We start from the raw sequence: 144179 nt of genomic DNA, 5'->3' as shown, positions 1-144179 counted from the left end.
ATGGTCCATATTGCAGTGAGCCAGACACCCTGCAGACCCGGGGAGGTCCACCTGCGGGCTTTGTGTGTGTGTGTGTGTGTGTGTGTGTGTGTGTTCCTTCAGTGCTCTGGCCTGTCATAAAGGAATATGTATTACCAAGTTCAAATCATTGTGTTTCTTTTCTGCTGGCATAATAACTTCGAAACGTACTATTGCTGAGAGACTCGTCTCTCTCTGCCAACTGCTCCCTGGAGAGAAGCACTAGCAGAAGAAAAGAACTTTTTACAGCTTCTTCATGAAAGAAGTTAGCAATCTGCTGGACCTAATCAACTTTTCCTAGAGATGATGGGGACAGAGCCTCTGCTGCAATAAACTGGTGTCACCTCATCGGCATGCCATTGAGGTGGGGCTTTTTACACCAGCAGACAATTTGTCCCTCCAATTCAAGGGCAGTGCTCCAGATGTGCTCTGTACCTTTGCTGTTATCTTCCACCGAGGAAAAATTGTGTTGCTCCCTTCTCTGCCAGCTGTGCTAGGAAAGGGTGGAGGACAGATACTGCAGCCTAGGAAGAACTAATGGAAAAGAGAACCATTTAAGTAAAACCATTCACTAACACTATAGATCTCCTCATTGTCTTGGCCTGCCAATGCATCAGCACAGCTGGATGGTGTGCATGAAGAGAACCCACAGCTGATTTAGGATAGCAGCCTAAATCACATGGCTTTTAGGCTGCCTTTTTCACTCAGCAACAGAATACCAGTGCCAGAAATTTCAGTAAGAGCCACATTAGTGTCTGGTCTTCCATCACCAGGACCTGTGCTGTCTGCAGGAGAAGACTTCCATTTTGGAAGGCACCTCGCAGCCTGGTTTTCCTAGCTCCCAGTGATAAAGGCAGCCACAGATGTGGTTACAACTTTGATTACTTTTATTTTTCTAATCATTTGAGAAAGCATCTTGCCAGAGAGCAGCTGGAAGTGGCATTCCTGGGCAGCGAGCGGCAGCTCAGCTGGCAGGCTTCAAAATCAGGCCATTTTATCAAGTGTTTAAACTGGAAAAGCTAATGATTTGGCAACAGGGCAATAAATCAGAGACTGATTCTGTCCTGCAAGTGGGTCTGAGCTGGCCCAGCACACTGTTCAGCTCTGCAGGGCGAGGGCTGACCCAGGCAGGGTGTCCATGCCATGGGCAGCTCTGACCCCAGCCAGCAGCACTCCCATGTCACTTTGCTTTGCTGCACCCTATTTCCCTTCACCCCTAACCAGGGACATCTGCACAGCTCTCACCCAGCAGCATGTTCAGACACAGAGTGGAGAGAGCATCTTGGTCAGGCATCTCAATGCATGTGCCAAAACCTGGATCGTGACACTGTTGTTTATGGGGTGCATGTTGGCTGCAGCAGTGGTGGGTGGCTGCAGGCACCCCAGGTAGGAGGCAGTGGTTTGGGGGAGACCATAGGGGACTGCTTCTTCCCTTCCTTCAATTCCTAGTGGAGAAATAGAAAGGCAATTGCAATCAATTTGGCATATATCTATTTACTATGAGCACATACAAAAGACTCACAACAGATCTCCTCCCCCACCTTTGGCAGCCAGCCTACATGTTGGCAAGGAAAAGATGTTATCTTAAGGATACACTGCAATATCCTGAGTCATGCTGGAAGCCTGAATCCACCAGGAAGCCTGCTGAAGTCAAGGACCTAGCGCAGGGATGCTGCCTTCTTATGTATTGCTTATGGTGATGTTCAATGGGGGTGAATGCTCCATGTCACCAGCACTGAAGGACCTGACAAGCAGCAATGCTTCACTTACCCGATCCAAAGGGCAGGAGGTACGAGAGTCCAGTCCCGGCCCTAGGAAGGAGATGACAAGAGCATCGCTCCACCAAAGCTCTGCCACAGCTGACTGGGCTTTAACTGGCATCTCCGTCTAACCTCCACCTTCCTACGCAGGGCCTGTGGGGGCAAACAGGGTTGCTGTGGTGGCTGCCTCAGGGTGCCAGGCTGCAGGAGGTGGTGTGAGCCAGGGTATGTGACAGAAGGGCGAAGGCAGCGGAGCTAAACTGATTTACATCAGCTGAGGAACTACTGCACGGTTGGGCGGCAGAGCATAGCGATTCAGGGGAGGAATAGCTAATTCAAAGCCCAATATTAACGCAACACTCAGCTGAGCAACCCAAGGACTCTGAGGAGAAGAAATTCAACCCAGGCAGCAGGTTTAAATCAGGAGAGTTTGGCAGCCAAGAGCTTTAGGTTCGTGCCCCCATCAGGCAAATCTGGACATAGACAACAGAAACCTGAACATTTCATGGGGAAAAGAGAAGCCTCCTTCTCCCAAACCACAGTTTTCTGTAGACGCAGGTATTGGTTCCCACTATTTCGTTGATGGTCACTCTGAAGAGTAGTCATAGCTCAGCAGAAATAAAGCCATACAGCCTCTGCAGATGATGCCATAAATCTCAGTAGTCCTCAGCAAACAGCAGAGCCCAGACTGCAGAACACAACTTCCATCAACTTATGGAGCAGCAAGCCTTCAGCCATCCCTGGACAGAAAACCAGCATGGGAAAATGCAGCACCACACTAATCCATTGAGAGAAAGGGGGGCTCAGGGGCTACCCTGCCATGGCACAGTGGTCCTGGCTATACATCAGGACCATGTTCTGGGGTGAAGAGGGCACAAAGTGTGTCACGTCATGGTCATCTACAAACTACCAGTTGGATTTAGCAGGTTTGCAGCAGCTATTAGCTATTGCAAGGAGATGTATAGATCTTAAGGCCAAAGGATCAGATGAAATCATTTCATATGAACTCCTGCAAGACACGAGCCACAGAATCACAAGTCCATAATTTCTGTGTGACCCCAGGCATGTCTTCCAGAAAGACCTGCCATCTGGATTTAAAGATATCTAGGGATGGAAACTCTTCCATCCTTGAGTACATTAGTTGATAACCTTCAGCATTAACAAGGGAGACACCCTTTTTTTGCCCGTCTTCCTCTTGCAGACACTGTATGCTGTTATTCCTTTGTCCTCCAAACTCAACAGCCCTCAGCTCCCAGAAGTCTCATTCCTAAAGAAGCATTTGGAGATGATGATCCAGTCACCTCTTAACCTTTCCTTTGTTATGCTAAATTAGTTTAAACTTCCTTCATGCTCGCTCCAGGGAAAGTTTTCCAGCCTCTGAACCTTCTTCTTTCCCCCGCAGCTCCTCAGAGCCCCTCTGGCCATGCTGCCCCACCAAAGGAGCCGGCTGATTGAGCAGGAAGTCAAGGCTGATTAAGCAAATCACTCTGGAAGCTAAGGAAACACACTCTTGGTCACATCACTATGTCCAGACCTCCACAAAACCTCCTTGTCCCAGCATGGATGTACTGACACCCAAACATCTGTCTCTCCATGACTGTTGTGCCAATGGCAGGGCTTTTCTGCTGCTACTGCTGTTACCCCAGACCATTGCCCTGGCTTTCCAAGCACTCAGGGCACCAGGCGTTTTGGGGGGTGTGTAACTGAGTCTGCAAAGCGAGCAGGTAACAGCGGTAATTAATCTTTTTGATTACTTTTGTCCAGTCCCATCAAAATTCTGGGGTGTGTTTGTTCACTTGCCGTGTGAGAAATGCTTGATAGGTTTATATGAAGTAAATTACTCAATAGGCAGCACTCGTGGCAAGAAATAATTGGGAGGACTTAATGTGACCGGTTAAATGAACCGCCTGAAAACCAAGGGTTCTAGCAAAGCTTTTCTCCTCCATCCCCACCCCAGAGCTCAGCCCCTGCCCGGCCACCTCTCCGCGCGCCTTCACGCCTCTCCTGTTGACAGCTGCCCCTCACCACCGCCCCACACCCGCCTCCTGCCCGCTCCTCAGCGGCCGTCAGCAGTCCCCGCTTCCGCGTTCAGCCCGGGCACACGGGGGGACTCAGCCCGGACGCTGCCGCCCGCAGCCTCCCGGGGCCGGCGGCGGAGCGCGGACCGGGGCCGGTGCGTGAGCCCCGAGCGCCCCCTAGCGGGGCCGGGTCGGACCCTGCGCCGAGCCGAACGGAGCGGGGGAACCGGACTCATCCCTTCCATAGGGAGGAAATCCCGGGCTCTGCCTCTGCCGCCACAGGTGAGCACCCTCCCGGGTCTCCCGCCGCAGCTGTAAACCAGGAAGCACCACTCGGCTGCACACAGGGCCCCTGTCTGCAAAGAACCAGGCAGAGTCTGGGGTTTAATCTCGGCAATGATGCCATAAATACAGGCATGAGAACCATGCTGGAAAAAAGGGAGCTGGGGGAAACTCAGCCGGGAGGTTTCATAGAATCATAGAATAGAATGATAAATAGTTTGGATTGGAAGGGACCTTCAAAGCTCACCTAGTGCAACCCCCCTGCAATGAGCAGCCCCAACCTCAACTGGATCAGGTTGCCCAGAACCACATTCAGCCTGGCCTTGAATGTCCCCAGGGATGGAGCAACCACCACCTCTCTGGGCAACCTGTTCAGGGTTTTACCACCCTCACTGTAAAGAATTTTTTCCTCATGTCCAGCCTGAATCTCTCTTCTTTTAGTTAAAAACCATCACCCCTCATCCTATCGCAGCTGGCCCTGCCCTAAAGTCTTTCCCCATTTTTCTTATAGGCCCTTTTTAACTACTGAAAGGCTATAGTAAGGTACCCAAGAGTCTTCTCCAAGCTGAACAACCCCAACTTTCTCACCCTTTCCTCATTGGAGAGGTGCTCTGATCATTTCTGTGGCCCTCCTATGGACTGTCTCCACAGGTCCATGTCTTTGTGTACTGCAGACCCCAGAGCAGGATGCAGTACTCCAGGTGTGGTCCCAGCAGAGCAGAGTGGCAGAATCACTTCCCTTAACCCCAAGTCCTCCTCCAGGGTACTCTCAATCCCTGCATCTCCGGTCTATCCTGATATTTGTTTGAGCTGGCCACGGACTGACCTGGCATGGCCGACCAGAGAAGGAATAGCTTCTAAAAGACAGCCCACAAACATCACACTACTGTCTGGGCACACATACAATGCACAATGTGCCCTGTGGGGCCTTGCAGAGCAAAGCTGGGGTGGTAAAGTAGGAGAGCAATCCGGCTGGCTCATGTGCCTTGGGCACAATGAGCAAGTCCCAGGGTTGGAGTTTGGCCAAGGGATCTAGTGGGGTGAGGAACGAGTGCATCTTCCCTCCTTTCTATCCCCTAGCACAATAGTGACATAAAGCCAGCATCGATACCACCTGCAGCCTTTGTAAATCATGCTGCCTTGCTTCTCTGGCTACTATCTTTGTTTCAAAGGTTTTCCTCACTAAAACACAGATGGAAAAGTTCACAGGTCACTTCCATGAGTTTGTGAGTTACTTATGAGCTGTGCAAGTGGCTATGCAAGTATACCTCTCTAAACTTCTCTGTAAGGGACACAGACAGATTCAAGACCCAGGTGACCATATTCAGACACTGTTCTGCTCTGGAAATCACAGGGTCTGAGCTTTGCACCCCATTCCCCATGGATAATTAACATGTCCCTTCCCCAAGCGAGGGAAGGTGAGATAGTCACTTATGGCATTAATCCTTGCCCAAGGGCTGCAGTATTTGATGTTCCTGTGGGATCCTGAGTGCATGCTGTGAATGGGGTGAGAGGAGCTGCTGCCCAAACCTAGTGCCCAGATGGTGCTCCAAGCCCTCATTTCAGGGGGGTCAGATCTCCTCCTGGTTGGGTCTCCTTCCCCCACCATCTATCAGCGCTTCAAAAAAACAGGGTTCCAACCCAGAACATCACAAAATTTGCCTTAAGAAGTTAAAGCAAGCAACAAAATATGGGTTCCTTACCCTCTTTGTATCCATGGAGAAGGAGTTTCACTTTTTCTCTGCAGCACTGAGATCAGCCACTTTTCTCCTTCCTCAGTGTCGTGGTTTAAACCAAGTCCGCACATTTCATTGACTCACTCCCCCCCTTGCTCCTCCAACTCCCAGAGAGTTAGAAAGGAGAATCCAAAGAATGTAGCCCCACAGGTTGAGATAAGAACGATTTAATAGCTAAGGTATAACACAAATCACTACTGCTACTACTACTACAAACAATAATGATAAAACAAGTAACAAGTGAAGAGAATACAACACCTCACCAGCCATCGACCCATAACTCACCCCACCCTGCCCAACCGAGCACCGACCAATACCTCCTCCATCCCCCCAGAGCTCCAGCCCTTCTGAGTCTCTCCCGGTTACCTCCTGGGTATGACGTGCTATGGTATGGAATACCTCTTTGGCTAGCTTGGGTCAGGTGTCCTGTCTCTCCTTCCTCCCGCCTTCCCCTCCTCCCTGGCAGAGCATGAGCTCAGAAAAGGCCTTGGACAAACCAAACATTTGAGCAGTAACTCAAAACATACTTGCTATCAGCAAACGTTCTCAGCCCGAAAGTCAAAACACAGCACTGCACCAGCTACCAAGAAGGAGAAAAATGACTGCTACTGCTCAAACCAGGACACTCAGAAAGAGCAGGGTTTCTCGCTGAGGCTTTAGGGAACAACTGGCAGCAGAGGGGCCTGGCTTCCTGCGGGATGGAGGAGAGATGCAACCAGGCTCCGTGTTTCTCCAGTTCTGTGCTGACATTTTTATTCCGCATTGCTCCTTATCAGCTCAGGGCCAGCCTGGCCCACAGGCAGCTGATGACATTTCCAGTCATCGGCATTTTTCCAGTTGAGCTGAGATTACGCCAGGGCCTTCTGATAAGGGCTTGTACATTAGACGGCTGAAAGAGTGCTAACAGCCTCATCAGCCACCCAGCCTTCCCGGTGGCCTCACAGAGCTCCGGCTGTCATTTGCAGTGTGTTTCTGAGCTGGTGCCACACATCATGTCTGTACCTGGAAAGGGCCCAGGCAGGGCTGGTGGCTGAGCTAGCAGGGTGCTGCACTGGCACACAGACCTGGGGTGCTGCAGGAGCTGTGGTTGGTTGCTTCCACCTTGTCAGTCAGCTGAATCCAGACATCACCCAGCTTCTCCATGTTCGTGTGTGCCAGGGAAGACAGCAGCAGATGTAAATCAGGGTCGGCAAACTGCTTCCTCAGTGGTGTTCCTGCCTGCACTTGTGGCTGCCTACCTGCCACAGCACTGTTGGCTCTGACCATGTTTTATGGAGACTGCATCATAGATCCCTCCACTTACACATCAATCCTGGCCTGAGACTCAACCCCGCATCAGCTAAGTCACTACGGTGTCTTGCCTTGCTGTTAAGGGAGCCTGACCCAGGTTACCCTTGTCTGTGTGATCTGGGTTGTGGATGTAAATGTTCATTCACCCTCCCTGTGAATAGTGTTGGGCACCTGATTCCAAAATTGCTTTGACATTCTAGAGCAGGAATTCCATGCAGGGAATGCCAAAGGGTCCTGTTCAGTTTCTCTGCACCTGAAAACATCACCACTTTGAAGTCTTTTAGCTCTGAGTTTCCATTAATGTATCAGCAACTCGACACAAACAAACACACCCAGCCCACAGTCCCCTGAGACAAGGCTTGGGTATCCAAAAGGGAATGGGAAAACGCATTCCTCCATGTACTGGAGCCTGATTTCACCTGACCTAGGCATTGTGCTAAGGAGGAATGAGCACAGTGGTTAAGAAATGTCATTCTGTCCTACAGATGTGCATACATACACCTCCACACACCACTCCATGCTTGAGGAGCCTTCTGCGAGCATCCCCACATCAGTATGTAGCCAGGATAGGCTGTGGCTTGCCCAGATAAGTGTCCACAGGTTCACTGCAAACAAAATAGGTGCTGGCATTTGGGAAGGCATAAAAAATAGCCCGTGTGTCTTGGCAGGTGTCCATAATAGCAAATAGCAGTAATAATATCAACAATTACATCAGCAATAATAAAAAACACTGATAAAGGACCTTATGTGGTGCCCGCTGGACTGAAGATCCTGTGGAAGGCAGCTCATCACTTCTCCCTGCTCTGATGGCAGAGTGCCGCAACACCAGACAGCTGCTTATCTAGGGAGAGCCAAGAAGCATGGGCTGCTCCTCCTGGTCTCACCCCCAACAAACCCTTTTGCCAGCAGCAAACAAATCACACACATTGTATGCATTCACCAGAAATCAAAGCCCTGGAAAGTTATTATTGCCCTGACACTCTCCCCAGAAGGAGCCTAATGCTGAGCTCTTTATCCCTCCTGTGTTCCTGCTTTCTCCAATATATGCTTCAATTCTTTTGCATTTGCAAGTAACTCTGCTTTGATCATGGCCTGCTCACCTGCCTGATGGTTTCACATCATCCATCTGTCCTGCGGGGCAGCCGCCTCTGCCTGTTCCACCTGTGTGCTCAGCACAGTGCCTGATTAGCAGTCCAGCTTTCGAAACACATTTTGTCTTCATGCAGTGCAAGGGCTGGGCAGTGAGGCTGTGAAGCCAGCATTGCACAGCACTGCCCATGGCCAGACCATGGAGGGAATTACAGCCTTGGCCCTTTTGAAGAAGTCAGGGCAGGAGAATGGGTGCAGCTGGCATTCCCCTAGCCAAGCACAGGGCTGTGCTGCTTGGGAACATCACCAGCCTGAGAAAGAACCACAGGCAGCCCTTCAGCCATATCCCTACAGGACAGAGGGCAGGAGGGTCAGTATTGAAGCAGATGCTCCAGCGACCATTAGGATTAGGATTTGCCGTATGCTGTGCTGTTCATAACACCGAAGAGGCAATGTTGGTTCCATGCCCTGTCAACCACCTGCCAGCCACTACGCTGAGCCCTGGAGACAGATGTGTTCCCGCAGTTTCCAGCTCCCAGCAGGGCAGCAGAGAGCCCAAGGGATGGGGTAGTGCCGTGAGCCTCTGGTTTTCCAGCCACCCACAAAGCAATCCAGCAGGCAAGGTGCCTAAACCTCACTTTGGACTCAAAGAAACACTGGTGAGAGCTCAGTGCTGTCATGGGTTTAGCTGCACCAAGCTGCTGCCTTGGTCAACAGCGCAACTCTTTCCTCTCCCCACTGCTGAAACTCCCCTCTGCCTTCTCTTCATGGGAGCAACTTGTTGCTGCCCGTCTTCAAGGGACACAGAATCATAGAACGGTTTGGGTTGGAAGGGACCTTCAAGGTCATCTAGTCCAACCCCCCGGAATGAGCAGGGACATCCTCAACTAGATCAGGTTGCCCAGAACCACATCCAGCCTGGCCTGGAATGTCCCCAGGGATGGAGCATCCATCACCTCTCTGGGCAACCTGTGCCAAGGTTTTACCACCCTCATTGTAAATTTCTTCCTCACATCCAGCAGGAATCCCCCCTCTTTTGGTTTAAAACCATCACCCCTCATCCTGTTGCAATAGATCCTGCTAAAAGGTCTCTCCACATATGGGGCCAGGGAGCAACCTCCAATCCTATTCCTGAGCATGAGGTCCCACCAAATGGTCTGTGATGGTGTTGGAGTTACCTGGGCCTCTGCCAGCCTGGAAGCCTCATGGGAGAGCTCTGCCTGCTGCCTTGGGCTGCAGGATGTGACAGAAAGTGGATGTGCTCACAGTGAGTGCAGCAACGGCATTCCTGTGTGCTGCTGGGATGAGGGTTTGGAGCTGTTCTCTTTTCTGTATACACTGAGACCAAAATATGACCTTTCAAAATTACTTGAGATTAGATGGAGGGAAACAACAGAGAGGAAAAGCAGTACATCCCTGCTTGATTTAACTTCCTGCACACTGCACCCATATTGCCTTTCTGCAAAGCTGAGCCAATGTGGAGGGCCTGGAAAACTACACTCTTGGCTGAGGCCATGTGGGTCCTCTTTGTAAGTGGCCAAGGCCAGGCTCAGCAAGAGGGCCAGGCAGGTCTCCTGGATGCAAACCTCACCTTCTGGCCATGGTGCAGGATCTCCCCTGGCCTAGGGTATGCTGGTGCAAGGTGAGTTCCAGGTCCTCAGAAACATCAGCTGTGCTAAGGGAATTGCAGAGAGCTGCTCCCAAATCCGCTGGAGGACAGGGGAAGAGCAGGAACTGCTTTTTTGACAGGGATCACCAACATCACATGCACAGTGCCACATGTGCAGAGGAGCCATCTCAGCCAGGCTGTGCACAGCCGCACCAGCGTGCCTGGCTGCCAACTTGAGCATGTCTGCAAAGCAAATTCCAGCTGTTTACACGCTTAAGATATGCAGATGCATAAGACACAGGCCTCAGATACCAAAATATCTGATTTTACTTGCAAATGAAGCAGCTCTGTATTTGAGCATGTGCAATTTGCAGGTGCCATTAATTTTCTCCCGAGTTTGGTGTCTGGTTTTAACTGGAGGCAAGAGAGTTGTCAACAGGAGAGCACAACTGCAGGTGTGAGGCTGCCTTAAGTGGGCTGCCTTTAAAGCAGCCACAAAACAGCTACAAAACCTAGGACCACACTAAGGCAAGCTGGCGAAGCCTGCAGAAGAGCCACACCAGCAGGACAGAGCAATGGGTATGGGCACAGTTGCCATACAACCCATTCATCTGACAGCCCATTGATGCTGAAGGTGCCGCCAGCCACTGTGCCTTCAATCCTGAAGGAGGACCCATGTGATGAACACCCAACACACCAACGCTCACTGATCACAAAAGAGGAAAGAAATGATCAGCAAGCAGTAAGCTCATCTAGTAAGGCTTCTTCCCCATCAGACTGCATGGGAAACTGCCAGAAATATTCACAGTCGAAGATGAGACAAGGAGAAGCTTACAGAGGTTCATTACACCTGAAAATGAGATACATGTTCAGAGCAGCAGTTAGGAAGGGAATAGTATCAACATGTGTCTGCAGGTCTCCAGTGAATAAATGCATCTTACCCAATGACACCAGTTAAAGAATTGGAAACGTTGCTATAAGCCATGTCAGTCTTGGTGGGGTATGGTGAAAGGGAAGAGCCGGGAGGCTTTTACTTCCTTAGGGAGACTGGGAAGAGCCATGGACTGCTGTTCTCCAGGTTGTCACCTAGAGCTGATGGAAACTGAAAGCAAGGAGAAAACAAACGGGATTGCTTGCAAACAGGAGTTCTGCAGCAGACAGACGGAAAGGTGGGGCAGTTTGCAGCCATGACCCTTACGCAGGTAAAACGAAGCAGTTTTGAAGAAAAAATGGATTACTCAGGTCTAGGTTTGAAACACAAGATTCTCATCAAGTATAAATAGCTCCTCGTTTTGGTACAATGTTTTCCTATGCACAGGTCTAGATTTCCATCTGTGCTGCTTCCTTCCTCACATGGTATAGGAACTCCTCACAGACACATACTTTCTCTTCAAGCTGTCCCTGAGAGGTAGGAGGGTGCTATTAGCAACCTACAGCATCAAGAAGCATGTGCAGGAGCATAGGACATTTCTGGTTTAGCCATGAGATAATCAGGTGTCTCAGCATGGAGCCACCATCCCTCTGGATCCAAGCCTCCCAGGGAGCCAGAGGACACCACAAAGTGTTGGGAAAGGGCTGGTGAGAGGTTGCTGGAGTTACTGCATAAGCCAGCACAGCAAAGGCTGTGCCAGCTCCCCTGCTACTGCTGGGCTCAGGGGCTCAAGGACCATAAAGTGTGGGAAAAGTGGACACCCATCTTTCTACATGCACAAGCAAGAGCACAGAGGAGGAAGGGGAGCCATCAAAGTTTGGCTCCTGTGTATTTGGTTGTAACTGAAAGCTCTCATGACAGCTTTCTGCAAGATAATCTGTGGGTTTTCCTCTGGATAGGTCAAGTGGCTCTTAGATTAGAAAGTGCTGAGGAGAGCTCCCTGTAGTTTATCTTTGCTAATGCTTTCTTGAAGGTCCTGTTCCAGGCAATACATGTGATGGCTCCTTTTATTAAAACTTGGCCATAAAAGTTACATTAACACAAGAATTGGTAATACAAGCTCAGCAACAGAGATCTCTGTGAGCCTGCAAAGCAATGCACATCTCCTTGATGGAGAGGGGATGGCAAGCCTGTTTTCTGTAAACCTTCAGGGTCAGCATTGTAAATTGTGTCCTGACACCCATCCTCCATTGGAAAAGGTAAGAAAAGTCCCAGATAAAAGGTCCGCTCTAGGAAGAACATGATAGGTGACAGACAGGGGAGTCTCAAGGAAGAAAAGTGTTTGCAGAGACTGTAGGAGCTTCACCCAGCGAGTCTGGAGCTGTCAAAATCCAGGCTGTCAGGATAATAGAAGAAAAGCAATTTCCTAAAGAGTAATGAGCTAAAGTGAAGGAAATGTATTTCCTCAGCTCTGGAAACAGGATATACTGAATTACCACATAGTGGAAGAGCCTAGTGAGACATTTTGACATACGTCACTCAGGCATTAAAGAGCTGCAGCCTCTTTAGGAAATTAAGTAATGACAGTGAATAGGAATAAAGGAAAGTGCCTGTTTGGAGTGGATGAAAGGACTCCAGATGTGTACACAGCTGTGACTGCTTCATATTGTTTGGGACTTTCAGCCCTCGAAACAAGAGACAATCCTAATGAAATATGTAAGCCTTCACTTGAATGCTATCAGGACAGAATCAAACCTAATGTTAAAGCACAAATACAGAAAGGAAACACAAGAGGAAATGAAAAGTGAAAGAATCTCCCTTTGAAAAAAAAGTAATAAAGACATTCCAGTTCCCCATGCTTTTTCCCTTATCTCACGCTGCTCGGGGAGCATCAGTTCTGCACATGTGACCCTCTGCACAGACTATGCCACATATTGCAGGATATAATGTCTGGGTTTCAAAAGAACAATTGGAATCGAGGGATCTGTCCTGCTTTGAACATCCCCTGCACAGCCCCAGCCCCACAGCTCTCCCACTGTCACTGTCATTTCCATCAGGTGCTGTCTGTCATCAGCACTGGCAGTGCTGTCGTGGCCACCCTAGAATAAACCTGGTGCAGGTCAGGAATGACTTTGGGTTGATTATTAAAAGCTCAGGCAATACTTACACTACAAAAACCTCTTACAATGGCCTGCTGCTCCTTGCAGAGTTTGAGCAATGAATAAAACCAGGAACACAAAACTAAAGCTGATGGACCAAGTAAAGTAAATGACCCTCTGCAGCAAGCAGCACCTTTGTCCTGCCCCTGGCTGCCTGCCCGCTGCTTGCATGTTCTCACTGCTTGCTCCTTTCTAGGGCCTGGCACTGTGTTCAGCAGCTCCCACAAGCTTGCTGTGGAGTACAGTGCAAATCAAGTCCCAGATAGCTGGTGGTAAAACAGGAGGCAGAAGGAAAACTGGACTGAATTATGAATTGTGTGAATGAGTGAATTAAATGTTATGGCATTGGAGATGACCAAAGTAAAAAGAGGATCTTGTTTTATAGCTTTGATGCATTTAAGAATTTTACACCATAGACTGTGCTTCAATTATAGGACCAGAGAGTAATACGGAGAGGCCATATGTTTAAAACCCACCAAGTTTTCCAACCAGGGACTCTTACGCCTGGGTTTTGGCCCATATAGGATAGGACGAGCAATGTGGGCTGGGGGGGCTGACAAGGCAGCAGGAAGATGAAAAGTACTGTCTGTCATAGACACACATAGCTACTAGAAGAGCCATGTGCTGTTTGTCTCTTACAGACTTTGCTAAGAGCAGCCCACAGATTCTGGCATTGACTGAGAACACCAGTCATAGAATCGAGGAAGGAACAGGAAGAGATAAATACACTGTGTTACTGGGGGTGAATGAAGGGAAAGAGACTGCAGGTATTCAACAGTTAAGAAAGAGTTAGGCTGCCACCCTCCAGCCCCACTCTCTGTAACCTGGCAAAGGCAGATGGAAACAGCGCTGCCTGTGGGCAAAGTCTGCCCCAAAGCAGGGACAGCTCCAAGAGACACAGCCACAGCCTTTGTGAAACACTCTGCTCCCTGCAGCACAGGCTGCGTGAAAGCCTCCAACATCACAGCGGACCGGGAGCCGATACGAGCAGGACTGCTAGCTTTTTAAGCATGTTTAATGGGAAACAGTGTCTGATAGAGGCATCATCTTTTTGGCATGTCATCACAGGAAATTTGCTACAGGCAGCTTTGCAAGGCACACAAAATGTCATAGAATCAGAGGTTGGAAAAGACCTTTAAGATCAAGTCCAACTGCTACCCCAGCACTGCCAAATCCACCACTAACCCATATCACTGAGGGCCTCATCTACACTTCCAGAAACAGTGATTCCACTGCTGCCCTGGGCAGCCTGTTCCAGTGCCTGTTCACCCTCTCCACGAAGAAACCCCCCCTGATGCAGCTTGAAGCCATTACCTCTTGTTCTATTGTTTGTTACCTGGGAGAAGAGACCAACCCCACCTCACTACAGCCTCCTTTCAGGTAGCTGTATGGAGTTGTAAGGTCCTCCCTAAACCTTCTCCAGACTCATCAAAGCAGCTCTGATGAATTTTTTGAAGAGATGTTATTTGTCAAGATCCTCATCTCCATCACCTTTCAAAGGGCCTGCCTCAGACAAGATGTATGTCTGTATGAGACCGTGACTGGTTCTAATTCATAAATTAGGGGTATTAGGAGTAGTTCTGCCAAGCAAGGCCTTGTACCTGGGCAGAGCTGGTAGAGATAACGGAGCCAAGTGAGGAGGATAAGGTCTGACAAGGAACAATTCTGCGTTCTAAGAATCTAATTTTGCTTACCAGAATCGCTTCAGCAACAATTTCAGTTGCAATCTGAGGGGAAAGGAGATGGAGAAGAAAAAAACACAACAAAAACACTGTATGGAATGGGCAAAACACTGTGCAAAAAAGGAGGGGGGAAAAAGCCCCCAAAACCAACAAACAAAAGCTATATTAAACAGTAGGACCCAAGGGAGAGCAGCAAAAATGAGATTAGTAATAGAGAAAACTGGCTGGCTCCACTGAGCAAATGCTGGCTAACTGAAAAATTAAATTCTGCAGGATTAAACAAGGCATTAAAGTGGTTGAGGGGGAAAAAACCCACAGCAAAAAGCAAACAGCAACCAAGTGCTCTCATATATATCTCATATATAAGTCAAGTGGCTTTACCGACTTTGAACACTCAGCTGGACTGGAAAAGCTCTTTACTAAAGCATGGCAAATACATGCAAACTGCTGAAAGCACAAATTAGAGGAGACTACACACTTAGGGAGGTATCCTCTGGTGATGATAATCCATGCCTCTTGATTCAGGCAGCAGGAATGTGCAGAGAACCCCAGATGCTTCATGCGTCTTGATTTAACCCATTTGTATGCTTCTAGGCACTTAACCCTCTCTCCCCATCCCAGCTGGGTTCATCTTACTGGGGTGATGGCAAAGAACGTTTTTCATTAGCAAATGGAGAATAAACCCCAACAAAGGCATTGTTTAAAATACATGCCCAGAACTGGTTGTAAGGACTTCAAGGCTCCTGGACTTGGGCAGCTCTCCCAGCACTGGAAGGGGTCAGCACCACCATGGAGAGACACAGGGAAGCTGTAACCAGGTGCCACATGCCCCATGTAGAAACAGTGACAATGGTCACTTCGGGAAATACCTATGAACACTTCCAAGGTCCAGTTCTGCACAATTCCACTGGCACAAACGTGGACCAATGCTGATGTGGCAGTATTGTAACTGAGACCCACAGCTCGAAATCAAACTTTGGCAGAGTACAAGCTCACATTTGACATACATCAGCCTCTCTACTCTTGCTGATGCTTTGGCACTAGCTGGGTGAGGCAGGGTTGCTCCTACCCCTTCCCGTCGAGTTTGGGCCCAATGCATTTCATCATGAGCACTGCTCCTCTCAATCCCAGTGCAAGAAAGCCCCAGCTTGAAGAGAAATGCTGCAACACACATAAACCCCATGAGAAATCATCTGCGAAGTTCTTTTCAGCATGAGCCATACTATGTACCTTGCAGCTCTCTGATGAAGGACTATACAGATAGGGGACAGTGCTGCATCAGATGCCAGCTGTGCTCCTCACAAGCCTTACTGCCCTCCTTGGGGTCACAGCACAGGCTCACAGCACCGGTCTGCAGCTGGGAAGACCCTCTCCCCTCCCTCTCACCACAGCACTCGGTCTCCTGCTGCAAAGGGCCACCACTACACCCAATACAATGGGGAAGCTAGAAGTGGCTGAAGTCCATGACACCTTCCCAGGAAATGAAACACACAGTACCTGTCGAGAAAACACTGCTCAGCGTGATGGCATTTACATTCATATCAGCAGCCTAACCAGCATCAGCTGCCTGGTAGGCATCATAGGAGAGGACCCCGCAGATGAGGTTTGCAAGAGCCCCTGGGCTGGTTGCTGCCTGGTTACTGAGGGTTTCTTCTGCTAGGGTTGCACAGTGTGAAAGCAAAGGCTTTGTATTTTAAAGTTAAGAAGCTGAAGCTGGTGCACAAGCTGAGCAGAAACAGGCATCGGAGCCAGACCGAGCTCACAATACAGGACTCTCCTCCACACTGTTGGCTACATCAGCCACTGCAAGCAAGATGCAAGGGGTGAACAGGACATCCAAGTCTCTTGGTCCTAAGGACATCTGCCATGGGATTTACTGGATGTGGGTGTAGAAGGTTTGTACTGCTGTTCCCCTACAGAAACACAAGAAAGCATCTGAATATCAAAGCTACTTTGCTTTCAAGAACATCTTTAGCACAACACTTCAGTCTTCTTACTAGATGCAGTGGTACCAAAACTCTTCACTGGCATCTTCCACTAGTCATAAATTAGCAATAGCAGTAAACCAAGGCAGCCATTCCTGGCCTGAACCTCACATCAGTAAACATGCCAATCATCTCTTAGCCTGTTAAAACAAGCATCCTGTATCTTCAATTCATACCGGACAGCTGCAGAGTACCAACCCTGCACTCTGGGGTGTAGAGAGTGTGGAAGATATCCCCCATTATTTCCTGCAGCTGGGACAAGTGCCTGTGACTGTACAGGGGGAGAGAGGTTGTCTTCACCTTTGCAGGAAGACACCTCCCAAATTTAATAAAGGTTTATCCTTCCGATTGCTTTGCCGCATACAAGAGCAATGCTTGCTCTTGTAACAAAATGTCACCTGCTTTTCCAGTACAAACCAAACGAGCTTTCCTGAGAAAAGAATTGCCAACTATTAAAAGACTACTGCTGGAGCTCAAGAGGACTGTTAAAATACAGAGAAAGATGAACCACATTCTTCCTGAACAGATACTTCAAACAAAGCCTATTTGTGTTTTGAAATGCTGCACTAGAGCAATGACCAGTTGTTTTTGTTAAGTTTCAGGCTGAGAGCCATGTAATCATTTTCTAAGAGCAGCATTCCTTTGTTGCTCAAGGAAATGCTGGAAAGAAACCCAGGTGATTCAGCTGGTCTCCGTCTTAGTCAGCAGAAGAGTCTCAAGCCTATTCTCTTCAAGCCCACAGTGGAGAATGCCCAGCTGGGACCAGACCAGACAACTCTGCTTCTGCCAGGGAGTCATCCCTAAGGAAAAACCCTACTCTTCATTGTGGCCTCAAATCTTACACCAAATAGCAACTTACTTTTGCTGTTTTGTTAATAGCAGATTTTTAACAACTATCATAGACCCTGAAAATTCCCTAGAATGGACAAGCTTAGGGTAGATTTTCTCCAGCCATACTGCATTGAACTTATGCTGCTGCACTCTCCTTTTGCTTACTTTGTCTCATTTTTAATGTGATCACTCTCTTGACCAATGCCTGGATGCAGCACTTCAGTGTATTCTCATCTCTCAGGAAGACAAGGCATTAAAGCACAATCCAGTTGCGTCCTCTGCCATAAAACCTTTGCAGCATGTGTTAGCATGGAAGACTGCATCATTCACTGACACTGCTTACCCCTCAGCCTGAATTACAACCAAGCACTGTGAAATGCTGCACTAATTACACTGTCTAGAACAACTGATCCACTGTTCATTAAGAAGAAAAGTCAGATTACTGAATCCCCTTCTCATCAATCTCTGTTCATGGTTATTCTGATGATCAGGTCAGAATTAAGTGAGACTGTTTATGAAAACCAGAACCTGGAAGATAGTCTCACCTAGGACATGACTACTTACCCTGGGAAGTCACAATCTCAAACATATTGGAGATGGAAGACTAGCAAGGCAAGCATCAGCTGAAGCACATACCCCTTGTGTCAGAAAGCAAAGGGGAAGATGCAGCAGCCATCTATTCACTGCAAAGCATCCAAGGCATAGTTCTGTCTGAAGAGAGGTGGAAAAGCTGTTCTCAGAGAGCAAACATGGCACTGGAAGGTTAGTGCCAGCCAAGGCAGCCTAGTTTGCACCAGCCACAGCAAGGTGTCTGTGTCTAAACAAGGCAGTGGTGATTCCCAACATCTGGGCAATCCAGGTAATCACTACATGCATGCCGTGGCCTTGCAATCCTGCCAAAGAGCTGACCAGAGCTCCACAGCAACCTTCATTTCTCATCCATATACCAATCCTCAAAATAATGCCAAACTCCAACTTACCAGTTCTGGTGATGCAGCAGGGATATATTGTTCAGACCTCAGAAAACATAACAGTAAGTAAGGAACAAAAAAATCTATTTGATACACCTTAAACTGTATTTCAAGTACAGTTCTGTAAACTCAAACCAGAAAATAAGATGAGGGGGATCTGGTCTCCAGGCCAGTGATGCAGAGCTAGAAGGCACTATAATTAGAATCAGGACCGAGACTGAAGACCCTGGTTTGTTTGCAAAACTGATTAGCTAAAGTCATTAGAAAGAAATAAAGAATAAACAAGAGCAGAATCAGACTCTGCAGCTATCTAAGCTAAGGACAGTTTAATAACTGTACTTAGGATATGTTTTAAAAGAAAAAAGAAATTATTTTATGGATTAGATCGCAGCCTGGGCAATATTCATATATCTCAGACTTGGCAAAATGGCTTGAGGAACAGGGTTTCAACATAGTAAACACAGCTACTTCACAGCAAGATTTATTAATACATCCAAAAGAAAGAAAGAAAATCATTTTGTCACACTATATACAGATAATACATACAGTGTTTTATACACATATTACATCAGTTTTTACACAAGAAAAATATACATAAAAATGTAAACTTTTGTATACAAAAACCCTTAAACAAATTAAACAAGGACCAGATAACAAAAGGAGACCAATCTAGTATCATTTCATTGTTTTTTTTTTCTTTTTTTTTTTTTTAATGGTAATACAGTACATTCATTGAGAAGTATGAGGAACATGAGAGCCAACCTTTCCTATTTAAAGGGAAAGTACAAACACGAGCTTCCCTACCCGCCCCTGGAATGCTGTCTGTGAGCCTCCAGCACTAGAAGCAGTAGTGTGAGCTGCTATCGCTGCCAGGCACCCCACAGGAAGGGACCCTTCTTCTTAGGCATCCTCATGCACCACACTCTCCAAAAGCAATACATCCACAGAAGGAATCTGGACTGGGCTTTTTGTGAGTATTAGCTAGTCTTCCAGCTAATACCACGAGACGGGATGCAGCAATGCAAGTTTGTATGTTCCCTTTAAGCAGTCATTAAGTGGATTTAGCTTTGCTGGAGTTAAGTTGTTTATTTTTCCCAATGTACAGTATGCTGAACACATGTCGGGGATGAGAGGGAAGAAGGAAGGGGTGTAAGAGACTGCTAATCCTTGCTACCATGCAGTTACTTCAAAATCAGGTACGTTTGCAAGCTACAATTCACTGGTTCAAAAGACACTGCCTCACCTTTGCTTTCCCACTGCAACTTGTTTTACTTTTTAAACTCTAGTGGCCAAACAACTGTACGAGGCTCTTTGTTACAAGGCTGTTTCTGATATCAAAGTGTGATCAAGGTACCTTTAAAATGACACCAAACACAAACTTCTCTTGAGACAGCCTTAAAAAGAGTGAGCATTCCCTCTAAGCACTTTGGATTGTCCACTTTCCAACTTCTCTTTTATTAAATCTGGGATAAAGATATTTACCCTTAACTGCAAAAAGGATATTGGTTGAGATCCTGACATCTGTTTTGCTGCACTTGCAGAAACACATTTCATGGAATTGGAAAGAAAAAACTCAACAAAACCCAAACCCACAACAATAAACCCAAACCCTAAAACCTCAGGAATCAAATAAGAAGGGAACTACTTAATATGTTGATGAAAAAACTGTTGTAGAAACTCATTGGAAACAAACTATAGATTCCAACGAAGGCTTCTCACATTAAATAAGTTAAAGACTTGTTACAGACATCTTCAGTAAGAACATCCATCCTCCACAAACTATGTTAAAATGTAACACAATAGCGATGCACTGGTACTTCTCCCAAAATGGACAGAAGGACATGGAATCTCCTCAGTGATATCAGTACTACTATATGTAGGAGGTGAACAATGATTTACAAAAGAAATGAGGGAAAAAGCTCTGTAAAAGAAACCATGAATCATTAATTATAATTGGACAAGAGGGGGATGGGGCAGAATGCAATTACAGAATGCCTCAGAAACCTCTGAAGGAAATAAATACATAGAAACTTTTGTTTCCTTTTCTTCCTTATGTCCATATGAGCGATGGTGGGAGTAAGGGCTTGTCTGCTTGCTTTTGGTTTTTTTTGTTTTGTTTTGTTTTCCTTTTTTTTGTTTTCTTTTTTTCTTCTTTTTTTTTTGTTTAAATAACAACCCTTCTAGTAAAAATTCAGAGGACAATTAGATGGCTTTAGATAATTAAAAAGAGTCTCCTTTTTAAAATAAAACTTTGATAACACGTTTCTCCATTTCTTCTATACAATGCAGCTTCAGTGAAAATATGTCGTAAGGGAGAGCAATTTGCAAAGAGTGGGGGGAAAAAAATTGCCAACCACGGTTCGTAACATATACACATGTATATGCAGGACATCTACACTCTATATACATATTTAATATACGTATGCATGAGTATATATCAGGAGAGAACCAACAGGTACGTTCTCCACATACATAAACTGAAATAGTGTAATACACGTGTGTGTATAAGTATTATACACACACAGTACAGACATACCCATACACACGCCCCAACATATGTATCATAGAAATTGTTGCGTATGATTGCATGAAAGCTCAGATGGGACAGCACATCAGTTACCTTTTTCTAATAGAAATGCAAGGAAGACAAACTCCATGGCTCAACTGTGGCCAAGAAAAAAATCATGCCATATCCATATGGAAAACATGGAATGCAGTATGACTCGATGACAGAACTGGAGCAGCATTCTCTATTGAAACTGAAGCCTCAGTTAGCCAGGAGTTTTAACAGTGCTTAAATGTGACAGAGCAGGTTCTGACAGCTGCTTTCTGCTAAAAGGATACAGAAGCTCCACTTAGCCAGAAAACAGAAAATAAAACACTTAAAACCACAATACACTTACATAAGCGAGATCATTCAATACACAACTGGATGCAAAGTGCTAGCACGTCAATGGTCAACTCTGCAGCTCATTTTAAAATCTGTTTGATGGTAAAATATAACAAGCTGTGTTTCTCTTGATATGTTTGATGACAACCCCACTCCTCAGCACAGAGCACAGGCTGCCTTGTGTTTACTGCCTGCACTACGGGAAACACAAACCAAACTCCCTTTTTTCTCCCTGTGGCTGAAAACTGAAGACAGTTTTTGGTGGGTTCATTTTTCTACTTTTGAGCATTTACCTCTAAAATACAATGCCAGGTCAACCTTTTAGTATGCTAGGAAGCTTTGCATCAGGTTCTAAGAAAAGTTTGTGTTCACTGTCATACTCAAGCCAAATGAATAGCTGGGAAATTCTGCATAAGTTCAAGCAAGTGCTTAGGGCCCAATTCAGCTTCCACTACAGTCACCAAGAGAATTTCCCTAATGCATAAGCCCAATGGATTGGGCCATTAGACCTGATTGCTGATAGCAAAAGAAACAGTAGAGGCGCAGGGACAAGGAGGAGCTGGAATGGACGCAATGGAGCAGAGAAGCAGAAGAGGTCGGCATTGCAAGAGGCCTCAATGATACTAATATAGAATAAATGAGAGCAAAACGTACCAAGGCAACTCCACTGTGAGGGTTGAGGTAACACAGATCAATGGTGACCAAGCTCATATCAGTCACTGATGTCATCCAAATCCCTCAGAAGAATTAAAACAACCTTGTTTGGCACAAGTGCTTACCTGTTACACATATGGTATGTGGATAGTCTCTCTCTTTAGCTCACACACTCACTCATGTTACAACTAATGTACATGTGTGTGATACAACGTATACCCCACCTATACATCTGTATTCATGTATATATAGATTTAGATTGATTGCATTCATACGTATTTATTGTACATCATGAGGGCAAGTCCACATTCCGCAAAGTGCTACCAACATCTCATATACAGATATATTTTTCTGTACAGGTATACACAAAAATGGGTATATACTTCACCATAAAGGTATAAAAGATTTATGCTCGTAACTCCCATTACCATCAAATAAGCAGAAGGAAAGGCCTCTGACAACTTCCACCTCCCTGCCCTTTCACTTGTATGTGTATGTGCCAGAAATGAATTGTGGGGAAGAGGAAAGGGGGAGGGATGCCGGGGGGTGGGGGGATGGGGGGTGGAGGGTGTTGATAGGGAGAGGGGTATTAAAAAAATATAACTGAAAATTGTGATTTGATTTGCAACTGCTTAAAAAATGCCTTCAAAAAATTCAAGTGTCTGTGCAATACTGGAAGCTCTGTTTTTCTAAACAGATTTCTAAAGTCACCAGGATCATCATCATTAAAAGTGATACTGTATGAATAAATAACAATTAGGTTGCTTTCTCCAGCCTAAACAGAACAGTATGAAGAATAAGCCAATCTGTAAGAATGTTTCTAAGTTCTCACAATTGCAAGTGAGAACTCTCCATAACGAAATCTTCCATCTCCAATTACAGGGGGGAGGGAGGGGAGGGAAAAGTTAAATGGCCATAATTAAATTCAGAATTTCACAGCACAAGTGAAGCTCCCTGGACTGAAAATGTATTTTGTTCTGCAATGCCACAACAGCAATTTTGGGGCAAAATTAATATACACAAAAACCCTCGCGAAAGAAAATAAATCTACTTTGAAGACAAGATCCTGTTACAGAACACAAACAGTGCCCCTTACAACCTAATCTGAAAACACAAGTACACTGATTGACAACATTTTCCAAGTCAGACCACAGGAGATTTGGGTATTAATTTGCAAAGATACAGCAATTCCCATGCCTCCCCATCCATCAAATGCAAACCTTCCCATTTCAATTTCTCCTGAAAAACATCACTCACTTTTCCCATCTCTCCTCCTCCCCCATTAGTTTTATTTCAAGGCTGTCTTTGGGAGCTTGGTATTTTCATGGCATTTTAAATAGGGCTCAATGCAACTCATTTAAAAAACAGTAAAATTGACATGATATCAGAGTTAGCCTTATAACAGAAGATTATGTAGTAGAGAGTTTCATATATACAACAGTGAGGACGTAACAACCCCCTACTAAATAATCACATTTCTACAATACATTCCATCACCTCTTGACTACTTTTCTCTTTACAAAACTATGACCTACATACAATATACACATTCGTATCGCACATACATCCCCCCCAATGCATATTTTTTGTGTGTATATATAATACATACATGCACACAAGCAGTCTAATTCTATTTATAAGTCACAGTGGGAATTCCTTTGTGAGGAAAGGAGGGTAAAAATTCCTGAATAAGACACTGTAGATTCCTAATGTTCTGACTTTTCAAATCCCAACTCACAGAGCTAACTGGAAATAAATACATGAAAAAAAAAAACCAAAAAGAAAGAAAGAAAAGGTCTTACAAACTTGGTTCACAACTTCCAGCTACAGTAGTTGGATTTCTTTAATTTGATCTATTTACCCTGTAACTAAATTTCTAATCATAGGTACAAACCACAGATAAATTATTGCAGAATGTAACACTCAATTTAAAAAGAGTTATAGGAACAGTAATATAAGGGTTAAAAAGAGTTCTATGCTTGTTGATACAGGATACCATTTTATTTTATTTATATATATATATCTATATGTAGATATAGATATCTGCAAGGTAGCAAAGAATAGCTGTACACCTTGACACGGCAAAGATCCAGTGTAAAAAGGTGCTTCACTAGTTTGTTTTTCCAAAAAAGCTTGTATATAATTTTATAGCTATTAAAAACACATATGCAACATAATTCATTACACTCAATACAGCTTTAGTATAAAACTTATAATTTATGAGGTGATGTTAATAGCATAAATTAATATACCATTTCTCTTAAAATCTACAATAAGTATTCTGAAAGCTCATTGGGGAAGGGTATCTTTAAATAAAAAGTTTAAAGCTGAGCGTGATGAAAAAGATTCTGTACGTTGAACTTGAGATGAGAGCCCCGAGAAGAGAAAGAGTCCCTAAGCCAGACACTGTGGACTATAAAACTGAACAAAGATTTCTCCTTCTTGCGCTCTCACTTAGGTGACGCTCTACCTTAAATTATTATTTACTTTTAAAACTATTCATGTTTTTCTTCTTTTTCTTTTTTTTTTTTTTGTTAACTGCCCTTATTTCTACAAGGAATCCCTGAGACATACCCAAAACTGTACAGTGAAGGTCATCACTGTTCAGAGAAACTGGTTCAACCCCTTCTGGTAGGATGTAGCTATTTTGCATGAGAATCGAAATGTCCATCACTTTAGAATGAATCTATTTGCACGGGAACCAACCACACCGTTTAAGCAGGCCAGAGAGTCATTTCAGGGTAGATCAGTCCACTCCAAAGCAGAAGCCAATGCCATCGCAGTTAGCTACATCAGAGCAATCTGCACCAAAGTTAAAGTTTTCCAGAGGATATCTGGGAATGTCACCTATCCAGAGTTCACCCCTGTGGGCACTGGCTGACGACAACATAAAGCAGGTAAAACATTAGCATTACTTGACCAAGGTCAACACATGTATGTGGTCGATACACAGGTACTCTGGGCATCTCACTGTGTGTGTGTGTTTGGGGGACTAGCAGGGAGAAGCAGGAAGAATGCATTTTTCTGTATTGGGTAAGTACAGTTTTAAGGTCAAAAGCACAAGTTTCCTCCTGTTCACTTCCAAACCAAATTCTATTAGCCAGAGTAGACTGAAAGATGCCAGCACTTACTTCAAGGAGACAAAAAAAAGAAAGTCTTCTCCAACTCTTGCAATTGATCTGTGGCCAAGCCCACTTTCTCCTTTCATGCTTCCATTATGTTACCTTATTCCACAGTAGACAGAGAATGAGTATGCAAAAGCAAAATACAACAGTGGAAAGCAAAGAACCCAACAACCAGAAGAAGTAGCAGAACAGCAAGGAAAAAACTCCCAAACCAGTCACTAATGTGGCAGGTTTTTTTCTTTTTTAAAAAAGGGCTGAAAACATTAGTGAGAAAATTGTCAAAAGACTTGTCTTGCATAACCCCTTCTCCTCCACCAAACTCTTCTTTCCCAACAACAGTGCTTTGTCTAATTCTAAGGACAAAAGCAAAACTTCCCCTGATAGAGCTAAAGGCCTCTCATGACCAGGCCTCTCCTCCTAAAGTCTAAGTTTTGTAAACAGAAATGTAGATTTTTCCACCAAGTCTCCTTACTTTTATTTGCGCTTGTGCATATTAAGAATAATAACTTATGGTTTTCCTCATGACTTTCTACTGATACACTTCTCAAAAGAAGAGGAACTTGTGAGAAGCTAAATTCTTGCTAAAAACACCTGCACATTCACTGCTAGCATGTGCACTCCCATAAACAATGTTGTACCTACAGCATCTAGTTTATGGCATATTAGCGTGCTGTGAAGCATCATCTTACTCACTGATTTGTGAAATACTCTGATCTATTGCATTATCTTTCTAGCATTTGAAATGTATGTTAAGAAATGCAGGAATCTCTCCTCCTTTTCATTTTACAGCTGTATTTGCTCAGGACCATGGAAGACTTACCAGTTGGCATTACTTACACTGGAGAACTATCTCAGAATGGGAGAAGAATAAAGAAGAATGTAGAGGGGAAGGAAACAAAGGAGGTACAAGAATCCCACAACACTGTATCATTAAATGTGGCCCAGAAGATCAGAAAGACCTGAAGATCTGGTCAGTACACTAGCCCAAAACTATTCCTTCAGTTAATATTGCCACCAACACTGGACCTTGCAACAGGCCTGCAGTGAGAAGCCTTCACAGGAAATGGCAAAAATACAAAAGCAAAACTAAATACCCTACCAGGGAAGCTGCCCAGACACCCACACCATTACCTCACTGCAGAAGGTCACTGCAAGTAAGCTCTCTACTGTTTGTCTGCTGAAAGCACCTCCTGCCACCAAACATACGACCTACAAGTCCTGAAAGATTCAACTGCAGGTAGCTGGCTCTTCTAAGAATTCTCACCTCCCTGCACCAAGGCCCATACTGTTGGAGAATTCACCAGCTCATTGCAGCACAAAGACAGTGAGAAATACCCCTGGAGCCCTGCTGATGCCTACAAGGAAACACAGCAGTCAAGATGCTGCAGGAGCTCGGGCAGGAGCTGGAGTTCAGAGGCAGACTAACACATGTGCACAACCATCAGGGCCATGTTCTCAGAGAAGACATCTGTCCACTGTTGATTATATTCTTTCATGAGACTTCTTTCCTGGCAAGCAGATTCAAGCCCAGACTGTACTTTGATGTGCTCACAGTCAGACTGCAAACTGAATTTGGCAACTGGCTTGCAAGTTCAATCTTAGGTGCTTTGCCCCAGCCATGCCCCTGAAGCCAGTAGCAGCACACTGTGCCTAACAACTCACAACAAAACTTCCCATTATTCAATACCCATCTCCTTCTAGGAAGACAAAACCAAAAAAAAAAAGCCACTTTGCTTGGCTTCTTTACTATTATGGATGACTCTCCTCTGGTATTTTCTTCCTTGTATTTGTACTCTAAAACCACCTCTGAGTTTTGCCTAGCAAGTGATAAGCTTCTCAGGGCCTTCCAAATGAGTACTGCAAATCCTCATTTGACTAACCTGCTGAATGAAGTGGGCAATCTAGCTGTTGCCATCTTCAGCACCTGAGGCAGACCTGAAACTGTGCTACCTGTCAGCATTATCAATTTAAAGCTTTATGCCAACCAAAGAGAGAAGAATGCTACTAACAAGAAGGGAATTAAGCAAAAACCTGGAGGAACTGGAAGGCAGGAGAAGACAAAATGATGCATCTTTTCCATCTCCTTGCATCAGGCAAACATCTTGTATCATAGTAACTACAAGGCTAAAGAACAAATCAACTTTGAGGTATCTAAGCACATATGGCTCCCCTCAAAGTTGGCAGTCTTCCTAAGTGAAAGGAAACATTAAAGTGTCTCTTACACAATGCCTTAAACACCAGGAGAGCATGAGGCTGCTCCTGTATATTGTCAAAGTTCATCCCATGTTAAGTACTTTCATACAAAGACTAATGGAGGTGCTATTATTACAAAAATTATGTTCCTTGTATTTTATTCTATTTTTTTCAGTTCTTTAAAACTCAAATCTTATGTAAAGAAATTAACTTTTAGGTTCAACTACCTTTATTCCATTTGTTAATACATAAAGGGCACGACAGGCATTGACCATCTCAAATCAATGGACTGAAATTGCTACACTGGCTCTTTGGTGAAAGGGTGATTAGAGTGCTAATTGCTATGCAAGATGATACTCCAAAATCTTTGCAAGAGAGCATGGATTCTACTTGGGAACCACATAGATAATGGCCTCAAGGACCACCTTAACCAAAGCTGCAGTATTTCCTAGAGGAAGAGGTGTGAAACTGGCTGCACATACATCTTAGACTGGATCTCTCACATCCAACAGTAAGACACTAATTCACTGAAGTCAACAGGTTGTGTGAGCGCAGAAGCCCACCTGGAATGATCCACCATGTAAAGCTAAGATCAAGACCCGTAACCGCTTAGAAGGCTGTAACCATGAAATCAGCGGCAGTGAAAAAACAGGAGGTGAACCAGGAAAAGGCAAAAGTGGTGGCCCATTTCAGAGCTCTGTGTCAAACAGGACAGAAGGATTCCTATTTCAAATGTATACAAACCAAAGTCTATTTTTAAAAGTGCAGCTTTATTGCAAACTTAGTTTGCTCACTGAAAAATGTTACGTAGTCACTTTCCAGGTAAGAGTCATCAACAATTATACAAAAATTGAAGTCTAAGTTGGGGAAGAGAGTTGCTATCCTAGGCTGCCTTAAAGGAATGCAGGTAGGTACATAACGGCCATTGATTTCAAATGGGAATTACGGACCTGTAGAGCTTTTCCCGATTCTGAAATTCCCTGTCTAAATCAATGCCCAGATTAGGAGCTGGGTTCTGTTCCCAGTTATACCAGTACAACCTCACAATGGCCTTAGATCAAAGAGCTCCTTCATAACTTATACCAATGCAACCAAGCAGAACTTGACTGTCTGTTCCCTTCCCCTCACACCCTGCACTTGTTAAGAAAGAGAAATGTAATGTGGGGCAAATATACCCTGCACTAGCTGCAGCTTCTTTAAAGTTTGGTGGGCACAAGAAAAATACCAAGACCAAAGCCCTGAAACCAATTTACAGAAATTAACATCCTCTAAAATGACAGGAATACAGAGACAGATTAAAGAATTAACCATTTGGTATACTAATTCTCCACTCTTTTTCAGCCAGTCATCCCAACACATTTAAGAAAGTATACGGACACAACAAAATCCATTTGCAAATCAAACAATTGTCTCCTCAACAAAGTATGGGGAACATAATACAAACATAAATAAATGCCTTGTCAGATTTGTCTCATCTCACAATACCACTGGGCATTCCTCAATCAGCAGGACAATCACAAGCAGGATTTCATAGGCTTCCACTTTTTACATGATTAAAAAACATTTAAATGTTACAAACATATTTAAATCACCACTTAAAAATATTCGGCTTATATTATTAAGATCTATTTTACCAAGTATGAAATAAGGACTTCATAACAACAGAAGCATGAAAATCATTTTTGTTTCCTCCACCCACATAACACTTGCAGTTTCAGAAAGAACATATGCATCATCCATACTCCTTCGTATTTAAGGAGGAAAAATCTTTCAAGAAAAGAGGGACAGAATGATTGCTATGATAGTAAGAAGACACAGGACCTATCCCATCTAAATTCTGTTCCTTAGCACGACGGAAGAAGTGGTTTGGGTCAAGAGATTCTGATGTGGGCCTGACTGCTAACAAAATGAATTTCTATAGCAACTTGGTTCAATGATCCCTTGCTCAAATGATTTATTAGGCCTCTCCGTTACATGTGCTTGGTATCTCTTAATTTCCTGAATTAGACTTAGAATACATGCAGATAGGATGTTTTACTGTAAGGTAGAATGAAATGTCAGTAAGAGACTGAAATGTGGGATTTTCCATTCTCTCTCATCTGCATCTCAGAGATAAAGAAGAGTAGAGACTTGTTACATTAAGTAGGAGCTACTTTTACAGTTAGAGTACAGTAGCGAGTTTGAGCCCTATAAAGTCACAAGCAAGTTCCTTTTTCCCTTCCTGATAAAGAGATGCAATTAAACACACCTAAGAATTTCCGCTGCTGTTATCTCTTGGATTAAAAACCATAAAAATCTAGAAGCTAGTGGACTCCTTTCTTTAAGAACTGAAATCACTACCAAAGAGTCGGAATACTACCTTTTAGCAGGTGGGCAGTAAAGGCAAAACTGTGCTGCAGACAGAAGGGGTTCTTATCTCTCTATTTTGCTTTAGTGATTTCTCTTTTGGTTAGCCATGACTGCTGATAGGTACTTGCTAGTTCCTTACATACATTCAGCTTCCCATGGAGAGCATCAAATCCTACAAACATTGAATAAATTATATGGCTCCCAGTGGGAGGAAAACTATCCAAAAAAGTTTCAGTAGCTAGATATAACTTGAGAAATGCATCCATTTGAAACTTACCAAAGGGTCTGACCTAGACTTGTGTGGATGGGCAGAATACCAACCAAATTCTTCCCGTTTCAGCTGGGGAATACCTGTCAGCCTGTCAGGCAAGGAGTTCTTGGACAAAGCCACACTCAAAAAGGCAAATTATCAATGCTACAAGGCCACAGTAATTCAGCAAAGGAGGGAATTTCTGCACAGGAATCTTTACTCATCTTCACTCATGCTCTATTTCAATCCTTCTGGTTTAGTTTAATATTTTTCCCCCCGGGCTAACTTTGTATCAGCCTTCATATTTCTGGGCACCCAGTCAACCGCTCCCCTTGCTGCTCAATGAATTAAAAATCATCACAATAAAACAAAAACAAACAAAAAAACCCAAACAAAAAAACCCCACAAAACAACAAAAAATCAGCATGCAAGAACAGTGACCAGTTCTGGAAGGGGACAACTCCCACTTCTTCACCAAAGGCAGAAAAGGAACTGCTGCTCCCTGCACCCCAAACACACACACGCACAGAGAGGAGGAGGTCAAGAGACTATCTTAAGAAAATGCCAAACTCATCTTGAACCATGACCTTGATTTAGGACTTCAGTGCAGCATTCTCAATCAATGTGTGCAGCCAGGTTTTTCCATGCCAGATGCTACCTTTGGAAAAGGGCAAATTAAAAGCAAACAAAAAAAAAGAAACTTCTGCCCACTGGAAAACTTTCAACCAGATGATAAAGGGATGGCAAGCACTGATCCAAACCCTAGGGAACAGTAACATGCATCAGTAATCTGAGGTATCTTTCTATTTCTAGGTCTTACTCTTAAGATCAATTGCATCCAGTAACTGTGCTGTATCCTTAAGGAATTTTTGGGAACGGTGAACCTGCCTGCAAGAAATGAGCACCGGTGCATAACAAGCACATGTGAACGCTACAGCAAGGTTCACAGAGGGCTAACCCTGGTCAGTATTGAAGCAGGGGTTTTCTTCTCAACCCCCTCTTAAAAAAAAAAAAAAAAGGAAGGGAGGACAGAAAAAAATAAAGAAAAAGGAAAAAAGGAAAGGTAGAAAACACAGGTCCCCCATCTACCTGCACAGAGCCAGGCAGACAAGCTCAATTGGAGGTGGTGAAGGGCGCAGATGCGTTATTGGTACTGGTAGCGGTGGCACCGGTCACTGCGAAGCCCGTGGGAGGAGCTATGGAGCTGTGGCTGGGCTGCAGGTCCTTGGGGATGCCACTGTGGGAGCTCAGCTGGTGCCCAAAGGCTGCGCTGAATTGAGGGAGCTGTTGTTTAGGGGAGGTGGAGGCCATGAGTTCAGCGGAGGCAGGACCCATGCCACTAAAACTGGTCTGTGGTAACCCCGGGAGCACACTGGAGCTGTTGGGGGTCACAGTGGCGAAGGCAGGCTGTGTGGTCTCTGAGTGCGAGGTGGTAGGTGGTGTGGACAGGGAGGTGGACAGGAGGTGTCCATCTGCACCAAGAAGGTTGCTAAACGGAGAGGGGTCCCCAAGATTGACAGGAAGATTTCCCCAGTGAGTTCTGGGGTTGACCACCCCACTAAGTGGCACATCCAGCTGAGTTGGGAGCAAGTGCTGTGCCATCATGGGCATCTCTGCTGAGAAGGTAGCTGCCAGGTTATCACCAGAAAAGGATGTGGTGTGAGGGGATGTGATATGGTCACTGTAGGGAGACGGCACATGCTCACTATCATAATGGCTTCCATGGGGTGAGGAGTGTGAATGGTCACTGCTGTATTGCTGTCGTGAGGTGATCAGGTCATCTGCCTTGCTCAGCAGCTGGGCAGGGTGGGGCCTCTGGGAGGCATGGCTGCCATCATGAAGTCCATGAAATTGTCCTGGGAAGGCTCTCTCCCCAAGGCCACTCTGGCTTATCAGAGTGGCGGAAGTAAGGCCAACGTTGGCTGGGGCTGAGAATTGCCCCTGGATCTGCCCTGCCAGGGGCGTAGGTGGGTTGGACAAGGTAGCAGAACGGAGCAAGTTCTCATCCAGCTCCAGACCGGAGAAATTATCATGTACTATACGCCCATTCAACAGCTCCCCCAGATCCGTGTTAACCTCTCGACTCAAGGACTGCATTCCTGGAGCTCCAGCACCTGTAGAGAACACCCCTATCCCTCTATCTGACAGCTCCTGAACTGGCACACCATCTGTCTGTGTAAGTACTCCAATGGTACTCAGGCACTCAAGAGAAGTCACAGCCTGTAGGGCCCGTTCCAGTTCCTCAGCCTCTTCTGTGGTTGGAAGCAGATCTCCATTTTTACCTGCAGAAACAAGGACACACAAGTTAGCACACTCCTCTCAGGTGAGCCCAGCACTGGCACTCTGAGGCTGCAGACATATAGACAGTTCAGTATAGGGCAGCAGAGTATGATAACCCTCCAGAATGGCTTGCGGTACACAGAAAATTTCATTCACCTGTGTTAACTAGATAAGCAAAGTAAAAAATGAGAAATTACACCTTCCTCTTCAATGGAACTCCCTCTCTCCACCCTCCTCTTCCACTACAAGATACCTCCCCAGCTTACTAGACCTAAAGTAAAAGCATGCGAATGAGATTTTCTTCAATGCTGCAATAACACAAATAGTCCACAAACTCCCTCCTACTTACCACATTACAGCCTGGACCTGAAAGTCACACAGTCAGTATAATTTAGGTTAATTTCAACTCAAACAGTCTGATGTCACCTCATACCAGAAAATGACCAAAGAAATCACATACCCCAATGCTGGGCTGTTCTAATTTCTTTGTTGTATGTGATAGATACTAAGCTTTAGAATCCAGAAATTCAAGTACAGCTCTGATCAAAAGCTAGTTTCAAAAACGTATTTAAAGATTTTATTCTCACTCTCTTCTCCTTTTATCAAAGGCCAACATTGACTGTGATTCCAGCCCCACTCGATGGCAGAAAGATGCCATTACGGAGAATACTCGTGATTAAACTGCAACACTGACAGGCAGTAAAAATGTAAAATGAATTATTAAAATCCTAAACCAATTAAGATTTTCAGAGCAGTACTTCTAAGAGCAAGCAAGAACTACACACAACAGCCTTCTTAATGTTGGCTTTACTTCAGAGCTCACAAACAATAAAGCAAATGCACACTTCCTTGTCTAGAATTTATTACCTCTGTAGGAAAACAAGCAGCCCCTCAAAATGAGCTTTAGAAACACTCCCTTTTTCAGTTCACTGACTGTGTTCACGTTAGCATAAAACAAAATAAATCAGTACCCTCAAAGAAATCAAAATCTTGCAAGTCATCGGGCAGCCGTGGCAGGACATCAGAGAAGTCCTCCTGATTCAATTCCAAGTCATGTGGAATGTCTGTGATTTCATTGGCGATGTCGTCAGGCAGCTCATCGGCACTCAGCTCTGGCGTTGAGGGGCTCCTAGACAGAAAGTACCGTTAGTCCCCCATGTTCAATTCTGATTCCTCCAAACAACTACTACAAATGCATATCCATGCTTTTAGAAGGTTTCTTTAGGAAGCTTGTTAGCCTATTGATTACATAGGTAAAATGCAGCATTTTATACAACAAACAAAATAATTAGTCAAATCTAAAACACTGACAACGTTGAAGGTAGCAATGGGAAACTGAGGCAGAGCTACCACTGACCGTATATGGGGCATCTCCACTGGCAGTGAGACACTGGTAGGCATGGTGAGGTTCCCTTGGGGCACTGCAGGAGGAATGGGTTTCTGGGGCCGGCGTGGGCCTCGCCTTCTCTTCTTCTTGTGTTTTTTGGTAAGTGCAGGTGGCTTTGTTTTTTTCCTGGGTTTCCTCTGCTGCTGGTGCTGAACTTTACGGGAGCTGTCCCCTCTCAGGAAGTTGTCCTTTGGGAACAAGACAGTAACAGTGAGAACATATCCGGACAATGTATTACTTTTTTTTTTCCCCTGGTCATTCCACAGACGTTCACGTGTAATCCAAGAGAGACTGCTAGCTTACACCCAGGCATGGTTACAGAAATTAAGCTGTTTCCTTTCTCATCGATCCCAACAACAACAATCATATATCATATTATGAGGTATGATAAATAGGAGATCATACAGTGTTGCTTTAAATATAATCATAGCAAACCCTAACTAAAATAATTGCAAAACTGTAACCTTTGGCAGCATTCCTGTAAGTATTGAAGACAGAACACTGTTGTGAAGTAGAGATAATGGGAAGAGTGTGCAGGAGCTGAAGCCAACATCCTCAATTGCCCACTGCCATAAAAGAGTAGGACAGCATTGAAGAAACAGAATTAATGCTGTATGACGAGGGCAAGGATGTGGGTAAACAACTGAGGCTTCATTGTTTTTGAGCAGCAATCACTGACCAATGAAAAAAATAAATCAGCCACCATCAGTCTTCAGGAGTTTTATGCCTAATGCCTTGAAGGAGGGGCTACACAGAAGAGGGTTTGTGAATTATTCTAAAAGCTTTTTCTGGAAGATGGGAGGCATAAAAGGAGAGCAGAGAACATCATCTTTATTTCCATATTCTCTCAACTTGTAGTAGGCCACTGCTTTTCCTCTGGGATTCACAGATCCCTGAAGGAGGTTAAAGATAAATTCTAATAGTCACCAATAGGCAAATAAAATAGCAAATCCATTACTTGTACGTCTGTAACTGCTATCTACACTTCCTCTAGAAAATTTTGGCCCCATGTACTGAGACTGCTTGAGAAGGAGTGTTCTTACTCACACCACACTCATACTATATTCAGATCAGGAGTGAGCCCAAATAAAATAACCACAGGATCTCTCACAGTGATTTTCTATTTCCCGATTTAAGAGATTAATCAGATTTCTTCCAGTGAAGGACATTCTCATGCATGTTTTACTACCTCCTCAAAAGTATGTAAAAGATTTTCACAACATACTTCATACTAAATGGGAACGTTTGGCACATTTTACCCTCTTAGGAGAAATAAAAGGAAACAAGCTCTTAAGTTGATAAATTTCCTAGTAGCCAAGCAAGAGTTCATAGAAAGATGGGGGTTAAAACTCCTGATGCTCCCAATATACAAATACATAAATTACAGTTTTGGCTTTGTACTTACCATTTTTTTGGCATGTTCTTCGCACAGAGGTGTCTGATGTGTAATGTCAAAAACTGGCACAGAGCACTGCTGACCGTCTGCAAACTTGGCTGTGCAACTTGAGAAGAGCTGCTGAGAACGGTTCAATAAGATATCTGTACATTTCTGAATCAGGAATAACACAGAAGGTAATGATGGAGGAATGCCCTTTGATTTATCAATCTGATGAAGATCAGAGCCTTCAACTCTACCTGTCCATAGATGCTATTTTTAATGAGTACTTTAACTTTGTTATGCAAGTTCAAAGCTAGGTAAAGCTCAAACCCAACTTTTAAAGTGAAAAACTGCAAAAATGCAGAATCTCTAATGATTTTATTATATATTGAGATAGTTTTACAGAAGCAGTCATTTCACTAATGAGTTCTTAGCAAAAAGAAGCCTTTTCCTGGAGTTTTAATCAATACATCAATAGAAGCAGTTGGAACAGTGTAGTCAACAGAACTATTTCCTTACAGACTAATGACAATCCATACTGAAACATTAAAGAAAGAGTATTTCTTAATTCAATCTTTTAGGGTACATTTTTGGCATTTATCTTTAAAGCACAGACAAAGAAGTTTCAGGATCCTTCCTGCTCCTCTGAAAAAAAAGATGTGCAATCAGACAGAAAGGTCAAGTAAATCCAAATGTAAGCTTGCTGAGATTTCCTTCAGAAAAATCCCTTGCAGGAGTGAAAATGTTTCCAGACTTACAGCAAATCAAACAGATGTTTCATTGTGTTTTTTTTCAAACAATATTAGAAGCATTCCTTCCATCTTGAACAGCTCTCACACCTCAACATCACTTTGCATGTTCATAAAATGTTAAAATGCAAAAGAAAGAACAAAGAAAATTAAAAACCTTCAGAACAGTCCAGCCATCAGACTTGTACTGATGGGTCAGAACCAAGAGCCTGTTCATTTTAGGAGAAACAGTTTCCATTGAGAAGGAAGTGCAAAGGGGAAAAAATAGGGTAAAATCACTAGTCCTGACCTCTCTGCTTTATGTACACCAACAAGCAAGACCATAAAGAAGAACAAAAAAACCCAAGCCAAAACAAAAAAATCAGGATCACCAGGCAAATCCCAAACACAGCTGTACACCATGATGCTCTCTCATAGAGAGATTTTGAGCTGCTCTGCAGACTACTTCTAAGGAGACTGCAAAAATTAACCAAGACAAACAAGGCATCTGCAAACAAAAAGGCTGAAAAGGTGCTGCAGTCTGGTAGCCACTGGAACAGCACTAGTCACTTATAAGCTCCAACAAAAGAAGTCACTCCAACCAAAGCACAATTCTTCAGCTAAAACCAAAAAAGACAGTCTGCAAAATTCTTAAGTATTCCAGGTCAGAAGTCTGCCTGCTTATAGCCTTCAGAATCAAGGTTCACATCTAATGTGCACCCACCAAAAACAGCTTACAAAGGTAAAATGACTATAAGAGATGCCACTGGCAAACTACTTATCTCCACTGTCTACAGACCCAAATCATGGAGACAAATTAAGAGTGATGATGAGACACTAAGAAACAAGTATTTCGTTGTGAAAACTATTTGCAATGCAAAAATGTAACAAACAAACAAAAAAAACCCTAAAACAGAGCAACACCCATGCCTGAATGCAACTTCCACACTGTGTTAAGAGGATACGCTGAAAACAATGCCTGGTAAATGGAAGGGCCTTGTTAGTGCACTGTTCTCCTTTTGAAGTCCCACTACAGGTTGTTGGTTCTGCATCCCTCTGCCTCACTTGGCTTGTGCTGGAAAGAAAAGAAACATAGGAGAGTTTAGAGACAAAACCCCAGGCTCAGGTGGTTAGTTAGCAAAACTATTGCACTGAATATGGCACAGTAGGATGAAAAATTGTAACACATGTGTGTGTCATGATTCAGATGGGTGCACACTATTACCAGATTCTACACAGGGACAGATGACAATAACAGGCGAAGGCGTGACTGTGGTAACAGGATTACTGCTTATTTCAAAGGGCCATAACTGTAATGAAAGATGCTGTGTGCTACTACCACGTAAACAGTACAATATCCTGCAACAGAGCCAAGGACAGCAGAAGGTGAGTGTCAACACAGGTGACTCTTAAAATGAGGTCAACTTCTAGAATACCATGTATTGAGTATGCCTAGATGGGCAGTCAAGTGTGCTTCCAAGCCTGTTCATAAATCAAAACATGCCGAGCAACCCCAGAGCTTACATGCAAGCATCTGCTCAGACAAACTTAGATTGATCTCTGGAGTGGTAGAGCCTGACTGTGCCCAACATGGGTAAAAGCTCTCCTTCAACAATGTGCTACAGCCCAATCCACCAGCAGGTGCCCAGAGCTTGAGTGCTCCCTCAGCACAGCCTCAGTGTTTTGAGCCTGAGCTGCAAGCAGGCGACCAGACAGCAGTGTGGATGAGTACTGTAAGCGTTACACAGCTTGCTTGGTGTTGCCCTGCTCTCGAGGCATTTGTCACCTTCATGTAGACAAAGCTGATGATTCCAGGGCTGACTTTCACCTCTGTACAGGTTGTTTTCTAGGTTGACAAAAAGCTGACTGCAGCCTGACTGTTTTCCTTCAGCCATTTCTGTCATCGACTGCACTTTGACTGAGCAAAGTTTTAGTTAGCAATATTACTCCTGTGAAAAATTTCATAACTGAAAAGGCTGTGATTACTCAAATTAACCAGAGCAGTGATGACTGGCATACCTGGCTTTGTCAGTCTACCAAAACAACATCATCTTTTTTGCATAACAGAAGGCAAAAGTAATGGAAAAAATGGCCCCAAAAAAACCCCTAGCTCTTCAGCATCATCCCGCCTCCCCAGCAACAAACCCTCCAACTTTCAGGAACCACAGCCTGCTGTCCAGGAAAAATAGCATCCCATAACCAGAATATACTCTCAGTACCCTATTCCAGCCTGCTTCTCATGTTAGGCTCTCCTACCCCCACAGTCATACATCCTGTAAAGCAAAATCACAACAGCAAAAGTATGCTGCTGATACCCCAGACATAACACCAAGGTTCAGACTTACTCTGCTCCTGCACAAATATGAACCAACCAACTCTCAGTATGCTGAGAGCTGGAGGGATGTTGACATTATCTAGAAAGAATTCCCACAGAAGGTAACCTTCAGAGTTGTTAGAAGATATTTATTCTGCTGCCAGGTTTCATTTAATGTTAGATTGAGTTAAATCTAACAAAAAGCATGAACTGAAGCTTGATTTGCTGGGAAGATAATTAAGAGGAGGTACAGACTTTTCAGAAAAAGCTGTCTGAAAAACAAAATCTGAATTGAAGCAGTGACCTGCAAACCAGACTGCACACCTTCTAAAGAACTGGGCTTAGTAAAGTACCACGTATTTGAAGGCAGCTGAAATACGTAGATTAATTCATAATAAACTTTAGCAGGTCACTAACTTGTTTTGTAATATTTAAGGACTCGGACCCCAGTACTGCTGAAAAAACAATCCACGTTTTAAAGCGCAAAGCTGAAGAATGCCTCTCTTCATGGAAAGCCCTGTATGCCATGTTTACTTTACTCCACCAACAGGCATTTATGAGGATTTTCTGCCTTGTGCATGCCTACCAGTTTCAGAGTTCAGCATTTCAGCTGCTTGATATTCTGTCCATCTCCACCCTGTCCAGACCCCAGGTTACTGCAGTCACAGAGGAAGGTCTAACCTGCTACGAGCACATGTAGCTCTTCGGAGTTCTTGTATCAGTTGCCCAGTACGCTCCGGCTCTCTGCTGGCCGCCTGCAGCAAGGCTTTCCGGAGTGTGTGCCGGCATTTCTTCTGACGAGATTCTGCCCGCTCCAGGCGGCAGAGGTGCTTATATTTCTGCTGAAAGTAAGTGCAAAGTCTGGTCACCCTGGAACTCCTGTCATCTGCATTGTCATCACCGCACCTGAAGAAGGGAAGATAAAAGCAAATAGGCTTTCAGTATTTTCAATTTTTTTTCCAAGGAAACTGATTTGTCATTTTAATATATTGGTTAAAGTTGGTATCCATCTTCTAGCCTCCAAAACACCCAAAGTCTGAAATCAGGCAGGGATGCTTGAGAAACAGTAACAGCAGGATTCCTTTTGAATTCTAAGGTACTTGCCCTTCTTAGTATGTCATTATTAGAGATTACATCAATTCATCATGAAGTCTGACACATATAAATGTCTGGAGCCTGCTGTTCAAAAAAAATCTATACTGTTAACCTTTATTTACTGTAAATGTCTCAGCAAATGAGACAAACTCTTAAATCAAAGTGCGATTAATGGAGAGGACAAGGGTGGGGAATTATGAAGTGGAAACTTATTGAAGAAAGGTCATGCCGGAAAAGATGGTCAAATATTAACAAGTACCAAAACTGCTGACGTTTTGCAATTCCTCTTACACCTGCAGGTAGCATACTCCTTTCTCAACCAATATACACACTTAACACACCTAACAGTTGATACTGCTTTCCCCTTGCTGCAGAGTTACAGATGAGTTACAACACAGCCATGGAGAAGAAATGCACATTTAACTCCAAAGGTACTGAGGGAAAAATCAGACCAATGCTAAGCAGTGATCAGATGAAGGGCTAGTCCAATTCTTTGTTTGCTTAAGAAAGCCTTTTCCCATTTATCTTGGCTTTCTGTATGGCCAGGTACATATCAACAAGACCATCAAACCATGACAACACACGCAGTTAAATGAAGTAAAAATCATGTAACAATAAAACCATCACTGGGACTTGTTAAAACAACAAGGCCTATGAAGCTACCCAGAAGCCCTCCACAACAAGAATTCTAGTTTGTAGAATGATTAATTTTTGCTCATGGAGCAACAAAGTGCATGCAGTGAATCTAAGTAAAGCAGTTTGTTCAGTTTTTCCTTACATATCAGAAAAACTTTCTGCTACCTTCCCTACCTGTGAAACAAAGGAATGGCAGGGGCTAAGAACCAAATCCAAACAAATGAAGCAAATTAAAAGCTCCCAGGGTTCAGACTGCAGAGCTTGGACAGTGATACTGAATGTGCTTACATCCAAAGCTGTGTAGAGCAAAGTACACCCCAACTAGCTGATGACAGAAGAGATGCAAGATACCAGCCATGATATTTACTAAATAAAGCAAGATCCAAAAATGAAGGCAGCACAGCTGTCCCTGAAAGGCAGTATGACTAAGACCTACTTTCCTTTCTGGAAACTCTTATTCTATTTACATGCAGGCCAAATATAAGAGACTGCATCCATCTCCACTAAGGCTGCCCACAAAGACTCCATAGGAGCAAACACTGCCTTGACACAAACACATTTTTATATAATGTTATCTAAAGACAACCATACTACATATTTTGTTTATTAAAACAGAATACCAGTAATTTTTTAGAAGCATAATTTACAAGTAATTAACCTCCACAGTTACATGCCTAGCAACAAATACAACTTAACACTGTCAATGGAAAGATCTGGGATAGCAAGAATGGCCACTGGGAAAAACAACCTGTTTAGAAAAATCTAATTGTGTGCTATTTAATATATATGGATGGGATCAATTAGATATAGGTAGGTTTAAGGTCTCAGATTCTGGGCCAAGATTTTCAAACGAAGTTGCATACATACTGATTTAATTTTAAATATGGATACAAATTAGGTTTTTAAAAAGACAGGAGTATTCCTCAGTGTTTCTTTTGGGTGAAAAGATGGTTTATTAATGCAAGTGTCCATATATTTGAGACTTTTTACTTCTCTCTTATTGAAATAGAGAAAAGTCATTCTGTGTTACACTATTTTGAACTGCCAGTTTCCCAGATAATTTTTAAGGAAGTACATGAAGACACACATACAAGACATAGAAAGAAATCATGCCTGCAATGGGCAAAGGCTTATTTTGAGGCAGTTTCTAAAAGTCTATTCAGAATTCTGTTTCCAGATCAGCAACATTAAACAAAACATGATTATATGCTTAAAGAAACATAAAAATATCACAATAACACTGCCTTTTCTTAATTCATTAGGCAAGTACTGAAACTGAAAGGTACTTTTATTGTTGTCTTTTCGTAAACAAGTTTACCAACTTCTATTCAGTTTATTCTCTTAAGCTGCATACAAAACTTCAGAAGTTCAACTTAATGTGTGGCATTTCGTTCCTATGAAAGTGCACACAAACCATTTGATAATCCAAAATGCTCCTTCCCAACCCTTCCCTTTAAGATTGTCACATGTAAACATCAGGGGAATTATCACTGCATGCTCATGAAGAAAATGAAGGCAGCAGGAAGCAGCAGAAAGGAAGAGCAAAAGGGTAGTGGGGAGCAGCCAGGCATCATCAGGGAACCAGGAAAACACACTCTCTAGTCTGAGACACCTCAACAACTATATTTCAAAACCCTCTGTAAGGAGGGATTTGAAGAACCTTCCCTTCTTCCTTTCACTTCTCCTAGTTACAGGGAGCTACTAAATACAACTTTGACAATACAGTGGTGGTATTTCCTCCTTTGAGTGAGCTGGTATGAGGCAGGTCTCCAACCCTCACACTCCGTCTTCAAAATCACTACTTGAAATGCTCACTTTATCTGTATTTCAGCATAAGAAGTAAAAAATTGCTTTAAGATCATCTGTTTTCCAGCACTTTCTAAGCTGCAAGACCCAGTAATCGAATCAGCTGGGGGGAAGTTTCTCTAGTCTACGGCTGGGAACAGCCCATGCTTTACCTTCAAATCACCACTCCTGTGGGGAATTCCTGTCTGCACTGTGTCCATGCCAACTCCTGCACTACTATTTGATTCAAACACTTACGCCTGCCTTGAAGTACTGCATCCTGGAATCCTGTGACACAGGAACCCCAATTTTTCAAAATTGAAGCACAGAATAAAAAAAGCAAACATTTGCCCTGTGTTTACACAAATGCCTGCAGCAACATGAATTTTACAGATTGAAAGGCCACAATACAGGTGAACTCAGAAACATATTACTGTTAAGACGTGAATTTAAAATCAATCTGGTGAATTTTTCATAGCTTAAGAGCAGCTAGAGTATCACAAAGAAGTTCAACGGGGAGTTAGAAGATTACCCCCACAATCACACAACCAGAAATGCTGAGAACAAGCTGTCCAGTAACAAAGAAATTGATTCTTGGCTTTCTCTTAGCGATCTGTTCTGAGAAGCATCACTCCTACTGTGTTCCACAAATTCAAAGCAAAAAGACAGAATGGATTTAGCTGGTGGAGAATTATCTTTCTTTCACATGGACCATGAGCTCAAACACAAGTGAACAGAGGAAAAAATAGCTTTCATTTTACTGTGAAAAAAACATAGCAACCTCTTGTATATTTAGGTATGTGATTTCAGAATCAAAGGTTTTGGGAAACAACTTCCATTGGTTTTCTGGTAAAATTCAGACTCATAACAAGTCATTTTGTCTTACTTAGTTAGGAGCCACCACTCCAGATTAGCAGGACAGTCATTTTGACAACTCAAATCACCCAAGAAATAGTCTGAGCTAATTCATTTTTAGAAGCAGCAGACCACCCTGCAGAAGTGTTAAGGTGAAACATTACAGGCAATAGATGCCGCTACAGAAGCTTACAGAATAGGAATTAAAAGTTTAAGAAGGCTGACATCAAGTGACTGTATCAATATTTGTCTATAAACAAAATTAGTATATTAGTTACAGAGCTAACACTGCGCAGGCTAACAGGAAGTACAAAACCAGCTAGTACCATACAAAAAATTATCCATCATGATTAGTTAAGACAGTGTTTAACTGCGGTGCAAAAAATGCTAGAATGAAACAGAAAACATCAAGACAAGCTATTCTTTTCCCTCAGTATGTGAAAAGAGTAGGAAGAATCTGAAGGAAGTTAAGACAAATAGAAGACAGAACACACAGCGATGACCTTTATAAGTTTACAAAAAAAAAAAGGTATCTATGGGAAAACCAGATCAAATGTCAAAGAGAGACGAGTTCAAGTGAAGTTATTTAACAGATATGTCTGCTCTGAAAATTATGTGTGATTTAGAAGTCTGAAAGTCTGTTCATGTCTTCCCAAAACAGTTGATTTAAAAGTTGGCTTTTAAGTTAAAATTAGTGTTTGTGAAAGCTCACTCTCTCTCTCTGACTGCTGATGCTCTAAAAAACAATGGCCATTCATAACAGGAAAAACCCCTTCTTTGTAAAAAAGTGGTCTACACAGCTTCGATTCACTGAAGGCTCTGTGTATGTAGCATCCCGGTGTCTGTCCTCATGACAGAGATAGAGTTAAAGTTGTTCACCTCGTGCGCAGACTTTAGAAATGGTGAGAAGTGCTGGTAAGTTTCAGAATTTTCATGTAACAACAAAATAATGTTTCTTTAACATCATTACTCTAACTGTGATATTTAAAAATTAAACAAAGGGAGAGAGTTGTAGTCTCAAAAAGTCCAGTTTCATAGTGAAAGAGAATCATGTTATAAAAAGCATAAATTTTATTGAGACCCCAATTTTCTTTTGTTATCAACATACCTCAGTTCTGTCAAAATACTATGCTTGGGATGCTTTGCTTTAACTTTGCACCTTAAAATGTTTACATTAATAGACATATATTATCATATTCTGCTGTAAGTTCAGATTTATGATGTAGCAGCATATGAAGAACGATGTCTTTCTGTACCAGCTCTGCTTATCCCTTCAATCACAACACTTCCTCTCATGCTCCCAACTATTTGGCAGAGGTTTATTCAACACTTAATTGTGGAAAGTGCCTTACCCTTTTAAAAAAAACCCATTAAAACATCATCCTGCACAATTACTGTGAAGATTAATGAGTAAAATGTAGCAAGTTTGCTAATAAAGCCATTCACAGACAGCAGAAAAGACAAGAAACCAATGGCAACTACTTTCATTTGGTTCTAATTCAGGAATTACCTCTACTCAGCAAGGCATGCAAGTTAATGAATAAATCCAACCAAACTTAATTGAATTTAGGCAAATAAGCTTGAATTATTTCCTGATGCATCCTTCTGATAGCAGACTGCACAACTGTGTCTAAGTTAGGTGGAAACCAGGACAGAAGGTGACAAGCTGTTTCATAGTTCTTACAAACAAATGAGTTCAAACAATCCTTTGTTTCAGCAAAGCACTTGAACAAGTGCTTAAATTCTACTAGCTCCATTTGAAGTGAAGCTCACATTTACATGATTTATGCCACCAGTGCCAACATGAATACTAAAGAATTATACTCACCCATGTCTATCATAGCCGAGGGTTTCTCGGATAGACCATGCAACCTGGTAAGGGGAGGTTTGCTCTGAATCTTCCAACTCTTCTCCACTGTCTTCAGACCAATCCAGCCCTAAGGGAATTGAAAACATGAAAGCTGGATGAGAAGTGTATCTACCTCATACAAGTCTCTGAGCAAACTATGGTACAAAAGATGAATGTGTAGTATAGTCACAAGCATAATTATGTTTGAGAAAGTCATATAATATTCTCAATTCTACAGGAAAAGTTACAGTAACAGCTCCATTAGTGTGCAAACAGCATGCACTGATTTTTGTCAACTTTGAGTTTTCCTTTTAAAATCCTTATTGGCTTCTTTATCCACACACAGTGGGAGCAAGATGACCAGCTATCTCAAGCCCAGAAAAATATTCCAGCTTTGATACCAAGCACATGAGATCTTTAGAGAAGAAATAGTGGAGAACTCCCTGCCATGAGGAAATGAGTGCCTGGTAATTTTTAATACTATATGATCTAAATAGGTCACTTTCATTTCTGCTCATATTCTGACCCCTGCTCTGTGCCACAATAGAGGGAGAATAGGAAAACTGCAAAACAGAACAGCATGGACAGACACACAGCTACACAGAATGTTCCTCTGCTCAGCCTCTGTAATTGTCTGCCAAATGCATACATTAGCATGAAAAGAGAGCTTAAGGGAGAGATGCAAATGCTCTTGCACTTTTGCATGCTTTTGCTTAATGATGATGCAGTAGGATCAACTTATTGTATGCACCAGCAGCCTCAGTTAGTCAAGCTAAACACAACTGAACGGGACAGCCAGAAACAGAGTCCAGCAATTTCTCAGGTGGAACAGTTTATCTGGAGCTTCACCTTTTGCAGTTTTTCCTACTCTCTCCCACAGCCAGTGGAATCCTTGCCAATTCCTTGCAGCACGTGGCATAAAATCCCATAACTGCATTTACAAGCCAACACTATTACATTTTCACTTTCTTGTGTGCTCCCTGAAAATGGAGCAGTAGCTGGGCTAGAGTTAAGGAGCACTTTATTTTTGCTAAAAATAAACTAAACAATTCTATCTGAGATGATTCTGAAGTCAGATGCTTTGAATTTGGTAAATGCATCAGTACATGGTTACCTATTTTCAGAGTTAGACACACGTACTTAGAATACCACCCATCACCAAGAGCACCTTCATCACTGAGAAGCAACGCTTTAACACAAACCAGCAATATCAGAAACCATATTTTTCAGGAACTTCAGCATCCTGAAAATTTTATTCTTCATTCCTATTTTCAAGATATTCATTTGAAATAAATTCAAATCTATTAAGACGTTTAATAAAATGACAGAATTTACCATCCCTTCCATTAACGAAGGAAAAAAAATCAACTTAATTACTGAATAAAGATGTCCACAATTGTTACCATGTAACAAATTATTTACCCAAAGTTTAAAAATAAAACCAGAGATTGCACTGTATTGCTTCTAATGGGCACTGCAGAAATGAAGGAGTAAAATCTAATCCAGATCCAGCTATACCCACACTGAAGACTGCTGTTACATTAATATCCAATTACTTGGTTGTGATGTAGGTACACATAAAACTGGCTGCACCTTTTTAAAGATTCTGTGTAGTCATCTCTAGTGCTATTCTGTCACAAAAAAGAAATCCTGAAATTCTCTGAACCAGCATAACTAGTCCTTAATATAAAGGCCTATTGTGAACAAATAAGAAATGTATTTTTCCACTCTCACATAATGAATACGTGAATTCTGCTACTTTGCCAAACAGAAAATGTTCTAATTGCGTACACATACAGTTATGCAGATGCACATGTTCATAGGTCTAATCAGTTTTTGTACTATGCCTCTTTTTCAGGAAACTGTATTCTCTTCACCGCTTGAGAACGTAAAACTTTAAACACAGAAGGTGATGTTTCTACAGTTTCTCAAAACATGGGTCACTTTCTAAGCTATAGGGGTCTGTGACACTCAGAAGTGCCTCTGGAGTTGCCATTTCTCAAAAGACCTGCATTATATATAGGACCATCAAAGAGGCTTTCTGAAGAACAATCTCCTTTGGAGACATGCTATGGGACGCTAATTATCTTCTGAACAAATAGCCAAGCTATCCCATGAGTGCCAAAGGACAGATCTTAATAGCAAATTAAAAAAGGTTAATTGAAATAGCAAAAATTACAGATGTTTGCAATTAAATAAGATGTTGTATGAAGAACGTCCAGATTTATTTGAAGTCTTTTTTTTTCCTTTTAAAGAAAAGCCCATCATAAAAGGCATTCCTGCTCTAATATCACCCACTGATTCTCATTTCTCTTATCACTATCAGTATTTTACTTGTTAGAAAAGTTCAATCTAAAACTAAGCAGAAATGTAGGTGACTTTGGAAGGTGAGGGAGAAAACAAGTTTGTCTAGGCCTACCTAGGTCTGTATTCATAATCAGACAAATAAGCCATGAGATCAGCCAGCTTTTTAACACTTTAGAGTATTACTGCCCTAGCAGCAAGTTGGTTATATTAACTTACATTTTCTCAAGCAGCAAGTGGTTGTAATGATTCCTAAATAATAAGAAGGGAACTATTGCTGCTCTGGAATGTGGACAAGACTCCACTTCTCCAATTATCTTCTGTAACGGTGCTGCCCTCCTGCAGTAGTCTTTTGCTTTTATTCATCCATATTCTGTACACCAATAGGCCCCGTCAAGAAAAGTTCTCTTGTGCTCCAATGTTCCCAGTCAACTGGAAATTTGGATCTGCAGAGCATGATGGACCAAACCTCCAAACTTTTATGTTTGCTCATTTTGTCATGTGCACTTGTCACACAGCTAACACCCTAACTTTGCTCACTTGTGTGAGCTGGCACCACCTTTATTACTGGAGTTGCAAACCTTCTACACAACGTCTATACATCCAAGCAGTGTTTTCTACACTTCTGATTTCCCAAATGGTTAACAGAACATTAAGAAACAAGCAAAATGCCATAAACCATACTGGATGGGTCCAGGCATTCCCTGAGGCATTTAGGGCTAAAGAAAACACCGAGAAATTACCTCGTCAGGGTTATTTGTCAGGACAACACACAAATGCAGGACAGAGCTAGGAAGACATTTCCCTTTTGTCTTCTGATTTCAAGTTAAAAAAAAAAAAGAAGTGGCAGTGCATCTATTATCTACCCACCTAAATGTGGAAACAGATCAGTCTCCAGCTGCTGTTTTCGAGTGCACAGTTTCACCAGTCTCTGTAGCCGGCTCATGCAGGACGAGTGCGGAGAGAAGGCTGTGGCTTTCATGAGGACCCGATCAGTCCTTGGAGGGTCCATGACAGGAGCCCTAGCGGGTGGCAGGAGAGGCAGAGGTCTCTTGTTAGACAACTGCCGAGCTTGTGCTATAGTGTGTGTGGTGGGTGCCACTCCCTGCATTGGTAGGCTGGTGTTCAGAGGTTGAGGTGACTTGCAGACTATGCCCTGCGGTAGCCCTGTTGGCTTTAATGAAGCTGATGAAGGTGGCAGATGGGAGCGCTGCTGCTGCAGAGGCTGCTGCTGCAAAGGTGCAGGAAGGGGGCTAAAGTGCTCTTGGCGAACTTTTAAAATCTCTGTCTCTCTCTGGCGCTGCCGGTTTTGAGCCAACTTGCTCTGCAACTTTTTCTTCACCGTTGCCCCTTTCTTTAGGTCATCATCCTCCTCATTGAAAGCAAAGGGGTCTTCTAATTCTGCCTCCAGGTAGTGGAGAGGAAGCCTAGCCCCTGGAGGGGAGAGGGACATCCCATCCAGTCCATTGGGCATCTTCAAGGCCAGGGTGGGCACTGTCAGACTGAAGGCCATAGCATCCATCTGATGCCTGACCTTTACCTCCTCTATTGGATCATTCTTTTTCTTCCTCTCCTTTTTCGGTATAAAGCCAAGTACCTGCAGGTGGCTGTTGCAGTACCTTTGAAAAGTAAAAGCAGTCAGTGACTAACGCAACTCCTGTAAGTAAAATCTGAAGAACACAGACATCACTAAGGGAAGCCCCTCAATCTCATGTGAATACAGATTGAAACACAAGAGGTTTTATAAGAAGCGTACATAACTGTTTCTGATACAACAGATAACTGTGGTGTTCCCAACCTGTAACAGAACACAAAAACTTACAAGTGACAATTTGTAATCTCAAGATATAAAAGTCTTCATTCATTACTCATAGGAAATTCACACACAACCATTCAAAATATTTACTCTCTAACAGGGTAAGTACTCACAAAACAAAGTGAACAAAACAAATGGACTGTCTGACACATAAACCATCAAGAACTCAAGCCATTAAATCTGATCATTTGAAAAGCTCCTAAGAAAAAGTACATTGAAGACTACTTCCTTCCATTTGACTGTTCTTTCACTGGAAGTAGCTAACGTTTTCATCAATACACACATTAGCATTATTACGAATTCCACTGTAGCAGGAAGCAGTTTCTTATATGGACAATCTCACTACAGACACCTGCTGAGAAGGGTCACTATTTGCACCTGATGAACAAGTAGCATAAATATTTAATAGTAGTTTAACATGATGAATTTTGTAGCCAGAGAATTAGCTGAATGTTCTTCAAACAAAAACCTAGTTTAAAAGAAGTTCTCTGCTGCTAGAAAATGTTTACACAATGACAGGAATACGTATACATACATTCCACAAACATGGATTTTAAACTCTTCTAATACATGTATAAAAAAGGATTTGAAAGTCATGTTATTAAAAGAAAAAAAAAAGGAAAAAAGCCTCTAAAAGTCTGTAATGAAAATTAAAAGGAAAGAGTTGCAACTTATGGCCACAGATTAAAAAAAAACATACTAAGAAGTAAACAATTAATCTTTGATTAAAACAAGCAGTTAATAGAAATATAGAAACTATGATCTGATCCTTTTCCTGTTTCACACAGGCAGGCCCCTTCTGCCTCTGTAGAATGCGACCAGCAATCAAGACTTCTGCCCTTGCAGGATTTCATTTATACTGTGCAGCTCATAGATGAAAACAAAGATATAGGGAAAGAGTGATGCCTACATCAATGTATCTATGGACAAGACAAGGAAATACCCATGAAGGTATTCTTCAAAATCCAGTCAGTAGGAATCCAAGTAACGGGTTTTTTTTTTTTGAACAAATAGGTTAAAATTAAATTATTCCTTATCTTCATGGAGAAAAAACAGCAGAAAAGCCCAAACCAATCCCCCCCCCCCCTCAGGTTTAACACTTCAGTTTAGTGACTTCCAACTTGTTGAACAACCCCTAAAGAAACAATATGTGAATTGCTTCTAAAGGGTCCATAAAAGGTAAAAAACTAAAAAGCAAATTCATATATGCTCCTTAACAATCTCCATATATGTAGCTTCTTGAAGCATCCACACCCATAAGGACTCATAAATCAGAAAAGGCTGAAAAGTACAGCTACTTATTATTGTCTAAATAATTAAGTTGTAAGCAATAAATAAATCTAGATGAGGCAAGCTGAAAGCCAGCGATGCGTGAAATGCTTATTAGAACACTGGAATACTGTAAATTCATAGTGAGATACACACTTCTAAAAATAAAATTATAAATGAGGGCTCAACAAAGCTTTCCTTAAAGTCAACAGCACTACTCCCAAAATTCAAATTAAGCACTTTTAAAGTATTTTGTTTGAACAAGACTAAGATCAGTTGCAACTGCACTTTTAGTATGACAGAAAACAAAACAATAAACAGACAAAAACACAAGGGAATTTTTTTCCCCTTCTAATTCCAACAAAAAGAGCTGTGCTGCACGTGAATGCTTCCCTCCTGTTGTTCAGAACTTAAATATTGCCACTTTGTGCTAGTGCCAACATGAGAAGGTAAAACTAGCTTCTGTGTTTTCATTGTGAAAAACAAAGAGAAAGCAAATAATTGATAAGGTAAATAAACAGGTAAGAAGCTTGATAACATTCTCTGAGTTTCAGGCTAGCAAGGGTTTTGCTTGTTCATTTAACTGTAACAGAATCATTTTTATATGGCACAGAATAAAGCTTTGGCTCTTACAACTGACCTGCATCACTGGATCAACTTTACCTTACACAGGCATCACCTCTGGACACAAACTCACAGATGCCAGGCTACAACATAATGAAAACAGATCACAAGCACTTGCAGACTTCTGTACACATTGAGTTGGCTCTGTGCTTTAGGCTCTTTTCAGCTCTCTGCCTTTCAGCACAACTGAGGCTGATACACTTTGGAGTAAAAGAAGCAAGAAGAAACTGGGAAGAGCACTTAGGTCTTTCTCTCTCTGGCTAGAGAAGACTACACACAGGCAGTTTTGGCTAGACATAATTTAATAGCACCAATCCAACCCTGGCCTTGTCAGGCTCTAGCTAGTCCCATGCAGAGCCAGGCAGGCATACACAGCGACTTCCCCATCCTTCCAAGTTCTAGGATGGCTTTTTCGTTGGCCCTGGTCCAAATGGGCACTGGCTTTACCCAGTGCTGCAGATATTACCTGACTCTGCCAGAACCAGTCTATAGCCAGCTGACTTAAAGCAATAAATGCTTGGGATCAGATGTAATTCCAGGAAAGGCTTTAGTAGTTTTCCTGGTTTTGGCTGGGATAGAGTTAATTTTCTTCCATGTAGCTGGTACAGCACTGTGTTTTGGCTGGGTTTAAACCACGACCATGGAAGACAGACTACGGGGAGGACTGGAACAGCACCTGTATGTAGCACACCTTCCACGCAGCACTAAGTGTGAAACCTGTTAGGGTCAAGCTGGCCCCATGAGAGCCAATTCTGATGTGACTGTCTTAGTGGCTCAATTTGTCACTTCTATAACCTGCCTGCGAGTTATTCCCAGCTAACAAGATCACATTGAATATCTAATATAGTCTTTTCCACCCCTTCCTTACTCAGTGACAAAGGCACTTATTTTGTGCAGGTGAGGTCAAATGCAATGAGCACATATGGTAAGAGCAGTGGGTCGATATCCACTGAAACTATCGTTAACATGAGACACACAAAAGGTGACAGCCTCTGAAAGCTTCAGTTGGACAGTTTCCCATGTACAACTGCATTCTGCTTCCCAGCACATCCAGGGCATAGCTTTCCATATACAACTCCATTCTGCTTTCCAGTACATCCCAGACTGCTATTGTGTTCTGTCCCTTATTTAAAGGTAGGTCCAAATAAACTGGAAAGCATCTTGCATATTAACAAAATATTTTAAAGATTCTCTTGAAAGAGGAGAATTAGAGATAAAATGGCATTTAATCCAGCTAAATTGTAATAACTCTGTACTTAAAAGTGAAGTTGAATTTCAGTATCTACGCATATATTTGAATAAGAATTAGGAAACATATTCAGAGGGCATACATATACAGAACCCATGTCTGTATCACCCCATGCAGACTCTTTAAAAAAGGCAAGATAGTGAATAAAGAAAATAGACTTCAAATAAAGCAGTGAAGTCATGCACTATTAATAGATTTAATTTGCAGAATGTTAATGGTTAACAAGAAATCTACTAATATGGGAGCATATTAAACATCTTTGGGGCTGGTAGCATCTCATTTGTCTGGGGTCAAGTGATAATTTTTTTAATTATCTGTGGACAGACTATGAAGCTTTTGGCATGTAATGCATGTGTCCTGTTAAAACTCTTCTTTTTTTATCATCTTTAAAAGTATCCAGAAAGATAGCTGTCAGAGCATCATACAGCCTGCTTCTGATCATGTACAGTTACATGTCTACAACTGTGACAAACTGACCATCTGACAGCAATTTTGTACCCAAAAAAATAAAAGCTATGAGTGAAGACCTCAGACATAGCAAAGATCTTTATATCAAATGGAGTGTGAAAAAAGTCACCTAAGAAACAGATACAGGTTTGCCTGCCAACAAAAAGGAAGTTTAGAGCAGGCACAGTCTTATCACTAGCATTCATTAAGTTTTATTGTTAAAATTAAGCCCTGCCCTAAGAAGCAGTCTTTTAAAATATTCTTTCAAACTATCACATCCTCTCATTTGAAATTAAAAGTTTATTTTCTCCTTCAGACACCTGCTGTCCTCTTCAAGTACTGTAATATGACACTCGACATGCAATTGAATTATTCTAATATAACATACACCAGATGTCATGACCACACTTCACTTTAACTTGAGAAAAATCAAAAAGAACAAAGTGTGAACTCAATTCAAGGTGTAAAGAAAAATCTCAAATTCCATGGCAACATACGAGACCTAAAAAAGTGTCATTAAGTAGTATTATTTCTATTGTTTTTAAGTATGACCCTTGGTAAACAGCAACTCTGGTTCAGTCAGCTCTTGCATCTGAAATTACAGCATACCATTTGTGCTAACAATTTCCATGATCATTTCTGCAAGCTTATTTCCAAAGAGCCTCAATTGTACAGCAGCAAAGAAACAGTCACCGACTGTCAAATTACAGCTTAAAGTTATTCATCTTGTGCCATTTGAGCATTTGCCCTACAGCTTTTGACAAACATTCATGTTTTTTTCTCACTTCATCAGTCTCCTCAACTGAAATGGTAGGTGAAGTGCAAGTTAATTTAGAGCACAGTCCAACTGTTGTTTCAGACAAGAGAGGGAGCTGTGAGCTGAGAAGGAAGTTATATGTAGGGCACACTGGGAACACTATTAATATTGCAAAAGGTTAGTGAATAGCAGCTCATAATGTGAAAGGTCAGTGAATGGTGGCTTGACTCTTTTTTGGCATATTTTGTTTATATTTTAGGTTAAAAAATCACTCCTAACAGATCAAGCCTCAGATAGTCACCATACACATTAATTAAATACTGTGTTGCAGACAAAGCATGCAACAATGACTGAAAAACTAAAGTTATATATACCTGGCAGACAAGACAAAACAAATTCTACTATTTCAACCCAAGCAACACCAATGACACTGGTGTTCATAAAGCCTTAAAAAGCAAAGAAGAATGCCCTTGTGGCTGCAGTATGGGCTGCAATTCAGTAAATCTGGTCTGAATTCCCAGCTCTCCAACAACTGCAAGTGCTATCTCTTGCAAGGCACTTAATACCTGGGCACCCTGGGCATCTCTATTTGGGAAGAGAGGGGAAGATGAAGCGGGGAAGCAAAGAAGAAATGGGAGTGGACATCACTTTACCATCTGGTTCATCTGTTATCAAGAAATATTTATTTTAATCCAGTAATACAACACTACATATCGATACCAAATCACAAACACTGAATTGTAATTCTGGATTTGCCCCCATGTGTCACTGCTCCCAAAGCCCAGAAGGTATGCATTTTCAACCGTTTGTCATGAAAAGCAGATGGAAGTGTGCTTTTGGCACAGCTGGCCAAACAAGCAGGCCTTTCTAAGAGCATATACTGTGAGTGACAGAGCAAATTAATTAGAACAGCAGGTAGTGCATAGTAGGTTTGATCCACAGTTTATGGTGAATTTGAGAAAAGCAAAAAACTCCCAGAAACTTCCCTGGCAGCACATTATTGTCTCCCGAGTACTTGGCTGCCACAGAAAACAAAATACAGTTTACTGGTGTTAAAACTGTTAGAAAATTCCCTCCTGGAATTCAATCCACTTAGGCCAGTTCCTTCCTCACTCTGAAACCAGGCAGCATCTAAAAGAAAGCTCATGCCTATGTCCCAGCCACTTACCACTTTGTAACAGGTAACCACAACTCACCTACGATCCTCAGATTTGGGGATGGGGTTGGTGCAGCGTTGGCTGTTATACTTGGCCACATATTCACATTGCTTGAAGGGGGCAGTCTTGTCCTCCAGAACGTGTCTGATACAGAAGGCGTAGCCGTTAAGTCGCCTCTGCTTGCACAGTTTGGGGCTATATGAGCACAAGGGCTTATTGTCAACCTCAGAGAAGTGTATGTGTTTGCCTTCATACATCACGTGACTCTATTCCTTGTGAACATCAGCTGAAAGAATCATAATATTAAGACAAATCACATAAGGGGGGAAAAAATAAAAGGCATTCAGTTCTAGATTGTGTGTTTCATTTTGGTGGGAAAAACAAACCCAAAACAATACCTGATTTTAAATCTTCTGTACCATATCAGTGTTAAGAGAGAGCCCCAAGGACACCTCTATCCTGGAATGATGATGAATCAAGATGAAGTAGATTGTCTAAGGAAAATATCAAAAAGGTCAAAGTCAGACAGAATAAAATAGGTATTATTACTGCTTAAGAACTAAGTGGCCAGGTGTAGTCACTAAACCTGTGGTTCAGCTAGCACCCAATAAGCCAAATCCACTGGCACAATAGCTTTCAATCAGTATTCACAGATCTTTGGAAACCATGAAAGGAAATTATTGGGGGGAGGAGGGGGGAGGGGAATAATGCTACTGCCACAGCACTTAAACCTGTTAAACAAAACTCTACTCATCTACCATAAAGGACTGGAAGCTACATGCTGAAAAAGGTTAAGTGTCAGATTAGATCACTTGCTTTCAGGAATCAAGTTGAATGATAATTAACTCATTTGAATGCAGAGGTTTTACTTCAAGTATCTGCTTACAAAAAGGCTGGTGACTACCCCTGCTCTGCAAAATTTTAATTTCATCAGGCAGTGCAAGAAAGCTTTTTTTGGTTTAAAAGCTTTCTTTGCCATGAAGACCATTACTGATAAACAGTCTTCAGAGTTTGCGGCTGCCCACAGCTTCTGCAAGCATCAATATGCAGTCTTTCCTGAGGTCATTACGGCTCTTCAGAGCTTTTCCTACCTCCTTGTACTAATTTTAGGTAAATGTGAGCATTAATAATGTCAGAGAAAGTACTCCCATCAATGCCAGGAGAGCTGCAAGAGGCTGGGGTTTTTTCCCCACTCTAAAATAGATTCCTACAGTGCAAACCCTTTTTTTCCCCACTCTAAAATAGACTCCTACAGTGCAAACCCATGCAATCATAATCATACTTTTCATTTCCCAATACTATGGAGTCTTTGGCAATCATCTTCAAAAAAACAAACAAACAAGCAAACAAAAACCCAAACAAAGAAAAAAAGAAAACAAACAAACCCAAAGTAGCTTCAAATAAAATTAACAGTACACATATTCTGCAGCTACTCAGCCACACTCAGCCTTCAAAAGGCAGCTCTCGTTCAGAAAGGCCATCCCAAAAGTACTGGAATAAACTCTTTTAAACATGGTATATTCATCACTCAGTTCAGTTTCATATGTCATATACCAAGCAAACGAATGTACATAGAGGTGATAATGAGGAAAGACATCATAAATCAGAGGCATGTGGCAAACATACTGATTTGTCAGATTACCATCTCAATCAACTTACTTATTCCCAAGGCCTGAACTGGCAAGAACATGAGTGCAAGGAGGGAACCTACACAGATTTTTCAGGAAAGATGCAGTTTCCTCTTGTGAAGGTATAAGGCTTCACTTTCCACTGTGCAAATGTACTGTGAGAAAACGATAAGCACTATGGCACTGCAGGACCTACAAAAGCAACTTTAGGTCACCAGGGCAAAACAAAACACCCTATCACACCTCTAACAGTAAACTGTATAAACCAGGCCTTACATTAGCATATTATCTAGGAGCAGAAGGACACAAGACTACTAAAAATTTAAAAACACACTTAAAATTACTGAAACAGTTGTACATGTACACGTGCAGCATGCACAGCAGACAGAATGGAGACATGCTACAAAACTAACTAGTGCAAGTGACCTGATTAATCATTTGACAATAATAAGGATCATTTTACATTTCCTCTTCATACAAGATTCCCTTTCCACACACACATGCCAGCACACACCCCCAGGGGTAGAGGCTTCCCATTTTGTTTATACTGGATAGCCACAACACAAGCACATATATCTAATCCAGTTCCAATCACCTTTCCCAACTTCCATTCTCAATTGCCTGCAAACATTATGAGTACATGAAAGTAAGGAGCACCTACTATATATATTTGAAATCAATCATTGGAGTATGACCCTTCACAACACATCAGTATTAAGAACAATAAAGTTCACCATTGGCTGTGCTCTCCATACATACAGAATGGAAAGAGGGAACCCTCTCTTCTCTGGCTTGCTAGGAAGCAAATAATCCTTTCAGACACCTTTAAGGCAGATACTGACACACACTTCAGCAACAACATGAAACAAAAACATAAATCCCATGGTAACATGCACAGTACAGGAGATGTGATCTGGGTTTGGGTCCTATATGTTTGAGATACAGCCCCCTCCATTACTATGGCAGCAAAAAGGTTGTCTTAGTCTTAACTAATTGCATCCCATACACACAACTGAAGCTTTTATTTGGTAGCATGCTGGACAGGATGAAAAATTTGACAGAATGAATGCATCTTTCAGCTGAAGTGACTCACGTGCTGCTATTTCTGTTTTATTTACCACCTTCTTTCAAGCTACTACCATGCTTTGCAGATCAATGACCTTCTCCTTTTCTGCACAACCCAGCAACGTTTCTTTTCTGAAGGTTATCAAGCAGTAGACCAAAGAAAAAGAGTACCTCAGAACATTCCAAAGCAACCAGCAAGAAATATATACCTGATGTGCCTCCATTAAACTTCTGTAAAGAAACTGCTCCACAGTTCCCAGCCACTATAATCCTGGATTTATTCTTGTGCCCCAAGTCTTACTTTTGGATTTAACTCATAATTAAGTCTTATTTTTGCATTTAACTTGACTGTGTCAAGGCAGGCACAGTATTTTATTTCTTGTTTGTCTGAAAGACACAGGGCGCAAGTACAATGCTGTATGAAACATTTAAGCAAAATACTGACAATACTCCTCAGGGAAATCAATGAGCATGAACATCAAGTTTTGGATCTACATATATACTAAGAGATGCTCATGCAAATATAATCATGTTAAAAATCCTGATAGGAATCAATTAGTGCAACAAACAAATACACCTAGCAGCCAAAAGACAATGATGCCGTATGTATACACTGGCAGGATCAGTATGAGGTTGTACATAATCTAAAAAAATAGCTTTTTTAAATTCTATAGCATACCATATATATATTTATATATATATATAAATAACAAAGATTTTTGAATCTACTGATTATGATTTAATCTGATGTTATATTTTATTTTGAACAAAATATACAGGAGTTCTTAACAGAGCTTTTTGTTGCTACATCAAAAAGTAGCACAAGCATGGAATAGACACATGTCACTTAACTGAAGAGAACTGAAACTACACTTAGCTAAACAGTGGGTGGGGGAGAACCTATTTTTGTTCCACAGGATTCAGTAAGAGATGACGGAAACATGGACTTCCCCTGGAAAAAATCAAATGCTTAAGCAGCTGTACTTCACTGCAAAAATATCAGGGAACAAAACTTTCCGGAAGCTTTTGGGTTTTGCATTTACACTCTACATTGAAGATGTAGAAAGGTTCGACAGAAACGTAACTTACGCCTGCATAGAAACATAGCTTATGCCTGCATAGGCTCAAACTAGCTTTAGCCACAACCCCTGAAAGAGAAACCAGAGGCTGCTTCTTGAGGAACCTTAATTTTCCTTAACTGATTCTGAATAAAAGATTTTGAGCTGGTCAGAAGCAACAGGGCAAAGAACAGAAAAGAACAGAAAAACGTATGTGTACCATTGCCAAATCATGTCAGACATGAGTGAGGTTTAAAAAATCCTGGTAGGGGATAAGGTCAATACAGAACAATTGTATACCATATCACACAATATTAGAACTATGGGTACTTCATGAAGCCAGTAAGAGATTGACTCCAAACATTAAAGTATCACTTAATTTTTACCACTCATGGGTAGTGAACTGCTAGACCTTGCTGTCACAAGAGGCTATAGAAGTATCATCAGGTTTGAAAAAACAACAGCAAAAATCACAGACAGTGAGGACATGTGATGTACCTGCTAGCCTGTCTAATTTAACAAATATGGATGGTGGAAAAGGAAACACTTAAAGTGGCTGGGTCTTCATGCTCTTCCTAAATAGCATCATCTACTCCTACTACCCAAGATAGACTACTAGGTTGGATCAGCCCCTGATTGGACCCAGCAGTGTAGTGTATTTCTTATGCTCTTATGGGTTTATCACTAACATTTGTAATTTTATAACACACTCGTTTCTCCCCTTCTCTCATTTTTTATTCCTGAGCAGTTGACTGGAAGAAAATCCTATCCCTCCGGCAAAAGCCCTATCTGTACATGTGAAGACCAAGAAACTTAGCATCCCAACAAGACTTCACAGCAAGGACGGACAGAACACAGAGCAAAGCCACACTCTGCGACATCATCACTTAGAGCAGAGCTACTTGTCTTGCTGAGTGCAGCCACTGGTGGTCAGTAAGACACCAGAAGGTGGTTTGCAAAGTGACTGTAAAGAGAGAAATAAAAGACTTAAATACACACAGGTACACACCTGCGCAACCGTCTGTACCTGCTATCATGCACAGGAAGAAGCCAGCTCCCAACTGCTTCTAGTACTGGCAAGCAGGTATATCATTTCCCTTGCAGCACACATCAGCTCCAAAACAACAAAGCTGTAGCTCTGCACTCCACACAGCCTCTCCCAAAACAGTTAAACAGACCTTCAGAGAGGCTGGAAAATGGCACAACAGTAAACTTTGGGGGGCAATCTTTGCTAAACCATCTTGAGTATCAGCGTTATGTCATAGAGAAATCTGGTACCTGACATCATCTGTAGTCTACAGAGAAGTTAATGACTTAGTCACTATTAGAAAGCCCAAAGTATTACAGCTCCAAAACTCAATCTGTAATTTTGAGGAAACACTGTGCTAAGCGTATTAGAATATTTTAAATCATGTGGGTTGGATACATTCTTAAACGTACGCTCAGAACTTGACATTCAATGTACGTAAGACCCTTTTAGGCAATGGAATCCCCAAATGCATTGTAAATTGCAAGGCAATTATATTTTAACCATTATATATGGTTAAAAGATGTATAATTAAGAGGACTGAACTCTGAGGTTCATACATTGCATCCAAACAAAAGCCATGATTAAAGAAGTCTTAACTGTGTCATTTAGCATTTGCTAATACTAGCACAAATTTCATGTTAAATTTCTTGGTGTCTTCATGAAATATCACAGACAAGGTATAATCATCTACATATGTTTCCTAAACCAGCAGCTTGGGGCCAGAAGTCTCCAAAAACGTCAGTTTTTCCACAAATACAAACAGCATAAGAAGTAGTTTTGTTGATTCCTCAATTTGACCAAGAAAGAACAATGCCTTGTGTTGTCACTGCCTGACCCTTTTGCTGAAACTAACACTAAATACAGAGATTTGAAGATGCTTGGGCAACATGGAATTACATCTACTCTTCAGAGATGAACAGAGACCATAAAAATCATTGCAAAAAGACAAGCATTTAAAGCTACTTTACAGTAAAATCTTTCACTCAGTATGAGTAAAAATTATATTATTACAGAGAAAACACATTCCTTTTTCCTATTTCTTACTAAGAGACTCTGTGAAGTGCTCTGTTCTATCAAGAGAAGCTGCACCACATTGAATTGTGGTTGGCACCAACACAATGAAGTTATAACTTTTGTCCCTGTTGTATGATCTAACCATAACTTTGGCTTAGTTCTGGTCATTTAACAGCTCAATTCTCTATTACACTAAGCTACCAAACCAAGCCTACTGTAACTCTGAAAACACGAGTCTTTTTGTTAGCAAAAGCATCCAAATTGAGACAGAAAACACTGGGAAGCAACCTAAGTCAACTACAAGAGTTCCTGTAGGAAACACTTTTATTAACTAGAGTACACTCGTTACTCAAGAAGACCTCTGAAAAGCCACATACAAGTCAGGGTACTCCACACACATGCAAGTGCCCAACATACCAAGGCAGTATAATATGTTACGATCTTACTAGACATTTTTAGTTACCACCTGGAATCATGTTTTGGACTACTTTTCACTTGTTAAAATCTACCTAGGAAGTCAGAAGGAGCAACGTTGTCCTCATTCTGCCTTTTTTGAGAGCTTATTACCTCAACTGTGCAAAAAGGCAGTTTATATTGCACAAGGATGTCAGATGTATTAACAGAAAAGCAGACGTGTATTTTAGGCAATACTGATAACATAGATTGTACTGCAATAGAGAATAAAATGTAAGTATTATTCCTAATAATAGTAATGGCTAGAAAACTTACAGACTTGTAACAAGTTTCAATGAACATCAGAAAACATAACTAAGGAGGGAAAAATAATTCTTTTTGCTCCAAAACTGAACAGATTCTTCTCTGTTTTCCTACACAGAACTTAAGCAGGAATTTTAATTTCAGCTGATTCACTCATGTGATGAACAGTACCATATAGAAAATGTGACACCGACAGCCTAAAGCCTAAAAAGTAACAACCAAAAAGCAACTCTAGGAATTCTGGAAAATTCAAAGGATATATAAAGAGAAAAGATGTTAAGTAGGAAGACTCAAAACTGTCACTAAGAGCACATTCCTATAGACTTCAATAAAATAATTTCCTATACATGGCTATTCCCGACCTAATGTTCTAGACAGGCTCCTTATCTTTGAAGTCTTTCCAACAAGGATTTCTCTATGTGAGCGGAAGGTCTCAGGCCCCAGTCCTGCAATCACATCCTCACAGGCAGATTCTCGTGCTTGCACAGAAACGCATGTATTTCAGTGTGGCTGTAAACAGGCCCACGTTGAGAGCCCCAGGGTGAGAGGGGCTGCAGAAAGGTGGCCTTCAATCAGATACAGCAACAAATGGAACATTAGGCCATTGCAACATTTCAGAAATGTACTTTAAAACGTTATCTCAAAGTATCAAAACCATGATCCTGAGAGAAAGTAGAGACTAAACATACCACACCATACTTTACATCTGTACTTGAACAAAAAAAAGGCTGTAAGTCCAAGTCTTTTATTTATTCAAATAACAGACAATCTGCAATTGCATATGAGGTTAAACAAAATGCCTCAGTCTTATTTTTAGACAAAACATTGCAAAGACAAACAAGTTCATTTTCACACAATACAGGAATATCATTCAATACTCAATAAAGGAGCAGAGCTCCTCACAGAGCAGCCTTTTAGCAGTAATGAGCTATCAAAGTTTCAATATGATATTACAATAAATCTGTACCTCCCGAGGATTTACCATACTGTGAGAACACGGTACACACAACTCTGTAGGACCAGGCCCTACGTACAGATCAATTCACTCATTGTAACAACATTGAGACATCAAAGTAACTCCCACTAGGTAAATTTTGGGTTGCTTTCTGTAGCTAATTTATGATTAATAAACCTTGTCTGATACATGTATGTATTACACATAAATCATATAAAAGGCTGAGGAGAGCTGTGGAAAAGCTACCAGGCTGTTAAGTGACAACACAGAATACGGGCGCTCTGCTTCAGCCACCTGCAGTGGCACCTGGTGGGTATGGACAGCCCTAATGTGAAACACTGCCAGCACAGAGGTGTCCATAGGAGAAGGCACTCAACTACAGAGGACCGATGCGTTGCCCTAAATGTGCCAATTCTAAGTCTACCAACCCTCAAGAATTGAGAACAGCCTTAAAATAAACCTTTACCGTATGTTGTTAGGTAACAAAGTTAGAAACAACTACAGATATAAGTATCTTAATCAGATGGTATAATACAAGGCTTTAAGGTAAGCATGACTTTAATTTCCTAAACTCACTAGAGGCTACCTGTACAGAGCCATTAGCATTTCGAGCCAAAAGACACAGGAGCATTAGACAAAAGCCAAAGGGGTCATTCGACCAAAACCAGACACCTCCGACACTATAAACTGGAGCTATTTCACCTGTGCGGGGTGAAGCGTGTTGGTGGGCTTTCCAGTGGACTCACTTCACAACTACCAGACGTTCTTTTCCCTGAAAACAACAGAAAAAAACACGATCCTTTCATTTTCAGTCCCCGGGGGCAGCACCACCTCACAAGGACCCCCGACCCCATCGGGACCCGGGCCCGTGCGCACAGCTAGGGTCCTCCAGCGGGGACATGACAGGGGCCCAGGGGCCCAAATCCAGACACAGCCTTTGCCGTGTAGGGGCCGCTGAGATGATCCGTTCCAGTGGCTGCGGGGCCGGGGGGCTGCTGCCCCAGTCATACTGATGCCAACCGGTCCCCGGGCAGTGTGGGTGGCTGAGGGACCCCGGCCGCGCTGAGGGGGCTCCCTGCCCCGCACGTGGCGGGTCGCAAAGGCGAGGCAAGAGGCAGCCCCTCACTCCTGTCCCTCACTCCCCAGCTAACGGGGCTGGCCTGGGACCCCCATGTGCCGGCAGCTTACAGGGCGGGGGGGGGCACTCTGACGGCCTCTCCACACCCCCAATACCCCCTCCCCACCCGCTCCCCAAAAAGTTGTGAGGCCAGTCAGCCCGACACTGGCCCGGAGAGGGGGTTCACCGAAGGGGAGGAAGCGGGGGGTGGGAGGAAGCGGGGGGTGGGGGGAGGGGGGGTGGGAGAGAACGGGACGGGCGTGCAGGGGAACCGCGGCAGCGGCGCCCCCTCCCCGCCGGCTCCGTCCCCACGGCCGCGGGGCGCACGGCGGCAGCGGCGGCGGGGGAAGCACCCTAAAAACGCCGCGAAACTTTCCAGGCCGCGGCCGGCGCGGCCCCGCACGCCCCGCGGGACCGGCACCGCCTCCGCCGCGGCGGCCCCGGGCCGGGCTGGGGGAAGGGGTGCACCCCCCCCCACCGCCCTCCGGCCATCGCCGCTCATTAAAAGTCGTTTCGGCAAATTAATGCCGCCCCCAGCCCCCCGTCCCGTCCCGCGGCGCCCCTCGCCCCGCAGCCCCGCGCCGGAGGGGTGGGGGGGGAAGTGGCCCCGGCCGAAGCGTCCCCGCCGCCTCCCCCAAGTGTCTAAGCTCCGGCGGCGGCAGGGCTCGGCCCGCTTTGGGCCCGGGGCCCGGCGCAGGGGGCCCGGCAGGGCGGGGAGCGGAGCTGCCGGGCCGCGCCGCGCTGAGGCCTAGCGCCCCCCCCGCCTCCGTTCTCCCCCACCGCCCTTCACCTCCCGGGCATAGGAGCCGCCGCGCCGCACCCCGACCCTCCCGCTGGGCTCCGGCGACCATCTCACCCCCCTTCGGCGATCCTCTCGGCGCCCGAAACCCTCGAAGGCCCCCCCGGCTCCACTCACCTCCCGCTGCGGCCTACACCGCCCCGGCCGATCCCCGGCCTCACGTACACCGCCTCCCCGCCCGCCCTGCACCCTTCGCACCGCCTGCCGCGCTACGCGAGCCCGGGGATGCAGGCCGGGCCTGGCTTACCTTTCCAGCTGCTTTTTTTTTCTCCTCTCTCTCCTCTCCCCCCTTTCCCTCTGTTGGGCTGACAGATCAGAGTTTCCTCCCCAGCAGAGGGACTGGGAATGGGCTCGGGCTCTGTGCTGTGGAGCTGCTGCCCCCCTGGCTCTGAGAAGATCCTGCTTTTTGTGGGGAGGAAGCTTTGGGGGCTCTTTATTATTTTAAAACTACAAAGTGCTCAGAGGGTAGGTGATTATTAAGGGGAATCCCTGAATATATTCTCCAGCAAAGAAGGCAGGGCTGCTGGGGCTGCTCAAGAAGAGAGCCAGCAGCCTCCTACAGCACCACTACAGGCACTGCGAGGACATAACATCAGAGAGCGGCTCCTCTGCCCTCCAAAACAACAACTTTCCTACCATCTTGGAGGTAGTAAAGAGGGAGAGAGGGAGGGGGAAAAAAGTACGGAAGGTTTTTATAAAGTGTCAGTTTGCGGGAGGGAGCCAAATGGCCAAAACCAGGGTTTTTATCATTTATGTGGCTTTTTGTTTTAAATAAAAATAAAATACAAAGGCGCATGGCTGAAGAAATAATTTTCTTTGTAACCTGTTAAGATCAGCTTTCTGGAAAAAAAAATTAAAGAAGGTACGGTAAAAAATATATTTTTAGTAACTTTGTTTTTCTTAAAAAAAAATAAAAATTCGTACTTTTTTTCTATAAGGCATAAAGTTGATAACTTTGTTGTTGTTGTGTGATAGATTTAAAATTAATGTGTAATCGTCAAAGTTAGTGTAACTTTTTTTGGTAGCTTTTCAGTCCAACAGCTGAGATTGACGTGGGATAGTTCCGCATAACTGTACTATTATGTCTTTCTCTTAAAGCATTGTGAATAAAACTGAATGTACAGGTAGGAAAAAAACAGCAAGGTTTTACTTTTGGGGTATTGGGTTTTTTTTTGGGGGGGGGATGTTGTTTGGGTGTTTCTGTTGGTTGGTGTTTGGGGGGGGGGAGTTTATTCCTAGAGTAGGTTATGTAGAGGAGCTCTGGGGGATTTAATGCGAGCGAGTGGAACCTGTGATATCAGAGAAATTCTGCTAACCTGCTAATAAATGTAGCATTGTCTGCCCTTCAGGATGGGATGTGGAGAAATAAAGCTCATAGTAAGAAATTTGGTTGAGTTTTAGTTTTAATGCTTTCAAAGTGCTTTGCAGCCTTCTAAAATCAGTTTTAGTTCTTTTTAAATTACTGCATTGATTTGGGGGCTTTGTTCCTGGTATTTATTAATAATAATATTCCTGACTTATTTACAGAGTTGAGAAATGCTCTAAATGTATACTACAGTATCTTGTAATATAAAATAGTAGTGTTTTTCTTTGTTGCAGATGTTTTTATTAGACCATTTACTATTTTTTTTAGTATTTATAGTAAAAGAATATAGGAAATGTTGTCAAAACCGTGTGAGATGCTATGGTGTAGCTATGGGTGAAGACATTGATCACTGTGTTCAGCAGACCTGTGATGTTTCTTGCAATAAGATTATGCATAGGCTTGCTCAGAGATGAATTGCAAAGATTATTTGTCCTGAACAAAGAGGAAATAATTAGAAAACAAATAAGTATACATTAAAAAAAAACAAAAAGCATTTAAGTTTTTTCCATTTGTAATGATTATTCAGGTGTTACAGACTAATTGAACTGCAGCCAGACTAAGGTCATAAGAATGCAGGTATTGAATTACTACTTAGTGTGTTAATCAGCCTCTCCCCCTCAGCTGTCAAATCTGAAATATGTTGGTTTAGCTCAGTTACTGTCATCTTTAAACAAAAAATTAAAAAACCTGAATTTAGATACATTCCCTTTTCAAAACATTCTTTCTGAGTTTGCCTAGCTGATATAGTGAATGGTTTGTGTGTTTATAGTGGGGGTTTCATTTAGGTAAATGAGTTTAATTATATTTGAATTCAAAGTCAGCTGGTCTTTAAGTCAAACTGTGTAGAACCAGAGAATGGTTTTGGGTTGGAAGGGGTCTTAAAGATCATCTCATTCCAATGCCCCTGCCACAGGCAGGGATGAGAGTGCAAGATCACCCTCAGTAAAATATATATACGAATTATACCTTAAACTTTGGCCAGGACTTTCAACAATTAAACAGATTTCTATAGATATCTCCCTTTCAAACATCCTGACTGAACTGTTCAGTAGATACGCAACTAGACAAAGAGAACCTCACCACTATTTCCAAGTAATTCTGAGGTTGGAAACTTTTTAAACTGGAAACTCTCTAAAATCATTCTGTAATTTCTTTAGAGTTTTGTTAAGCGGGAATTTTTTTAAATCATGGTTAGTCTACCCATCATTTTTAATATTGTGGAGTGTTGCATTCAGCGGAGTTATTGCATAAGAGGTGTTTTCCTGTATCAGATTATGAATCCATTAAATGCATTATTCTGCTCTGGCATTAGAAAACCGAAAAATAATCAAATATGCTGCTCCTAGATTGTATTTTAAAAGATTTTGTGTTTTGTGTAGAAGTAATGCAATAATTAGAGTACTTCATAATCTTACCAGTCATTATAGTGTGCTTTGGAGCATGAAGTATAATGATTCTTTTTGTAAGATATTTAAGCAAAAAATACTTTTATATTCTATATCTAAAATTCATTACAGGAATGACAGGGATTACAAATGTCGGTCATACATGGGATAATTAAAACCCACACTTTTGAAATGCTCAAATTATTTCAGTCAATTCAGAAATTCAACAAAGGCAGCATTAAACTAATATTTCATCTTTATTTTATTTTAATAAAGGGCCAGATTCTCAGATCCCAGTTTTGCAATTGCTTGCAGGCCTGATTAGTAATTCAGAAGTGTTTGAAGAGTCACTCAATACTTACTTGCACTAAAACTCTTAGATAAAAGTTGGTAGGGTTTTGCTGGAGTACCAAATTCAAGTTTCCATCCTAAGTGATTTCTTGTATCTGGTATTATGCTAAACAACAGGATTGCTTCTTTTAACTGCAGTTCAGTATAATTCAACTATAATTCAAGTTCTCTTTATTGCAGTATTTTTAGTGTTTTGGGAAGAGAAGGCATACCATGAACAACCAGCCTATGCTGAGCCTTTCTGTGGTACTCTTGAGAATATCTGTACAGCACACTGAGGGGCATCTTAGTATTTTTATTCTTTTTATAATGGGATGCAGATGATCCAACATGTTAAGAGAAATGGCAGTGAAAGCAGTTGAGAACCTGAACACAGAAACAATAGTAAACCCTGTCGCTGGCTATGTGTTTGACTTTGCAGATGCTGACTTTAAGCGGATTACTTGCATGCCTAAATTTAAACATGCATCATAGTAGCATTACATGTTTTGGTGACATCCTGAGATCTATTTGATGTGTGTTAATTGCAAAGGCAGAAGCTTAATGCTAAGGGAACTGAGAAACATTCTGAATCTACTTTGGAAAATAGAATAGAAAAGCTGAAATTGGATATTTTTAAGTGTCTTTAAAAAAAACAGCTTTTTAAGGAGGACAAAGTAAAGAAAAAATTCCTGTATCTGAGTTACATGGACTATTGTGTAATAATTCAACAGAGAAATTAAAATCTCTACGTTATAGATGGATGGGTTTATTTAACAAACTTTGTTTATTTACCTGAGAGGATTTAAAAGGATTTGCTTTTCAGTAACCTACTAAAAATTGCAAATATTAGTTTGTTTTGCTGGCAATATAATGTTATACTGTAACACCCTAAAGCAACATAGTCTGCCCGTTTTAATAATGCAGAATGAAGATTTAAAAAAAAGATTTGTTTATCTCTATGGACAAGACATGAATAAGGAGATGCATCATTTTGCCAGAGTAGAGGAGTGCTCTGAAATAACATTGGAGAACAAATTGGACTCTGAGACGCCCATACAAGGATGACGTGATACCAAAGCAAGAAACATCTTCTGAACAACTGAGAGAATTGTATTCTGGAAATTCTGTCTGTCTGCCTTGACTTGAAAGTGTGGACATCCCTGGACCAATTGCTCCAGCCAGTAAACACACTGCACACTTGTCCACAGAGTGGTCAAGGAACATTAATGTTCCTTAAATCACTAGTTTCTTGCCAGTGAGGCATACTTTGCTGGTGTGTGGCACCGGTATTAATAGTGAGACAGAGGGCAGTGACATAGTGAATAAGCTTTGTGAGTCTAATAAAAGTAATAGAATAGATGCTTTAGGTTGCGTAACAGTTACTGGAGGAAGCTGCATCAAGAAATGAACCTTGACTCTCTCACAAGGTCATACACACCCTGAGTGTAGACCTCAGGAATTTCTGGAGTATGACTTAAACTCTGCATGTGGTGAAGAGTCTGGGGTTTTCAGCAAATAGTGTTATAACGTCAGCATCTTGGTGTTATTCCTCGAAAGAACAGTTCCAGCATCTTCAAATGCTTGTGAAAGGGATCAGTAGTTTATTTAAAATGCAGATGAATATTGTGAAAGGGAGGAACAACTCTGTGTAGATGTTCATTAGAGGCTTTTATACATACAGCCACATTTCCATAGAAGATCTTGTAGTATTTAAACACTGAAGAGGGTGACAAATAAATACCAAAATTATTGCTACATTTTTCTAAGCAGCAATCTTGAGTAGCAGCTTTTATGTGGTATTGGTTTGTTTGGTTGTGGTAATTTCTGGAGTCAAGCTAACCGGTAAAGCTCAGCATAGTAGTATTACTGAAAAATGCTTATTGTTACTTTTCAGCAGTTGTTTAACATGATCATTTTATTGCAGTGGTTGTCTCTAGCACATCTGATAGCTGATTTCATAACCAGCTGTGGATTTCAGTAGGAGTGTAGTTGTGGAACTAAATAGTTCTAAATATACTAATATTTAAATAGCCAGTTGGGAGCAGACGTATGCTAGCTATTGCACGATAATATCATTAATTGTGAACTGTACTGAAAACAGTAATTAACTAAGACTTGCTAATCTGTTCATCATCAATGTGTATTTTACTCTACATTAAATAAATGGTATTGTCTCTCTAAAGCTCAGCAAAGACAAAATAGTAAGACTGTTATTTGTGGGAAGGTTGTCCAGAGTATATGAAAGGCATTTGTAGATGAAGACTTCTTTAATTAGAAGATGAATGTAATAAACTGTCCCAGCAGAATGCTCTAATACAGTCCCATTTTACTGGAAAACCCACTGTTAATTCAAAGTATGTTACTGTAGTTTTACAATCTGCTGCTGTCTATTGGTATTTCATTAACTGTAATTGCAGCAGTTAAGAAGCCATACACTTCATCACCAGGCCTTCTTTCTACTATTAGTTCAGTTGTTCATTTACATTCAGGTCTTGGTCATCACTGCTGATTGGAAAGATGAGAATTCCCACTGTGGACTAAATCAACGATCCCTTAGTCTTCTGAGAGTAGCCATAAAATGCTTTCAACAAAGGTGTGGAATATCCTGTGATGGATAATTCAAACATGAAAAGCATGCCAGGACAGCGATTTTTTTCCAAAATGGTTGGTGTTGATTTAACATCAAAGCATGAGGCTTAATTACTGTTCAGGGTCATGAGATTCCAGGGGATTTTGTAAGTTATTTGTTACCTATGAAGCTTTTTGCTTTTAGTATGTTTCTTTTTGATGCATGGTTCTCATCTCTGATCCATTTCAAACATAGTCACAGGTGTACAGAAGGTGACAAGAAGGAATTAAATTATTTCTTTGAAATATTAGTTAAGTATATTCAAAATTCAATATTAGCACCAGAGGGAGATGAGATGTCTCTACCAGATAGTATGTTTTGCTACACAGAGAGGCCTCTAAATCTCAGTAGGCTTCTCAGCATTAGACACTGTGAACTGATGCTTTCATGAAGCCAGTGGGAAAGATTAACAGTGTTTGGTATAGCAGGCTTTGCCGATGTTTGAACTGCAGGGGTTTGTGTACATTGCTTATGACCCTGTGCCATTTCTCTGTTATGCTCAGCTGTGGATTGTTGGGAATAACCAGGTACTTTGGGACACATTGCTGACATAATTCAATCAGCTAATATGTATTACTGTAAAGCAGCTTTTGGATGAAGATGCAACAGAGAGGACTGTGATTTGTATGAGCTCCCATCCCAGTGAAGGAGTTTGTTCTGAACAGAGTTTTCCATGTAACTCTCTAAACACCAGTGCCAAAGGTAGCTGAGCCCATCTGATAATTAATAATAATAAATAATTATATGATAATATATAGTAACATATTAGTAATAGGTTGTGGGGGTTTTTTTACTAGGAATTTAAAAACTGCTTCTTGAGCAAGGCAGCTTCTCGGGTAACTCTGGGAGAACTTACCCCATTAGAACATGTACTTATATCCTGATACAAAGCTTACTTCAGTTGTCAGTGAAATCGTTAACTTTTCCTGCTCTCCTTAATTCCATGCTTACTTACTGCTGATTTTTTTTCCATGATGGTAGTCACAATCAAGCCGTGTTCTATCAGTTTGCTTGTTAGCACTTTCTCTGTTCATGTCCTGTCAGTGCCTTGAAAGAGTCAGTCTTTCAACCCTTCATTACTAGAGGTGACTTCATCTAATTGCATATTCTAAGGGCAACACAACAAATCATTATTGAGATGGTCCTGTTTTGGAAGAGGATGTTTTGGATTAGCCATTGTTTGGAGTGTTTTGTGGGGACAGGGTTTTACTACCTTTTCTCTTTGGATTAGGGCTGATGCCAGGCTGCCACTCTACTTTTTTTTTTTTTTTTTTTTAGCTCTGTGAATCTGAGCTGCTTTTCTATAGGCTTCAACAGTAACACACAGCACATCCCCCAGCCAGGAAGAGAGCAGACACTGTCTTGCAAGATTTCATCCGCATCAGAAGGGGCATTGATCTCAAATCTACTTCCCAGGGAAATGCTGCAGACACTTCCTTTTCTGCCTTGAGCTATGCTTCAAAATGCATTAAAAAAAAGTCAGTTATAACTTTATGAATGGGCCTAGTTCTGTTGGCTGTCTTGCTGAGAACATACTTCAGTTTGGCTTGACTTCCATTTGGGACTACATTTTCTGGTTTCTTTTTATTGAAGAAGCTCACTACATCAGCCAGGATTTAAAGCAGTCTCCCTCTGGGACTGTAGGGATGTACCCATGGGACACCCGTGCTTCCAGAAAGGTGGCTATTGAACAGGGTTTTTAAACTTTTGTTTGTTTTAAAATGGTATTGTTAGACTGAGATGCTTACATCTGCCTGCAGTATTTTGACAAAGTTTGTTTCTCTTTAATCTGACTTCTGGTGTTAACCTGCCCTAAACCTGCTTGAAAATTTAAGTGCATAGTATGGTTTTACCTTGCATTAACATACCCTTTTCCTTCTCCATTCCCTAATAGCCTTCTGCATAAGGCAAGGCTACATAAAGGCAACATTTAATCTAAACCAGGTTTGGGGTTAATTGCTTGTTTGTAAGAGCTATGTTTACACAGTGCTTTGTGGAGAGGATACTTAATGACTAAACCTATCCATCTGTCTCCCAGACACATGCCAGTTCTTTGTCATGCTGTTTGTGCAGGCAGAAATGTACAGGAAGCAGAGATGAAGGTTAGTGAACCATAACGGGCTATGCAGCCAGAGACATTCTGCCAGTTGGCCACCAGGTGGTACTAGGGCTGCATTTGGGAAATCAGATCTCCTTCAGATCTGGCCTTGGCTTTAAAATAAAGTGGGATAAACCCCCTGCCTACCCCTAACAGAAACCGGATAAAGATACCCACCAACACGACACTGGGAGGTTAGCTGCACCAGCAGAACTAACCCTTCAGGCAATGTACTGCCTGGCTAATAAGCCCTTACTTAAACAGTAAAGAATACTTTCAGAACGTTCATCTCCCACTATCCCAGCTTTTTATTGCCACCTTCTCATAATACCGTGCTTTAATCTGAGGTTACAGCTTCAGAACCAGCAAGTACTAACACTAACTGTAAACTAAGTTGCATGAACAACCCTGTTTTTATAACTTTTGCTCCCATACTTTGCCCAGCCTGTGTCATTTCCTTTGCAGACCCCTATCCTTTTATTGGTAGCTGGACAAAAGTCCACAAGTACACTGACTGTCCAGCCACCAGAGCAAACAGAAGAGATAAGGAAAGGTCTGCACAGTAAACTCAGTTGATAAGAGTGCCAATACAGATTTCTCATTACTATCTAGTTTCCAACAGTCTAATCTGTAGACAGGCTTGTTGCTATTACCCAGCTCAGTAGAAAAGGTCTATACTCAGTAACTAGGGAGGTAAAAGGGTAGAAGCAGGACAGACAGCACCACATGTACTTCTTAGCCTTCCTGTCTTTCAAAGTAAGGGCTGGAAACTTCCTGAATAGAAATAAGGATCTCCTACACACACTGACTGAAGGGTGCAGAGCTTTCAAAAAATCCCAGTCTCGTGTGCCAGAGCTCCTGCAGTTGAGCAACACTGTGAGATGTAAGGCAAAAAAAAAAAAAAAGAGTAACAGTTTTGAACCTTCACAAATTTTGAAATGTAGAAGTGATAACTGACTTGTTGCACAGCTGAAATTATTCCTCTGTTTGTACAACACGGATTTTCAGGAAGAACCCCAAGGTTCAACCGGGGAACCAAATGTTTTACTGAGTACAGGATTCAGCTGCACCCTTTCCTCTTAAACCTACCATCTGTTAGAAGAGCCAACTGCCTTGCTTTTGGCATATGTTCTCACACACATCCTTTTCCTATGTCCCTGCCATAAACCCCTCTTCCTTCTAAAGAAGTAATGTTCCACAGGGACAACATGAAGGTTTTTGCAGTATTTGGTCACACACGTGGACATACACACTAGGGGGTCCTGCAAATTGCCATTAAAAATAGACTACAGTATTTATAGATGTCTTAGTTACACGCATAGTAGTATTGCTGAATAAAGTGAATAGTTGTCTTCCTACCGCCAAGAGAACAGACCCTGCTGGTAACTGGGAGATGGGAAGCTGAGTCAATGTCCAACATTTAAGACTTAGCTAGTGTGAGAACTCCATGCTATGCAAGTATAACCAGTAAGAGTTTTCTTCCTGGGCAAAAGGAAGACAACTTTTCAAAACATTACTTGTTACTAAAAAATCTCAAGCACAGCTTTATAAAGCCAAGGCTTCTATAGCAGCACTCTTGTGCACTCAGTATTGTTCTGCACTTTTCTGAAAAATGAAGCTTCTCCTCATGCAACTTCTTTTTTCAATAAAGTTGGAAGTGATGGCATTATGATACTGTTCCCATTTGCATGATTCCTGGAAGGATTGCTCTAAACCTTATTACCCGAGTAGCCTGTTGAAGAGAAAGCTATCCTTCTTCTAGACTTAAATTAACTAACATAATAGAGGAGTCTCTGTTCCGAAGTCATTCTCAAGCTTTAAAAAACCCAAAACCCCAAATCCACCACCAACCAAAAAAAACACCAAAAACAACCACATGCAACCTCTTCCCCCACTTTGCTATATCACAGAGAAGCTGTTCTGAGATCTAGTCTATATTTAAACTGGTGTAGCTAAAGGCCTTATCTTTTTGCTGACTTTTTAAAGCAGCTCAGTATGAGGAAGCTGTGTGAAAACTGCTTTTCTTTCTCATGTCTTCAAAACAATTTCGATTTCCTCTGTGAGAAGTTTCTAAGCTGAGACAAAATGGAGAAGCACGTATCTTAAGCAGTGGTAGGTCTGAACACTGACGTAAACCAGGTATGTTTGACACAAAAGAGGCACAGCTTGCTCTGACAGCACATTACAAAAATAGAATGTTCACACCCTCACCAATGCTTACAGTTCAGATACTGGATACTCTGGAAGGTTAAAATCCAGTACTTTTGCCATGTAGACTTGTTCCTAGCAAACAAGACTCCCCGAGTTACTTACTGAGTTCTTCTCAAGCAGGAAGTGTGAGCTATATGAATTACATAGGTAATGGATTGTTTGGTATTATAATTTATTTGTATACAGTCATCATGTACTCTGCCTCTGAGTACAGTATGTTGAGTGTGGCATGTTCTGTCTGACACAACAACAGTCCTATAATATTTTGGGACTATTTCAACTGATGAAAATGTGAATGAAACAACACAAAATGACCAAGCAGATGGATTTTTGAAAAATAAAATTATCAGTCACAGCAGTTAACTGCAGCAAATACTTGGATGGAGGTGGCAGCAGTCTGATCAGTCTCTAGCAGCTGGCTGGCTCTTCTACTGCATGAGCACCTTCAACAACAGCTTTCACACACTTGGCCATTGTCTGGGATGCTCTGCTGATTGAATCTGAAAAAAAAATCCAGACACATGTCAGTGTGTTGTAACTGTTTTCAAAATGACACAATATAAAAGAGATTTAGAAGACTGCATACAAGGAGGATAAAGGAAAAGCACTTAGTTGAAAATACAGTCCAACAGCCTGTACTTTATGGCCATTCCAGATGATTTTACTAGAAAAAATTTGTTTCTTCAGAAGACCCAAATCCTCCCCATCTTAGAGGAAAGCTTTAAATGCCTTCTAAGAACCTTACTGTAAAGCTAAGTAAAATGTATTGATTTCAGAATGGAAAGGCCACACTATACATACCTGTCATATAAAAGTCTTTTATTGTGAGCTGAGGTGGAACAAGGGGATCAGCAAGAAGCTGTTGCTTCACTAACTGTGGCAGGAAAGGAAAAAAAAAGTCAGCTTTATGATAGAAATTCAATTTGCTTAGTGAATTCTGCATTCAGCGCAGGTCAAAGAATGTGTGTGGTACTTATTACATATGAAGAAGGCCCATTTCTTCAAAAAGCATCAAGCTGTGTAACAGCACTAAGTCATGCCCAGACACTTCAGTTTCAATTACCTTTGACAGTTCATTTGCCTGGTTGAAGTAGTTAGCCTCTTCTACATCATCGTATCGAACCAGATTAGGAGATACTTCTTCCAAACGTTTCCGTATTTGATCAAGGTTCTCATAAGGCAAGGTCAAACCAGCCAACTAAGAGCATCACAGAAAGAAATGCCATCAAGTCTAGGGATTTAATTCATAGTGGTTTAGATTACCAAGCCATTAACATACTTAAATTAAAATGAGGAAAAATCTATACTCATGAGAACACAGGCAATTATAATGTATAAACTGAAGTAAAGTCACAGTATTTTGTTAGACTTGTGATGCCTACAGTTAAAATTAGCAGACAAAACTTCACCCATTATGCACTCAAATAGCGTACAGCAGCTACAATATTAGTGCTCTCCTCAAAAAGGAAACAGTATCATTTAACTCACAGAATTAACAAAGGACTCAATACAGAATATTGCTTCATAAGACTACAGTCATGTTTTGCCCTGAGAATGTACCTCTTTTTTGGAAACACTACATAAAAGGAACTTAACCTCTCAGTATACTTTTATTAGAAGCAATTTATAACAGGAACAGTACCTCAGAGACAGCTCTAATAATTTTCCAGTCTTCCCTTGCCATCCCAGGAGGCGTAACTGCAACTCTTGTCTGCTGGGCCCTACCCTCAGTATTCACATATGTGGCTGCCTTCTCTGTATATGCTGCTCCTGGGAGAATAATATCAGCCATGGGAGCTCCCACATCCCCATGATGACCTAAATACATGGAAAGAGGAAAAAAGTACACAGCCATGGGAGACGTAAGTCACAATAAAAAGAAATGCTTTAGTTACACAATACAGAAATTCTGTGTTCTTGGTAAAAATGAGTTTCTGAGGCTTGCTTAACCAGTAATATAAAGGCTATTAGGCTGACTGCTCTGAGATCTTACTTGCCTAGTGCTCTGGAGAGAACAAATCGGCTACAAGCAGTAGTAAGTGCTAGTTCAGTCTCTATAGTCACTCAGCTTTGGGAGTTCCTGGAATACAGATACTTAGTGAATTAAGACCATGTTTTGGTATGATAGAACAGCTGGGAACCAGTGCTGTTTTGATGCTAGGTTTGAAGCCATGCTCCCAAAGACGTGATATTCCCTTACTACTCATCAACTGTTTCTCATTTTTACCCAAGAAATAAGTAATCAGTACCTCAAGTTATGTGTTGCAAGTTCCACTTCTTGGCAGAAAATAAAAGGCTAGAATTTATCAGAGCCAGATGTGTTTGTAAGAACATGCCACTGTTTCAGCTTTCTCTCCAACTATTAGATAGTAACATTTCTTAATTTACATCTACTAATTACCTTGATAGATGATAAAACAATCCTTTGGCAAATCCTGACGTGTTATACAACCCGAATCTGCTCCCAAGAGATACAATACTTTGGGAGGATTTTTCCTAATTGCTTCCACTCCTGGTTTGAAACCCAGATCCAGAGCAGCTACCTGGCTTGCAACCCTGTAGGAAAAAACACATTATGACTTTAAGATATTTCATAATTCTTCCTCTACCATGAGAACTAACTTCTTTTTTTAACTAAATAGTTGAAAGGAATGTAAGAGATCTCTTAACATTAATAGGACAAAAAAGAAGTGTAAAGGCAGCTGACAATTCCTGAGTATTTAACAGAATACCAGGTTGGTTTTGCATTTTGACAAAGTAATGCCATTTGAAGTTTTCACAGTGAATCTCACCTATTAAGATAGGATAACAAAATAAAGGCAGACATTCTGGGTCAGGGCCTAGTGGCAGGCAGCTCACTTGTCATCTGGAACATCAAGGTTCACCTTTCAGTTATGTATTGAACTCAATGGCCTTTAATTTAGGGCACTCACATGGAAGATAAAAGACCAGCTACCAGACCATCATCTACTCTGAAGGACTTAAGACCACTATTTTATCACTATTAATTTATTCGTCCATAAAAAGAAAGAATTTTGCATAATCCTACATAATCAGGTGCCAGACTTCCAATTGTATTTAGAAGAAAAGAGATTCTCTCTGTAGAGTATGAACCTTTCAATGCTATTCATGTTTGTCTGACCAGTCAGACGTATAGGTTCCAGTAAGTTAAGTTGCTTTTTACATTTAAGGTAGAGAGGATGGTACATCAAACATGGAAGTTGGTAGGTAACACGAAAGACTGACAAACCCTATGTAAAAAAGGTATCATGAGGCTTTAACTCATGAGTATTTTGGTATTAAATGTTTCAGTTTCAACAGCAGAATTTTCTATTCAAGTTTCAAGCAGGACCAAGCACTGCTCTTGCTATACTAGTTTCATAGAATCATAGAATAGTTAGGGTTGGAAAGGACCTTAAGATCATCTAGTTCCAAACCCCCTGCCATGGACAGGGACACCTTATACCACGTCACCCAAGGCTTTGTCCAACCTGGCCTTGAATACTGCCAGGGATGGAGCATTCACAACCTGCCTGGGCAACCCATTCCAGTACCTCACCACCCTCAGAGGAAAGAATTTCTTCCTTATATCCAATCTAAACCTCCCCTGTTCAAGTTTTAACCCGTTATCGCTTGTCGTGGCAGTACAGTCCCTAATGAAGAGTCCCTCACCAGCATCCTTGTCAATGAAGCTGATTTTGGCAGAAGGACTTAGTTGAGTCTGTGAATCTGAGCGCCACTACAACTGCTGAAATAACTTTTCCTTTACAGATTGCCAATTTGACAGAGTTTTAGAAAGAGTGGAGAAGGACTGTCCCAAGAGGAGCTTGCCTATTAAAGGAATAATATCCCAATAAACTGAGTAACTAAGATCACAAGCCCTAAAATTAAAAGCTTTGAAGCTTTTCTATTAACTATTCAGTTAAGAAATTTCATAGTAAAAGGAATATTGTGAGAAACCATATTATTTAAATACTCTTGCCATTTTGTTTTTCTTCCTCAAGATAAAAAAACAATCGTTTACCCTGGTCTGTTGTGCACTCTACTGAGCACTGTGCTATGTTATTAAGCTCTCTTGTATTCTATACCTTTGAATTGAAACTGTACATTCAAATATAATAGATTAATAAAATTTCATGGAGAGCCTGAAAATCTTGACAGGTCAAGGAACACATTTTTATTGAGGAGCTTCTGCAAGTTTGTACTTCTGGGTTTTATATTCCCTACACATTCTAACCCGATAAGCTGCTTGTGTGTAAACCAAGAAATGTGCACTGCATAGATTGTGGTAACTTGTTAAGGCCCAGCATGAACGCAAGCTGCTCCCCAAAAAGCTTTAAAGCAAACCTGTGGAGGATGTTCATGACCTTCCAGTCAGGATCAACACCACTCTTAGTCCTGGCATTCTGTGCAATGGTGGAAACTGCAGCATGGATAGCTGCTCCATCACCGCGCTGCAGTGCTGCGCTGCCTACCACCACCATTGGCTTTTTGGCCTCACTAAGGACCTGTGCAAGTAAAGAATCAAGAAAATCATTCTGTGTCTCTGAATACAATTCTCAGTGCAAATAAAGTAATAAATCCTATCATTTCTACATAAGTCTTCCAGGCAAAACTATGGTTCTGAAATGGTCATTATTTCATTTAGAGATAAGCCAAGAGAAAGTGCTATAAGCAGGATGCTACCATGTCAATATAGAACTGTACTCTATAACCAGACATTTAAGTAGAAACAGCAGCAGCTGAAACAGCCTGGTTTCAAGAAATATTCCAGAAGTTTCCTGCACTGCAAAGTTTTACACACCTGAATATATTAAATAGTTCACACATACTTGGTGCACAGTAATCACTACCTCATCTCTGCATGTGATTAAAAGCAAATAGCCCCATATACAACATGGTACTTCTCTTCAAATTTATCTCTGTGGGGAATCCAAATTACTATCCAATAAACCTGAAATGTATCAGTCACACCCTTAAGTGGTGTGTACCTTGCAGAATGCATGTTTTCCAGAAGCAATCTCCTGGAGTATCTGTGGGGATTCTCCTAGATGATGATAAGTGTAGGTCAGATTCACAGGAGAGCCAACAAGGGCCACTTGCAAGTCATTGTGAAGCCAGCTGAAAACACAGCAAACGTTTTATAAATGTTTTATAAAAATTAAAAAAAAAAAAAACACAGTTTTACTCAACCAAACCCACTAATTATGATTTTAACAATAACTTGAAATAGAACACCAATTCTTTCAAAGGAATTTACATGGCGTTCTAGTTTGGTAACACAGTTTAGCATTATTCTGACATTTAAGAAAACTTAAGTTTTTTCTAGAAGGCCTATTTCTCTATGTACATTCTGGAGCCACTGCAGCGATACAATTTATATGGTAAGTTCATAACTCAGTTGCCTCCTATCCTCAAGCTTTTGCCAATTCATTGGAAGAAAAAGTTGCACAAAATGAGGTACTACAACCTTAAATGAACTTATCCGGTGTTAGGCAAAATCCAACTAAACCCCACACCTGTAGCTACTATTAAGTGTATTTAGCTCGACTTAACTGTTAGCTAATTCAGAATTGAGGCTAAAGCCATTTGTATGAGGAAAGGATTCCAAATTTGACAGTGCTCACAGTTTTAGGAATCTAATTATTTCTTAGATGAACAGAGAGATTCAGCTGGTAAGAAATTTCTCTTTTTTGCCGCTTCTCATAGCACAGGCTTATAAAACAAAACAAAAATATGAAGTGTTCATTAATTTGATTGCAATTTTTCCTCTCAAACTTTTAAGGCCACTATTGTTTAAAATTATGTATTTTGCAAGATCCCAGCATTAAGAAGGGACAGGGCTTCTATAAACCTCATTGTCTCCTGCTGACATATCTTGTTAAAGTTGAATTAGCTATGATCAGAAGTCTTGGAAAGCCACATTATTTGTCAAAGAAAACATTAAATTTGAATAATTGCTTCTAAAATCAGCAAGTCTGATTTGTTACAACAACAATACAAAAAGCAGCAAACTGATGCTGAAAAATTATTCTTTAAGGAATATGCTTTAGCAAACTTCTCTAAGAAAATCTGAAGTGTCTGTGTAATGTAACAAAGGAATAAATGTCTGAGTATATGAACTTACATAAATGTCAAAGTAAGAGCTTACAAAACATAGCTATAAACTACAGGGAGAAGAGACCCCCTTTTTCTACACATATATCACCATTCCATTTACTAAAAGGTGAACTAAATCCAGTGAGTCCATCTGGATGAATGCTCTCAATTTACAGCCTGCGGCTCCACCTGAGCATTCCATCAAACCTAGATGGATTTGCGTGCTTACTCACCACCAAGGAACACAAACCTCTTTCGAATTCTAGCATTAAAAAGTGGCGCCTCAAAGCGTGGATTGGTGCCAACCAGAAGCAGGACATCTGCCTCCTCAACTCCAGCAATCTTGGTGTTAAGCAGGTAGTTGGAGCGTAAATCTGTGCTATAACAAGATGTATGAAAGAAAACATATAAGAATTCAGGGAAGTGAAGGAATTAATATGCAATAAAAATTCTAGATGCATGAAATAATTCTTTATTTTGGAAGAGAAAGGAAAAGAAGAGATTTCTCAATTCAAATTACTAACCCAAAAATAAAGCGCAAACCTCTCTCTTTCATGAGTATCAAGACAGCAAAACATTAAAGAAATTACAAAGTGTGTATTCCCTACATTTAGTCACTGACAGCCTTCACAAACTTCATCTGCTATTATAGTTTTCAAGATCCTAATTGTAGTACATTTTTCACAACACAAATAGAAATAAATTATCCAACTTACAAAAGAGTGTAACTGGCTTTCAGTAGCCTACTGTTAAACTGCAGCAACCTCAACATACTGTAGTGTGCAACCCTTGCTGTAATAGAGACTGTGTATCAACTAACAATCCATAAATGCTCTCTATAAGTGAATACTGTAAATTTAAACAAACCCAGCTAATACATCAGGAATTACTATTCTTAGTCATTTCAGAATCTTTCTTACCATGAGATCATTTGTAGACTGGAAAGTTTATTAATACACTAATTACAACCAAACTTTGCCTTGACTCTTACCCAGCTCCAGCAGTAGGGAAGACCTCTTCAGTGCAGAGTGTATCACAATTTACTCTATTGAGTAAGTCTTTCAGGGCTATTAGTGCTTCGGCATCCACCAGTCCTCCTACAATTGCTGCTACTTCATTACCTTTCACAGCCTGAAGCTGGAGAGAGAGAAAATTTAAACAAAAGCAAGAGAAACCATTGAAATAAATTCCCATTTGGTCCAATGTTTGTTACATTAGGATGTTCGAAAGCCAGCAGTGCAACCGCTGGCCTGGAGCAGCACAAACTGATCAGCAGTGTCTGACTTCTCCAGGACAGCAATGCCAGCTCCTTCAGAGCTCATTATAAGCACAGAACAGCTCTGTATTCTATGCAGGTCTCTCCCACTTCAGCTATTACTCAGATGTGGCCAATTCCCATTTGGTGTGGTGAGCTAAGGAAGATCTTTGAGTGCTTTTATTTTAATGACTATAAACTGTAGACAGAATACAAACTTCCATAACACAAGCTCAGTAAACTCAACTCAAAGGTATTATCTGAGAAGCAATAGCTTTTGCAACAAACCCTGCTACCTACCATGGGTAAAAACATCCTTGAGGAAAGTTCAATTACAGTTATTCAATTCTACTTTGTCCCACATAAAATTTTTAATCAAAACCCGGTGCAGTCATGCAGCACTTCATTTGAACAGCAGTATCAATCAGCACACAGAGAAAGCACTGAGGCAAGCACAATTCAGATATAAGTAGTATAGAATTAATGGCTTTGATAGCGAAAGTGGTGATAGCACGGTTTAAATAAATTTACAGAAGTCTTCAGATAGATCAGAGAAATTCAGGACTAAGTTACTTCCTCCTAACATTCTGAGGGAACAGTTTAGTTTCCTATTTAAATAAAAGTATTTTCTCTCCCAGTGCCCCAAATTAAATCATGATAAGACAATGTTTTTCAGATGGTCCAATCCATTAAACAGGAAATAATATTCAAAAGAAAAAATGTAAGTGGAAATACAATGGATTAAAAGTCAAATGCTCTCCTCTAACTTTAAAGAATAAACCATTTTCTGTATAACTTTTCATGTTAATCACTGATACATGCTCAGCTTTAGATATTAATTTTACGACTATGTAAATTGAAAATTGTTCTTACCACACCAGCAACACGAGTTAATACATCCTCCCATGAGGCATAAACAAAGAGTCCTTTTTCATTTTTGATCATTGGCTGGGTAAGTCTCTGACGCTTCAGACCATCATAAGCAAACCTAAGTGAACACCACTAACATTATTAAAGAGCAAAGATAATTGTGCATATTAAGTATTTAATACGACTGAGCTTTTTAACAGCTTGCAGTGATGAGGAAAGAGAAACACAAGAAATATTTCCCCTGAAAGTTTAACTTTTCCTTCTCAAACCAACTAAAAAATCTGTGATACAAATTAAAAAGTTTCTGTAAAAAAACAGTCCTACAAAAATAAAAACATTAGAAGACTTGGTAGATTCAATTATAGCATTAAAAGCACGCTTTACCCATTAAGCTTCACTAGAGCTTTACAGTATTAACAGTGAAATCCAAAAGTCAGTGCTATTGTCCGTATTTCTAGCTGTGCAAAGTGTGCCTTGAATGTGTGTAAAAATGTGCATGTGGGTACAGACACCTCCCACACACCTTGTTTTGTCAGATATCCATTCCTCATTGATATCTTCATGCAGCCTTGGCAAAATCCTCATCACTTCTCCAGTTCTCGTGCTCACTATGATGTTGCTTCCAAGTGCATCGAGAACATCAATTGACTCTACCTTCCTGTTTAGAAGAACAAATAAAACCATTTGCAGTTTTCTACATATAAGCAGCAACAGCATCCTGGTTTTGGCTGGGATAGAATTAGTTTTCTACCTAGCAGCTGGTACAGCACTGTGTTAATTCAGGATGAGAATAATGTTGATAACACACTGGCATTTCAGTTGTTGCTAAATAGTGTTTACACTAAGTCAAAGAATTTCCAGCTTCTCACACCACCCCACCAGTGAGTAGGTTGGGAGCACAAGAGGTGGGACGAAACACAGCCAGGACAGCTGATCCCAACTGGCCAAAGGGATATTCCATAAGATATGACACCATGCAGAATATATAAATTGAGGGGGAAGCTGGCTGTGGGACACTGCTCAGGAGCTTGCTGAGCATCAGTCAGTGGGTGGTGAGCAACTACACAGTGCATCACTTGGTTTGTATATTCTAATTCTTTTATCATTATTACTTTCCTTTTCTGTCCTATTCTGTCTCTTTATCTCAACCCAAAAATTTTACTTTTTTCCCTCCAATTCTCTCCCCAGTCCCACTAGGGAGGCAGGGGTAATGAGCAAGCAGCTGTGTGCTCTTTAGCTGCCTACTGGCTTAAACCACCACAGTCTTTTTTGATACCCATCATGGAGCACAAAGAGTTAACACATGACCAGACCATGTTAAACCAAATTTGTTAAAAGCAACAATTATATTTGTTTAATTGTCGCTAGTCACAATGTTGGTTTACTTGCTCTCAGAGTTGCTGTGAGTGTTCTCAGACTTGTATTACATCACACCTTACTTGCTATGTGTCTTCCCTGGCTTATGATACGATAAAATTGCTGGTTGTGAGTCTAATCTGATATTTGCATGCAGCACTGTCATCACCTCCATACTTTGGGAGCCATCTATTGGAAACTATTAATAATTACAACCTTTACCTTTTCTCCTCGGAGAGCCCATGTATGGGGGAGAGACCTTCTTCCAGTTTTCCTCCAGGGTAATTACAATAGGTCTCAAGAATTTTCACTATTCTTAGGATGTTCAAACCAGCATGTCCCCTACTGCTGTCTCCTGAATCTTTCAGGTCTTGGTTATATTTAAGAATACCACCCTGAGATCTGCCCTGAGGTGGGACAGTTATGAGTGGCAAGGTGTGTGGGATAGCATGAGCAAGTGCCTATGACAGCAGTGAATTATTTGTAAGGGTGAATTATTTGTAAGGGTGAATTATTTGTAGCCCAATGGGCCCAAGACACTTATGGCCATCAAAGAAGAGATTCAGCATATAGATGGACTCACGATCATGGGGTGCACTTAACCACAGACACTATTGCCCAGGTTATCCATGAATGTGAAACATATGCTGCAATCAAGTGGCAAAGGCCCCTCTGGTATGGTGGACGACAGCTGCAATACAGATATGGGGGTCCTGGCATACCAGTTGTATCACACTTCACAAACCCACCAAGGTAACCACCATATTCTTACAGTGGTGGAAACACAAGCGCTGTAGTTTTAGCTTTAGATATACATATAGGAGCTTAGTTTCCCATAACATTTTAAATAATATCTCTCAACAACTACTGAGTTAATGAATTTGATTTTTCCTTTATATGCTTTTTACTGAGCAATCACCACAACCTACAAGGCCAAAACATTTTAGGGTAAAAAAATAAGGAAATAATAGTCTACAAACTATAACTTCCTTCATTTTCTCGAATAAGATGTGAGTAAATAACAGACTGTGTTAGATTCAGCCTATGGAGAAGTCTACAACAAAAATCAGAGATAACCCTTGGTATCACGAATAAATGTATGCTAAGATAAAGTGTACAACAGAAACAGAGAACAGTATGATTTCAGATACATACCTTGTCTCCCATGGACGTGCAGTAAAGGCATATGGCTTGGAAGTAAGAGCACCAACTGGGCAGATGTCAATAATATTCCCTGATAACTCAGACATGAACATTTTTTCAACGTAAGTACCAACTTGCATATCGTTTCCTCTCCCGGTTGTTCCCAAGTCATCTACCCCTGCAACCTCACTAGCAAACCTGGCAGGCACAAAAAGAATGAAAACCAAAACTGGAATATACAAACAGCAACACAGCACATTTTTCAACCCTGATCTATTTTTCTTAAGATAAAAACATTAGCCTTAGTTCATATAGCTGAAAGGAGAAAACAATTGTTTAGATGCATTAGTCAGGGCCATCACATGCATGACTACACATCTGAAGAAGTTCATTTGATGGGGCTACACAAACTTGGTGTGGTTAAATAAAAAGCCAGATCAGTTCAGTGCTCATTGCATTTCACCGTCCAAGTCCAAGATTAGTCCTAACTAACAAGGTCTTTCTAGAACAAGGTCTTTTTAGAACTAAGAGGGTACATTGTATTCTTTTCCCTCTGGTCAAGTCAGCCAGTACTGAACCTCAGGACTACAGAACAGCATAAACACAGCTACCAGAGGCTGCCAAGAAAAACTAAATCTTGCAGCTGTGGCTGAAGAAGTCACTGAATGTTTTAAAATCCATTCTGGCACTAACACCATGGAAACAGTTCTCCCCTGTAGTATTCTGATTTCACTTTCATGCTTTGGCCATCCCTCTCTATTTCCTGTATGCTGCTGTCTGATGACTCTACGACATCAGGTATCATCAGACCCTATCAGAAAGCAAATCCTTACATACAGTGAGAAAAATAGTTTTAATAAACTGACTGCCCCTCATGGTGTTTCTTTAACAATTAACAGATACGAATCAGCCTGCTCTGTACTCTCTCCGCCGAAAAATAAAGAACATTACCTGATACATCGAGTGCACTGTATACACCGAGTCATGATTGTTTTGACTAATGGGCCAATGTTCTTGTCCTCCACAGCACGTTTTCCCTCTCTAAATCTACTCCTGTCACTGCCAAACATCATTGATTGATCCTAGAATAGACAACAGAGAACAGACATATCCAGGCTGCTGGAAAGCACAATTGCACTCAAGACAAGAGTATTAATACATAAGTCTACAAAATTTAATTGTATGTTGTACCTGTAGATCACATTCTCCGCCCTGATCACAGATAGGACAGTCCAACGGGTGATTTGCCAGCAGGAACTCCATTACGCCCTCTCTGTTGGGTTCAGGAACTGAAGTTAGTGTCAAGTTTACATCATTCAGCAGATAGTACACTTGTCAGCTATAGGAGGCTAGAAGAAAGGTACCTTGCTTTCCTTGACTTCTCAGAGTTTGTCAGTATGTTCCAGCCCTTCATAACTGGCATGGCACACGCAGCAACTGGCTGCAGTCAACACAAAAAGCAGATATGAACACAAAATATTTCTTCTCAACATGGGCACAAACCTCAACCTCTCACTCCCCCAAAATTCTGACACAGGCATCTCTTATTGATTTAACATGTTATAGAAATAGAAAGATATGTGCAAAGAAAAAAAGAAGACAATCTAACCAGTCACTAGAACCCACATTTATTAGTAATCTGCTATATAAAAAGTTTTAATTAGGTATGACTTAAATATTTTTAAAGTTGAAAATTTTACACTTTTGGGTTCCTATTCAAGTAGTTACAGAAAGAAGAAAGTCAGTTTGAACAGATATAAATCATATCAAAGTGATTCAGCAGAAATCTGGAAAATCTCTAGAACTGAAGTTCAGAGTATGCATCATTTATGAGACATTTATTTGGACAAAGTCTGTACAAAAAAGTCCTGGAATAAAATTCTTCACAAGATCACTGCAAGTTTAACAAATCTGCTCAGAAAACAAAATCCTTCTACTTTTTGGTCACATCTTTACACAGATCATCCTGCCTTCCATCTGCAGTGGTAACCCAACATTTTCAGAGACACAAAGGTCAAACTATGGAATTCAAGTTAAGGTAAGCTAAAGAGTTTTACATGTGAATATAGATCTGTAATCCAAGACTGAAATCCAAAAGAATGGCTCAACTATCTGGACAGATTTCTTACTATTGCTGAAGAAAGCACTCAATCCAGAAGTCTATTATTTTACAACAGACATCAATGCATTAAAATATAAATTAATAGCAACTGCAATCTCTATTTGTCTAGAAAAAACCTGCGGACACTAATTCCACAGCTGAATTCATACAGTATCTGAAGTTTACTATTTGCATAGTATCAGCTGAAAATGTGTAGTTGAAGCATGACTTACAGAACATAAAAATACATCTGACTGAAAGCACACAGCTATGAAATGCTCATGTCCAGGAGCAAGATAATCTGGAATAACCCAAGAACTGACTTCAACCCATAGGCAATCACTGCAGTCCGATGGGGAGAAGGAAAAGAGCTGCTTCAACCAGCTGAATGACAACAATTTGTGTGCTCATGAGAGTACAATTATTTACAGCACTTAACCAGGCACTAAGCACAGCAGAAAATTGCAGTTCCAATGAAACACACACAATACCTTTGGAGCTTTCTCAATTTCCACAAGACACATCCTACAGTTTCCAGCAACAGAGAGACGATCATGGTAACAAAACCGGGGTATCTGAATTCCAGCCTTTTCACAGGCCTATAATGAATAAAAACCAAAGGAAAACTAAATTTCAGTTAGACCTTTCAGTTCCACCTCATAAAACATTATGCAGTTATTCAAAGAATAACTGTGTTAGTGCTCAGGAATATAGTGCCTTTGCCCTGTCACTTTACTAAGTGACCATAAAGAAAATATTGTGATTAAGCAGAAACATGTCAGGTTATCAATTACAAATATATTTTTTTCTGAAATGTGTAACTGATTGGAGAAATGAGAACTGACCTGTCTTTAGAGAATAGAGAGAATTCTCGCTAATAGACAGCACACGATCAATACAAGAAAGTTTTTAAAGAACACACAATTTAAAGAAAAGTGCATAAAATGAATATCTCAAAAATATAAAGGAAACAAGTATGAGTTCTGATAATTCAGCAACATGGACACTCTCTATAGAGACACTCGAGCACAGTCACTCATCAACTTCAGTAGAATGCCAAACTCGAAGAAACATTCTTCTGTCACATGAGTGAAAAAGAGATAGGAGGACAGAGACAACAGACTTCCATAGAGCAAATAAATATGTCCTTTCCTGTGTAAAATCCCCACAGCTGGTGGGGTCTATGCTATAGCACTAGTTATGGCTGCCAGAAGAAATACCACTGAATTCAATAACAAAGAACTTACAAGATTTATTTTTTCTGATTATCTCTAAAAATACACCAAAACAAGCCAACAACCAAACCCCTAACCCCCCCCCCCCAAAAAATCCACAAATAAAACACATGTAAGCAAAACTAAAAAAAAAAAATCATAATTTAATAAAATTTCACACTAGACTCTTGCTGGGGGCATTCTAATGCCTTAACAAATTAGTAACTTGTACTCAAAACATGATGTATTTTGTACATTGTGTACTTTAATGTCCTAACTCAGTATGCTATGGCCCCATTTAATGGCTTCTTAAAGAGAAGCTGGACTAGGAAATATTGACTTGAAAATATGGCCTGAAAAGCTGCAACGCTGAGTATGGGCCGGGAGATTCGGGTTTCATTTCTTCCCACACTAAGAACAAAAGAAGCAAAGGATCAACATTCTGAATCATAAGAACTAATAACCAAAAGGAGACAAGCCTTCAATTGCCTGAGACACCAAGTTAACAAGATACAAAATTAACAGGTTCTGAAAGACTCTCAGGCCACACACCGTTCAGCTAGAATTTCAACCAGGATTTATCAAAGTCTGTTACAGCATTGCATAGATCTTTGCAGTTGCAATTTGTGCTACATGCATCATCTTTCATACAATCAGGGCTGAACTTCCCAAAGGATTTCTGCCACACAAAATCACATCAGTCACTGAAAACATTGCTGAACAAAGCAAAGAACAATGTAAAGGGGTTTTGTTTGGGTTTTTGTTTTTTTCCTATATAGGATAAAACATGCTGTCAAGAAGTGAGATGGGGAGTCCAGGAACAATTCAACATGCCACTCCCCATACCTGAAGTACTGTGGTTCCAGGGTTCACCAACACAGGATGCCCATCCACAAACACCTCTATTTGGTTGCTGGCTGCTGTTGCAGTTGTACGCCCTGAGAGAAATGGAAAAAGAACACAAATCCCTTCAGTTACTGCTAGATGCAAACCATCAGACCCCATGATTCTTATCTTACACAGTACTGACAGAATTCCAGTTCCAGGAACAGCACAATGCAGAACTCCACAGCTGCAAGTGAAGCACGCATATATGCCCTTCAGTAAGTCAATTACTCACATCAATTTTACCACCATACACACACGCATAAACTAGAGATACTTACCACATACTTTGGAAGACTGGGTGACCCCAGCCAAGGTCCTCTGGACAGCAAGCAGTCGAAGCATGGTGCTTTGGTAAGAGAGAAAACAGCATAAAGTTTTTATCAGTTTAAATGTTTGCTGACAGGTGGCAAACACGCAGAGCAAAAACTTCTAAACCAGCTGCCAAAAAAGCATATATGTGCCTACATGAGAGAATAAGAAGTTAGTTTCATAAACTGCAAGACACGGTTCTCTTTTTATACTTCACACACAGGCATGTCGCCTCACGTTAGAACCGGTGACTGTTCGCACGATGAACAGCCGGCAGCTCAGCTCAAGGCACTAACTCTGCAAGAGCCGCCACTGAGAACGGGTGACAGCTCCACCGCAACCGATGCGCGTTTACAAACAAACGCAAAGGCTCCCGAGGGGCGGCCCCTCCGCCCGCAGCGGGCCAACAGCGGGGCAGCCTGCCCGCCCCGTCCCCCCAGGCCCCGCTCCTCAGGGGCCGTGCCAAGACACCGTCCCCGGGGCTGAGGTCACGGCCGGCAGCAGCGCTGCCCGGCGCGGGGTCACCTTGGAGGCGCCTCCGCCGCTGCCCACCGGGCAGCCCCCGCCCGCCGCCGAGCCCGTCAAGGGCACCGGGAGCGGAGACAGGAGGAAGGAGACGGGAGCCCCGCGCCCATGGCGATGCCGCCGCAGACCACCGATGCCGCGCTGTAGAAGCGCCACAGCCGTCCCCGCCCTGGCGTCAGCCATTACCTGGCGCGGGAAGGACGGCGGAGGCTCCTCGGCCTTCCCCGCCGCTGAACAGGCTGCCCTTAGCCTCGGCCTCTATGGCGGCTGTCTCGGGTATTTCCGCCACTTCTCGGCGTCCCCTTCGGCAACCTCCGGAACGATCAGCCTCAGAGACGTGTGCTGCGCGCTGACGTGTGCGCTCGGCAATCTTCGGAACAAACCGCTTCGAGCATTTCCGTCGAGTCTTTGGCAAATGACGGAACTCGGCAATTTCCGCCTTTCTCCAAGTGCCTTCTCGGCCACCGTCGAACACGCTGCACTCAGCAGCTTCCGCCTCCTTCCGCATTTGCTTCTGCCACCTCTAGCCACTTCCGCTGGTGTCTGCGGCACGGGGAGGGGATAGGACACGATGGTACAAAGAATGCCACAATACCCCTACAACACTGTCATTAACTTCATGTTCGTTACTCCGATCCTTCTCCGCACCGCTAATATACCTGCCGCTGCACGGCGTGCGCTGCAGCATTCAACGTGTGAGGAACTACTTCGCGGTTTATTCTTGCGGAGGGATACTTTTGTGTGAAACACCGCGGAGGGATCCCATGCGCTATATAACTGAGGCGCGGGGGCTGCTGGGCCTTTTTGAGCGGCGGTCTGAGTAGGGGCGCGTGTGTTCGCGCCGCTGCCGCCATGGGCTTCGGGGACCTGAAGTCCGCTGCTGGCCTCCGGGTCCTCAATGATTTCCTGGCTGACAGGAGCTATATCGAGGGGTGAGAAGCGGCTGGGGCTCGGGGGAGGCGGGGATGGCCAGGCCGCAGTGAGGCCCGCTGGCCTGGCGGGATGGGGCTTTCGGCAGCTGTTGCGCGGGGCGCAGGGCCGGAGCTGGCAGAGCTCGTGGGCCACCACAGCCCGACTGGCTTTGGGCACTTAACGCGGAGCTCCTTTCTTTCTCGTTACTGGGCCCAGTAGCAGCATGAGGGACGCGCAGAGCTGCTGTTGCAGCGCGGTGATCTCAGTGCTCGGTAGCTGGTGCTTCGCGTCCTTCTCGGTGCACCGAGGAAGGGAGTTAATCTTTTGTTCTCCGCAGGTATGTCCCATCTCAGGCTGACATAGCAGTCTTCGAAGCAATCAGTGCTCCACCTCCGGCAGACTTGTTTCACGCTCTTCGGTGGTACAATCATATTAAGTCGTACGAAAAGCAAAAAGCAAGGTACGTCTTGTATAAAGAGTTGAAATATGTGTGCAAACTGGTTTACGAAGTGTTGCATTTTTTTCCTTGAGTTTGAACAAACCATTTTTTTTTACTGGTACCATGTGGCTTTTTGGGTTGCTGTTGGAATAGGAGCAGGTCTAGCAGCAGAGCAGGCCTCTTCTGTCAGTACTTTACATTCCTCAGTTAGCATTTAGGCAGTGTGATTCTGTTTCTGTTCGGTTGTTGACATTTCTACTAAAGCTCATAAGAAAGACTTGAGTGTTGTTGCTGCCATTTACACAACTGTTGAAAGCTGGAAATTACTTACTAGTAATCGACCCATAAAGCCACACCAAAATGGATTGGGAAGTGTTGCAGGAGTCTTAAAAGATAAATACATAGTACATAGATGATAGATAGGGGAAGTGCTAGATAAGGGAAGTGCAGTGGTTTAAACTCTGTTGGCAAGTCAGCCACACAGTTTAGCCTCCTCCTCCCGCCCCCCCAGCTCCTGGAGGGGTGGAGAGGAGAATCGAATGAATGTAACTCCCATGGGTTGAGATAAGAACAGTCCAGTAACTAAGGTATAACACAAACCACTACTGCTACCACCAATAATAATAATAATGATAAGAGAAACAACAAGGGAAGAGAATATGATACCACCCGCTGAAAACACACCCAATCGAGCAGAGAGAGTGCCCTTCCAGGTAATTCCCAGTTACATCCTGGGCATGACGTGCAGTGATATGGAATACTTCTTTGGCTAGTTTGGGTCAGGTGTCCTGTTTTAGCTTCCACTCCTCCTTGGCAGAGCATGAGACTCACAAAGTCTTTGGTCAGTCTAAACATTTGAGCAGTAACTAAAAACATCAGTGTTATCAGCATTGTTCCAAGACTGAAAGTAAAAACGCAGTGCTCCACCAGCTACTAAGAAGGAGAAAAAGTGACTGCTACTGCTAAACCCAGGACAGTGCTTCATTCAGATTTAACAGAAAAGATGATTTGCAATGCAGAAGCACATACGAAGGGGGAATGTGAAAGCAAATGTTATCTTTTTTCTTTTTTAGTGATTTTAGTGTTCATGAAAGGTGCTGTATTGACATCCATGGAGACTGCAGGCCTCTCTAAAAAGGTACAGCATAGGTAGTGTCAGTGTTGCTGCACTGCCTCTTCTATGTGCCTCAGTCCGGTTTGGAGGGAACTCTTGTAAAGTTTCTGAAACTCTTACAATGCTAAAGGGGATTATAAAGAGAGAGTATAAAGTTGCTTCACAAAGTTTACTCTGTGGAAACTACTCAGTTCCTGAAGCTAAAGCTGATTTTATCATTCTTGTAAAAGCAGTTCACAGTAATAGTAAAATTACAAGCTTATCCTCAAACTACAGAACTAGATGAGCTGTAGGAGAACAATTAAGTAGGGAGTTGTGTTCCCTCCGTGTGCTATTGAGAGCCAGCTTTCAGGGTAAAGCATTCACTGAAACTTACAAGGTTTGCAGCAAGGTGTTTTTTGTTACTGGTTATTTTTAAACAAAATATTCATAGAAGACCATGAACAGGAAGTTGGTAACTTTTCATACATAGACTATACTATAGATAAATGATACCAATAAGAAGCTGGTTTTTATCTATACATTTTGGTGGAACAGCAGTATTGGGCAGGATCATGTCAATTCAGATGAACAGTCTCTGGATATGGGACTTCAGTTGCAGCAGTATGTCAGGAGCATCAGGAATCATCTTTGGGGCAGTTCCTTTTCAAGTAGCAGAATTGGATTTAAATGTGGTTTGGGTTTTTTTTTTCTGAGCAGCATTTGATTCTGAATGCACTTGTAGTTTCATTGACAGATTGTTGGTATTTGTATTGACACTTGAGTAGGCTCCTAATACCTGCTTTTTCTTGCAGCTTGCCAGGAGTAAAGAAGGCTTTGGGGAAATATGGTCCTGCTGATGTGGAGGACACAACAGGAGCAGCCACAGATAGCAAAGATGATGATGACATTGATCTTTTTGGATCTGATGATGAGGAGGTATGTGTGACCTTTCTGTATTACATTTAGGGTTTTAGGAATATCCAGGTATGCAGATCTTTGCCTCAACTAGTTTAAGTTACTTAGATTTGTGACCTTGATACCAGATCCTATTTGAAATTCTCAAATTCAGCTCTCTGTGAAACAGAAGAGCATGGAAGGTAAAGAGAGTTAGAAAGGAATGGGTTGCAATTGCCTGCTTTGACTGGCTACATGATGAATAAAACAAAAAAATCACCATCTTTCGGCTGATGGTTGTGATGATTTGTTTTTGCCTGAGTAGATGCCAGTCAGTTTGGTAATACTTTGAAGATATGGGTTTGGTGCTTTTGTGTAACTTCAGGTTTCTCTTCCAGGAAAGTGAAGAAGCAAAGAAACTGAGGGAGGAACGTCTGGCCCAGTATGAATCAAAGAAGTCCAAAAGTATGTCTACCAGGAACTTTTTAATCTCTTACACTAGGGTTAATTTTCATACACTTGAACAGGGGGGCTAGAAATACTAATTAACTGTAACATACAGGCTTGACTGGAATGAGGCAGGGAGTAATGGCCTGTGGGCTTAGCCTTTCCCATAGCAAATAGGAACCTTTTGTCCTGTTAATACACTCTTGTTTGATTTAATCCAGAGGCTGTGCTTTCTGTTTAAATTCAGATAACACCAGGATTTTCTTTAAAAGTTTACAGAAAAGCCTGTACTATTCAAGTCCCTCCACAGCTACTGGTCTGGAACTGTTCAGAATTGTAGCAGTTGCAGTATTCCCTCTGTGGCAAATAAACTGTTACACAGGATTAAGCTCTTTCTCAGATCCTCTGAAAAGGACTTCCTATGTAACAAACAACATAAGCTTTTTAATCTGTGTTTTGTTATGAGACTTTCTGAAGAGCATATGTACATCTATGTAGGTAGAGCTGAAATATTCTAGGAAATGTATGTTGGTACAAGAGGCCTGTGACAAGAAGACGTTCTTGTTGGTGAAATTGGAAAAACAGCTCTTGTAAAGCTAGTTTGCAAGTACATTAATGAGGTTTTGAACATTTCTTAGTCTTTAATGGTGGTTTTCTTCCCCCAGAACCAGCTGTTGTTGCCAAATCATCGATCTTGCTTGATGTGAAACCTTGGGATGATGAGACAGACATGGCCAAGCTAGAGGAATGTGTTCGAAGCATTCAAGCAGATGGATTGGTCTGGGGTTCCTGTAAGTAGGAGAAAATTTCAAGGCAGAAAGATAATGCAGTCCCTTAACATACAGCATATGAATGGGTAGAGTTGCGCTTGCTGTTTCCTGATCTGTTAAAATGTAGGTAGCTGCAACAGTGCAGGAATTGCATTCCTGTGTTGTATCTTGACATAGTCAAAGACGTGTATTAGTGCAGCAGCCAAGTTAAGATCCAAATGCAGGTTTCAGAAGCTTTAAAACTGGCTCTGCTATCCTGCAGCTCCCTGTACAGTACCTACTGCAGCAAGCAGACACCCATTCACCCACATCACTGGTTTGGTTGGGGGGACACCCACAAAAATAAACCCTTTTCCGATCACTTTGTGAATGCTGTGTTAATGAGGCAGTCTGTAATCTGGAGCAAATTATGCTGTTGATGCATTTCTGCAAACTCATTCAGTTTGATCTTAGATCTGCATTTTTAAGAGATCCCACCAATCAAATAGTACTAATGCTATTGTTTTTTCTTCCTTTGTGTTTGCAGCCAAGCTGGTACCAGTTGGCTATGGTATCAAAAAGCTTCAGATCCAGTGCGTTGTTGAAGATGATAAAGTTGGAACAGATATGCTGGAAGAGAGAATAACAGCTTTTGAAGATTATGTACAATCAATGGATGTAGCTGCTTTCAATAAGATTTAAGTCTTGAGATATCTAGAATAAATGCGATTGCAAAAAAAGGTCCTTGTCTGTGGTTAATTCAAAATCATTGTGTGATCAAACCCTTAAAATTTGATTGAGGGGTAAAGTAGAAGCTAAAACTGAATTTCAGGGTTGCTCCAACATCCCACTGTAGTACCAAAGGGCATGAGCAGGAGAAAGAGAAAATTTATACAGCCCAGGTTTAACATCTACCTGGCTTGAAAAATCTGAACTGCTCTTGGGGGAAACTGCATCTTTAAACATTTCTGTAATTCCTCTGGAAGAAGAGATGGCTTCAAGGGGAAAGCCCAGGGCTCTGGCAAAGTGCAGGTAATTTCTCTTAACAGATAAGAACAGTAGCATGAATTCTTTTTGTCTGTTAAAGCTGGTGACTAACTAAATACACTGTGGCTTTTGTTGGAAGCTAAAACTTTGCTTCACTGAGGAGGAATGGAGGTGAAGGTAAGTTAGAAGCCACTGCTATGCCCTAATGATGACAAAGCATATAGTGAAACTATTGAACTGGAGACTAGCATGGTGCCTTGTGTCTCCTGTGGCATGGACTTTGACCTCTGAGGTCTGAAAACATCTGCAATGAAAGTACTGTAAATTTTTCATCTTTTCCGGGGCTTCTTAATTAGTACAGCAAAGTATGGGGTTGCTAAAAGTTCCTACTTTGATTAGTGTTCCAAGGTCCTTGTGCATCCTGCACCTTAAAATAGCCCAGACAAACTGGTTAGCTTGGGAGTGGGGTTGTGTTTCTCGAAAGGCGCTGCATCTCAAAGGCAACTAGAGGGCAGCATGCACCTTCCAACAGGACGCCAGGCACCAGCTCCTCTGCAAGCCAGTGCGGGGATGAACAGGCTGCAGTGACCGAGGCTGCAGCTTATGCAGATGGTATTTGTCTAATAAGCAAAGCAGGCTCGGCCTAAAACCAACAAAAAAGCAAGTGTTAAGTTAAAATGCAAAGATAAAGTAGTGTAACTTAACACCAGCTTGAGCTGCTTGCTCCACTCCAGATTGATTTCTAGATTGATATTTTTTTTTAAAGCTTGAAGAGCCTGTCAGAACTGTTCTCCATTCCTTATCCATAGGAATGATACAAATGTAAAGGCTGTCAAAGTTGTGAAGCTTATAAATAAAATCACATCTCTAGGCCTTCTGTTGGACTCAGAAATTGTGACCCTGAAATGGAAGCCCTTTATGTACAACATTGGTCACTCAGTGTTGAAGCCTGACAGCAGCAGCTAAGATACAAGGTTTTGCTCTGTTTCACATAGCATGTGTGGGTAGTTGTCTAGGGCAGCAGGTCCTGTTTCTCTTGCTGGAATGCCTGCCAGCTTCACATTATGCAAGAGCTTTGTTTTATAATTTGTCTTGGAGAAAAAAAAAATCTGCCTCCTAGAGGTTTAAAGCATGAATCAACAATTGAAAGTAAGTATAATTACAGGCTTCAGTCCTACCTCCCATAAACTTAACTCTTAAAGGACCGGCTTCATCCCATATGTAATAATGCACAGTGCTCTATCTGTGTAAATTTTCTAGCTGCTGCTTCTGCTAAATCAGGTGGCTCGGTTTTATCAATTCTTTCAAGATGCTGTTAAAAGCAAGCAATCATCAAATGCCACATCAGAAAAAAATTAGGAAAACATCAGAAAAAAATCAGGAAAAAAATTCTGCCACAAAAATGTAATTTTTATTCTTGGCCATCACTGTTTCTGACCTCCCATCCAACATGCTTCTTACCTTTAAACTCTTTCCTAGACCTTGATATTAAAGTTTCAGGTAGATAAAATGGTTTGGTTTATAGGCTAACTTTCTTTAGATACAGCCTGTGAGCCATCCATCTGACTTGCCAGGCTGGATTCCCCTGTGTGTGTGTATGTTAGACTAAGCATGCATGTACAAACCCTTCAGTTGCTGGGATTTCTTTAGTGGATTTCTTTTCCTTGATCTTAGGAAATTTGCTGCACAGGAACAAGACAAAAGGTAAAGAGCACTGTCTCTGCAGCTGAAAAAGAGATAGGGCAAGAGAACTCCACAGAATCAACATATCTTTATGTTGGGGGGGGGTTGTGTAGTATTTGGGTATGTGTTGGTGTGTCATTGTGCCTCTGAAAAATCAGCATCTTAGAGTAAATGAGACAATTCTATCTTAAGTGTCTTAACAGAAAGATCAGCAGAAAGTTCTGTAATTTAAATATGTGATAGACACGAATACTGGTATAACAGCTTCAACAAAAGTAATAGTTACAAACTGACTCACATAACAACCTTGACAAGTACAAACTGCTCAGGAAGCAGATAAGAGCAAGTAACCAGAACTTGTTTATTATAAAGCATGCCAATAGCTATTATTCTTGAATGAATGATCACAGAACTATTTCCTATGAAGTGTTTTTTTCTATAGTATCTTATAGTATGATAAGATAGATCCCCTTTTTCAGGCTGCTTTTACCATTGTGTTGGGTTAAACAAACATTCCATAGTCCAAGCGGCAGAGAACTGTTGGTATTGTTTTAGATTCTCTTTGGAAACAGAAACTTAGAGCATTATCAGTTTTGTTGAGGTATCTTCCATTACTCTTGCAGAAAACATTTGGAGACAATTCTGTAGCTCATCTTGGTGTGAATAAGGTAGTAATTATATTGCAAAATTATTAATCCACTTAATTGCATAGACCAGGCCTGACTTTGGCCCTGTTCCATTCTGTTTCTGTATCTCTGTTCTCTACTTCAGGGGAGGCTTTCTGATAAATTATGCAAGACAGCATAAGTCTGTTTCCTCCATTTGAAAATCAATCTCTTTACTGTATAGCAGGATGTGTGCTCACATAGCTGACGCACAGGAGGAAAGCTGATATAAACCTTATTCCTGTAGTGGAAAGGGTCAGGGCTTGCTTTCATCTTCCAAGATCTTTGAGTAAGAGGTCTTCTAACAGAAAGTCACTGCATATTGCTGCCGAGAAAAGCAAATGACCACGCACTCTGGAAACAACATTATTTTATTACTTCACTTGGAGTACAGTCAGGAGAGTGGTACTACTGCATCGCTCTTAGGAGAATGTCAGGGAATATGTGAAGGAAAACAGCAAAATGTTTGATTTTGGCACATTCAGCAGCACAGTGCCAAATACTATGATGAGTCAGTATGTACCAGGCAGCAAATGACTCAATGGAACAGTGCTGCTTACCAGCTTTCCAGCCCCAAGTGAAATACGCTGAAATTCCACTGACCCTGCCTGACTCCCAAACTCCCTGAAAGCAAAGCTCAAAGAAAGAGTTTCAAGGCCATACATAGATGATTTGTATTTGTACAGGTACCAGTGCTGAATGTGCTTATGCATGCAGATGTGCGTATTTTATACAAAAGCAAATATATTTACATATAAGGCCTCAATCGCAGTATAAATGCTACTTATGTGTGTTGTCAGGCCATAGAAACTAGGTGATTATTTGAAAGGCAGTTTTACTGTATGTACCTAGGACAATAACAATTCCTTTCCTTTTTTCCAACAAGGAAAAACCCATTTCAATTTACCCAAACCTTTATGGTTTTACTTTTAGTGGAGTTTTATCCCACATTCAACTCTTTAATTAAAGCAGTATTTCATCAGAAATTGGTCCACTCCACTTAGCATATGTATTTGCATTGGTGCATGTGTGATTCTACAGCAAGCAACAAGTTGGAACAGAACACAGTGTAGCTAGGGCTCTGGAATCTTCATTAGTGAAGTGGGCTCCATTTCCTTTTGCCTCTCAATTTGGCAAAGAAGTCCAAATTTGGCTGCAGACTTGTTACAGAATATTGTTGAAATCACCCTGCCCATTTTTTGAAGACTGGCATTAGGGCAAACAAAATGTTGTATCATTTCTTCACCTTTGTTTGACAGAGCAATAAAGAAGAACTGATACTTGTTAACCACTTTGAGCCTGAAAGTTTAAACAGAAAAAGAACAAGTGTGGCACAGAGTCTTTAATCTCAGCTTGTGTAAGAAACATCTCTACTAATTCTTTGCACATTTCAAATGATCCTAAAACCCAGATGAAAGATCTACTCGCTATTTTGCATCCAGCTGGACCTAGAAGTACAAGAACAAGTGACCAGAAAACACAGAATCTCCTGTCTTAGAGTATAACATAAAGAGTGCTGGGAGAAAAGTTTTTCTTCTCTGTCTCAGGATTCTTCTCCAACTGTGGAGTAGAGCCACCAATAGCTTCACTTAGCTGGGATGTAGCCAGGTGATTCCTACTTAAGGCAATACTAGACAATCAGGAGACTCGAGCCACTGATGTATGGCCATGCCTTCTTGGATGAAAATGCTTGATCAAGAGTGCCATCAGTGATGGCAAGGAGGAACATTTTTATTATGTGCTCTGTTGATATCAATGAAGTATGGAACCACAACACAACAACAGGATTACAACAGCATTCCTGATCAAAAATCCAGTTGGAGCAATTACACTTATGCTAACAACTTTCAGTTCAGGCTGTGTGTGCACTGCAAGCTCACCACACCCAAGCAGTGTGTCCTTTATAACCTTTTCAAGGATAGCAGTGAGTACAAGGAAGCCAGCTGTTTACATACAACTGTAGATGCAAAGATGCACATCTGACTGACAGATGCAAAGTCAAGAACACCTCCAAATCTCCTGCCAGCTGTTTTGGAGAGGGATGGTGACAGGAGCAGTCACTGGGCAGTTTCACAATAGTGCACAGGCGCATGGGTGTTGTCCGAGCTCCACAGCTGCTCGCTGACAGTTCCAGAGCGGCTCATCTCCCACAGTGCCAACTTCAGCACCTCAGAGACTGTAGTCTTGACCTCGGCCTGGAACTTTTTGCTAATCAGAACATAAAGGATTGGATTGAGGCAACTGTTGATGAAGCCAAGGCTGGTGGAGAGGGGAATGCCATCCTGCAGTAAGTCGTGCAAGTTTTCATCATGGTGAGCTGACAGCTCCACGATGCTGAATATGTGATATGGTGTCCAGCAAACAAAAAAAGCTACAACTACAGCAATGATGGTCCAGAAAAGCCTGCTGGAAGTCAATACAGTTCTCCTCTTCACTTTGACAATCAGCAATGAGTAGCAAATGACCATGGTCACTAGAGGAAAGAGGTAACCAAATGCAAGCCTCACCCAAATGAGAATGTGATGTGTCAGCAAAATAAGTTCTCTGTTATGCACGTGGAAGTTGTTGTAGCAAATGGTGACATTATTGAGGACTGTAACTGTGTCTCTAAAGTATAAGGCAGGGCCACCAATAATTGCAGCTGACATCCAAATGATCCCGCTAAGAATGAGCGTGTTCCGTACAGTCCGATACTTGTAGGAAAAGACTGGATGGACAAGGCGGATGTAGCGGTCAAGGCTGATGAATGTCAGGAAGAAAACACTGGCAAACATATTAAGTAGTGCAATGAATGAGTTCATTTTGCAGAGCCACTTCCCAAAAGGCCAGTGGAAGCCCATTGCCACATATGTAATATAGAGGGGCAGGAATAGAACAAAAATGAAATCCGCAATGGCCAGATTGAGGAACCAGAGTGTAGAGACAGATTTATCCCACTTAAAGCCCATAAACCAGATGACGATGGCATTACCTGGCACTCCCAGCAGAAATGCCACACTGTACAAGGAAAGGGAAATTATATGGGCAATGCTGAGGGAAGACTGGGGTGACTCATCTTCCTCAGACAGGTCATAGAAGTACGAGTAGTTCTCAAAATCTTCAAATGTCATGTTGCAGAGTTGCTTTCTAGGGAAGAAAATAAATGGAACAGTCAAAGGGGAAGTCTTTTACTGCACTGTAAATAGTAACCTGCAATTCCTTTAGGTTCTTGGTCCTAAAAAAACCCCAAACATTGACTTAAGTTTCACATGTCTATCACTTCTTAGCTGTCAGCTGTTAAGACAAAGCTTGTGGAGTATTTTGGTTACAGGCATTTATAGAAATGCTCAAATCAAGACAACACTTGAAATCTTCAGGAACTGTCTTCTTTGCATTTATTTCTCAACAGAGAGCACTGAGCACAGCATCACTGATAAATCCCTGAGACCAAATGCAACATTTCACTTAAGTGTGATTTTTCTATTCTTTTCTAGTCGGATTTTGTATTTTACTTCTCTGTTCCTCTTTGAAGCAAGTTTAGGGATTATATCTGTCAGAAACCAGAGAACCACCTAGTAAATGTAGGCAAAAAAGTGCAGTTAAAATGCCAGGAAGCTATTTCTTATAAAATTACTACCCACACACACCTCAAATTACAGTTCACAAAATCATAGACAGTCATTTCATTGCTCCAGCAATTGAAAGTTCATGGGTTTATTCCTCTGCATCACGTATCCTAGCTTTGTATAAAGGAATGCTGATTTTCAGATACATTCAATGCATTAGATTTCCATAACACAGCAAAGGAGGTAGAGAACTAAACATACAGAACATATTTCAGGAGCAACACATATACCTGTGGTAATTCTTCCACTAGTGAGCCAAGAAAAAGTAAGAGATGAAAGAAAATAAAGCTTCCCAGGAGAATAAGATACACTGTAAGAGCTATAGATGAGAATATGCCTGTCTGGTCTGTTGGGGTTTTTTAAGACAGATCCCACAGACAGATCGTCTGTTTTCTTCTGTTGCAAAAGTTTCTGGAACTTAGAAGTACAACATGATATTTCACATAGGAATTTCCTTGTAAAACTCCAAAGGAAGAGTGTGGGAGGGAGAAAAGGGGGGCAGTGGGGGAAAGGAAGGAGAGAATAAAAACCAAGCAAAAAACCCCCCCAAAAAAGAAGAAATGAATGGGAAAATAACTAGGAAACAGAGGTTGAACAGGAAAGAGCACTCAGACTTTACATGTTCATTCCAACACACCACAGACAGTCACAGTCTTACAGAAGTATCTGCAATGGTCAAAACAAATGTTCTGCTAAATTCTGTTATCATTTAAAGCTATATTGTCTGTCTGGACTCAGCTGCACTACGAACCTGTCCCTGAGATGAGGATAGGACCAGCCCATTACACTGCAGATGAGCTCACCAGTACTTTGCTGGGCGCTAGCTCCATTCAGAAGCTGAAATTCATCCTCCCGCTTTTGGAACTCAGCCCTGCATTCCTGCAATTCCACTGATTTTAGCATGCTAAGGACAACAGGAGAGGGGTCTCCAGAGTACGCTGCCTGCAGAAACACATCTGCAAGTTTGTATTTATGTACATACCTTTCCTCCAAGAGTAGTTCGCTTACTTGCAAAGGATTACTCCAGCAAGTGAAGCTACGCATGTGCACACACATTAGCAGGATTAGAATTCTCATTCGTAGATGGATAGGCAAGGGTGGAGAGGGGGGAGAAAGTTGTGTAATTTTATATCTCTTAATTAAAAATGTGTAGTAAGAGTCAATACAGCCTGTTCTGTCAAGAGGCTATGATAACATTTGCCTTCCATAATTTTCATCAGGCTGAAGGAATGTTATTTGGTTGCTGTCTTGATAAAATGATATGTACTGGGATGCATTCATGTAATTACATGCCTCTTGGGGGTAGATTCTGCACTAAATACCAGTACCACCCATCTGAGTAATTTTTTCAAATAGCTTAACAGCTGCTGAGAAATAGCATAAACAGAGCGCAGTACCACTAACATCTGCAACAACATTATATTTGGGCAGTTTCAGAGGACAGTCAGGTTAATAACTGGATTTTTAAGCATCTTTACCTATATACAGAACAATACCTTCAAACTGAATTATGCAATTAAATAACAAAAAAAATATCCTATTTTTAGACTCTTGTTGATTACAATCCTGCATTCCAGTCTCTAATTAATTTTGCTTTTAAGTGTCTCAAGAGCTAGCACAACACAACAACACTTGAATTCTAACATTTCCTCCCAAACTTCTTTTTTTCCTAGTGGTGCTAAAAAAAAAGCCCTAATAAGAATAATAAACATTTGCCTACTGGCCAACAATGTTGATTATATATTTAGAATTTCAAACATGATGTATAGCAGGAGAAAGAAAATGCACCTAAATAAATACCAAATATTTACCAAGCCTCCTGTAGGTTAAAACTCCTCAACTGAAAGAGCGCACCTTTAGAATGCAATTATTTCTCGAAGCTTGCATTCTTCCTTAACTCCTACTCTTTCCATGCAGTAACTCTTTATCAGTGTGAGGGAAAAAAGCAGGAGGACCATTGCTTATGATTTCTTCCACTGCAGATGCTGAAACTAGATTCTATGGCCAGGGCTCAGAAAAGACTTACATTTACCTCTGCAAAGCCCAGCCACTTTTATCTCTGGCATCCACATATATGAAGAACTTCAGCAGGTTAAGCCCTGCTCTGAAAAAGGTAAGCAGCAAGGGAATGTCAGTGAAGCTATGCTGGTTAACATCACTAAGGACACAGATTTTTTCTTCTGGGATAACTGTGAATCATCATTCAGAAGGGATATTTCTTTGTGTTCTTGAAACATATGCAGCTTCATATGCATGCATTTGCTGGGGTTTTTTATTTATTAATAAACTTTAGAGTCAGAACTGTCTTGTAGTTCAAGTTTAGGTCTCGAAAGTGAAGAAATCTGATATTACTCCTTATTCTGTCACTGATTTCCTGTATGAACTTTGATAAACTGCCTAATTTCCAGGCTGGAAAAGCCTCTCATGAACCTGTTTGCAAAGGCTCAGCAGAGAAAACAAGACTTTTTGCCAGCAGTTTCCACTTGGCTTTCATGGCCAGCTGCTAGAAAGGGTAAGGGAGGTTCAGTGCAGCTCACTAGCTCAGTCCCTGCTGGTCCAGAGTTGTGAGAAGGAGCCAGAGGAAGGAAAGTACTCTTCAATAAACAGGAATGTGTGGTCAGAGGCCTGCCAATAGGACCTGGGAGCAGCCACAGGTTACAGAACAGTCTTGTACTGCATGTGGCTGAATATAACAAGTTTAGACTTCATCCTGTTGTTTCCTTTCTTTCTTTTTTTTTAAATGATAAACAGCCTGTGTACACTGAGCAGTTGTTCAACTGGAGCCTGTTCCTCTTTGCTGAGGTCACAAGCAGCTCTGAAAACTGAGCCTCCTTGATTCAGTTGCTTAATTATGAATATAGTTGCTTAATTTTAAGCAAATAGGTTCCAGAATGTTTGACCAGGAGGTTTCATTTCCTGTCCCCTTCTGTAAAACAGAAGTTAATTATGAAGTTACTTCAGAGGAACATCACAGACCAGCACTTGGTCCTGGTACCTTTCAAATCCTGGGACAGAAAACAGAATTACCAAGAAATACAGATCATTATGAAATATTTCTAAGACACAAACCCACAGAACTGCTGTGAAGAGTCTTTCACCATGTGCTATATGAGCTGTCTTTCTCTGAATTTCAGCAGGGAATTACAGAATTGCATCTCAAGTGACATATTCATAGTTTCTTATTACAAGTACATACAGCTCATTTTCTCTGCTACTACTACAGCAATTCATGAATTTGAGCCATAATGAGAAGCTGGACAAACAATTTGATCTGCTTAAAATAGAACAGCTTTTGTCACACTAAGAATGGCCTTATGGTTATGACACGGGACCAGTACTTTGGACTCTATTCATGGCTAACACCACATGCATCCTGTTTGACTAGGGGAAGTCATTTGACCTCTTCACGCCCCAGCTCTGAGGTCAGTGGAACGGCTTTTGAATGAAATTACATTGCGTTTTCAGTCTAAAATAGGAGAAAACAAACAAAACAGTTGCAATTTCCACTCACTTCATTTGATGCTGTCTTCCTGGGGGTTTGAATTCTCTAAGCACCAAACAAGTTAGGTTCCAACCTTATTACACTACATGTGGTAGTTTATGCCATATGTTTGGACTGCACAACCCCTCTCTCACATTTGGTCCTCATTACTTATGATATTTACAGAGAGGTCCAATGGAAGAGCTTATTCATTCTCTGTGTTGGTTAAAAGTTAACACAAATATATGAGTTGTAGCCCTTAGATCTATTTGTTCAGTGTCATAAACAGTGCTCAGAGCCTCTGGCCAGCCAAATTGATTTCAGAGGTCACAACAGTGTGTCCTGACTTAATAGGAAAAATATGGCTCGCAGAGCTGGCTACCTCAACAGTTAACTTCATATGTTATGACTTAAATATATTACATAAACCCACCTTTTAATGTCTTTATGAATAATTCTGAGCTTATCACATTCCACGTATCATCTATGGCTAAACAAAAGCTTATTTGGTTGACTCACTTCAACTTTTGTCATTTCCAAGAGTCGAATGTTGGAGTACAACTGGTTTCTCAAAAGGTCACCTAAAGCCTTCTTGTCACACTGTGTCTCAGCAAGTTTGTCTGGTTATTGAAATAAGAACCTCAAAATATCTTCAGGCATTTAAGATGCTAAATTTTGAATTTATCTAACTTCGAAAACATAGGCATAAAATAACCCAGTAGTTTATCTGTAAAGTTCAAAACACAGAAGGCTGAGTAATTTTCTCAGAAGTACATACATGCTTCTGGCAAGTATTTTACAAAGACATAAAAAAAAGATCCTAAAAATCATGAGGAATACCAATGAGATTACAGTCATAGATTCATACTTCTGCCTCAGAAGAACAAAGCTAAGATGACCATTTGCCTCCATGTAGAAACATTCCTATAATAGGAAGTGCCTGATACACTCATACTACAAAATTAAATCATAGCTATGCTGTAATTTAAGCCTAAAGTTGGCCCTGCAGACAAAGCTACTGGGAAACAAGCATTTTTTACTAGTATACACAAAAACAGAATCAAGGCTTGTGTGGATGTTTTCTCTTTCACATACACATATACAATGCCTACCTCTTGTATATCATTTTAATCATCATTAGATGTATGGTAACAATAACTTTATAAGCCATCCTGAATTCAGCAACTAGAATGGGTTACAATAGATAGGGTATGTGATCAGAAACCTTTTCAAATCATAATATAGATGTGTTTGTTCTAGCAGACTAGACAAGAATGCAAATAACCATCATTCTCCATTATATCTTTCAGTGAAGCAGTGTTAGATATGTAGATACTATGTACTAGATAAAAATCTCCTACAATTAATGCCAAAAACAACTAACTTTGAGCAAAGCCAAACATGACCCTGTTAGTCATAACACACCACTTCATCTGTGGTATTGAAGTCATTTGACCCAATAATAGCCTCTTAACATTTTATGCAGAGTGTTACAGTGGGATTAACAAACCCTTACAGAGCAGGCTCAGTTAATACTGGTAAAGCAATGATTTCAGACCTTCACTTTTGCTGCCATAGAGATGTTAAACAACCAATGGAGAAAATAGCTTTATATCTAAATAATAATGCTGTAACAGGAAAAGAATTGACAGTAGGTCTGGTTGGAATATAAAAAATCATCCAGACAACTGCTGCAACTGAGCAGCATACCATTTCCACGATCAGGTAATTCAAATGTCTGCAACCAGCAACTGCATATCATCAAAACTGATTTATTTTCATGCTGTTCCAAAGCACCAAGACTTCCATCCCCAAAAAAGAAAAAAAATTCAGATGTCCTTGGGATATGCACTGGATGGGGGGAAGCTGTAGAGAGGGCACTTGGTAACTGTGTAGTTAACACTGCTCCTGCTCTTATTCCCTTCCATTAATACAGCTAAAAGTAGAAATATATATTTTTAATATTCCTTCTGAATGTAAGGATTTGCTGTAACCACTGTAAGTCTGTCATGTGACCAGAAACATATCCCATGAAGTCAAGAAAATGACAAGTGAAACACTTAAAGTGGCTCCATTCTGAGAAAAAAAAAAAAGAAGGAAAAAAGAAAGAAAAAAAAAAGGGGGGGGGGGGAGCAAAAAAACAAAATCTAAGCATTCTTCCAAGTGGGTAAAAATAGAAGTTTAGGTAAACAGTGCCACTTGAGATTTAAAGTATGGTCCTATATTGCATGTTTCAGCACTGCTGAAGTATTTACATAACCACTCATAAAGACCTCAGTATTCGTTACCCTTAGTGGAACTGGGCTCAAGTGGGAAGTATCATCAGTCTGTTTACAGACGAGAAGGCTGAGGGTGACCTACAGGAAATCTCCGATTAAACCAGGTGCTAAACCTGCCTAGTGGTTCAACCACAGTCATATCCTCCTTTCTTAAATATAACTGTCCCCTTGCTCATGATGGAGCACAGAAACCACAGCTTCACCTCTGGCAGACCTTCCCCTTCCCAAAGAGGGTGTACCATCACGCCCTCTGTGTTGGAAGGAACCAGCACCTACCTGGGCAGCCCTTGCAGACTGTGGTCTGTTTTCTCTAAACTGAAAAGGGATCTGGATCTCACCATTTATTTGTCATATAAATTAATCTGTCTCTGCAGGCACAGAAAGTACCTCAGAGCCATTAAGCACAGCTCTCAAATGACAAAGCCAGCAGGTACATGATATATCATTTTGGCTGTGCCCTCAGCATGTAAGATATGCACTCTAATGAAATATTGTTCCACAGAACTCTCACATGTTCTCTATTCCTCCACAAACACCAGCAGTATTTTCTTTGGTGATAAATCAGCATAATAACAACATACCTCAAGTAACAGAGATACCTGATTTAAAATTTTCAAGTGCCTCAGCTTCAGAGTGACTGTACTGATAAGATCATGGGTGCTTGTATTTCTAATCAAGCATGGCTTTTACATTTCTCATATAAAATTTATTTGAAATTTTAACTTTGCAACTGTTCAATGTATTTGTGACAAAAGATTTTGATTAGCTTTCATATGACCATTACATGAGCATGCAGCTCTGAGCATGTTTTATAAATGGTTGTGCTCCTCCAGCAAACACATGCTTTAACCACAGTTCCCTTCTAACAGGAAGTAGCAAAGTGAGAGCAGAAAATAAAGAGCAAAAGCAGAGATTTCTTTCAGACTATTAGCTGTTGTCTCAGCAGACTGATTTAAGGCCAATTAACATATGTTAGACAACAACCATTCTAAAGTTACTGCAGGGTAACAACAGGTCATTACGGAAATATGAAAATAACCCTCTCCAGCAAGGTACAAAATCTCTATTGAATACCAGATAAGGAAGCTTACAATCCATTATACTTCATCATCTTGACAAGAAGAGTTAGAAGCTAACCCCAAAGAAAATTACAACGTAACTCATTCCTCAAATATGCCTTCTTATTCCATTTCACATATTAATTTCCCAGTCACTCCCAACAGTATGCTTGCTTATGTACTGCCTTCTAAATATATCTCTGTTCTTCTAGGTTTATTCTTTTGCTCATTAAAGCTACATCAGCAGTTTCTTCTAACATGATTGTAACATTGTTATGGTTATATTACTCTAAACAACACTCTTGCATGGGTATACCAGAACATCCAGTTCCAAAATTGGCTAGTATATAACCAGAACATTCCAGCTGATAACATACTTTGCCTTCACAGTTAATCACAGAACCACAGAATCCCAAGGGTTGGAAGGGACCTCAAAAGATCATGTAGTCCAACCCCCCTGCAAGAGCAGGGTAACCTAGAGTACATCACACAGGAACTTGTCCAGGCGGGCCTTGAATATCTCCAACGTAGGAGACTCCACAACCTCCCTGGGCAACCTGTTCCAGTGCTCTGTCACTCTCACAGTAAAGAAGTTCTTCCTGATGTTAACGTGGAACCTCCTATGCTCCAGTTTACACCCATTGCCCCTTGTCCTACCACTGGATATCACTGAGAAAAACCTAGCTCCATCATCCTGACACCCACCCTTTACATATTTGTAAACATTGATGAGGTCACCCCTCAGTCTCCTCCAAGCTAAAGAGACCCAGCTGCCTCAGCCTCTCCTCATAAGGGAGGTGTTCCACTCCATCATCTTTGTGGCTCTGCGCTGGACTCTTTCAAGCATTTCTCTGTAGTTCTTGAACTGGGTTCGCTGTGTACAATACATTAAAGATGTCTACTTCAGTATCAGTGTAACTCTAATATTGCTACTCCTACAAAGCCAACTCTTTAAGGTCAAGTCTAAAATAAGCACTGCCTGTATCCCTGCAAAACTACAAAATTCACCTTATTAATACTGTTTCAGGAAGGCTGGATATTTATCTATCTCCCTGATATGGCATTGGCAACATTCTCTAGCACTGACAAGAACAGATGGCACCTATGATTAAGGTGTTATATTAGGAGCTTGGAAATACAGGTTTTACAGGCTTCCTGCTTACCTTCGCAAATCACGATTCATTTGAACAGATATGGTACAACACCTTCAGTTAAAGAGTTTAGGACGTCAACAACATGCTACTCAGTTTTCTTAAATCAACAACAGTTCTTAACATTTCTAAAATGCCTCTTGAAAATTATGTGGGGCTAAGCTCATTAAAAAAGGATTACTATAAAGGAGAAATGAGAGTGTGGAAAGTGATGCTACATTGATGGTACAGGACTTACTACTCATTACTGTCTGTTGTCTAGGCTTCAGAAAAGAATAAAACTCTGTGCCAGGCTCACACTTGCTGAAAGCAGCAAGTATTTTATGTTGGGAAAGTACCCAAAGACCCTAGGCCTTTGAGATCAAAGCCTAAATGGATCTAGACATTACAAGCAGGTAATGAGAGACAATTCCTGCTTTGTATATAATTAAACAAAATAAACAGACATGAGAAGAGTAGGGAAAGGAACATAACTATCTCGCCCAAAGCCAAACAGTAGATTCAAATGTAGAGTTGGCAGCAGGATTCAGACCTTGACAAAATAATAAAGAGGCAAATATCTTTCGTGGATAGAGAAAAAAGGTGTCAGTTCTTCATACTTGCATCTTGTGATTCTCAAAATACATTCTTCAAGAAGTACCAAAAATGGGAGAAGACAGCCTGGGCTGGAGAAGCAGGAGAAGGTTGCAAACTCTTCACTAGTTCACGTTCCTGGCAAGGACTTCTAGAGTGCTGGCCTTTGCAAATAATCCTTGCAATCAAACCTGACTTGTAGCAATGGGTTTGGATAGTTGCTCTTTGAGCCAACTTACGAAAAAGTATCGTATCTGCAGCAGGTCTGTTCAGTTCATCCACAGAATGTAATGAAGTAAAATAGTGTAAGAGAGCTGCAGCAAGCTAGCAAAAATTCTCTCTGGAAAAGAACAGCCATGGGCTGGTACAGGGCTTTCTGCTCCTGTTTCCAGATCCTCAACCTCTAGAACATACGGAAGATACAAAGAATAAGCTTACCTTCCCTGGAAGTACTGCATGGCTCTTCTGAGGAGATATTTTTTCCCTTCTTGTCTTAGGATGCTCAAGCACACTATAAAAGTAGTAGCAAGTGTAGGAGATTGATCTGTGCATGATGGCATCTTCTCTTCTAAAACCAAGTGCCTCTTGGACACTGTCCACTGCAGTAACAGCAATCCTTTCTTCTTTAACAGGCCATGAGAAACTCTGCTCTCTTCTGCAAAGCCAGCAACAACATAGCCCTGCACTGTTATGAAACTGCTAGCTTTAGACTGAATGAACACAAATCACACCATTATCAGAAATAATGGGTGAAAATTAGCCAGACAACCAGCCACCACAGTAAGAGACAGCTGAACTGTTGGCACATTTTGTAAGACAAAATGAATAAATGAGCTAACAAGGTGACCTTTCAACAGACTACATTTCTCTGCAAAGCTAGCTGGATTGTGCTTGGAATAGCCATTATTAATAACAAACTAATACCTTAGAACAGATCACAAACTTCAAGTGGCTTTTAAGAAACACAAGGAGAAGAAAATTCTTTAAGCAAGCTGTCTTTAGTGGGAAACAGAGATGTAAATTTTCCTCTTGAATCTATCAGAGATAAACACAAATCTGACTATTTCAGAATGGTTATTTCATTAGGTTTTCTGCAGAGAAAGATTTCTGAAAATTAAAAGGGAGTATTTATAATCTATGATCTTCTTGGCATCATGGAGATGTGGTGGGGTAGCTCCTATGACTGAAGGCACATGGAAAATAAAGGGGTGATCGGTAATAGTCAACAAGTATTCACTAGGGGCCTGACAAATTTGGTGGTCTTCTACAATGGGGTGACAGTGTTGGTGGATAAGGGAGGAAGTGACTGACATCATCTATCTGGACTTGGGCAAAGGATTTGACACTGTCCTGGATGACATCCTTGTCTCTAAGCTGGAGAAGCATGGATTTGACAGACGGATCAGTTGGTATAAGGAATTGCCTGAGTGGTTGCACTTAAAAGAGTTGTGGCCAACAGCTTGACATCCAAGTGGAGAGCAGTGATGAGTGGCATTCCTCAGGGGTCAGTACTGGGACCAGAGCCATTGAACATCTCTGTCAGCAACATGGACAGTGGGACTGAGTGCACCTTCACTGAGCAAATTTGCTGACAACAAGTTATGTGGTGTGGTCAACACACGGGGGGGAAAGGATGCCATCCAGAGGGACCTTGAGAGGCTCAAGAGGTGGGCCAGTGCAAACCTCATGACGTTCAGCTAGGCCAAGTGCAAGGCTCTGCACCTGGGTCAGGGCAATCCCAAGCACAAATACAGGTTGGGTAGAGAATGGACTGAGAGCAGCCCTGAGTAGAAGGACTTGGGGGTATTGACTGATGAGAAACTGGTTCAACATGAGCTAGCTGTGCGTACTCGCAGTCCAGAAGGCCAACCACATCCTGGATGGCATCACAAGGAGCAGCAGTTCAATTCTGCCCCCTCTACTCTGCTCTCATGAGAGCCCACCTGCAGTCCTGCATTAGCTCTGGGAGCCCCAACATAAGAAGGACATGGTGCTGTGGGAGTGAATCCAGAGGTGGGCCCTAAAGATGATCAGAGGACAGGAGCATCTCTCCTATGAAGACATGCTGAGAAAGTTGGGCTTGTTCAGCCTGGAGAAGGCTCTGGGAAGACCTTAGAGCAGCCTTCAAGTGCCTAAAGGTGAAAGAAATCTGGAGAAAATGACTTTTTAAAAGGGCACGTAGTAATAGAGAAGTGGTAGTAACTTTAAACTGAAAGAGGGAAGATTTAGATTGGATATCAGGAGTAAGTTATTTACTGTAAGAGTAGTGAGACACTAGTACAGGGTGCCCAGAGAAGATGTGGCTGCTCCATCTCTGGCAGCATTCAAGGCTAGGCTGCATGGAGCTTTGGGAAACTGGGTCTAGTGGAAGGTGTCCCTGCCCATGACAAGGGGGTTGAAACTAGGTGATCCTTAAGGTCCTTTGCAATCCAAAACATTCTATGATTCTATGATAATTTATAGCACATACAAATTGTATTACTGTCATCAAGAGCTTTCCTCTGGTGCCAACAGTGCAGTAGAAATCTGTAGTGAGATCCTGTCTAGGAATCCTTACAAAAAGATTCCCTGACTTATGATCCCTTTCCACAAAGCGACTAGAATATCCAAACCATAAGTTCATTCTCCAGAGTCAAATAACTTCCACTATGGTACACTCAAAGAGATTCTAAGTGCAATAAAAGTGGACTCTAATATATAAGTGGACTCATAACATACATAAAATCCCTATCACTAAACTTGGTAGGATCTCTATCATGTCTGCCTGGCATAAGCAGCTGATAATGCTTTAAATTCAGGCAGAAGCTGCAGTAACATTCAACAAAAGTAAATTGGGGGTTTGAAATATTTGCACTTCCTAGCTCAGCTGAGGCAAAATAATAATATGAAGCTAGTGAAAGTAAGGTGTCATAACCAATTAATCATTAGATCGGTTTCTACAAACCTCATCTGACAAATTCTTTTACTCTGACATACCCTCACTCACTTCTCCTTAGCTATGAATTAATAAACATTTGCAATTGTCCAGTAATACAATTTTATTCAGCTGGAAAGCAAATGTGTTTTAATTCATAGACAATCTATTTATCTTCTGTAAATCTGCAGAAACAGTCTGGGATATTGTTTGTCTCTGCAAGATCACATTTAGAAAGGCCACAGGTGACAATGACATTGCTATCACCAAGTCTGAACAGGAGGTGGAATCTAGCCCTGCCTCACTGTGCAGTAGTATAAAAGGCTTCAAACCTTCTTGTTGCTTCATAGGAAAAACATTCCCATGCTCCTAATGACAGCTTTCTATCTCATTCCACATTCTACCTCATTCCACATTCTACCTCATTCCACATTCTACCTCATTCCATGATGGTTAGGGAAAACACACTCACCTCCCAGCTCAGATCATAGAAGCCTTTTTTAATTCTACATGACTAATTCTATAGAATTATTTTGTTACGCCGCTACTTAAATTGAAATGATTTCCAGTTTCTGTTCTATAATTTGTTCTGATCAGAACTGATGTACTTATTTCTAATAACACTGGGAATTGCTATAGGTGACATACTATCTGTAAGCAAACGAAAAAAAAACCCCAAAAATTAAAACCAACACACAAGAGTGGTGAATTAGGGGGAGAAAGATATTTAAGTCAAGGTCACTTACCACTCTCTGACAGGATAAAAGACTCCTTGAAGCGTGTACAAACACATTCCAAAGTCAATAAAAATTATATTCACACGTACTTTCATATCTTCTCTTGCTGAAATAAGTATCACATTCTTTCTCCCAAGAAGCTCTTTTAGGCAGTATATGCTACACTACCTCACAGGATTTGTCTGCAAGTGTTGCAGCTATAGAAACACATTTAGAAGAGAGGGAGAGAAAGGTTTAAAATATAACGGAGAGATTGACCTACCTTGTTTAGTTCTTTGGAATGAAACACACTGTATATCAGAGATGTGAGCTCTGTAGCAGAAGGAAGAATGAAGTGATCTGCAGAGTTCAGAGTGACTTCAGTGTGATCCCAGCTGCTTTACTTGGCTACTGCCTTCCTCCTAATAAAGCTGCAGAATGAGACTCTGTGTCTTCAGCTGAGGAAGTTGGTTCCTCCGTTTTGAAATACTGGCTTTCTGCATAATCCCAGTATTTCACCAAAATAAGTTCATGAATCATTTTGGTCAGTGTCCAAGCAAGCAACAGATGTGGTGAATGATGAATAGAAAAAGACCTTACAGTTGTAGGCTGCTTTTTGTTATACAGAGATGAGGTCGAACAGTATCTCTTTGTAAGCACTCTGGTTTATAGAATACAATGTTGAATGAGCAGAAAGATTCTTAAAAAATCACACTGAAAGCATAATTTTGTGACTCTACGGTGAGATAAATTCCTTTTGTATTTACAATTAGTAGATCAATCTTGTGCATAAGACAGAAGTGAGCTCCTCAAAACATCACTATTTAGTGCCTCCGTTTGTCACTGGAGCACCAGTCAGAAATTTTAACTGGGTTTTAGGAGACATCATGGCTTGATTCCCAGATCCATAAAGAGCCTGCTGAATTTTTGTGGCCAGACCTCATGATCTGAATGTCACTTAGCTTCTCAGTCAGTAAAAGGGGAATATTATTCCACTAGTGTCTACATACAATGGCCTCACCCAACTCTGACGGTACCACACTCATCGGTTGAGCACCTGTCAGTCCACCCTCACTGAAAATCAGATCTTCCAGGAGAAGAAATAACCCAACAGTAGTACTCCTCTGTCATTAATGCAAAACATGTACAACATTCAGCACTGATTGAATCTACTCAATTCCAAGTTTTCCAGATACCAACTCTGTTAATTCCAGTGAAAATCAGGAAAGCAAATAAAATACCAAAACCAAAAAACAGAGGGAAGTGCTTAGTGAAAAGCAGCAAAACTGAAACTTCAGCATCTGGTTAGCAAGGCTACCAGTCATAAGCAGCTCTCTTACAGTCCACCGGTCCTTTTTACAGGAACCAGAACCTCCTTCCAGCCAAACTACCCTGTGTTGTCACTCCTCCATTACAGCTTGTTCTGCTCTGACAGTATAACTTAAAATGCTGATAGCTTGTACATGAAGTGGAAAAGCTACAAATGAAAGGAGGGTGAAGGTGGGGACAGTCCCTGGAGCATGAGGAAAGGGCAGGGAGGTATGACTCCTGTTAATATATGACAAAGGAGGGGGGTGCCTTAAGAAAGAGTATAGAAAGACTCAAGGACCTACTGATTTGGCACCTCACTTATTTCTTGTATTTTAAAGATTTTCTGTTTTCTTTAGGTAACCGATTTGTGAGCCTTCACTGATTAAAGCTGTTTTAATAGTAGATACCATCTTTTGTAAATATTGGGATAAGGTAAATACAGGCACTATTTAACAGCAGATTTGCTGAGGTTTTTTTGCTTGTAATGGCGCAAGTCTGTGTGTCTCTTTGCCAAATCCAGTTATTGTAAGCCATTACTGAATGTTAATTCAAGGGCTTGCTCAGTACTATTTCAGTAAGATAAAAGACAAAATTACTGGGTAGATAACCCTCACCCACGATCTACAGTAAAAGAAAAAAACCTCAGCAAGCAAACTAGAGCTACATATTTGCCAAACATTGTTCACCTCAGTGAAGAGAGCATTCTGGATAGCACAATGGATGCTAGCAGTTTTGAGCAGTGAGGAATTGTCCTGAAGGGAATGTTTCCTTCACCATAAACCAAACAGGCTTGGGACTACTTCAGCATGTACTGGGAAGGATACTTCAGTCCCTTCATCCTTCAGAACCAAGGGAGGATTAAACCTCACACAGCAATTTTCCTCATCCTTTCTACCACTGTACCAAATAAGAAATCACAACAGCTAAGGATCCAGAAAACATTTTGTGCCAGTATGTTTCAATAGAAAATTAGGGTTTTTCCCCTCAAGAACAGATTAGTGAATTTAAAAGAGTTTTTTCCACCTATCTGTCCTACCTAAATTTGATTCTTTTCAATTGAAAAGGACTTTTGCTCTAATGAGCAATTACCCAATTTGAACAGTATAACCAACATATGTAACTGGGAGCAAAGAAAAAAGGTAACAGAATTTTGCAGACAAAATTCCACTCAATCTAGAAGATTTTGTTCTGGTTTCTATGTAGAGCTAAATACAGCTTCTTATTCTTCTACAGTTCTGATTAAACACAGTGGGAATCTTGAGTCTCTGAAGAATGTAAACTTGGACCCTAAAATTTTCCTTGGTTTACTTCCTTCTATGCTCAGACACAGTAGAACTGGAATGGCGAGTCCCAAATTACATGTTTTTTTAATACACACTTTCATGCAACCCATTAACCATTGACATAATTTTATGAGTGTGATCTCTTCAGAGAAAAGTGAAAGGTATACGCTTGGAAAAAAATCTATTAAGAAAAAAAAAAAGTAGTTTGTTTGGTTTCATGCTTTCTCCTTTTTCTACTTGGAGTTTGTATTTATTTTACCATGTCATTTGTGCTTTTTCAACAGGTAAGTTAAAGTAATCTTGAAGTTTTTACTCTGTGTTAAGTATGGCACTATGCCAGAGCTATACTGAACAGGGACATGCATTCATGAACATACAGTGCATGCAGGACCTGCAAAGCAGAGAAATACTACTTTATACCTGATGGAAAACCAACAAAGGAGACCATTGTCATAAAAATAACAGACATTGAGTTGCCCAGCAGTGAATAAAGTAGGTCTATTGAAAAGCAAATTTTAAAAGCACCTTTGATTCTTTGTGGCTTTTTTTTTAACCCCATTAAACAAAGCAAAAGCACAGGATGTATGGAAAAAACTTTCAGAAATATTTTACCAGTATTGACCAAAGCACAAACTAAAAAGCAATAAACAAAACCAAAGTAACTTTAATTTACCTACATTACCAAAAAATTGCCTGATAGTTCTAACAATTATTTCCCACTGCTGGGATCTTATCAAACTGCCTATTAGTATATGCAGATAATCTCAGCACTAATGAACACCCCTCTCTGAATTCAATGTGCACTAATTCAATGAAGTTGTACCAACCATGTATTTGCAAATTAGGTCAGACAAAAGATATTTGGTTTAGGTTAATTTAGGGTTAATTTAGGATAATCAACACAAGAATGAAATTACTTACCTTCAGAGGATTCAGCTGGTTTTATAGTTCCGTTTAAAAAAAAAAACCAAAAAACCCAACCAAACTTTACTGCTCCTCTGTCCACACTGTTTGAATTAACACTTCATGGATTAAAATCGGCTCTGGAAAGACAGAGTTTAACTACTAGACAATCAGGAAAACGGTAATTTCCTCCCTTCCTGTGAAACTAATGACTATTCATGCCTACCCTTTTGGTAAAGCTGTAATGTTTGCTTGAGGCTTAACTACACACTATATATTATAGTCAGCAACTGTGACAAAATTCTCTAGCAACACATTTAAAACAAACCACTTCACGAAGGTTTGGCTCATTCAGGCAAGTCCACATCCTCTTTCTATGCTGATATTAGAAATCTGAAGAATTTAATGTATAACGTGTTGAAGAAATTCAGTAATTCTGCAGAAGGCAAAAATCCTTCATGTAATTATTACTTTAGTCAGGTCAAAACACATAAGCATATAAATTAACTGCTGTATGTGTTTGTATATGTATGTATATACATACAAGTTTGAGCAGGATCTTTGAAAGCAGCACTTTCATGTAACTCCTGCAAACAAAGTCAGCAGCGTGTTACATTCTATGTAACTGTGAATACTGGACAGTAACTTACAAGGAAGGGAAAAAAAGATGGTTTGGGGTTTTTTTTCTTAATCATGAAGAATGATACCTGGAAAAATACTACCAGAAGCAGGATTTTATTTTTGCTTTTATAGAATTTGCTTTTATACTTGTGTTCTTTCTCATTTTCCACAAAAAATCAGGAATTATTTTCTACATTATTTTTAGACTACAGCTATTCAAATTTTGTATTCATAGGAGACTCAAGTAAGAGACTATATCTGCCACCCCAACGCAACTTGAAATCCATGGCATTTTCTGAGGGTGCCTTAACAACAAACCTTCTGGCATGTATTTAAGTGCTAAAGATTAAAGTCATTGAAGAGATAAATAGTCAACTTCACAACAGTATTTTTCCATTTTAGCAAAAGGTCTGTCTCCTCCCATAGAAAGGAATGCCAGTGTTTGTAAAACTAATCTCAGAGAACTACAGAGATTACAGAAACAGAAATAAGGCTACGCAAAACTAGTTGCTTCACTACGCATTTCACATTCTTTAGTACTGCTATAGGGATTAACCAACCTGTACTTTTCCACATCCCATAAATTACCAGAAGCTATAGTCACTTAGAAACGTCTTAGGGAGAAGCATAGCTGCCTACACCTATTCTTTCAAAGACCTGAGATCTTACTTCCCATTTAAAGTATAAACTCTGGAGGTTCGATCATCCACCTTTTATGTGATAGGTCTTTTGATTAAAACCCTAAATCTGCAGCTCAAACGGGATGATACTATGGCATTACGCACAACAGACATGACTCAGTGACCCAAAAAGTATTTAAGTTTCCTGGTCTGCATTCATTTATTAACAATTCACAGCTAAATTGTTGAATCCTGTTGTGATGAGTAACAATGCACAAAACAAGCAGATCCACAGGGAGAAGACATTACAAGTTCCAGCCCCTCATTGTTCTGCAGCTAGGCTATTACTCTGGGCTACTGTGCTCACTCTGACAGAGGTGGTCTTAAACACTAACAAACTTCAGAGAAATTGAAAAGGAGTTCTGATTCCCTGCAAAAGACACAGAGAAAATCAGAGGGTTAATACAATATTAGGGACAGCTCCCTGAAAATACATGTTAACAGGCAGGGTACCTATACAGGCCTCATGTGATCAAGCAAGGTTGTATCTTTGCAGCACTACTACTCAAAAATCTTAACTAAGATAAATATCCATGCACACGTGGAATTGTGGAGCCTGCTGGTTACGCTGTCAGACTGACCAGCTATTGACATTCCCTAGGATTTATGGAGATGCAAAGGTTTTCAATTTGGCAGCAATGGAGAATGGTTCCTGAACATCAGAGTAAAGCTGGTGCAAATCAAATCCAAATCAATCAATCAGCTATGGAAGTTCTGAGAAGCTGTGGTCAGTGGTTTAAGCACATATTCATTTGTATTTTTAAAGTTGCTTTTTTTAGTCAGCTACATTTGTCAGATTTATTTTTTCCCCACATAGTGGATGAAAACATATTTTATGAAAGGTGCCAGGTGACCTTGATTCCATGGGGATTTAAGTTATTTATCCATAGAAATGACTGAGGAGAACCAATGCAAGTTTCTGCCCACTGCTCTACACTTGCCCTTTCCTCTGATCCCTCCCAAGGGGGAGAACAGTTTTGCTTCTAAACCCTACTCATTCTTCAGCCTAATGAGATGGGACCTTATAAACCCCAATAGATCTGCTGCTTGTGATACTGGCAAAGCCTATTATTAAAGGCTCTGAAAAATGCTTTGTTAACGAGTCAGTCTATAAAGGCAATGTTAACTCTTCCATTGCCTTCAAATGAAAGCAAAACTGGGGTCAGGAAAGGAAGCATAGGAAATCAGTCTAAGGAAAGAGGCAGCTAAAACTCCCTGTATTTATTTGCTCATTCTAGTGCTACTCCTTAAGCTGTACCAACACACATAAACGTTTATTTTAAACCCGTCTCACTTGGATTTTTTTTGTTTAGTAGAGACTAGAATTGCAGCATTTTTTGTAAAGGCTACTTAAGTAGACCCTTGTCTTTTCAAGACAAATAGGCTCCCTTCTTTTAAAGGTAAGAGAAGGGCACATTTCAAAATGAGAAACTAGGCAAAGGGGAATTACACCAACTGTATGTAGCTTGGGTGCAAATCAGAAAGTGAATTCTGATAACTTTGATATTAGACCATCCAACAATGTAGAAGTTTTACTGATGGACTAGAAAAAGAGACTAAACTCTGGTCCAAAGAACCACTACAGTTCGAGTAACAGTATATGAAATGCTGAAGAAAAATCAAAAGCTTTTTGATCAAAAGTTCTTTTTTCCCACTTTATCTCTTTAAAAATTTTTCCATGAAAAGGTCTCTATATTTTCAAACTATAAAAGAAAGTGTTTTTTTTTCAAAGGCAGATGCTTTTCCTTATCAGCATTCCTGGCCTAAAATTAAGTCTTGTTCTTGGAAAAAACCCACAGAACTTCTCTTGTTTAATTGTCTGCTTTTTTCCTAAATAGGATAAAGAAATCTTTCTTTAAATTATTCTGAGGATAAAGCAGGCTAGAGGGTCTGCTGGCTCTCAGACGTAAGAAAATATGCGGTTTATTGTGGGAACGTTAAAAAAATGTAACAGGATTTAGAACAGTCAGTGCAGAGGAAAATAACGCATACTTAACTACCTTGGGAATACATTCTAACCCCACCTTAAATTGACTGCAGAACATCCAGTGACTCAATGTAATAGTATATGTATTTGGAACTCCCTGACAAGGAAGCTGCTGAGGCATTTTACATTCAGTATCATCTAACATCCATCTGCATCTATTTAAAACCAGAACAGTTCCACTGAAATGGATGGATACAAACATTTAATTTAGAATATTCTGAGAGGTCAAGGCAGGTTCTCAAGTTCTGGCAGCCTGAAAATGCTTTTAAAAAAAAAGAATGAATAACTTTCCAGGAAGCTTTGGAAAATTACCTCTTTGTATCAGAAACACATTATTTGTTGCTTGAGTAATGGGAATTAATATTTACTTTTACAAAAGTACCTTGGAGTTCCTACCAGGATAGAATGTGAGGTAGGTTAGAAGGGAGTAATAGTCATCTACTATACTTATTTAAAATATTCAAGACTCACATTAACATCTGATTAAAACATCCAAATTAATTTTGTCCCTTATTTATAATAATAAAAAGAATGGTTTAAACCATGCTAATCACAATATTTTGCCATGCAAATGAGAATAATTCTGTTCTGAATGTAAGTGTATTTCAATCATGTTATATGACTGGTTAATACAAGAACCTGTTGATCTTTGTTCCCTTCATAGTTGAAGACTTTTTCCATAGAGCTCCCTTCAGCATGGGAAAATAGTCATCTTATGGCTTTCTACTGTATTTTCCAGCATGTACATGTTGGAAATTATAATGCATTTCCAAGTGATTTGGTAATGAACAATTATACTTGAAAACTTTGCCAGTTCTCAAGGGATGATTTGACTATATTACTCAGTCAATTTTGAAATTGGTGGTTTTTAAAAAGTAAATAGGAAATAATGCCGAATAGAATTGAGAAACTCTGAGACTATTTTTGAATCTAAAAAAAATTCCATGCACAACATGAAGGTCAAAGAATATCCTGCAATTCATGAGCATTCACCTACAGGCAACCCCTGACCTACTTCTTGAGCTAGCCCTTTTGTTTGTGTCACTTCCCTAAAAAACCAGGCATAGTTATTTCAGAGAGTTTAACAGACTGAACAATCATTAACAGAAGAGAGAAATGACTGTGAATGTAACAGTAAACTTTGCAGCATTTTCTGATGGACGCTGCATTCTCTGAAAGCCCATGATCTTTCAGGTTACAAACAGGAAAAGGATCTGGAGACAAATTTCCCTTTAACTCAAGTGAATTTTACTGTGCTTCACAAGTGGGCTCTCTAGACACTAAGACCACGTCTTCTCCATGTTGTCTTAGGTACAGATCGTTAGTTTTCATCCAGCAAAAAAAACAGTTCATGCAGTGTTAGAGTCATGGCACACAAACCTCACAGCTGCTGATTTAATTCCTTTGCTGTTTCTCTTAGACCAGAAAGTCCTAAAAACACGTTAATTTAAGCTAACAGACAAATTCAAAACAACTGCAGCAATGCTAGGGTATGGATTTGAAATGTAGTATAAGAACATTAGTAGCCTGTCATGCAGAAAATTTCTGAAAACACTGAATTTGGACAAATTTTGTAGCCATATTGTTTAAAGTAACACATTTAAAGTTGTCACATCAGCTGTTCCTTCTGAATGACCTGCCAGCAAATACCAATAGCAGCTGTAACAGCAATAGCAGAACGCCCTGGGATCAGCATGAGTACCTCAGAGTTTTGCTAAGCACTATTAAAATCAAAATCTCTTTATTCTTCAAAGTACATGTATACAGACATATATTACTGAAAGCAATTTTAGTGCACAAAAAGAAGCGCAAACCCACAAACTCTGAAAACATAAGCACTGCTTTCAAATAATAGCCAAAGATATGCAAAAAGATTCAAACTGCAAAGTACTTCAAGTAACTTTTTAAAAATTAATGACCTGACTACATGAAAGTAAAATATTTTTAAGAGAAATTTCTTGGTCCATGAGTTTCAAACCCCCTTTTTATAACCCTCAGTTTTAAAAGGTATTTTAAAGTTCTTTGGTCACTATCCAATCACACTAAGCTTTTTGGTTGTTTAAATTATTAAGCAATTAAAATTATAATTTAATTTGATTTTTTTTTAATCTTCAGAAGGTACATCTGGCGAGAGAATGAAAAATAGAAAGAACAACCTTTAGACTATTCATTAAGTTTGGGGGTTAAGCTAATATTCCATATAGTGAGGATGCTTTTATTGTTAAGTAAAGCTCTTTTTATAAAATTTACAAAACATTGAGTACAACATAAGAAACCTAGCTCAGTTTTAAATAAAGTGCACAGAATGCTCATGAGAAGTTTGCCTTCTTGTAAAACAGGATTCTATTAAAAAAAAAGATCAAATTTATTTTCTTTTTGGCTTCCATTTAATTCTAATGCCATACCAAAGTGGTATTATCATTAATATTTTTAAAAAATATTTTTAATTTTAAAAATAAAAGAATGCTTATAATAAGGAAAATCAATGTATAATAGCAATCTGCCAACCCCAATCTAAGTAAAGCAGACAAAAAAAAAACCAAGCTCTGTTCTGAGAAAAGATTAGCCTTGCCTTTTACACAGAGGATGAATTCTTTTCTTTGACTTCAAAACCCCTTATTATTAAATATAACTAATTGATATTAAAGGGGAAAAAATAAGTATCACAGATAAGCCCATTGCTCCATTTAGTCTCACATGAGACACTGGACTGTGGCTTTCATCAGAACATTCAGAGAAAAGCAATAAAAAATCTTCTAAGAGATTTTTACACTTGTAATTAAAGGTTTTAATGTAGTGCCAGCCATTTTGGATCATCCATTCTGCTATAAAGTCGAAAAGATCCTCCTTTCCAAAGCTTAGTCAGAATGTGAAGTGCTCCAAAATCTATGCATGTACTCAGACTGCCCTGAAAGTTGCAGTGCTTGTTAGAATCCAGGCTAGATCTAGCAGTCAATCTTTGTGGATCTTTGGCAATAGTATTCCCTCCATGGCCCTAACCCCAGCCGTCAGCTGCTGACAATCAGTCAGCACTTAGCTCAGATCTTTTGACAACGATTACCAAAACAACAATGTAAGGATAAATTAGACTTTTAAAATTAGAACATACAAAGCACATATGCAGCAAACAGAAAACCTAGGTGAGTTTCCTGCCAGCTAGTTTGGCTGACCTTGATTTCGTCACGTTCTCCCTTCACAATCTGAACCCAACTGTTGGAAGAAATCTGAGACTCTGTCTAGGAAAATAGCTGTGGTTCACCTTTGTCAATTTTTCTTAATGTTTGTCATAGGTATAAGCTTAACATATATTTAGGTAAGGGGAGTGGAAAAACAGCAAGTCAAAGTAAAAGCAGAAAACAAAGCAGTGAAAAGTGTATAGGGTATTTTATGAAAATTGAACAGATGAGTATAGGTATCAGCAAAGAGAAGAAAGTCTAATGCTCAGACTGGGAGAAGAATTTTCAAAAGGGGAAATGAATTTTGCCAGCCTTGTTCAGTGCTCATGTACATATGTGAGGAGTAGGTTTCTAAAAGGGGAAAAGGACATCTCTCAATACCTTACCTGAGCTTCAATCAGGGTGCAACCTCCAGTTCATAAATACAGAAAAAGCTGAAAGCAAATAAATACTTGGCAACACAAGCCTAAATACTGCTATCTTTGAATGACACTCCAAAATACAGAGTATTACATTCTATCCTTGCAAAAATATTCAGGAACATTCCAAGGACAAGTTATACAGCATTATAAGGCAGACTCTATAGCCTTCACTTTGCAAAGAAGGACTTCCATTTTACATGAGCCATTCTGGTAAAGAAACATCAGTACCTCAGGTATATAACTAAGCTTACTTCGTTTCAACAAGTTATGAAGGGTTAGCTGAGACATAGTAACTCACCAAGCCTGCTATAAACCATCATAAAGGTAAACTATTTTAGCCTAACATCAGGTGTTTCAAAGCAGTTTTACCATGTTTAAACAACGCAGTTCTGCTGACATGCAATAATCTGGGCACGTGCTGGAGCTTTCACACACATAAACCTTCTCCACAGAAATATTGCATCTGCAAAATTTTATGATTGCTTCTTACATAACTCCACTCTTACCCATGAGATTCCAGCTAAAACTAGGTTTTCACTTGTCCAGCACTGAAGTAAAAAATCATGTTAGCAGTGATTGATTCTCCCGCATATGTGTTTGGACTCTTCATCAGGGACCGTAGTGATAGGACAAGGGTTAACAGCTTCAATGTTAATCAGGGGAAGTTTAGGTTAGACACAAGGAACAAGCTCTTTACTATGAGGTTGGTGAGGTACTGGAATGGGTTGCCCAAGGAAGTTGCAAATGCTCCATTCCTGGCGGTGTTCAAGGCCAGCCTGGACAGAGCCTTGGGTGACATGGTTTAGTGTGAGGTGTGCCGGCCCATGGCAGGGGGTTGGAACTGCAGGATCTTAAGGTCCTTTCCAACCTTAATTATTCTATGATTCTATATACTTGTATTAAAACCTCGTATCTGCTAAGATGCTTCAACTAAGCCAGCATTTTATCTCAACACGCAGTTATCTCAACACAATACATAGCTGAGTGTAAAATTAATACAGGATCCTCTCAGCCTTAAAGGCAGTATCATTAAATTCCACACGACTAAGAAGTTGTATTCTCCCCTGCTCTTTTTTTTCCTAGTAAGTTCCAGTTTTGCCAAGCTCTGTACTACACAAGACAACAAAGTACACCAGGGAATTTCAGTTCTGTAGTAAGTGCTTCTTTTTGGCAGTAAAAACATATTTGTATCTATGCACATATCAAAAAAATCCAACAGCAAGTAAGGTAGTCTCCTAAAGAACAGCCTCCTCCTGCTGTGCTGCCATTTGAGATTTGTGTTCAATTACTTGCTCAGCGTGGGTGGACATTCCTAAGCTACGGTTTCATAATCACACAAAGTCTTCTTACAGAAACCTCTGTTTAAACTTTCTGTAGTATGATGTATTCAAAATCTCCCCCCCACCACTGCACAATCCAAGGCTGTATCTGCACCTGTCTTTGCACAAGAGTGGTGACTGTGTCTACAGAGATTGCCTAAAAATCCTGCTGCTTCAGCAGGAGAGAAACAGGCGCTAACTGGTTTCCCGTGGGAGATTAGATAAACATTAAAACACTCTACAGCTGAAAACAAAAGAGAACCTGAACTACGGTCAGATTCTTAAGTCTTTTTCTGAGTAAAAGAAATGCAGCTCTATTATTAACTCTATCAAAACCTCAAACCAAGACCTTCCACTTTCTGATAAAACACACCATAACCAAGGCTCGCCAATGAACGCAAGCTATTTTTAATGACAGAAAACGAACAACAAACCAAAAGCATAAACCCTACAGTCCGCTCTCAAGCATACGAAATGATGTTTTTCGAAGAAGTTGTCGACATAAAACTTATCAAAGATGCCGCCTCCCGACACAGAATAACCCCGAAAGGAGCGGGACAGAAACACACAACCCCCGGGTTTTTGGAGCGAGTTTCCAGCGCCGCGGCTGGGGGAACCGAAACTTTCCGGGTGTGTTCACACACCTACACGGCAAGAGAGCCCTTCACGGCCGAAAGGACGGCACAGGCGCTAGGCAGCTCCCCGCTCTCCTCAGGCAGCCATTAGAGAGCTGCCACTCGGTACGAGCCGGGGGGACCGGCGACGCAGGGACGGCAGTACGGGGTCGTCTGCCACACCACAGCCGCGGATGGCCCAGAACACGTCCTCGACGAAGCCCGTGCGGGCAGACAGAATGGAAAGAGCGACCGCCACCGCAGGAGGAAAACATAAATCCCTCCTCCCGCCTCCTCCTCCTCCCACAGGACAACCCTCAGCCCCGCCCGCGCTGCGCCGACCCGGAGCAGGAAGCAGAGGATGGCGTCCCTTGACCTCAGCGTGCCACGGAACGGCTCACGGGAAAGTGATGGAGGTGAGGCGGCGCCGGGGCGGGAGCGGGCGGCGGGAGCGGCAGGGAAGAGGGCTGACCTCGAGCGGGAGGGGCCGTTGTGGCGGGGTGCGCGGGCGTTACCGTGTGTGGGGGCCGCCGGCTCCCCGCAGCCCCGCCGCGGCGCAGCGGGACCTGGCCCCTCACGGCTGTCGGCGGCCCCGCTGTGGGACGGGGCGGGGCGGGACGGGCGGGGAGCCGCGGGCGCGCCTCCGGCGGGGTCCATGAGGCCTCAGGTACGGGACCCATGGAGCTGGTGCTGTGCGGCCGTGAGGTAAAAGCAGCTCCTGAAATGAGTTTTCGCCTCCCTGTTTGTGCTGGCGCTGCTGGAAAACAGATAACTTTGTTTCAGGGAGAGCTTTTCAACCTTGTTTTCCCTCTTGTTTACCCAGCGTAGACTTTCTCAGGTGAAGGGGCAGTAGTTTTTTCTGAGGTGATTTTGGAGGAGCCGTTTCGATTCACCTTCTTACTCTTTTAACTTACGTGTAACCTATTGCAGTGTAAGAGTGCCACTGTCTGGAGAGTTTCTTTGACGCCTTTGACACTTCCAGCTAGTGTCAGAATGCACCACTAATTTATTTATTTATTATTGATTCATGCATACGTTTCATGCCTTTTGGTTGCCTCTTTATGGATTTCTCTTGTTAAATGGGGTTATCTGAGGCTTTTCATTCTCTGGCTGCTGTGCAAAGTATGATTCAGTAAAACCAAAAAGAAACATTGATATTTGAGGCAGTGGAAGCAGCCTGGTTAGAAACTCACCAAATCAAACGTTTATGTGTGTATCCAGGTTTAGTTATCTTCGTTACAATTTGCAGGATTTTGCAGTGGTAAAATGTTGAACCTATCACTTGTACAGATATAAGCTTTTTAATCCAACAGTTTAAAACATTTACAGTTTAAAGTATCTCAGCAAAGACAGAATTTCACAGGCTTTGCATGGACATCTGGAAAATCCTTTGTGGATTTATAGCTGTAGGTTCTGTTTTGATAAAGTCAGGATTGCAGTTAGGCTGTCCAGATTTTGGCAACATAAATAAGGCATCTGTACATCCTTCACATTCCTAGCCTGTGGTTTGAACTTGTCTTCAGATAGTAAGCAAGCTGTGTATTGTTTTGAGTTCAGGTTTATGTGTCTGGGCGGTTTTGTGCTGTATATCATGTTGAGTTCAGGTTGGTTTGTTTACTTTTTTGTCCTGTACACTGATGTGTGATGTTATCACACACTTGAGATAAAAGAATAGGTATTCCTCTCTTGTAAGCTTTATAGGTAAATATCTTCTCTAATATTTTTCTGACAGTTATTAAGCGATAGCCAGGCTTTTACAAGTTTTGCCTAACATGTCACTCTTCCAGTGAGAAAATCTGGTCCATTGAACCTCCTTGAACTGTAGAAAGATGATGAGGAGATCCAGATTGGGGTAATTAATTGTAATTATAGGACATAGTCCTGTTGTGTTTAAGGTTACTATGCTCTTTGCTCAGTTTAGGTGTACACGAGTCTGTGTCTTGACTCGGGGTGTAACTTACAGAATTGTACTTGGAGATGTGTGAACTTTCTGTAGTGTACCACTACTGGAATTATTCCTTGAAATAAGGAAGTAATAAGCTGTTGTAGTAGTTGTCCTTCAATGTATTGCAGTTGCCGTTGCTTGCTGTCTCTGAGATGAAACTAGATACTTGTATATAACAGTGTTTTAATTCAGTTCTGTGGAATGAATGTGGTGTCCCCTGCTGATGGTGGAAATGCTGTGTAACTACCCTATCAATGGGGTAGCTTCATCTCTGGTTGCTGCTCTCTTGTCACACTCCCCTTTTGTTGCTTTATCTTAAGTATATATATCTATAGCAGACCTTAAAAAATTGGTAAGTTGACTTTGAGCATGTGGAACAAGTTATTTGCCATGAACCATCATTCATGAAATATAGTCTTGTGGGCTCTCCCCCCACTTTCTTTTGGGTCCTGACTGCTATAGGGCACAGAACAGGGTAACTGAGATCAGTTTATCCATAAAGAAAACTTTTCTCAGTTGCCTGATAAGAATCTTTATAAGAACAGTTGGTTTTTTTTGTTTTTGTTTGGTTCTGCATGAATTGATACACTATGGGAAGGAGAAGGAGTCTGGTGGTTTGGTTTTGTGGTTTTTTGGTGTTTTTTTGAGAGTGAGGGTTCTTTTGGTTTCTTTTGAGTTGATATACTAAGATATTCCTTCTGACTACAACTGCTATAACAGCTCTTCTATTTTCTAATGACCAGTGAAAACAAATTTAAAGAAAACATCAAAGAAACCACAGATCTGTCAAGCCTGATGATATGTAGCTTCATATAGGAACATCTTTTCTACATATATGAGAACAGGAATTGAGGAGGGAAGGGTTGATTCTTGTAAAAACAGTTTATAAAGCGTAGAAAGTAAAGGTAGTTGATTTGAAACTTTGCTTGTCATCTGGCAATTGCATAAATGGTAAGCCAAGAGCAGGTCTACGAATTGTGAAGCCCTGAGTTTTGCAATAGGATATAGTACTTTCACTGTGATGGTGGTGGTAGTGATTGTGTAAATTATTGTTGCCTTTGTTTTCCTGTTTGTAATGATAATAGTAATAATTTGTTGAGCATATATAATGATTCATTTATAACATGCTTTGAACGTCCAGCCTACTCTTAAATTTCCAGTTAATGTATTATTGCAATATCTAAATAGCTTATGTAACATAAGCAAAATAAAGCATTCCTTTTCTGAGCAGGTTCATGAACAATGCTTAAAATAGATTCAATTTGGTTGATGTAGAAGAATTCGTTTTCTATTATTGTAGAATATATTAGTATATATTGTATTATATACTTTATATCTTGAGTGCTGGCATCCAAAAATATAACAATATTTAATACATAGGGACTATGAGAAAGAAGGAACAAAGTTATTCCAGAAAGAATAATTAACATTTGTGTAGGAAAGACTGTCAAAACAACTTCCATAACAAAAAAGAAGGTTGTACTGCAGACTTTAAAAGAGGTTTATCCATTCTAGTGACTGACTTGTTTGCAAAGTGGTACAGAAAAATTTCCATGCCCTAGGGCATGGAAAATATGCATTATTAACTCTATTTTAAAAGGCTCTTTAACTTCATTGTTGCTAGATGGGATGAGAAGAGATAAGTGTCCTGCACTGCAAATGGTCTCCTGCTCCGCATTTGTTGTTTGCTAGTCTGGAGTCAACTTTGGTGGATAAAGAAGGCTGATGACTCTAAGGTTTGTACTAGAAGGCTGATTTTATGCTTGAATTCCATAAGGTAAAAGGAATGTGTGAAGCTTGGAAGCCCTCTGTGTTTGGGCACCCTAAAGCATGTAACTGTATGTTGCTGCAGTCATATGTTAATTAAAAATTGTGGGATTCAATATTGGTTTACAGGTCTTTTGAGCAATAAGGCTTACGTTTTCGCTTGAATAAACAAAATTATTTTGTTTGGTCTAGGTATATATAATACCTAGATTTTATTAGCCTACATGCTTCATCTTTATTGTAAAGGCAACTCAGGAAATTAATTAAATGAATTTGACAAGGTTACTGCTTAATAACCTAACAGTCTAACTTGTATTCATAAGTATGGTATTCAGCTTCATTAATTAGAACAGCAATTAGCTCCTTCTGTCAAAGCAAATGTGCATTATTAAATATAATATTAGGGTAACCTAGTAAAGCAGAAGTTTATTTTTACAGTGCAGCTTCATACAAGTCAAGTCTTGGCTGTAGCCAAAGCAATGCAGTGCTTCTGAACAGCTTGGACTGAAGGATGAACTTGAGGATGAGCTTCACTGTGGGTTTTAAAACATTTTGGTTTTTACTTACAGATGTTTGACAGAATCAAAGCATCTGATGAAGCTTCTGCTTCTTCAGCACAAGGTGAGAAGTTTAAAAGTAAATCGTTTTGCTGAAGTTATTTTATTTTCTTTTTATTCTAAGAATAGCAGAAGCATCAGTTCACCTTGTTTCAATTGCACACTTTGATTTCCTAGGTTTTGTTATGGAACTTAGATGGAATAAGTGAATTCTAATGTCCACAGAGTTTTTGTCAGTGTAGTTTCCTTGTCCTGTAATAAGCTGTTAAAGGCACGTTATGTTTTATCTCAGTGATCATGGATATGGCAGTATAAATGCAGATTGCTTAATCTTGATCCCAGACAAATCAGTTGAAAAAAATTCCCACTCACCTCAACCATGAAAGAGTAAAGCTTATTTTATGAAGCTCTCAGAGGAACTTTGGGGACAAAAGGATCTCCTTCTACACATGCTTTCTTTTTTAATCTTCCTTTAAAATAGTAGGTTTGACAAATGCAATGTGAGAGAAGTAATTAATTGCAGGTGAAGCTCTGTTTCAACTCTGATACTCTGTTTTGGTTTGTTTTCCCTATAGGAACAGAAAGGCATGGTGTTGAAGGCTCTGTACGACAGGACAACAGTAGCAGGTAAGTTAGGTCATGATCTAACTGGCTTCCAGCTTGCTGCTTACACAAAGTAAACCAGAAAGAATTTGGTGTTCAGCCTTACCTGTTATATTGTATAATGGATGACAGTGATACAATATAGGTCAAGTATGTGGTGGATGTCCTTTTTGTCTGTACCCACATATACTACTAAAAACTGTGGGGAAGGTGCATTGTAGTGTCTGAAAGTAATGTGTGGGTGTCAAGATTTCTTTATCTTTAGTATTTATTTTTTTTTAAATAATAAAATCCCAGAAGAATTAAAAAATAACTGCCTTTTTCTGGCAAGACAGTTCTCAGATTTCAGCCAACTGAAATTAGCATTTGTGTTACCTGTGCCTTCAACCTGTTACCCTTTGTTCTGCATTGAAGAAAAAATTTGCTTAGGGAAATTTGCTTGGGAATACCTTAAAATATGTAGTCCTACTTGCCAGTACAACTCTGAAATAGAAGCACTGATCTTGCAAATTTGTTCCAGCTCTATAGTAAGATAGCTGGGTAGAATTTCTATGTTAAGAACATGAATTAAACATCGCAACATGTCTTGGTAATATTGCCTGCTTCTTTCAGTTTACACACAAGACAGCAAGACCATTCTTGGCCTGGAGTATCTACTGTACAAAATAGACAAGGATACTGCAACTGTTGCCATGTACACTACAGTAACCTGGAACAGGTAAGAATGCTTCTGTATAATTCAGCAACAGGTAGCAAAGAGTATGAGAAGGCTTTATCATCTTATAAAATATCAGTCTGTACACTGAACAACCAATACTGAAAGAAAACTAATCAATACATGAATTACACAGTCTATGCACCGAGAAGATGATACCCCCCTTACCTATCACCTGTTAAAAAGATACTGATGGAGTGGCATGGCTACTGCAGTCTGCTTTTCTGAAGCGGCACAGTGCTGTACATTGCATCCAGTGGGCTTATTTCTGTAGCTTTAATCTTGAGATCTGTATATATTATACATATTGTATTAGAGTTAATATGTTAGATACGTTCCAACTCAGAAAGATGTTTCAGCACATTTTAGTATTATTTAAGACTTTCTAAGAATGTCTAAAAATCTCATTGGATCAAGGTTTCTTAAAGAAGAAAAGGCTGAAAATTGTTCTTTTTATTTAAATATTTTCATAAAAACAGTGTAATGCTTAATTTGGGAAGTAATTTTTAGAAACAGGCCAGTGTGTCAACAGTATTATTGAACTAGTTGTCTCTTTTATCTTTCATCAGCATATTTTCAGCTCCCAGCACAGACATTTTACCACTTACTGCAGGAATCGTATGGGTGCCAGTAGCTTGATGGAGCGTTTCTTGCAAGATGTTTTGCAGCATCATCCACACAGATACCATGACAACAGGTATAATACAGCTGGCTTTTTTTTGTTTTCAAGTATGTATTGGTAGAATGTGTGCATTATGTGTTGTGTTCCACTACTGAGCAGTAAAATTAGCCATTTGAGGTGAAGGTTTCACATTGAAGAAAATTTTTAATGGAGTGTATCTATAAAAACTATATCCATGTATACTGCTTTTGTGTTTTCTCTGTACTTCTAAGCTTTGTTTCATTACTTAAGGATTTGGTACAACACTGTTGATGGCAATTAACTGTGAGGACCTGAAAAAAGAAGCAACATCTGGATCATGGGTATAGTGGCAGACTGTCCAGTCTGACATGCATTTACTAAATTCTTGTAACTTGGTCTTTGTATGCATGTATTATTATAATTCTGGGCTTTATATATAGCAGTGTATTTTATGGTATGTTTTGAAAGACTTCATAGTTCTAGTTTGTTGCTTTTGGGTAATGATGTGAATATACTTATTTCTTCATGATCCTTGACGTTCACACTTTCAGTTAATACTTACATGGATTACATTAATTGGCCAATTCATTAATGCTCGGATTTTCAAAAGTGTTCTCTTTATTTATCATAAGAGGGTTGGTGTGTAAGTTTTTTCCCTGTAGAAGAACGGAAATCAATTAAATCTCATTCCTTGTTTGTTATGTTCTGCAAGGCAGACAAAAATCTCAGTCTGACCCAGTACAGTTGTATACTTGATATATAACTCTGCTATAGATCTGACGAACAAGTATAAGGGTATTTTGTCTGGAGGCAGTCACAGTGATGTTATCAGGGATGTGACAGAAGAACAAAATACGTCTATGACAAATTAGCCCAGGACATGTACACATCACTGCTAATAAGCTTCCATCTTAAATAAATAAATAAAATCCTGCTAATATAAGAGCATGCGTATTTTTTTTGCCATGGAGAAAATACAGTGTTCACTTTAAGGTAACACCTAGTGAAAAAAAGCCTTGTCTTGATGTGTCACTGACAGAAGGTTATTTCTTTGGTGAGCAAAACATAATAACTAGGAGCAACAAGCTACCCATGTTCCTCTAAGTTATTGAAAGAAGGAATGTAATGAGAAAAATAATGTACAAAATCTAGATGAAGCTTTGGGGAGAAGGGGGAGGAGTAATCCCAAGACCAGACAGAGTTTGGAGGAAGAAAAAAGCAAAGATGGAAAAGAAAGCGTGAATAGATTTATGTTGCAATCCTGCTTTGAAGAAAACAAAAATCCCCACATTCTTAACTGACATCTGAAGTAAGAACTGGGTTGTCTGTTTTCATACATAAAACTGCTTGGATTGATACATGGTTTCATTCAGTTCTTAAATACCTGTTTTTATTTTTCAGCTGAATTCACAAAAGGTATCTTAACAGTGTAATTTAAAAGGATTATAGAAATATTTGAGAGACTTGATTTGTTTCACAGAACCAGTATATCTAGTAGTGATGTGTAGAAAGTAAATATTGACCAGAGCTTTGCCTTGTACTGAATTTCAGAGGATATTGGTGTTTTGCCTCTCCCCCCCCAAAAAAAAACAAAACAAAACCAAAACATAAACCAAATCAACCACGCAAAAAACCCCCCACACATCAAGAAATCATTCCTTTCTCCAAATTCTTGGTGTAGAAGTTTTTATGTAAAGAAGTAGCATTTAAGAGAGTAAATCTTCACTCTGCTTTTGGGGGTAATTTGTAGCAGAACTGTCAGAAGTTCCTAACTGTATAGAACTGTAGTTCTGTTACCACAAAAGACAGTCAAAGAAACTCTAAGTCTTGATTTGGAGTTCTTGAAAGCATTCTTTGTTGCACCACTTGGTGCACACGTGAATCATTTTTCAAAGGTGAGTGCACCTGGAGCCTACAAGCAGCATCTGTATATCCAGCAAAATTATATGCATATTTAGAAACTTTCTGGGAAATGTTTTACATAATCATTACATTTCGTGGAACTAATTAATTAATTAAAAACTAACTAACTAATACTTGCATTTTAATTGCACATATGCTTTCTTGCTGAGTGGTGGTCTTGAGGGGTCTCAGGTGGTCTTTGATAGTCTTCCTCACTGTGTCTGCTGATTGACTTCTGTGCTTGCACATGTGGAAAAGGCTCTTGTGAATTACTTAACAATCATGTTCATGTTTTAGGTCAGTTTGTTCTGATTTGTTCCTTATCTTCAAGAACTGGCCTCATCTGTCCTAGTTGTTCTTTATTATCTTCACACTAGGTTGACTATGGAGGGGGGAACTACCTTGCCCCATCATTACTCCTTATCTTCAAAGGCTACCCTTGTTTTAAACATGCCCCAAGGCCACACCAGCCAATCTTGTTCTCAACAGAGCAGTCCCAATTTACAACTCAGCATTTTAGCTTACATTACCTCCACCTCAGAGATGTTTGTAAGTAATTTTTGAAAATTGAATACATACTGTTAAGTGAGCTAGAAGCCTAGGAATTTGATGCAGTTTATCTATACCAAAATCCATTTAGTCCTATATTCAGTCTTCCAGCAATATCCAGATGCCATGTGTTTATCACAAAGGTAGAAGAACTCTGAAATGAGAAAGTTAAAGGATTATTTCTATTGCCTTTAGCCTTCCCTTTCAGTCTAATTCTGATTTGAACAAAGGTGCTCTATCTCAGATCTTAGGTGGACAAGAATGCATACAGCAGCAGGACACAGCCGTTAGCTGACAAGCATTGTTTGATCATTTGATAATAGAAACAATCTTGGGTTTGGTTGTAGGGTTTTTTTTTGTTTGTTTTTTGTTGATGTTTCTTTATATGAGTTTTTTCTTTTTACTTATGCAGTCCAATAACCCTTATCAGTACTCTGATGAATTCAGTCCTCTTTACTTAGATAACCAGAATTCCACTCTATTCCAAAAGATGATACACCTTTGAGAAAAGTGTTACTTTTTTTGGAGTACACAAGGAATATTGCAGGTTTTGTTACAAAATTTTATTAATTTTTTCAGGGAGGTGGTTTTATACTGCTGCTGCTAAATCAGTGTGGTTTGGTAGGGTTATGCAAAGTATATCCCTACTTTTTATGTATCACTTTTTATGTAGCCAGTATGATTTCCCCCATCCCACGTTCCCACACCCCCAACCCCCCCCCGCATTATGTGTTGCAATGATTTGAGGATACTGTTTCCTTAGAAGGCCTTTTTTTTTGTTTGTTTGATGGACAGTGCTTCAGGCCCTGCCTTGTGAACAAGACCTTTGTAGCTCTTGGTCTTCTAATAACTTTCATTTCCATGTTGTTTTGCATAAAAAAGTTGCTTTGTTCATGACTGTTAGTGGCTCTGTAGTTCTCCTCAAATGACCTCAGTAAGCAGGGATTTCAGCACATGATACGTAGTAGTCTCTGAAGCATTCTGGGAGCTGATAGTAATTATTTTTCAGAGACCACAGAGAATATGTGATATTTTAGAAGGACTGGGAAAAAAAAACAAATGTAGCAATTGTTGATTATCATTGAGGGCAGAGAAGAGGATCTGCCTACAGACTTCTTTGCTTAAATTACAGTGTTTCTATGAGAACCAAATAACCAAACTGTTTATAATAACCTAGAAGACAACGAAATCATGAGTAATGGTCACTGCTGCTTTTGTCAAGAAAAATTGCATCAGGTCATCCTAAATTCCTCCTCTGGCAGGATAATGGACCTTATATATAGAGTAGAATTGTGTATCTATCATCTCTCATGTCACATCTATCATGACATCTCTCAGAAGGCCTGCTTTTGACATGTTCTTTTATGAGGTTTATAAGCAAGCTAAGGAAAATTTGGTTTATTATTAAATGATGATGAAATGAATATGTAGCTGGCTGAAAAACTGTTTCCTTAATTGTTATTGGCTCAGAGAGGGAGAGAACAAAATCTAATGGTGGATCATGAGCTCAGTCACTGAAACCTTCTCCTACCACTAAGCCCTATATTGATGTTTGAAATAGGTGCTTTGAAATATACGGGGCAGGGGGTGAGGCAGGAATTTTGGTTTGGTGATGCTTCTATGAAGTATACTTTTCTGGACTAAATCTTGTTAACTCTGTCAAGTTCAAATACCAGGTTTAAATTTTATTTTTTAAACATTGGCAAAACCTATCATTTTTTCAAGTATAAAATAGTTCTTCCAAGCTGACAATTCTTCTTTATCTGCCATCTCTCAGTAAAAGGCTGAAACATAGCTGTATTCAGCCAAGTTCTCCTGTAATTGTTTTTCAGTGTTAAGGAGCTACTTAGAAATACTTGCTGCAAGGTTGCTTGGTATCAGCTGTCTTTAACAACAACTGATGTCCAAATCTTTCAAGGACTTCTGCAGATGTTGACTATTAAGCATTCTAATTCTGTTGGCTCCTGATCTTTTTTTTTTTTAACTTTAAATAAGTGTGGAAGCTAAACGTTTATAACCAAGAAAGTTACTGTACAATAAAATCTATTCACAATCCTTTTAGCAGATGAATGCACCATAAGAGGTGCATGAATGTCTGTCATGTATTAAAGCAAGCAGCACCTGGGTCTCACAAGATCTGGTTATAACTTCCAAATGAAACATAATATTCTCTCCACAGTTATATTTACTTTCTTTTTTTTTTACAACTATTTCCATCAGATTTGCCCAGCTGTTACACATTGAAGCCTTGTGGGTTCCTGTGTTGCGGAAGAGTCCGTATCTGTCATTCCTGTTAGTTTTGCAAGACATGAACACTTGTATTTGAGAAAGTCATAGAGATGGAGCAGCCATTTACAGAATATATAAAAATCTTCTGTTGTCACTGTGAGGCTGAACAATCATAACTTGACTTCTTATAGCAGGGAGTTGAAAGCTATGGTATGTCTGTGTGAAACAGTGAGCACAGAATTCCTTCATGTGCAGAGCTCCTGCCATGTAGCCACCTTTCATAGAGAAAGGGGCATTTATACTCAATAGTATTCTTATACTGTGGCATATTATAATGTATTTCTCTACAAAAGCTCAGTATTAACTGATAGCTTTACAGTGAAATAACCTTTTTATAAGCTCCCAACTTCAAACAAAAGAAATATCTTTATTTTTTCTTTCTTTACTGTATTTATAAAATGATTGTAATGTGTTTGCCTATTCTTAATGGGTGGTTGCATGAAAAGGGTAACCAACTAATTGTCATCTTTTGCTTTGTGGAACATTGCCCCCTCACCCTCTGCCCTTTTTATCTCTGCTAAAGTAAGCAGAGGTGGTAACTTGTGTTTGTTCGTTAGGTGAGATGCATTCTAGGTAATTACTCTTAAAAAAAACCCAAACTCAACACACTATTTTTTGAAAAACCTTAATCGTATTTACAGTATTTATATAAGGTGCTTTTTCCCCTCCCCTTTAGACCAAGCTATGACGACATGCCACTCCCTGTCACTCCAGAGCCTGCTAGGACTGCTTGCCTGTCCCTGGAAGAGATGGACAGAAAGAGGAACAGAGAGAGACAGGAGATTTCCAGGAAAGACCAGGGGTCCACTGGTGAAATACAATCTTCTGCCCCATGCCTGTCTCGTAAGGGTATAAAGAAAACATCTGCGACACAAGCATTTATTGAAAAACTAGAAAGAGGGCAGCAACATGCTATAAGAATATCCAAGCGCTCTGTGGGCATTTGTAGCAATGAGAAACGGGACACCCTGAAAGATGCTCAGGTTGAAAATCGTAGCCATGAAGGTCAGTTTACAGCTGTGAGTCCTGTATCTCAGCGATTTTCTGTCAGTCCTTTAATCCATAGTTCTTCTGTTAATCCTAAAACAGGAAAAAATGTTAAGAATTTGGCAGCAGCATCAAATCTGATTTCACAGAGTAGATGTGGTAAAACGAGAATGGAGGTACACAATAGTGATGTGTTATTGAAACCATGCTTGAATCCTGGTCCGGCACTGGTTCACCCAAAACGTCCTTCCGTTTCTCATCAGAATACTCTGTGCAGCAACAGCAATCCTTTATGTATTACCTCAGGTCAATCACTCTCAAAACGAGATAGTTTACGAACTCAGGATGAAACTTTTGTGTCTGATTTCCATCTCAGGGATACTGTGGGTATCAGCAGCTCCCTAGATCCTGGGACATCCCCACAACTAGCAAGATGCAAAAAATTGAAGATGAACAGAGGTGGTGAAAGTTCAGTGGATGAAACTATTGAAGGTGTTATTTTGAAATACTGTCATGGCAGAAGTACATCTAAAGAAGTTTATTTCAAAGAAGAGAAGAATCCCTGTTCAACTTTTTCATCATTTCTGGACCATACTCACTTAGAGGGCTCTGAAATGAGTTTTGACTGTGTTGCACCTATTCAGGCAGGAACAGACTTACCCAAGGCAGCTATAAAAGATATAGAAACCCTAAAAGAGGTCCAAATAAGTTTGCAAGATAAAGACTACGGAACACAGCTCTCTTCTGTTTTAAAAAGTGAGTCAATAGAGAAAGTAGAAGCAGTGAAACAGGATGTTGTAGTTCATACAGAAGAGCCTGTCCTTCCAGCTCTGCCTCATGTGCCTCCTTCTTTTGTGGGAAAGACCTGGTCTCAAATAATGTATGAAGATGATATAAAAATTGAAGAACTTGTGCGTGATTTCAGGGAAGGTCGTTTTCGCTGCTACTTTGATAGTGAATCCTCAGCCAACTATACAGGGAAGAGAATCAAGAAAAAAAGGCAGAAGGATGAAAAAAGTAACAATATTGTTGAGGGTAATAGAAGAGATAGTGCATCATTTAAAGCATTGCCAGAATTTAACGATGCTCTAAGTGATGGCTCTGATTTTCATAATCCATCTGTAGCTTCAGATAGACTATGCAATGCACAGAAGCTTAAAATGCCTAGGAAAAGGACATGGCGCCTGGCTTCAAGGTGCCAGGTAGTCAAAGTCAGTCATGGCACCCAGACAAGTCTATTGAACTACCCTGTAGCAAAAAGAAAGATGTCTAGAAGGGAATCTGATCCAGCTGATCAGAAATCAAGCATTGTGTGGCCGGAGAATGAAAAAACTCCCAACATGAAAACTAGGCTATGTGCCCTTAAACTTCCTGAGTCCTATAGCAAAATTATGAGTCCTGTACAGCCTAAGACAGTGGTGTATGTACTTTCGTGCCCAGAGATAAAACAGTGTAAAAGTAAACCTCTGGACATTCCGAAAATGAGGAAAAATCGTAACTCCACAGATAGCAAAGACTCTGTAAGGTATAAATACAAACAGTGTTCTTTCAAGTATTATGACCCACTAACAAATCGAATTCTGAAGATGCCTCCGAAGAGTCCAGGTGGAGAAAAGACCAAAAAGCCCTCTCACGTTCGACAGCTTTTCAAAAGTCTCAGCTTTGATGCAAACAGGAAACTAGCTGATGCACAGAGAGAAAGCACGCCATCAAAGTCACTCAATTGGTCAGACTTGCACAGTTCATCTTCAGCATCTTTCCTGCCGGATCCAGGTAAAGGGAATGATGCAGCCTCAAGTCAAAAGGCTGATGGATCTTCTGTTTCCACAGAAAGAACGGATTGTCTGCTATCTGGTCATTCTGAGAACTCTTTTAAACACCTGATCATTTCACCTTTGAACTCCTGCCAATCTGCAGTAGAAGGAGATGTTAGATTAACTCCATTTAACAGCAGAGTTACCAAAACTCCTCTGACCTCTGTCAGGAGTGAGCGGTTGGAGAGGGAGAGTCCAAAGGCAATATGGAAGAGAAAAGAAGGCACTAACAAAGAACCAGTTTTTTCCAGAAAGGCTGCAGGACCAAAGTCTGTCAGATGTACTGTCGGTAGGAGAGGAAGCAGAGTAGTGGCAGGCAAACAAACTTCCAGATCTAAAAACCAGCAAAAAGAGGGGATAAGAAGGAAACTTCGTCCTCGTGCCCAGAAATCTGCTTTGTCCATCCACAGGTGCCAGACAAGAAAAACTACAGTGGGAAAGCACCCTAAGAAAGAAAAGCCTGATGCTAAAAAATTAAAAGTGAGGAGGAAACCAAAAAGGACTTTTCTGAACTCAACAGTTGTCACTGGGATTCCTGAAAAGAGGCAGAAAGTCATGTCGGAATCTTTTCCTAAGGAGCCAGAGCAGGCTTCTTCCAAAGCCAGGAACTGGGAAGTAAGTAGAGATCAGGGTCACCCTAGCACTGTGAACCGACCCTCTAGAAGAACTTCTGCTGTACCATTACTTCGAAACTGTCTTGTTCCTCCAGGTGAGAGCTAGCTACCAAAATAATTTGAGGGTTTTTTTCTGTAATCGGCACCTGGAATGAGATTGAAGAAAAGGAAATGGAACAGAAGGAGATCATAGATGAAGCAGTTGAAGTGCTAGAGCTGCAGAAAGTGCAAAGCCAGTCTGTTGTGAAACAGGTACAGCTGTAAACTCAGCTCTTGTTCCTGGAATATGGGGACATAATGTATTGCACTGTTCTACTGTGTAAAGCTGCAGAAGGTGTGTGTTTGAGTTAAAAAGCACTTACAACCCTCATTACTAGACTTCACCTGTTTATCAGAAAATGAGCTTGAATAGTATCATATTGTTTTTATGGTATTACCAGTGCGTACTAGTGCACTGTAATAAGGTAAATTAGAAGCTGTATTAATTGTGCCTATTCTCATTTTTCCATAGAATTCTAAAGTGCAAAAAATAACTTGATTGTTATGCTTGAAGTTAAAATACAGATACATTAATTTGGACTGAATTTTGTGTATGTATTTGTGTAAATACACACCTCCTTCAATGCATAATATATATTTGCCTATGGAGTGGCATTAAAATTAATACAGTATGATACAATTCAGATCAATTCAGTGCTCTCTTGAAGTATAATTGTACATGTTTTTATATTGACTTTTTTCCTGAAACCATGTCCAAAGCAGTTATTTTAGACAAAAAGTCACTGTGGGCTCTTGTCAAGCAATAACGGACCATGCTGGTAAGGAAATATGTCTCTCTAGGGCACTGTTCAAATCAAGTGGTGGTGGCTAAAGTGAAATCTCAAGTTCCAAAAGAAATACAAGATTAGGGTCTGGTGGATTTTTTTTATTATTATAATTTTATTTAATATATTTATTTGTTTGGGTTTTGGTGTGTTTCTTAATAGCTTATTGATCAATTCTGTAGGTGAATTTCACATTCCTTAATGGGGAGGGACGGAAAAGTTATAATGCGAACAAATAGCAGTGAGTTGCTCCAGAATGTCAGCCTTAAATTTTATTTTCTGTGCGTTTTAAACTTTAATTTGGTGTACCATTTGTTATATATTTATTTCTGTAGTTGAAACTTTTCAGTAAAATATTTAAATAAATCTAAAGCAGCATCCAGTTAAATGTATTGGAGTTCAGATATTTGTTTAAACAGATACGAAGAATCTGTTTAAAATATTTAGTTGAATTAAAATCTTATTCCATAGTGATTCATGTTTGGCCACCAATGCTCAAACTACTGTGATTTTATGGTGAAAAAAAAGACCATAGTGTTTTGTTTTAGGTTTTGGGTTTGTTGTTGGTTTTGGTAGGTTGTGGGTTTTTTTTGTGTTTTGTTTTGAGGGTTTTTTATGTTTGTTTGGTTTTGGTTTTTTAGTTATTATGATGACAGCTTATTTAATGTGTTCAGGAAACAAAAGCTCAGTCTTGCAGGTAGTTCTGTGCTTTAAAATCCAAGATTAATTGTTCCTTTTTATTAAGTTAAGCTTATAGTTAAATGTCATCACAATGGGGGCTCTGGTTTGTAAATCTGCATTTTGGTATATTATATAATCTCTCTTACTTCAGAGGTCTTTGTAAATTCTGTAGTTGTGCAATACATCTTTAATCATAGAAAAGATCAGACCCTTCTGTCTTTGCCATTGAACACAGTATCTGTGCATTTTCCCTGAAAAAATCATTCTTGATTCATTCTCTGAAGTGCCAAGGCTCACTAGTTTGGCTTGAGATAAAGGTGAACTTTTAAATACTTTATTTCAATATACACTATTTGAAGAAAATATAAAAGCTGTCATTATAAACCAGTTGTTCAAAAATTGATTTAGGGATTTTTTTTTTAATGTATGTGCATATTTCCCAGCATAAATAAAAGATGTGCATGTACTGAAGCCAGCTGGATACTAAGCTTCTGTACAGATCAAGAATTATTTGACAGATTTTTATTTCTTTTTTTAATTTATTTTTTAAATAAAAGCTGACTTCTATGGATGAATTTTCCTCTGGTTGCCAGTAGACACAGAATCTTATGACTGTATTGCAAGTCACTGGAAAATGAAGGGTTATAATATGAGTTCTCATAGCCCTCTTTACTGATTGTGCCTGTATAATTTAATATTTTGTCTAATATAAAGCTAATTTTTTAAAGCAAAGTTTTAAAGGAATGGTTTTTATAGAAAGGTTAATTTTTAGATAAAGCAAAAGAAGATTTTTAAATAAAGTTTGTTTTAAAGCAAAGCTTTAAATTAACCCTATGGATAAGTCCCATCTAACATATTTTTATGATACAAGAATGTTTTCCTATCTAACTTCTTTCATCTTGCTTTTCACAGTATTGTACACATGAAGAGCATGAATTGTTTTGTGTGTAAATAAGGTTTAATGCACACTGTACTTTCTCAAGATCACTACTGCGTATTTGTTTACAGCCAAAAGTACTGTTCTCCATGTTCATTCATTGCAAGCATGTGTTTCTCCAGCACACAACTTCTCCTTGAAACCCTGAGTAATAAAACTATCTTGAGGCCTATAGAATGATTAATATTTCTAACTTGTAATGTCTTTTTTATTATTATTCATTTTAATAATAGACCCCCTTTTCAGGGTAGGTTTTTTAAAAGAAAAATTAATTCTATTTAAATAAAAGTGTAAGAAGCTGTATATTTTCCTTAAAAAACATAAAACCAAAAAACAAACCAACAAGTATTAAATGTAACAATTTTTTAGAAGAATAAGACTCGGGATACAAATCTGGAAACTTTTCTGTGGTTGATAGTCTCAAAATAAGATTTGCTCTAAGTTTGGATGCCTTGTTTCTGACTGTTCAGAAACCTGTTCCCTGTGCTCAATGACTACTAGGAAAAAGTTGGGGATATTGTGATATGAGAAGTAAATGCAGAAACTACCTTGGAAAGAAAGCATACAAAAATGTGGAGACACTCAAAATACCATGTGCATGAAAGAGAAAAGAGAAGCTTTCTGGGATCTTAAGGAATTAGTCGAATACTTTTCCAGTTAGATAAATAATACAGGTTTTGTCGTCATTATTAAATAGCACATTGATTAGCAGCATGGCTGAAACTTTGAAACGTGATGGTGAAGTCTACACTACATGGAAACCTTGAGCTGAAATGCTTTCTCAGTGAAACTGATGGGAGGATTGGCTGGGGAGTAGTTTTTGGTTTTTTGGTTTTAACATTAGTGGACAAAGATGTTTGTCACTGTGTTTGTATGTCTTAATGTTAAAGCAAGAAAAGGTAACCTGATTAAAGAGGAATAAATTCATGCTTTTATAATCTAATTGGCAGCAATTAGATAAAGGATATTTTATAACAGTTGAGGAAAATGTCATTTCTTCTTCTATGCATATGTAATGTTGACCTTCTGGAAGTTCATAATATTCTGGAAGTTTTGTAATATATTTCATAATTTTAAAAAATTGTTATCCCCCCCCCCCCCCCCCCCATGCCCCAGTACTCATTGAGACATGTAACACAATCTCGTTCTAAGCAGCTTGGGGTTTACTATTCACATTTATTGAGAACCCTGAGTGTGACCCAGACTGATAGTGTGCTAGATGTTAACCAAACATAAGACATCTAATATTTTGAGGACTTGCTACTCTGACACTTAGATCTAGCAGTTCTTCAGTTTATTTTCTACTAGAATTCTTTGCTTCCTAGTTCTTTCTGGTAAGTTTGCATCCAATGTTCTTGTAATTGTATGAAAGTGCTTCCCTGAACTGATAAAATGAGGTATTTAGTTGTATGTATCATGAAACTATGACTTAATCCAAAGTTGTGTTTAAGTTTCATGCTAAATTTCTGCCCAAATGAGAATACATGTGTGTGATTTTAATGTTCTCGTAATGGATAATGTATCTTGCAATACTCTAGCTTGATGCTGTAGTTTTTTTAATCTGCTTCTCTGTCTTTTCTGTCTGTGGTCATTTGACACAATGTGAATTTGTAAGAATATAGTGATATTTCAAACTTGTCCAGTGCCATTGTTCTTTCTTTGTATCTGCAGCTCATTTAATTTCATATATATATGGTTTCCATGTTTCTTCTCAGTCCTGTATTTGGATTTTTTTTTTTTACGTTGTGTATTGCAGGATAGGATATTCTGTTCAGAAGGAAATTGTGACAGATAACAGGAGTGGATGGTGTAGTGATCTGAAGTGTAGAGGGCAAGCTGGTATGTGTGCTCCTGCGCTTGGGAGTCTGCTTACTTTGCTGAGTAGTGTGAAACAGGAGTGGATGATGATTCTTGATCTCTTTAGCTATTGTCTTTTCTCTTTTCCCTGGGGTAACTCCCTGACAATGAAGTAATCTGAATTCATACTTATTCTGGAAATAGAACAGTGTTTCAGCTGTTGATGTTTTGGGGACAGATAAGTGTATTTCAGTTGCTAATGCAATTAAAATCCCAGAATTTTTGTCTTTGATGATTTATGTGCTATGAATTGCAGCATTCCCCATCATCTTTTTTAGAAAACTTTGTAGTAGCAGAGGTCTGAGCATGCCCAGAAGTAAAGGTTTTGTTCTTTATTTATGTTTTGCAGTTATAAATTTATTTATTCCTTCAGCAGAACAAATCTTGTTTTAATAAAATGAAGACTGATTAATTTTTTGTAGTTTCTTTATTCTTAAAGTGAAATTTAATTTGAAACTATTTGCTACAATTTGCTGTGGAAAGAACATCACAGAATGCTATGCAATAAGCTACTACTTTGAAGAAACCCAGTTGTAATTTAAATACTTGTTCACAACTGCATGATATCTTGACCCAGTGAAGTCTTCTGTTGATTTTAGTGATGCCAACATTTGTCTCATCCTGTGGTAACAGAAGCAATTACATCCTAGAATGGCATTTAAAGTGTGTCAGA

At 40.7% G+C, this 144179-nt stretch overlaps 5 protein-coding genes and 2 non-coding genes across 12 annotated transcripts; 4 read left to right on the top strand and 3 right to left on the bottom strand.

Annotated features, from left to right (window-relative positions):
- Positions 1–30771: 30771 nt before the first annotated feature.
- INO80D (INO80 complex subunit D) lies at positions 30772–63832 on the bottom strand. The gene is made up of 12 exons (XM_013127902.3): positions 63323–63832; positions 61862–61931; positions 54091–54186; positions 53732–53978; positions 47244–47992; positions 44049–44157; positions 38531–38755; positions 36501–36610; positions 34835–34968; positions 33400–33617; positions 33014–33171; positions 30772–32044 (listed from the first exon to the last, which is right to left on the bottom strand). The coding sequence occupies exons 4-12, from the start codon at positions 53947–53949 to the stop codon at positions 30876–30878; spliced, it is 3090 nt and encodes a 1029-aa protein (XP_012983356.1). The 5' UTR covers positions 53950–53978; positions 54091–54186; positions 61862–61931; positions 63323–63832; the 3' UTR covers positions 30772–30875.
- A 9406-nt stretch (positions 63833–73238) lies between these two features.
- Positions 73239–89255, bottom strand: NDUFS1 (NADH:ubiquinone oxidoreductase core subunit S1). 2 transcript variants are annotated; one of them, XM_005144659.3, is made up of 19 exons: positions 89044–89255; positions 88302–88369; positions 87982–88073; positions 86413–86520; positions 85185–85261; positions 85012–85093; positions 84772–84902; positions 83833–84018; positions 81845–81979; positions 81325–81439; positions 80188–80333; positions 79447–79575; positions 78089–78218; positions 77445–77605; positions 75499–75653; positions 74740–74915; positions 74161–74295; positions 73899–73971; positions 73239–73597 (listed from the first exon to the last, which is right to left on the bottom strand). In XM_005144659.3, the coding sequence occupies exons 2-19, from the start codon at positions 88363–88365 to the stop codon at positions 73506–73508; spliced, it is 2187 nt and encodes a 728-aa protein (XP_005144716.1). In that variant the 5' UTR covers positions 88366–88369; positions 89044–89255; the 3' UTR covers positions 73239–73505. The 2 variants fall into 2 exon arrangements, with proteins under 2 accessions (XP_005144716.1, XP_030901007.1); XM_031045147.1 differs by having other exon boundaries at positions 88302–88370; positions 89108–89255.
- Positions 89256–89613: 358 nt separating this feature from the next.
- Positions 89614–94134, top strand: EEF1B2 (eukaryotic translation elongation factor 1 beta 2). Its single transcript, XM_005144656.2, has 6 exons — positions 89614–89789; positions 90107–90229; positions 92117–92240; positions 92597–92663; positions 93311–93436; positions 93942–94134. The coding sequence occupies exons 1-6, from the start codon at positions 89710–89712 to the stop codon at positions 94094–94096; spliced, it is 675 nt and encodes a 224-aa protein (XP_005144713.1). The 5' UTR covers positions 89614–89709; the 3' UTR covers positions 94097–94134.
- Positions 92446–92526, top strand: LOC115945765 (small nucleolar RNA SNORD51). Its single transcript, XR_004080007.1, has one exon. It is a non-coding gene; the product is annotated as a small nucleolar RNA SNORD51 (small nucleolar RNA).
- On the top strand, positions 92948–93081 carry LOC115945767 (small nucleolar RNA SNORA41). Its single transcript, XR_004080009.1, has one exon. It is a non-coding gene; the product is annotated as a small nucleolar RNA SNORA41 (small nucleolar RNA).
- A 2267-nt stretch (positions 94135–96401) lies between the features above and the next one.
- CMKLR2 (chemerin chemokine-like receptor 2) lies at positions 96402–125067 on the bottom strand. 5 transcript variants are annotated; one of them, XM_031045140.2, is made up of 2 exons: positions 124853–125067; positions 96402–99855 (listed from the first exon to the last, which is right to left on the bottom strand). In XM_031045140.2, exon 2 carries the CDS (start codon positions 99837–99839, stop codon positions 98787–98789), a length of 1053 nt encoding a protein of 350 aa, XP_030901000.1. In that variant the 5' UTR covers positions 99840–99855; positions 124853–125067; the 3' UTR covers positions 96402–98786. The 5 variants fall into 5 exon arrangements, with proteins under 5 accessions (XP_030901000.1, XP_030900998.1, XP_030900999.1 ...); XM_031045138.2 differs by lacking the exon at positions 124853–125067 and adding an exon at positions 116022–116233; XM_031045139.2 differs by lacking the exon at positions 124853–125067 and adding an exon at positions 112790–112925.
- Positions 125068–125175: 108 nt separating this feature from the next.
- ZDBF2 (zinc finger DBF-type containing 2) lies at positions 125176–142674 on the top strand. Its single transcript, XM_013127905.3, has 7 exons — positions 125176–125238; positions 128392–128503; positions 129104–129155; positions 129667–129718; positions 130307–130412; positions 130979–131106; positions 136469–142674. The coding sequence occupies exons 3-7, from the start codon at positions 129104–129106 to the stop codon at positions 139311–139313; spliced, it is 3183 nt and encodes a 1060-aa protein (XP_012983359.2). The 5' UTR covers positions 125176–125238; positions 128392–128503; the 3' UTR covers positions 139314–142674.
- Positions 142675–144179: the final 1505 nt, after the last annotated feature.

The sequence above is a fragment of the Melopsittacus undulatus genome, chromosome 8, assembly GCF_012275295.1.
Source record: "Melopsittacus undulatus isolate bMelUnd1 chromosome 8, bMelUnd1.mat.Z, whole genome shotgun sequence".
NCBI classification, from domain to species: domain Eukaryota; kingdom Metazoa; phylum Chordata; class Aves; order Psittaciformes; family Psittaculidae; genus Melopsittacus; species Melopsittacus undulatus.
This window is presented reverse-complemented; position numbering and strand designations above follow the sequence as displayed.

What these genes read in the sequence shown, in the direction of transcription:
- INO80D (XM_013127902.3), bottom strand. Translation starts at nt 53,949, where the DNA reads ATGTATGAAGGCAAACACATACACTTCTCTGAGGTTGACAATAAGCCC. An exon ending in TACCAGGCATTGTTTTCAGC is followed by an intron (nt 34,969 to 36,500) that starts GTATCCTCTTAA and finishes AGAAATGTACAG; the next exon opens with ATATCTTATTGAACCGTTCT. An exon ending in AGATTTTGATTTCTTTGAGG is followed by an intron (nt 32,045 to 33,013) that starts GTACTGATTTAT and finishes TTGTTTCTGCAG; the next exon opens with GTAAAAATGGAGATCTGCTT.
- NDUFS1 (XM_005144659.3), bottom strand. Translation starts at nt 88,365, where the DNA reads ATGCTTCGACTGCTTGCTGTCCAGAGGACCTTGGCTGGGGTCACCCAG. An exon ending in GAAAACATGCATTCTGCAAG is followed by an intron (nt 77,606 to 78,088) that starts GTACACACCACT and finishes TTACTTGCACAG; the next exon opens with GTCCTTAGTGAGGCCAAAAA. An exon ending in AAAAGACTTTTATATGACAG is followed by an intron (nt 73,598 to 73,898) that starts GTATGTATAGTG and finishes TTTTTTTTTCAG; the next exon opens with ATTCAATCAGCAGAGCATCC.
- EEF1B2 (XM_005144656.2), top strand. Translation starts at nt 89,710, where the DNA reads ATGGGCTTCGGGGACCTGAAGTCCGCTGCTGGCCTCCGGGTCCTCAAT. An exon ending in TTGGATCTGATGATGAGGAG is followed by an intron (nt 92,241 to 92,596) that starts GTATGTGTGACC and finishes TTTCTCTTCCAG; the next exon opens with GAAAGTGAAGAAGCAAAGAA. An exon ending in TGAATCAAAGAAGTCCAAAA is followed by an intron (nt 92,664 to 93,310) that starts GTATGTCTACCA and finishes TTCTTCCCCCAG; the next exon opens with AACCAGCTGTTGTTGCCAAA.
- CMKLR2 (XM_031045137.2), bottom strand. Translation starts at nt 101,390, where the DNA reads ATGTGTGTGCACATGCGTAGCTTCACTTGCTGGAGTAATCCTTTGCAA. An exon ending in GAACTACTCTTGGAGGAAAG is followed by an intron (nt 99,856 to 101,316) that starts GTATGTACATAA and finishes TTTCTTCCCTAG; the next exon opens with AAAGCAACTCTGCAACATGA.
- ZDBF2 (XM_013127905.3), top strand. Translation starts at nt 129,104, where the DNA reads ATGTTTGACAGAATCAAAGCATCTGATGAAGCTTCTGCTTCTTCAGCA. An exon ending in CGACAGGACAACAGTAGCAG is followed by an intron (nt 129,719 to 130,306) that starts GTAAGTTAGGTC and finishes TGCTTCTTTCAG; the next exon opens with TTTACACACAAGACAGCAAG. An exon ending in CACAGATACCATGACAACAG is followed by an intron (nt 131,107 to 136,468) that starts GTATAATACAGC and finishes CCTCCCCTTTAG; the next exon opens with ACCAAGCTATGACGACATGC.